The sequence below is a fragment of the Sorex fumeus genome, unplaced genomic scaffold (genome assembly GCF_029834395.1).
Source record: "Sorex fumeus unplaced genomic scaffold, SorFum_2.1 ptg000037l, whole genome shotgun sequence".
Classification (NCBI taxonomy): Eukaryota; Metazoa; Chordata; class Mammalia; order Eulipotyphla; family Soricidae; genus Sorex; species Sorex fumeus.
The window spans coordinates 46,591,651-46,735,829 of record NW_026606094.1 but is presented as its reverse complement, the minus strand read 5'-3'; the positions used below and the strand labels follow the sequence as shown (position 1 = coordinate 46,735,829).

The 144,179-nt window shown below is 37.6% G+C and overlaps 1 protein-coding gene across 1 annotated transcript; it reads right to left on the bottom strand.

Annotated features, from left to right (window-relative positions):
- Positions 1 to 40,787: 40,787 nt before the first annotated feature.
- On the bottom strand, positions 40,788 to 124,382 carry ASB4 (ankyrin repeat and SOCS box containing 4). Its single transcript, XM_056118384.1, has 5 exons — positions 124,176 to 124,382; positions 114,871 to 115,170; positions 72,841 to 73,331; positions 44,865 to 44,978; positions 40,788 to 42,934 (listed from the first exon to the last, which is right to left on the bottom strand). Exons 1-5 carry the CDS (start codon positions 124,360 to 124,362, stop codon positions 42,746 to 42,748), a joined length of 1,281 nt encoding a protein of 426 aa, XP_055974359.1. The 5' UTR covers positions 124,363 to 124,382; the 3' UTR covers positions 40,788 to 42,745.
- Between the last annotated feature and the right edge of the window lie 19,797 nt (positions 124,383 to 144,179).

Here is a 144,179-nt window from a genome sequence, read left to right as displayed (position 1 = left end):
TTCAACAGGTCTGATTTGGGGATGTAAACTCTAAATAATAATGGTTCATCTTTTGTCAAAACAATGAATCTAATCAAAGTAGATAGAGTGTTAACTAGAATTCATCTGCCTCACAGGCATTGGAAGGGTTGGGAGGGAGGGTATATTGGGGTTCTTTGTGGTGAAAAATAAGTACTGGTGAAGAGAATGTGTTTGATGATTGCATGACCGAGACTTAAACCTGAAAGCTTTGTAACTTTTCCCACAGTGATTCAATAAATAAATAAATTTTTAAAAATTATGCCCAATAAAAAATGTTTTCTTATTAATTAAAAACTGTGATTTACAAAGGTATTTACAGCTGGGATTTAGGCATATAATATTTCAACACCAATCTCACCACCAGTGCCAACTTTCCTCCATCAGTGTTCCCATATTTCCTCCCTACTCCCAAATCCTTCCCTTCCCCAGCTGTCAACTTGGCAGGTACATTATAAGGTTCCAGTAGTTGCAGTTAGATCTCATGTTTTCTTGAATCTATGTTTTGGATACTTAGCTATTCTACTCTCCCATATTACCAGTATAACTGAAGACACGACCCCTGCTCACCCATTACCTCCCATTCTTTGTTTTTTTCCTCTCTCCTTTGATTTCTATCCTTCTTTGTCTTTCTCCTTTATAAACACTGGGGGTCAAGAGTGGTCTAGGCATTCCCCCCTTTAGTACATGTCCTCATCTAGTATTCTATATACCAGAGATTAGTGAGATCATTCTGTATTTTTCGTTCTTCTTCTAGATTACTTTACTCAACATGATCTCTTCCAGTTTCAATTAGGTTGCAGCAAATTGCATGATTTCATCATTCCTTGAAGCTGCATAATATTCCATTGTGTATATAGACCACATCTTCAAAATCCATTTATCTGTTGTCATACATGTAGGTTGACTCCTTGTCCTTTTTTAAGTTACTATAATGAGTGCAGCAATGGATCATGATGTGTGTGTGTCTTTACAGAAAATGTTCTTATGTCCTGGGAGTAAATAACCAAATGTGGAATTTCTGGATCATTTGGCAGTTCAATTCTAAGTTTACTGAAAACATTTCATACTGTTTTCCACAGGGGTTGTCTCCGTACAACATTCAAAGTAAATATTAAGTAAGAAATTATACTATAAGGGGCCAGAGCAATAGTAGGTTGGACATCTGCCTACCTGGGTTTGATCCCTGGCATCCCATATGATCCTCTGAGCACCATCAGAAGTTGTTCCTGAGTGCGGAACTAAGAGTAATCCCTGAGCATCTTTGGATATGACCCAAGAAGCAAAAAAAAAATCCTATAAGAATCAGTACATGCCAAGCATTTTTCTAAGGATTTTATATTAAGTAATTTGTTTCCCTTTTATAACAATTCATTATATGTTCTTTCCTTAAATGAAGTCCCTTTATCCTCACAACAACTATTATATTATCATACTCATTTTACAGATAGGAAATTCAATCATGGAGAGATCTAGTATGAGGCTCCTATACTCCGGACTTTGCTGTAAAGAAACAGTCCTTCTTTGAGGAATGTATCCAGGATGGTACCATTAGCCTCATCAGCACCACTGAGTCAAACAACCAGGAATAGGCATTTGGATTTCTTCAGAGATATTGCCAGAAGGACTGAACTTCTGGCAGAGTCATCAGTTGTTTTGAATTGTTAGATAAGCTCTCAATTTCTGCTGAATGACAATTTAGTCATTGAGGCAATACAGTTGTTCAACAAACATGTCTTAACTATCACATGTTATCAAGCAGAATAGTTACCATAATTAATCATAAAGATTCCTATGCCCAAGGACATTTTAATCTGTTTCTAGAATATGGAAATTAAATCTACAAATGCTGATACATTTTAATTTCTCAATTTTTCATATTATCTTGAGAGTCATATAAAATATTTCTGGAGCAGAAATCTTTTATCTATTTGTACTTACTTAGAATAATAACTATCAGCCACCCTGGCCCAAATTATCACCCCTCTAGAGTGTTGCAGTGAGAACCAGATTGTCACTGAACATATACTATATGGTCTTATCATAGATGAAGAGCCCCAAAGGAATGTGAAAATTTATAAAAGAATGACAACTGTCCCTTCCTGAGCCAGTGAGAATAAAACATGCTGCCTTATGGACAGTATTCTCTCTTTTGTGGGAGAGAATATGAATAATCTTTTGTTCTCACCCTTTATATTGTAAATAAATGTCTCCAGAAGACATGTATAAAGACAAATTTTTTCTGAATTTACAACTGCTAAAATGTTTCTATGCCTCAGAGTCCTATTATTGTTTAAAAAAACATTTCGGAGAAAAATAAGTTACTATCTACTCAGTTATCTTTAGGTTTCAGGATCTTCCTATAACCTAGGTCCTTGTGAAAACCTGAAGTATGCTCTAAAAGCCCTACGTAGAACAAACATAAAGATAGTCATTCCCTGTCAATTATGCCATTACTGACCATCACAACTGAATATTCTAGAGTGCTGTGGAAGGGCGAAATAAGACCTAAACAATATTGTAGTGGGAGAGGACTGGATCACAGAGAACATTCTTGAGAGCTGAGATTTAAATTAAGGTTTGGAGAAGGAATTAATACAGCAAAAGCCCAAGTGAAGAATGTTGGGGTTTGGCTCTAAGAGAAAATATAATGGAAAGTATAATGGCTTTTCTTTGCAATGGAAATTAAATCAGTAGATAATGAAAATGGACAACTGAGTAGAAACCTCACCTAAGCTATCAGTTATTTCACAAGCAAAATGGGTTTATTCAGAAACAGAAAAACAAATAAAAAACAAATTTAAAAAAATAAAGAAACCAAAAAAGTGAATTCCCTTGAAACACATATTTCTCCCTAGAATAAAATAAGAAAAATTTGTGTATAATATCAGATAGAGCTTTATCTCATTAGCAGTGTTGATGCTGAGCAAGGAGAAGCTACCACTTCTTCCCAAAGTGACAATAAAGCAGCATCGCTTCCAGTTAGAATCTATAATTTAAGCAGATTACAGATGACTGAGATTTTTTATTGCCTCTAACCCGTTTCAAAATAATTGAGATAAAGTTGGCAAAACACTCCATGACATTGAAGCTAATGGTATCTTCAAAGATGCCACACCACTGGCCGAGCAAGTGAAAACAGAGATAGATAAATGGGACTATCTATCTCTGTTAGATAGAGATAGATAAATGGGACTATCTTAAACTAAGAAGCTTCTGCACCTCCAAAGAAACAGTGACCAAAATACAAAGACAGTCTACAGAATGGGAAAGGATATTCGCCGAATACACATCTGACAAGGGGTTGATATCCAGGATATACAAAATACTGGTTAAACTCCACAAGAAGAAAACATCCAACCCCATCCAAAAATGGGGCAATGAAATGAACAGAAACTTTCTCAAAGAAGAAATCCGAATGGCAAAAAAGCACATGAGAAAATGCTCTACATCATTAATCATCAGGGAGATGCAGATCAAAACCACAATGACATACCATCTCACACCTCAGAGACTGGCCCACATTCAAAAGAACAAAAGCAACCAATGCAGGCGTGGGTGTGGCGAGAAAGGGACACTCCTTCACTGTTGGTGGGAATGTCGACTGGTTCAGCCCTTCTGGACAACAGTATGGATGATTCTCAAAAAATTAGAAATTGAGCTCCCATTTGACCCAGCAATACCACTCCTGGGAATATATCCCAGAGAGGCAAAAATGTATAGTCGAAGTGACATCTGCACTTGTTTGTTCATTGCAGCACTCTTTACAATAGCCAGAAACTGGAAGAAACCTGAATGCCCAAGAACAGATGACTGGTTAAAGAAACTTTGGTACATCTACACAATGGAGTACTATGTAGCTCTTAGAAAAGATGAAGTCATGAACTTTACATACAAGTGGTACAACATGGAAAGTATCATGCTAAGCGAAATGAGTCAGAAAGAGAGGGATAGACATAGAAAGATTGCATTCATCTGGGGGATATAAAGTAACAAAGTATGAGATTAATACCCAAGAATAGCTGAGATCAGCACCAGGATGATTACTCCATAACTTAGAGGCCAGCCGGGTATCCTAGAGCAAAGGGCAGTTCAGATAGAGAAGGGAGCACCAAATAAAGGATGTTTGGAGGATCCTCCCAGGAGGGGAGATGCATGTCGAAAGTAGACTATGGACTGAACATGTTTGCCACTCAATGCCTCTTTTGCAGACCACAACACCCAAACGGAGAGAGAGAACACAGGGGATTGCCCTGCCACAGAGACGGGGGGGATGGGGGGATGGGGGTGGGAGGGATATTATCCATGGTGGTGAAAAACGGGCACTGGTGGAGGGATGGGTATCTGATCATTGTATAATTGAAACCCAAGCACAAAAAATTGTAAATCTACAACTGTAAAAAAAAAATAAAAAAATAAATAAAAAAAATAAAAAGAATAATAATTTTTGTACATCATGTTCCACAGCCTAAAGAATTCTATTTATTTAAAATCCTTTTAATATTTTAATGTTATTAAATTTTTAATTAATTAAATTTTATTAAATTTAATTTTAATTTAATTTAATATTTAAAGCAAAAATATCCTTTGCATATTTAGAGCAGAAAAGTCAATTAGGCCAATACCTTGATCTGGGAATTTTAGTATCCAGAGCATCACAGCCTTTACAAAGCCCCAAGAAGTTTGCTGGATTTAAAGTTAAAAATATTGTAGTACTGTAGCACTGTCCTCCAGTTCATCAATTTGCTCGAGTGGGCACCAGTAACATCTCACAACAAATTGTTAGACTTGTTGTTACTGCTTTTGCCATATCGAAAACGTCACGGGTAGCTTGCCAGGCCTTGCGGTGAGGATGAGATACCCTCGGTAGCTTGCCAGGCTCTCTGAGAGGGGCAGAGGAATCGAACCTGGGTCGGCCGCATGCAAGGCAAACACCCTAACGACTGTGCTATTGCTCCAGCCCTAAAATATTTACTGTGTTAAAAAATGATAAATAAATCAATGAATTTTTTACAGAATTATTTTATATTAAATAAAACCTTATCTCATTCATAATAGCATTGAAAACAGTAAAGCATTTAGGAATAAATTTACACAGGAAGTGAAATATCTGAACAAAGAAAACAAGACTTGACTGAACTAAGCTAAAGAAACACAAACAGATGGGAATACATCCTGTGCTGATGGGCACCAATAACATTAATATTGTTGTTAAAATGGGCCATATTCCTCAAGTCTCTCTGCTAATTCAATACAATCCCCATCAAAATACTAAAAGTATGTATTGTTCACAGAGATGTGAGAAAGAACTAAAAAATTTGCACAAACACACAACAGACCCTGAGTAGCCAAAAAAAAAAAATTCTACAGATAAAAAAAATGCTTGGGTTATTAGAAAGTATACTACAAAACTATAGTAATAAAAACACTACAGGTATGGTATTGGCACAAAATTAGACACATGCAGAACAAAAGGAACAAATTTTGAGAACTTAAAATGAAATTCCAATCGATTTGAGCAACTAATATTCAAGAAGAAAACTAAGAACAGCACTGAAGAAAGAGTAGTCTAGTCAACAAAAGGTGCCAAAAATATCTGGAGAAAATCAGGTAACAGTGGAATCTTATTTCATGCTATTAAAAAAACTTAACATGAAATGGATCAATTACAAATATAATCACTTACCTCATAAAATTGCTAGAGAGGAACACCATAAATATTAGTCTTGGCAGTGATTATTTTGTACTTAATGCCGGAAACACAGAGAACAAAACGTAAAAATAAGAGAGCAATTATGTTGAATTATGTTTCTTTGGTGGAGTTGAGTTTGGTGCACATCCAATTATGCTTAAGGCTTACTCCTGGTTCTGTGCTTAGGAATCAATCCTGGAAGGCTCAGGGGACCATATGCGGCGCCAGAGATCAAACCCATGTCAGCTGTGTATAACATAAGAGCCCTACCCACTGTATTATTGCTCCAGTCCCTGAATTGAAATGTTTCTTTACACACCACACACACAACACACACACAAATGAAATGACTAGGAATTGTACAAAAACTTTACAAAGAATATATTGGATAAGGGGTTAATATGCAAAATACATAAAGAATTAACAAAAATATTAAAAATAGAAACTGGGGCTGGGGAAACAGATAAAAAAAACTGGGACACCTACTTTGCATGTAAGAGGGCTAAGTTCAACCACTGACACTGCCTGGAATGGCCTGAGTACCAAAATGGGAAAAATTCCTGAGCCAGGTATTTCCCCAAAACTAAAGAGGTGGAAAAACAAAAAGTAAATAGATATTTGTTCAAAGAGCATAATAAAAATCACCAATAGGCACACGAAAATTTGCTCAACATCACAAATCATCAGGAAAATCAAAGTTATAATGAAATGAGATATCAAGTCATACTTGCTAGCATGAGTATTATCAAAAATATGAGAGACACGAGGTGCTGACTAGGATGTGGTTAACAGGAACCCTTATATCAAATGAAACACAAGAGAACTGATCCACAAAACTAATTTTGGGTTAGGGGTTGAAAGTAAGACACTTTGGAATCCTTAGAGGAGGTTGGTGGGTATAGTGGCGATGGTTGTGAGGTTGGAATATGTTTATGAGAAACTGTCATTAATAATATTGTAAATTATGGTATCCCTACCAAAAAAATAAATAAATATGATTTTTAAAATGCATTTTAAAAATACAAACAGAAACACGTAAACACTGTTAATGGTAATGTAAACTGGTTCAACCACCTTGGAAAAAATATAAAGGTTCCTAGAAAAAACAAAAATAGTTAACCACATGATCCAGCGAATCCACATCTGTATATGTACTCAAAAGAAATGAAAGTAGAAATTCAAATGAGTTATGCACATACATATTTGCTGCAGTTTTTTCTTTTCCCAAGAGTCAAGATATGAGAACAAACCAAGTGTCCATCAGTAGGTGAATGGATTTTTTAAAAAAGAAGTTGTATGATATACATACTTAATGGAAGATTATCCAGCTATGAGAAAGAGGGAATATCTTGCCATCTGAAACAACATGAGTGAACATTGAACTCATTATGCAGAGATAAGTCAGACACAGAAAGTACAAGTACTGTATAATATTAAAGTATCATTTAGTGATAGTAAAAGAATTAATCCTGTTTACAGACAAAACAGAAATTTAAATGGTGGTTGCCAGGGCTTGAAAGTTGGGGGTTCAGATCAATGGCATTTTGCAAGAAAAAACTTATAATTGGTGGTTAATAAACCATAGTATGTAATGTTCAGTGTAATAAATATAGACAATAATATTTTATCATTCTTAAATAAGATGATAATTGTCTAACTATTGCCTTAATGGCAATATATTTCAACTTGTAAATTTGTCTGCCACATTATATAAACCTTGGATTTACAAAAGTACCTGTCAAATTTATCAGAAAGTCATTATAACATTCAAAAAACAGAAAAAATGAATTAATATATGTATAATAATAAAAAATTATAAAATGTTTCTAGTACTTAACCAAATGCAAGATGGCATCAAACTAAATAAGTAGTAGGGATGTGACTATGAATGGGTGATGTTGGTAAAGTTAATCAGAGAGAAATTCTAAAAAATGTGTAACTTGTAGTAGTTTTGTTGTTGTTGTTGTTTGTTGTTTGATTTTGGGCCAACACACAACATTTTTCAGAGCTTGCTTCTGATTCTGTGCTTAGGGATCACTTGTAGTGAGGTTTGGAGAACCACATGAGGTGCTAAGGATAGAACCTGAGTTGGCCTTGTACAAGGTAATGGCCTACTCACTACATTATATTTCCAGTCTATTGTGTATGTGTGTTTTGAAAGAAGTTTAAGATCTTATTAGAAGAAAAAAAAATACATGTAGACAATTAAAAAGGCAGAAATTGTAAGTAAAATTTCCAGGAACAAAATAACTATTGTGTATGGGGGCAAGGCAAGGGACTCAGTGGGTGATATAATATGCTTATATACATTGAATTTGATAATATACATTAGTAAGATAATAAAATTGTGACGACTCAGTCTGCTCAAAGGTACAAGATGCCTGATCCCCGATCACTTCTCACACTTTCCCACTTTTTCTTCCATCTACCTTGGATCTTCCTTCCTATGTGGAAATCTTTTGTCCACTGTACTTTAGGCTAGACCTAGCCTGAAAATAGATCTTTAGATTATCTTTGAATTCAGCAATTTCAACTTATAAATCTATCTGCCGCATTATATAAACCTTGGAATTTCAACTTATAAACCTCAATTTCAACTTATAAATTTATCTGCCACTGATAAATTATGAATTTAAAATTTAAACTTATAAATTTATTGCCAAGTTTCTGCAAGAAGGAGCAAAGTCATGCTGCACTGCACTGCACTGTCCTCCCGTTGTTCATTGATTTGCTCGAGCTAATTGTTCTCCAATGAAGGACTAGCCTCCTAGATGTGTTACTGGGATTAGCTAATTTGTTATTTCAGAAGGATTTAGTGAAGTTTTAGGATAAAATCAAAACGGCACCAGTTTACAGAGATAGTATTGTGATTTTCAGGCTCTTGGCTTGCACTTCAGTTGACTTCAGTTCCAATTCTGATCCCTTGTGCACAGACCCAGAAATAAACCCTGAACACAGCCAAGTATGACCCCCTCAAATCAAAACAGGACTGTGAATACTGATGGTATAATAAATTTTCCTGCTCCCCTAGGTCAAGCAAAGAGAGACTTTTTATTTCTATAAGAAAAAAAGCAATAAATTTTACGATGGGAAAATGTAAAAGAAAATCTTGGAAAAGGCAGACGGTAACATTATCAGGAGTCTTGAAATGTATAAGCATGATCTGCCATAGAATAAGATGCCATCATCAATTTTAACCAAGGAGCTAACTGATCAAAGCAGCATTTTATAAAAATTAGAACTGCATTTGTGTATAGGATAATCTGAGAGGCAGACAGTTACTTTATAGTTTCTTTGAAAGTCAAAACATGTTTAAATCTCTGTAGAGCTAAACTGAAGAATTCCCAACAACATATCATTTTCTTTCCTTTCTCTAAAAGGAATGCTGACATGCCAAGCGAAATAATTTACTGTGGTTTTGTGTTTTCTTTTTAAACATAATTGTTAAGCACTGCCATGCTCTTTTCAGCAGAGGAGTTCTATGTACAGGAACTTTAACTTCTATATAGAAATTTTATTGTGCAAAGTTTTACTCAACATGCCTAACTAGTTATTTTTACTTATGCATTAAAAATTTGTTTCCAGTTCAATGATTTATCTTTTAACATGAAGATATTATTGAGGGATCACTGCCCAAGAATTCAAATGATTAAAGATAAAATTTTTAAAACAAGAGAAACTACAGTTCTCAGGGTAGACTAGATAATAACTTTAGGGTTTTATGGAAAAAAGAATCTTTCTTATAATATTTTCTTTTATATCTCTAATAAAGGTTATACAAAAAACAAATGCCGATTTTGAGCACTGGGTTTTATTTTTTTTGGGGGGGGGAAATGCATGGAAAATTCCCTTAAGTAAGAGACGCCTGAAGATTACAAAAAAAGTTTATTTTCCTCTTTTTTCAAGAAAAAAAGGATAGTGGGTAGTGACACTCTCCTTCTAAATAGGAGAACAATGTTCTTGTAAAGTGGGGTTTGCAATTTTATACACCCATGAGGTAAGAAGCCAATATGAAGATTCAGTTCTTCTACAACTCTGTGTTTACTGACTTCTTTATCACTACCCATATATTATAAAACTATACCAATTTACATAGAAATTCCTTGGCTATAATGAGAAATTATTTTACTAGCTCAGGGATGTATTCAGAAACAAATAATAGCAAAAGAGTCTAACTATCTCCTATATATTGGCTTTGAAGTTGGTTTGCTTTTATTTGTTTAGTTTTTTTATTTTTTCTTTTTCAGGACCCCAAATCTGAAATTAGAATGCCAGCAGAGATTGTCATTAGGAATTGGACTCTTTTTACTTTTTATCATTACCATTCTTAGCAAGTTAATCTTTACTCGATGTATTTCTTATTGCCACGTAATGTCAAGATAACTGTCCCAGAACCAGGCATCCTGCATGTGTTTTGTTTGAAAAATACAATCACAAAGGCCAATAATGTATCTCTTCATCTTTGTTCCTCTATTAGAGACCTTCCTATAGACATTTACTTGTACCTTTTTCATCAATTCTCAGTCACATGATTTCTCTTAGTTATAAACAATAATGGGAAACTGAATAAATGTTACAGAACATAGTTTTCTTATATTTTTAAGACTGTTAATAATGTCATGGCACTGAACTAAATCATGGTTGTGTAAGAAGGAAGAATAAAGAAATGGCCATTGTGTCTGTTACCTGTCAGGCAAAGTTTGAAGGTATGGCAGAAATTTAAAAAAAAATAATGAATATCTGTGAGACATACTATTACAAATAATCATTATCGGGTTTCAGTCACACAATGATCCAAAACCCTTCCCTCCTCCGGTGCATACTTCCCACCACCAATGTCCACAAGCTAGCTCCCACAACTCCCCAGCATCAGATTGACCTGCTCCCTCCAATTTACCCTGGTCTGTTCAGCCTTCCGAAGGTCTGAGATTAGCTGCAGATTTTGATCTCTTTCGAGATTTATTTATGAGTTTCTGAGGCAAGGCCAGTAAATGAGCTTATAGAGGTAAGCCAAGGGTGGTCTGTGGGTTAGGATCTTGCATGCCTAACTTTTGGATGTTTTATTTATAAGAAAACTTGGTCCAGAGTTGTTGGGGTGTGGCCAGAGACACAATTTTGGGGTATCAGGAAGCCTGAAGACACCATCAGGCTGATAATGCACTCACTCGTCCTGTGGGTATAGGTTGACTTGCTGGGAGCACCACATCCCTCCCTCAGAGAGTTATGAGAATTCTTAAAAGGTAATCCATTACTGAAAGATAAAAAAAGAGTAGAATTACATAAAATCAGAGACTTTTGATAACAAGAAACTTTAAATATATAAGCCACATGAAGTAGAATTTATATGGACACAAATAAGCATTTATTTATTTTTACTAGAGACTTATAGTAAGTAATTAATTCAAGAGATTGGCAGATGATCTTGGTCACTTGGTGTTAGTGAATTGTGTTAACTGTGTACATCAAAATCAAGACATTAGCACTATTGTAAACATGCGGCCTTAAAATGAATTTAAAAAGAAAATAAATTAGCAGTAACAAATGAAAACAGAACAGAATACATTATGAATGGGTATTTTTAACAAATGGCCTTATGAATGAGTTTAGGATATTAAAGCTTTGAAAACTCTAATGTCCTTAAATATCATGGGAGAATAATTAAAAAATATAAATACTTGCATAGTAAGTTGGGGTGGAGCCTGAGAATGGATTTCTATTTTCCATGTGATTCTAAAACTTCTCATCCATGACTTTACTTTGAATAGTAGAAAGCTAGAAAAAAGAACTTTATATCCTTTAATTATTCTTTCAGCATGCTCAATATGAAACTTACTTTGGGTTGAGATTTTTGCTTTGGGTTGGGTGATAAAATTAAAAAAACCTAAGTGCTGCAATATTCATACATATTAGTTTGCATTATTAGTTACTATAAACATCACTTTTACTTTTTCACATAGCTTCAAGGTCAGATGAGCTTAAGTTACAAGTGAGTTTCCTGATTGGAGAGACAGTACTATGGGTAGGGAGTTGACCTTGCATGCGGTCAAACTGAGTTTGATCAGGATATCCTGTATGTCCCCCTGAACCCCATCAGGAGAGATCCCAGACTACAGAGCTAGAAGTAAGATCTGAACACTACTATGACCTAAAAACCAATACAAACAAACAACAATAACCAAAACTGTGACTTCCTCTTAAAGATGGTAGAAAAGTAATATTTCTATTATGACTCTAAATGCTTTTAGAGTATAGGGAATCTTTTAAATGGGTTCAGAAACTAAGAGCCAGATTTTTGCTTAGTGGTAATGTGCATACTTTACAATCAAGAGACCTAAGTTTGATACCAGCACCAGTAGAAAAGAAAAACAACAGAAACCTCCTCTAAGCAACTTGATAACTCTGGGTTTATGGTTTTAGATAGAAATGCTTAGATATACAAAAATTAGTCAGTGTATATGGTTGTATTTACCTTCCACACCCCTATAGATAGATAGATAGTATGAACATGGGAACTAGCTGTTCTTTATTAATCTGTGTACAGCTGCTTGAAAAGTTCTTTTAGTCACCTGTTAGCAGAGCCAAGGTAAGAGAGAAAATCGTGATAAGACACATAATAGAATTCAGGCATACTAGATGGACAAAGGTTAATACAGGGAAATAATGTCTAATCCTCTAGAGTGCTAAGAGAAATAGAAGGCAATAATAATAACAGAATCTTTAAACCATTTATCTTTCCATACTTACGGACAATTAAATTGTTAACCTGATTTTTCTTTCTTTTTTTTTCATGACTGAGACACTTAGCTCTTTTCAAGGTTCTGTCATCCTTCATAGTATCTTTGTGACCATGGGTGGACAGCAGCAAGGATAGAGTGAATTGCTCTTTCTCAGCCTCTATTGGTATTATAGACTGATTGTTTCTCCTCAGTTTTATATACTGTAGTCAAAACCCTCAATATTATGAAATTTGAAGATGGTACTTAGAGGAGATAGTTTCTGTCTCTTGATCTTTCTCTCTCTCTTCCTCTCTCCTAGATTTCTGTGACAAACCTTTTCAAATGTTGTAAGTGTATCAAAGTTTGATTGCAGAAGAAGGACTCTCTACCTTTTTTGATTATAACACAATTAGAAGATTTTCATATTGAGAGTTTGAGCATTCAGAACAGTAATATAGAAGTAAATTTCAAAGCCACACTCACATTAGGCATTTGAGGATGTAGACTATAGATTAGAAGGATCATCATAGATGCTCACTACAAAATCAGTCATAGATACAGTACAGATATCATGGCTCTTGCATCTTTCTTGCCATGTCCTTCACTTACAAGAAGGTGATTACCTCTTGCAAATGCATCTTCATGACGGGAAGTATCTGAATCCTATACAAAACTACAGCTGCATTGGAGTCTGCAAAAGGTTACTTTTAGTTTTATGGCTTCTGTGTGATTAATAAGAGGATTCAAATAGTAAAGACCAAATGAAACAGCAGTACCAACCATAATAAGAAATACAAAATGAGCACACATTTCAAACTCAACTTAGAAAATGCTAGTTTGGGTGCCTTCATGTTATGTCACAAAAACACACAGTGACTCTTTTGTCTAGGTTTCCAATCATTTTAAAAGATATTTCATATCCATTTATGTGTATGTCTGTGGGTGGGGTGTCTGTGTGCGAGAGAGAGAGACAGAGAGAGAAAGAGAGAGGAGGAGAAAGGAGAGAGATAACTGAATTCTGGGCAGTCAGTATTTTAACTCCATGCCCACCGCTAAAGTCAGTAAGTACCTCTCCACCAATGACCCAGTGTTCCCTCCTCTCATTACCCTTCCTCATATACATCCCTCCCCACCACAGACATTTTTTTCCTGTATTGCCATTTCTATAATTGAGGGCAAATGGTTTTGAGGTTTGATTCCTTTTGGCGTTTTGTTTGCTTAGGTTTTTTGTTTGTTTGTTTGTTTGTTTTAGAAACTTACCTGATAATCCTCAGAGGTTACTACTGGCTCTAGGCTCATGAATTACTCCTGGTTGTGCAGGGGGACCATATAAGATACCAGAGACTAAATCTCAGGCAGGCAGCCATGTGCATGTAAAATACCCTACTCCCTATACTATTCCTGCATCAGAGAAAATTATTTGATAAAATTTTCAACCTTCTATTCCCTTGTCTTCTACTCTATGTATTATAAATAAGTGAAAATATCTATTCTCTCTCTGACTTAAACGTCACTTAACAGGATATCTTCCAGTTACTTCCAGATTGCAGCAAACTGCGTGATTTTCATTCTTTATGGCTACATTGACCAGTCATCTCATTGTGTTTTTATAACACAACTTCATAATTCATTCATCTATCATTGAATATTTTGTTTCCATATCCAGGCCACTGTACTAGGTACTGCAAAGAATATATGTGTGCATATTTTTTTTTCAAATTAATGTGTGTGTGCTTTGCCTAGAAGTAGAATTTCTGGGGAGAGCTCTATTCTCAATTGTTTGAAATATCTCCAGACTGTCTTCTTTAGGGATAAATCAGCAAAAATTCCCAACTATTATAAATGAGAGTTTATTAGTATAGCCTCTCCATCACTGGTCATTCTTGACATGTGTACCATTCTCACTAGTGTGAGATGATACCTCATTGTTATTTGATTTGGACCTTCCTGAGAGTATGTGGTGATAAACAACTTTTCACATATTCATTTGCCCTCTGTATATCTTCTTCATTGAAGTGTCTATTCATAGTCTTTATTTTTTTAATGTAGGAGTACTGCTATTTATTCAACCACTGATTAGCTGATTGAATTGTGCATGAACTCCACCTTACTTTTTTTTCATTTTTTATAATTTTTTTTTATTGAATCACCATGAGAGCAGTTACAAAGCTTTCAGGTCTAAGTCTCAGTCATACAATGAAACACCAGTACCTTCACCAGTTCCCATTCTCCACCACCAAAAACCCCAGTATACCCGCATCCCACACCCTTCCCCTACCTGTGGGGCAGATGATTTCGACATTACTCTCTCTCTACTTTGATCACATTCAATATTTCGACAGCAGACCCACCATTATTATTTGAGATTTTACCCCAACACTCAGATCTGCTGAAAAGGCAACAGTAGACAATTTGTGTTCTATTGCTGGTTATGAATAACATATGATGTCGCGTGGCTGCAGTTGGGCCATGTGATTTTGAAATTCTGAAATTTTAACACTTAAATCTGGAAGGATTTCTGGCAAAAGCCACTGGGTTTCGAGATTTGCTCCTGAGTCTCTGGGATAATGGCCATTGAGGAGCTTGAACAGGAGCCAGAGAGGCCATTCATGGGCAACAACTTGGGGTCTCGTTGGGGTGGGGAGGACAGGCCCGGATTCCCCCCTATCCTGTGAGGCCCAACAAGTTTCATTACTGTGGACCCAGACCTGACTGTCCAATGGCCTCTGGAGGATGACGGCCACTGAGCCACCAGGGGGAAGCAGGCAGAGGGACAGCACCCTTTCCTTCCTGGGGTGGCCTGCCAACAGTAACCTACTGTGTGGTCCGGACGCATTTCTGCCAAAAACCACTGGGTTTCGAGGTTTGTTTCTGAGTCTCTTGGATCATGGCCGGTAAGCAGCTTGATCAGGAGCCAGAGAGGCCGTTCGTGGGCGATGACTTGGGGTCTCGTTGGTGTGGGGAGGACAGACACGGCTCCCCCCCCTTCATCCAGCAAGGCCCTGCGTGTCTCGTCACTGGGGGCCCAAACCTGACTGTCCAGTGGCCTCTGAAGGATGGCGGCCACTGGGCCGCCAGGGGGAACAGGCCAAGGCACGAAACCTATTCCCACCTGGAGTGGCCCAGCACTGTTAACCTACTGCAGGGACCAGACGCATTTCTGCCAAAAGCCGCTGGGTTTCAAGATTTGTTTCTGAGTCTCTGGAATCATGGCCATTAAGCAGTTCAATCAGGAACCAGAGAGGCCATGCCTCCAATTATATAGCTGAGTCGAAGGTAGTTTGTGGGTGTGTTTCCCACGTACATAACTTTTGGCCACTTACTTTCTTGGTAAACTTTGTCCCAAGTTTTTGGGGTCTGACCAAAGGCACAGCAGCAATTTTGGGGGATCTGAAAGTCTGAAGGCGCCATCAGGCTACTGATGCACTGGCCTCACAGGTACAGATTGACCTGCTGGCGGCACCATACCCCCTCATAGTCTTCATTTTTGATGAAATCATTGGCTTCTCGCTTCTTTGTTCCTGAGTCCTGTTGGTGCTTCATGAATACTGGATTTTTTTATCTTATATTGTGTGCAAAAAATTACAATAATGTTTATGCAAAAATTTATATTATTTTCTCTTTCAGTTGGATGTCTTTTTACTTTAGTTCCAGTTTTTTCAACATTTAAAAACTATATTGTAGTCCCATTTATTTACTTTTCTTTTGGTTATCTCGGCCAATGAACTTGCAGCACTGAAAATACAATTGAGGTCAAGACTCTGGAGGAGCCTAACTATATATTCTTTTCAATATTTTATGGATTCTGATCTAATCTGGAAATCTTTAATTTACTTTGAATTAACTTTTGTGTATTGTGAAAGATAAGAATTAAAATTTATTTTTGCATGTGTTCCCAGCACCATTGATTGAAAGTTTTCCATACTCCATTTCATGTAGCCAGCACCTTTGTAGTTGATTAACTGTCCACAGATCTAGGAATTTTTATCTGGGCTTTGAATTCTAATCCATTGCTCAGACAGTCTTGCAACACCCATTTTTATCCCTGTACCAAAATTATTTTTACAAGATTCTCTAAATTCACTTGGCCTCATCTATGTTCCACCCCAGAGTATTGTTTGTCATAATTCCTGATAAAGGAAGCCCAACAGTGGTTGGATTTTGATATTATAATGATCATAAAACTCTGGAGATACATCATTTAACATTCAGATTATCTCAGCCTCCCGTGCAAATCCTAAGGAGCAAAGTCCAAACTTTGACGTGGCTCTCATTAATTTTATTATAGCAGAATCCATGTAACTATAGTAACAGTTCCCAGAAACTGACTGGAGGGAAGAAGGACAAGTTAGCACTTGAGAATACTGAAGATGAGAAAAAAGAAGCCAGTACCTAGATTTTTTCATTCTTCTTTCCACCAAAGGATTCTATTCAGGTGCTATGAATTCATAAGGTTTCTCTAGAAATGTTCCTCTCTCTTTTTCGGGAGAGAATGAATACATACCAGAGGTGCTCAGAGGCTATTCTTAGCTCTGAGCTCAGGTTCTTTTCTAGTGGTACTTGGGGAGCTATGTGGTACTGGGGACCCCCACAAGTTTCTGGCATGCCAAACCTACATTCTGCACTTTGAGTTTTCTCTCTGACTCTTTTCCCTTCTTTTATCCTTAGTCTTGATTCTCTGGAATTTTAATGTGACTATGAGAATGACTTAGGTTTCTCTTCCTCATGAATTCAGTCTAAGATAGTGCCCTTAAGGACAGCATTCTCTTGTGCGGAATAATTTCTTCTTTATCAACCCACATCCAGCTCCTCTTCAAAATGTGATTCAAAATATCCCCTTCATGGAACACTTTTTCAGTAATCTATTCCTTACGTCTGGACTAATTTTTCCTAAATATTTTACTGAATACTTTTGGACTGATTGGTGCTTTTATTCACTTATTTTGCACTTTCAATGTATGATCTCCCCTTTCCTCAAGTTAAGTGCATAGATTTGTGTATTTTTTAAACTATATTTCCACTCTTACATTTTATCCAAGACATCTACAAGAGACTGTCCAATGTTGATGTTGGATGTTGTGCCTCCTCCAACCTTGCCCTGCCTTCATTAGAATTTCTTTAAAGTGCACTTTGCTTTCCTGAGGCACCCCAGATTTTCAGGCCAGTCTTCCACTCTTTGGTCCTATCTAAAAATGATAACTATCTCCAGTCCTTTACATAATATTCTTTTACTCCCATGGTCTCAAAAAGCAATATTTATGTGAGAATATTTATGTAATAATATTCTTTTACTCCCATGGTCTCAAAAAGCAACACATTTGGACTGGATCCTATTCTTAACTGATAATTTATATTATGGCATTGATGATTCAAAGGAGAGCACCTCGGATATACCCATACTCATTTGGAAGGGAGCTGGGGAGACCTGGGGACCAACCTAGTGAGTCACCATCAACCAGGTAAATGGTTCAATGTAAAAGTTTGTAGTGCTTAATCCTTTTGCAGTGTATGTGCTTTTACCTGTACTGTCTCTTTGGATGTGGATATATTTAGGCATTAAAAATTGAGGACACAAGGCTGGAGAGATAGTATAGCATGCAGGGCATGTGCCTGGGTAGGCCTGACCTGGGTTCAATCCCCAGCATCTCATATGATACCCCACACACTTCCAAGAGTAATTTCTCAGTTCAGAGCCAGGAGTATACTTTAAGTATCACAAGGTGTGATCCCAAAACAAACATAATTAATTAATTAATTAAATGTGGGATACCTGTATCTTAAAGTTCTGAAATCAGGCAATTTATGCTTCAAGATGTACCCGGAGAGTTAAAATCCATGTTAAAAGGAAGGTCTGATGATCTCTCAAGGCATCTTTGCTCATAAGGGAAAAAGACTAGAACACTAACCAGGATTTTCCCAAATCAAATGTACTCTAGTTTCACCTTTGAAAGAAGATTTTTTTCTCTTTAGCTTCCCTTAACTATGTGTATAAGTAGAGCCTTCCTAAAAGAGAGTTACAAAGAACAAAGACTCAATATTTCCTTCAAAATTATCAGCACTTTAGTGCTGTCAAGCTTAGAGTAAAAGACAACCAGCGGTTAGTGGTGAAAACGTCTTATCCGTCTGATTGATTTGTCTTTATTGTTTGAACAAAGACTGTTTTGTAGCAGAAGCCAGAATCTGGCATCTTGAAAATTAACTGTGAGCTCTTAAATAACAAGAACTGTCTATAAAATATTGAAGATATTAATTCTAAAAGTTTCTAATAGTAGAAAATAACAAATGGTCTACTGAGAAATGGTCTTCAGTTGGAAAGTTACCATGGGGGTGAAAGGTGGGGATGGGGAACAGAGGGTTATATTTGTGAAAGTTCTGGTGGGAGATGAATAGATGAAGTGATTTACACAAGAACCCCTATCATAGTTCAGAACAATAATAGAGTGGGTAGAGAGTTTGCCTTGCACGCAGATGACCCAGGTTTGATCTCAGCATCCCATATGGTCTCCCAGACACCACCAGGAGTAATTCTTGCATACAGAGTTTGGAGTAACTCCTGAGTACTGCCGGGTATGACCAAAAAAAAGCCAAAAATAAAGAAGAAGAAAAGGAAGAAGAAGAAGAACGAGAAGGAGAAGGAGAAGGAGAACAGGAAGAGGAAGAGAAAGAAGAGGAAGAAGAGAAAGAAGAAGAAGAAGAAGAAGAAGAAGAAGAAGAAGAAGAAGAAGAAGAAGAGAAGAAACGAAGAAGAAAAGAAGTAGAAGAAGAAGAAGGAGAAGAAGAAGAATTTTTTATATCCTCACACAGCAATGCAATTATTTTCCAATAAAGGATTCAGAGGAAAAGATATCCATTTTGTCTTATATTATATCTCCACTATTCCTCATAAAATATAAACAAACATTGCTAGTGGCTAGAAATTTTTGCTCCAAAACCAGGCTCACCATCAAAGATAAAAATCACTGATATAATTTGTTTTTAAGACCATAGTATGGGGGAGTCTGTGGGGAAAGAAAAGACCACACTATAAATTTATAAAATATTTTGCTCAACTTCAATTATTTAGATTGATTTTCTAATTTTTATTTTTATAATTATTTAATAATTTCCTCTGTTATTAATTCAAATTATAATACATATTTTATATTTTTTGAATTTTAATGTTATATTCTCATATTTTATGTGAAACATCAAATATTTCTTTTTAATAACAGGTAATTTTGTGAATTTTTAATTATATTTTACTAAACTATGGATATTAATAAAAGCTTATCAATATATTATAAAATAAATACAAGGATATCAGTATGCCATTCTCCTCCAAAAGAATTGTCATGATTTTGTGTGGACGTTTAAAATCAAGCTAAATAAATAATCATCCATTTTAGTTGACTGAGTTTTAGCTATCACTTTTGATGCTCCCCTCCCCAAACCTCTTTTTCCTTTTTTTATTCTTTTTTTTATTAGTGAAACACCATGAGGTACAGTTGTAGATTTACAATTTTTTGTGCTTTGGTTTCGATTATACAATGATCAGATACCCATTCCTCCACCAGTGCCCATTTTCCACCACCATGGATAATATCCCCCCACCCCCATCCCCCCATCCCCCCCTGCCTCTGTGGCAGGGCAATCCCCTGTATTCTCTCTCTCCTTTTGGGTGTTGTGGTCTGCAAAAGAGGCATTGAGTGGCAAACATGTTCAGTCCATATTCTACTTTCGACATGCATCTCCCCTCCTGGGAGGATCCTCCAAACACCCTTTATTTGGTGCTCCCTTCTCTATCTGAGCTGCCCTTTCCTCTAGAATGCCCGGCTGGCCACTAAACTATGGAGTAATCCTCCTGGTGCTTATCGCAGCTATTCTTGGGTATTAATCTCATACTTTGTTACTTTATATCCCCAGATGAATGCAATCTTTCTATGTCTATCCCTCTCTTTCTGACTCATTTCGCTTAGCATGATACTTTCCATGTTGTACCACTTGTATGTAAATTTCATGACTTCATCTTTTCTAAGAGCTACATAGTACTCCATTGTGTAGATGTACCAAAGTTTCTTTAACCAGTCATCTGTTCTTGGACATTCAGGTTTCTTCCAGTTTCTGGCTATTGTAAAGAGTGCTGCAATGAACAAACAAGTGCAGATGTCACTTCGACTATACATTTTTGCCTCTCTGGGATATATTCCCAGGAGTGGTATTGCTGGGTCAAATGGGAGCTCAATTTCTAATTTTTTGAGAATCGTCCATACTGTTGTCCAGAAGGGCTGAACCAGTCGACATTCCCACCAACAGTGAAGGAGTGTCCCTTTCTCGCCACATCCGCGCCAGCATTGGTTGCTTTTGTTCTTTTGAATGTGGGCCAGTCTCTGAGGTGTGAGATGGTATCTCATTGTGGTTTTGATCTGCATCTCCCTGATGATTAATGATGTAGAGCATTTTCTCATGTGCTTTTTTGCCATTCGGATTTCTTCTTTGAGAAAGTTTCTGTTCATTTCATTGCCCCATTTTTGGATGGGGTTAAATGTTTTCTTCTTGTGGAGTTTAACCAGTATTTTGTATATCCTGGATATCAACCCCTTGTCAGATGTGTATTCGGTGAATATCCTTTCCCATTCTGTAGACTGTCTTTGTATTTTGGTCACTGTCTCCTTGAAGGTGCAGAAGCTTCTTAGTTTAAGATAGTCCCATTTGTCTATCTCTGTTTTCACTTGCTCTGGCAGTGGCGTGGCATCTTTGAAGATACCATTAGCTTCAATGTCATGGAGGGTTTTGCCAATTTTGTCTTCAATGTACCTTATGGTTTATGGTCTGATGTTGAGGTCTTTAATCCATTTTGATCTTACTTTTGTACATGGTATTAGGCAGAGTTCTGAGCCCATTTTATTGCATGTAGCCGTCCAGTGATACCAGCACAATTTGTTTAAGAGGCTTTCCTTACTCCACTTCACATTACTTGCACCTTTATCAAAGATTAGATGATCATATGATTGAGGGGAGATGTCAGTGTATTCAACCCTGTTCCATTGGTCTGCAGTTCTGCCTTTGTTCCAGTACCATGCTGTTTTAATTATTACTGCTTTGTAGTACAGTTTGTAGTTCCGGAAGTTGATTCCTCCCATTTTCTTTTTAACAAGAATTGCTTTAGGTATTCGTGGGGGCTTATTGTTCCATATGAATTTCAGGAGTGTTTGCTCCAATTCTTTGAAGAATGTCATGGGTATCCTTATAGGGATTGCATTGAATTTATACAATGCTTTCAGTAGTATTGCCATTTTGACAATGTTAAGTCTCCAGACCCATGAGCAAGGGATATCTTTCCATTTCCTCATGTCCTCTTTTATTTCCTGAAGTAGCGTTTTGTAGTTTTCTTTGTACAGGTCATAATCCATCATATCAACAAAAGAAAAGATAAAAAAGCATATGATTATATCAATAGATGCAGAGAAAGCATTTGACAAAATCCAGCACCCCTTTATGATGAAAACCCTAGCCAAAATGGGTGTAGATGGGGCCTTCCTCAACATAATTAAAGCCATCTACCACAAGCCTACAGCAAGCATCATCCTCAATGGGGAAAAACTGAGAGCCTTCCCTCTAAGATCAGGGACGAGAGAAGGATGCCCACTATCTCCACTGCTGTTCAATATAGTACTAGAAGTACTTGCAATAACGATTAGGCAAGAAAAATATATTAAGGGTATTCAGGTAGGAAAGGAAGAAATCAAGCTCTCACTATTCGCAGATGATATGATACTATACTTAGAGAACCCAATAACCTCCACCAAAAAACTCTTAGAAACAATAGACTCGTATAGTAAAGTTGCAGGCTATAAAATCAATACCCAAAAGTCCATGGCTTTCCTATACGCAAACAGTGAGAGAGAAGAAAGCAACATGAAAAAAACAATCCCGTTCACAATTGTGCCCCAGAAAATCAAGTACCTAGGAATCACCTTAGCTAAGGAAGCAAACCTCTTTTTCAACCAACATTTTCTCTCTGTTTTCTGTAGTGTCTCCTGACGTGCCACTCTGGAAAGGGAAAATAGCTGTTTTGTCAACATCAATAGTCAGTGCTATTTGTGCATAATCTTATATCATCTTCATGATTACTTTGTGTTGTGATTTCAAAACTGTCATTTGATCTGAAGAAAACCAGCTAAGTTAAACATAAAAAGGAGGCTCCGGATAGATAATACAGTGGGCATGGTGTTTGTCTTGCATGCAGCCAACTGGGTTCGATCCCCAGCATCACATGTGGTCCCAAAAACCAAGTGATCCCTGAATGCAGACCTAGAAGTAAGCCCTCAGTACTGCTGGTTGGTCTATCCCCTATGCCTCCCAAAATGAATGTGGTGAAGTGGACTGAGAAAAAATTCTAAAAAGTCCTTTAAAATGGAAATTTTAGGGGGCTGAATAGATAGTGGAGCAAGTGTGGCCCTTAATTTTTATGCAGCTGATACAGGTTCTATCCCTGACATACCAGGAGTAGTTAGTTACTGAGAACAGAGCCAGGAGTAATCTCTGAGCATCGCTAGTTGTGACCCTTTAAAAGAAAAACAAAACAGAAATTTGAACAGACCATGTGTGCATACTAACCCAAACAAAATGAAGCATGTTGTTTTTGCTGTTTATATTGAAATAGACACTTTTTAAAGATTTATTTTCTTTAGGTACCTATACCTCAGGAAAGTGAAATATAAGAACAACTAAAACTATAAGGCAGGAAAATTTTCCATCACCTCATATTATGCCTGGTACATATTAGGTCCCAACATATTTCTATTAAATAAAGAAATAATGGGAATTTAACACACGGCTATACTTAGAAAATGGCAAAGTCAGTTCTTTTGACCATCAATATCTCCCTTGAAAAATGTTATCCTCACAGCAGCACTGGTAGCAGTCACAGTCCTGTTTCTGCAGTCTGACTCAAGCATGTATTTGAGTAAGATATCGGCTGGAGCGATAGCACAGCGGGTAGGGCGTTCGCCTTACAAGCGGCCAACATGGCCAACCCGAGTTCGATTCCTCCGCCCCTCTCGGAGAGCCCGGCAAGCTACCGAGAGTATTCGATATGCCAGACACAGTAACAACAAAGTCTCCAATGGAGACGTTACTGGGCCCGCTCGAGCAAATCGACGATCAACGGGAGGGCCTTTACTTTACTCGAGCATCACTTTTAAATCTTGCTTCTCCATATTGTAAAATATTTCTCCCCCATATTGGAGCTGGAGCGATAGCACAGCAGTAGGGCGTTTGCCTTGTGCGAAGCCAGCCTGGCTGAGCTGGACTCGATTCCTCCACAACTCTCTGAGAGCCTGGCCAGCTACTGAGAGTATCTTGCCCACTCAGCAAAGCCTGGCAAGCTGCCTGTGACGTACTGAATATGCCAAACACAAGTAACAAGAAGTCTCAAAATGGAGACATTACTGGGCCCACTCGAGCAAATCGATGAACAAAGGGAGGAACAGACAGACAGTGACGTACTGGAATTTAGTCTCACAAGGGTTATCTCCATGTATATACGAAACCAATTAGCAAGTACAAAGTCCAGAATCAGCTTATCCTGGTTGGGTTTGACTTTCTATATTTTGCAATTGCATATGATAGTTAAAATTTCTCACAGCAGAATCCTTAGCATTCTCCCCTGAGTTTTCTATTTTCACTTGCTTAATAAGAAATAAGGGCATTTGTAATGTTTTCATTGCTATAAGATCTCAACTTTCACTGTCACTGTTACTGTCCTTCCAAATTGTGAGACTTGTTGTTACTGCTTTTGACATATTGAATACGTCACGGGTAGCTTGCCAGGCTTTGCCATGTGGGCAAGATATTCTTGGTAGCTTGCCGTGCTCTCTGAGAGGTGCAGAGGAATTGAACCCTGAGTGCAAGGCAAATGCCCTACCCGCTGTGTTATCGCTCCAGCCCACCTCAACTTTAATGTTATTAAACAAAAAATAATTGGATTGATGGATGGATGGGGAGAGTGATAGTAGTTTAGATAGTTGACAGCATATGAAAACATTTTGGTAATTTAACTACATAAAAAATCAATAGAATTTTAGAAAACTATGGAAATAAGTTTTAAACTAGAAATTATATTCTATATAATTATAAGAATGTTAAAAGCTCAATTTAAATATTTTAGCACAGCCGGTAAGTCATTTGCCTTGCATGTGGCCGACCCAGTCAAGCCAAGTTCAATTCCTCCGCCCCTCTCAGGGAGCCCAGCAAGCTACTGAGAGTATCTCGCCCACACAGCAAAGCCTGGCAAGCTACCCGTGAAGTATTCAATATGCCAAACACAGTAACAACAAGTCTCACAATGTTACTGGGCCTGCTCTAGCAAATTGATGAACAACAGGAGGACAGTGCTACAGTGCTACATATAATATTATTTTAAAATTTAAAAAGAGTGGTACTACATGGAAAGTATCATGTTAAGCGAAATGAGTCAGAAAGAGCGGGATAGACACAGAAAGATTGCATTCATCTGGGGAACATAAAGCAACAAAATGGGAGACTAACACCCAGGAATGGCTGAGATTAGTACCATGAATTTTGCTCTATGAATTGAAGGCCAGACCCACATGCTAGGTGAAAAGGAAGCTCAGATAGAGAAGAGAGCACCAAATAAAGGGTGTTGTGAGGACCCTCCCAGGGTGGGAGAAGCATGCTAAAAGTAGTCTATAGACCAAACATGATTGCCACTCAATGCCTCTCTTGCAAAACACAGTACCCAAAAGAAGAGAGAGAGAACAAGGGGGAATGCCCTGCCACAGAGGCAGGGTGGGATGGGGGGGATGGGGGGGTGGGGGGATGCTGGGACCCGTGGTGGTGGAGGATGGGCACTGGTGGAGGGATGGGTACTTGATCATTGTATAACTGAAACCCAAGCACAAAAGTTTATAAGTCTATAACTGTACCTCATGGTGTTTCACTAATAAAAAAAAATTTAAAAAGACATCTGATGCCTTTGAGAGAAAATTATATATACCATAATTATTGTGCTTTTATGCTAAGCTTTTTCTTTCTTTCCTTCTTTCTTTCTTTCTTCCTTTTGCTAAAGAAGTGGGTGTGACCATTATGTGAAGCTTTATTTTAAAATCTTAAATTTTAAAGATTTTAAAAATTAAAATCTTTATTTTAAAAAGCTGGTCAACTGTACAAAGAAAACTACAAAACTACTTCAGGAAATAAAAGAGGATACGAGGAAATGGAAAAATATCCCCTGTTCATGGATCGGGAGAATTAACATTGTCAAAATAGCAATACTTCCCAAAGCACTGTATAAATTCAATGCAATCCCTATTAGGATACCCATGACATTCTTCAAAGAATTGGAGCAAACACTCCTGAAATTCATATGGAACAATAAGCCCCCACGAATAGCTAAAGGAATTCTTGGGAAAAAGAAAATGGGAGGAATCAACCTCCCTAACTTCAAACTCTACTACAAGGCAGTAATAATTAAAACAGCATGGTACTGGAACAAAGGCAGAGCTGTAGACCAATGGAACAGGGTTGAATATACTGACGCCCCCCCCCCCCCCAAGCATACGAGCATCTAATCTTCGATAAGGGGGCAAGAAAAGTGAAGTGGAGCAGGGAAAACCTCTTTAACAAATTATGCTGGCAAAACTGGACGGCTATATGCAAAAAAGTGGGCTCAGATCTCTGCCTAACTCCATGTACAAAAGTAAGATCTAAGTGGATTAAAGACCTCAACATCAGACCGGAATCTATAAGATACAGTGAGGAAAATGTTGGCAAAACCCTTCATGACATAGAAGCTAATAGTGTCTTCAAAGATGTCACACCGCAGGCCAAGCAAGTGAAAACAGAGCTAGACAAAGGGGACTATCTTAAACTAAGAAGCTTCTGCACCTCCAAAGAAACAGTGACCAAAATACAAAGACAGTCAACTGAATGGGAAAGGATACTCACCAACTACACATCTGATAAGGGGTTAATTTCAAGGATATACAAAATACTGGTTCAACTCCACAAAAAGAAAACATTCAACCCCATCAAAAAATGGGGAGATGAAATGAATAGAAACTTTGACAAAGAAGAAATCCGAATGACTAAAAGACACATGAGAAAATGTTCCACATCATTAATCATCAGGGAGATGCAGATCAAAACCACAATGAGGTATCACCTCACACCACAGAGACTGGCCCATATCCACAAGAACAAAAGCAACCGGTGCTGGCACGTATGTGGTGAGAAAGGGACACTCCTTCACTGTTGGTGGGAATGTCGACTGGTTCAGCCCTTCTGGAAAACAGTATGGATGATTCTCAAGAAACTAGAAATTGAGCTCCCATTTGACTCAGCAATACCACTCCTGGGAATATATCCCAGAGAGGCAAAAAAGTATAGCCGAAGTGACATCTGCAATTGTCTGTTTATTGCAGCACTCTTTACAATAGCCAGAATCTGGAAAAAACCTGAGTGACCGAGAACAGATGACTGGTTGAAGAAACTCTGGCACATTTACACAATGGAGTACTATGTAGCTGTTAGAAAAGCCAAAGTCATGAAGTTTACATACAAGTGGTACTACATGGAAAGTATCATGTTAAGCGAAATGACTCAGAAAGAAAGGGATAGACATAGAAAGATTGCATTCATCTGGGGAACATAAAGTAACAAAATAGGAAACTAACACCCAATTATGGCAGAGATTAGTACCAGGAATTTTACTCAATGACCCGGAGGACAACCACACATGTTAGGGGAAGGGGGAGCTCAGAAAGAGAAAGGAACACCAAATAAAGGGTGTTGGGAGATTCCGCCCACGATGGGAGAGCATGCTGAGGGTAGACTGTCGACCAAACATGATTGCCACTCAAAGCCTCTTTTGCAGACCATGGCACTCAAAAGGAGAGAGAGGGAAATACCCTGCCACAGAGGCAGGGTGGGATGAGGGCTGAAGGGGGGGAGGGGATGCTGGGATCCGTGGTGGTGGGAAATGCGCACTGTTGGAGGGATGGGTGTTTGATCATTGTATAATCAAACCCAAGCACAAAAATGTGTAAGTCTAAAACTGTACCTCATGGTGCCTCACTATTAAAAAATAAATAAATATAAAAAATAAATAAATAAAAAGCTGGTCAAAAAGAAAAAAAACAACCAGTGCTGGTGTAGATGTGGGGATAAAGAAACTCTTTTTCATCATGATGAGAATGCTGACTGGTTAAGCCTTTTTGGAAAACAATATGGGCATTTATCAAAAATCTACAAACCGAGCTTCCATATGATGCAGCAATATCGCTTCTGGGAATGCACCCCAAGGATGCAAAAACACAGCAGAAATGGCATCTGCAATTGTATGTTCCTTGCAGCACTCAATGTTCACAAGAGCCAGAATCTGGAAACAACCTGAGTGCCTGAGAACAGACAACTGATTAAAGAAACTTTTACATCTACACAATAGAATACTATACAGCTACTTGGGGAAAAAAATGAAGTCATGAAATTTTCTTATAAATGAATGGACACGAAGAGTATCATGCTGAGTGAAATGAGAGGGACAGACATAGAATGACTGCACTCATTTGTGGGAGATATATATATATATATATATATATATATATATATATATATATATACCAGCATGAGACTAACACCTGAGAACAGTAGAAACAAGGGCCAGGAGGATTGGTCCACGGTTGGAAGCCTGCCTCAAATGCTAGAGAAGAGGATAGTTGGAATAGAGAAGGGACCATTACGACAATGATGGTTGGAAGGGATCGCTCTGGATGGGAAACATGTGCTGAAAGTGGGGGAAGAACCCAATATGATGGCCCCTTCCTATCTATGTTGCAAACCATAATGCACCAAAGAAGGGAGAGGGAGACGGAGAGAAAGAGAGAGAAAGAAAATGAAAGAAAAAGAGAGACAACGAGAGGAAGGAAGGAAGGAAGGAAGGAAGGAAGGAGAAAGAAAAGAAAGAAAGAAAAGAAAGAAAGAAAGGAAGGAAGGAAGGAAGGAAGGAAGGAAGGAAGGAAGGAAGGAAGGAAAGAAGAAAAGTGCCTGCGGGGTATGGGGGATGGGGGATGGGGGAGGCAGCAGGGATACTGGGGATATTGGTGGTGGGAAATGTACACTGGTGGAGGGATGGGTGTTGGACATTGTATGACTGAAACCTGATCATGAAAGCTTTGCAACTGTATCTCACAGTGATTCAATAAAAAAATAAAAATAAATTAAAAAAGTTAAAAACTGTACTGGTATTGTAAAAATCACTTTTATTAAACTCTCTCTGATGCAATATTAGGATGTACGAACCCTTGTAAGTTGGGGCTGGAGAGATATTCTAGCATGTACATTACCAAAAGAGGAGGTTATGTACACTTGATTTATTCAGATACACATACTGTCTCCAAATGGAATAATCTATGAGCTATGACTCTACTGGTAGCATACCGGTAGCATATCCTTGAATAGATAAATACATATCTTCTTACATCTGTTAGCTAGGGGTATGTGTGTGTGTATATGTGTGTGTGTGTGTGTGTGTGTGTGTGTGTGTGTGTGCAACCTTTTCTTCCACAAATAGGATTTACAAGTCACTAGTGAAATCTAGGACTCAGATGGAAAAATCAAGTGCTTATTGGCCATAGTTTGAATAAGGGTAACTATCTCTTAGGGAATAGACAACAGTGGGAATTTTAACACCATCAGGTCATTGCTCAGGTCTAACTCCTATCTCTCAGTTTATGTGTCCTAGTCTTCTGCTCTATGATCCAGAAAGTAATTCTTTTGTGATTTACCAAAAGGGAGCACCTCTGATAACTTGTTGAATTGTCTGACTCAGTATACCACTTGGGACGCAGGAACCCAGATGATTATGTATGCTTTTCCTATGCGTGGCCAACCCAGGTTTGATCCATAGCACTCCATAAAGTCCCTTGAGCACTACTAAGAGTCATCCCTGAATATAGATAGAGCCAGGAACAAGCCATGAGCACTACTGGGTATGACCAAATATAGCACCCTCCCCTAAAAGGTAAAGGTAAAGGTAAAGGCCCTCCTGTTGATCGTCGATTTGCTCGAGCAGGCCCAGTAACGTCTCCATTGGAGACTTTGTTGTTACTGTGTCTGGCATATCGAATACTCTCGGTAGCTTGCCGGGCTCTCCGAGAGGGGCGGAGGAATCGAACTCGCGTCGGCCATGTTGGCCGCGTGTAAGGCGAACGCCCTACCCGCTGTGCTATCGCTCCAGCCCTCCCCTAAAAGAATAAGTGTAAATGTATTTTTTTAAATGTTGCACAATTCCATCATGAAATATGTGAAAGGCTTTCTTCACACTTTTCCTTCATTGTCTGAATTTCCTTCACATTTTTTACTGGAGCTGGAGGAAAGAGCTGATTCAGGCAGGCAGCTATTCAAACTCTACCTATACCTGTTTGAAATGAGAAGGATTAATGGTTTGTTTCCTTGGTGTTGTTGCAAAGGTCCATAGCCTGGGGCACTGAGAAGCAAAACAAACTAAACTAGAAAGAACATATTTGCAATTAAAATTAGATAGCAGTTGTTCTGAGCTGTACAGTGGCCTCTAGTAATCATTTAAAAACTAGCTAATGGATCGAGTAGTGTAGGGACATAGCCTGCAAACTTGGGTTTGCAAAGTTTCGAGAAGCAAGAAGAGCTATTGACAACTCACAGCAGACAGTGCCCCTTTGAAACAGGAGAGAGGCCTTAGTGTCTGTTCTTGGCTTTGATCTGGCTCTCTCATAAGTTTCTGGCAATTGTCCAAAGAGAACAGCGTGTTCCCAGCTAAGTGCATAAAGGGCTTTAAAAACATGTTTATGTGTGCAGTTCAGTAGGCAGGGCTGGCTTAGTCACTGGTGTCATCTACTGTCTCTCTGAAGTGTCAGGGAGACATCTTTGACTCAGATCCACTGTGTTTACTCGCTCAAATTTTATTGTCCTGGGTTTAGGCTGAGTCGATTTCTGTTTTTATTTTTATTTTTTTCTGTGCTATCCATTGTAACTGGCACAAAGATTAATCTTTATGAAACCTGGATGTCCCTGCAAATCGTGATCAAAAATATTCTGTAGCAAGAAATAAATATAGATTGAGTTTCAGCTAGCCTCCTATTCCGGTAATGAAGGCCTCCTTTAGAAACTTGCACCTGTTTTCTAGGGCTAGATCTTCTGATGAACCTAATCCTGATCTCTAGCCATGATTACTCACTCACTTAGTGGGAGCTAAGATAACGCAGATTAACACCAGCTCTGGATACTGCCAACTTGAAGGGACTGACTCACCCCTGGTCCTCATACTGCCTTTTCAGAAGAGTGAATGTGAGCTGAAGGATTAGTCAACTTGACCTGCAGAGTTTCTGGAAAGGTTGCTAGGGTTTCCAGTAAACAGAAAATGGGCTATCAGAATATCTGTCTGTGAGCTCTTATGCCTAGTGACCGGGAAATGCAGGTTCTCTTGTCACGTCCTCTAAAGCAAAATCCAGCCAAAATATTGTGGAGGGAGCAGAGAAATAGTGCAGTGGTTGATTCCCTCTTTCATGTATGGCCCTCCAAGTATTGCCAGGAGTATTTGATGAGAGTAGATCCAGCAGTAAACATAACAGGTCTGACCCAAAACAGACAAAGTATTGTGGAGTGTTTTAGGAGCCAATGGTGAATATCATAAGATTTTTGTCATTATGGACCTCCTCTTGTAGATAGGACAGTTACACCTAAAAAAAATAGGTTATACTATAGAATTTTCTAAAATCAAAGTTAGGGGCTGGAGAGATCGTACCAAAGATAAAATACTTGCCTTCTCATGGCAGATCAGATTCATCCCTGGCACTACATATGGTCTTGCAAGCATTGCCAGGAGTGTTCCTTAAGAACAGAGCCCAGTGTAAGCCCAGTGTAAGCCAAATAGAGTCCCAAAAACAAAACAAAATGAACGCAAATAAAACAAAACAAAATCAATGGAATTGCTCAAATTTTAAAGATTTCTAATAATTTCTCTACTACTAACACTCCTTTTTCAAGCAACATCTTGCTTGCAATTCACTGCATACATGGTATTACTATATTCCCTTAGCCTCCAAAAGTTCTTTTATAAGTGACCTTCTTATCTACTGCTATTCAATAAAACCCCTCAAATTCAAAATGTCCAAAATTTATCTTGTTGCAGAAGACAGTATGTCTCAAACAAAATAAAACAAAATAATTGGGCTTGAGTATGGAACTAACTGAACTTGAATCCTGCCTACACCTTATAATTAGTGGTGTGGGCCTGGGCACTTATGTAACTTCTCATTACCATTGCTTTTTTTGTTCTGGAAAATAAATAAAACAATACTCTTCTGATAGCATTGTAGTAGTTAAACGTATTAAAATATGTAAAATAATTAGAATCATTTTATTTGCCATATTAGACTTGCCATAAAAGTCTAAAAATATTAAATAACACATTATTTGTAATAAAGCAAATATTTAATTGGTCAAACAACTAATAATGAGAAATATAAAAATATGAGATATAAATTTGAGAGGTCCAGAACTGAGATCTGACTTTGATGGGATGAATTTAGTCAAGTCACATAACTTTTCTGATGGTCTTTTCCTCACATATAAAGTGGTATTTACAGTGACCAATTGTTGGATATCTACTGAATGTCAGGCTACTATGCTGAACATTTTTGTTAGCAGTATAGGTAATGATACAAATAATTAATAATCGTATCAGAAAAATCACTGAATATAGATAACATAAGGTTGTTAGTTATGCCAAATAGTAGCACTCAAGATTTCAAAGGGACTAGACTACAAAATATTTGAATAGGGAGTTTGCTAGAGAAGATATGCAAATCACCAATAATAACATGAAAAAATGTTTAACATTATTTACCCTTAATGAAATGTAATTAAAACTTTAAAGGGATATCACTGAACAGTCATGAAGATGTCTATCACTAAAAAGATTGATACCACCAAATGTTGACAAGTATGTGTAGCAACCAAAACTCATATTAGTAATAGAAACTTAAAAATATCGCCTTAAAAATGAATATCTTATAAAGTTAGGTATATACACTGGCTGACTTTCTACTGAATGCTTCAATATTTACCTAACAGGTATGTAAACATGCTCACAAATAGAACTGAGCAAGAAAATTTATGGCAAATTGCATGTCCTTTGTATTATGTATGATTTCTCCAGAATTGAGATAGAAAAAGATAGAATCTGTGCGTGTTTGTGTGCATGTCTGTGTGTGTATGTCTGTGTGTGTGTCTGTGTGTGTGTCTGTGTGTGTGTATGAAAAGAGAGACAGAGACTGAGACAGAGAGACTTTTGTCTTTTATGTTATTTTAGGGCTAACCTATCTAAAATCTGCACGGCAAGCCCGTGCCAGCAAGTTTGAGACCAGAAAACAGTGGACATTTTGTTGTTTTGGGGCCGCATACAGTATTGCCCATGGCTTACTCCTGGCTCTGAGTTCAGGTATCACTCCTGGCAGCTCTCTGAATATGTGGTGCCCAGGATCAATCCCAGGTCAGTCACATGAAAGACAAGTGACCTACCTGCTGTACAATGGCATTTTTTTTAGTGCCTCAATTGTCTAGATGTCTAGTCCAGGATAAGAACCATTGCCTCAGCAGTGACCCCTAGGGTCCTAGACTTTTTCCTCTGAATTTCAATCACTGTGTACTGCCTAGCTCAGTAAATACTTGAATAACTGTCAAAATCTATGCTTCCTCCTACACACACACAAAATAAGTTTGCACCATCTTTTAATTCTTTCCATTTTTATTTACATAATCCCTGCCAATGGAGTGTGAGAACTTTGAGTGTGGAATCCAAGGATAACAAATAGATTTCATCATGCCTATCAACTTCGAACACTTGGCAGTGACAGTCTAGACAAGTGTTTTTCAACAAGAGGCCATATGGCTCCATGGGGTCCTCAGGATGTCCTAAGGGGTGAAAGGGTGAAAATCATATAAATAAAGGGCCATGTCATGAGACTTGTGAGCCAACCAGTAGACCAGGGTAGAAGAGAATCCTGAAACTGAGTGTGAGTTCAGCAGTATCTTGATTTGTTGTAAAAGGTATGAAAAGTGACTTGCTACACTTGCCATTCCAAAAGAGGTCAAACTTAAGCTCCATCTAAAATAAGTTTTTAAAGGTTAGCTATTGCATAGAGCAATACTTTTTTTAAAATTTTATTTCATTTTTATAGAGTTGTTGACAATAATTGATTACATCCAGTATTCCAACCCCATTGCACTTTCCCACTACCATATTTCAAATTATTCCACCCTGATCTCCAAAGTCTGCCCCCAAAGCAGAACCTAAATAATTTACTTTGTATTGCTTGATATGAATAATCAGCTAAAGATGATCCAAAAAGTTTCCTTAGAGGAAAGTGTGTGAGGATTTTGATATCACACTGGAGCTATTAAGCCCTTGTATTAAGTATAAGATGTCAGAAATTCTAAGATTTTAAATAGAATGAGAATAAAATTTTTAACTGGTTGGTGACTTTAGGGTCTGAAGGAATCTCTGTGCTGTGTTACTCTCTTCTTCTTCCAAAGTTTATTTGTGAGTCTCTGTGTCATGGCCCTTAATAAATTTAATTGGAGCCAGAGGCAGTCTGTGACTGTAACTGCCATGCTACCTGATGCACAGGAAGATGTGGGGAGGTTGCTTATTCCTGACTCTGAGAGAGCCTGGAGATTTCGGAAACACCCCTGGGTTGTTCAGCAGATTAACTCACGGATGAGGCTCATCTGAGCCTACGGAGATCAGTTGTGAGCATTGCAGTAATTGAGTTCTGGAGGTTTTCAGCTGCTGGGGCTCTTTTGGGGTGCATGGTGGGACTCACTCCGCACCCCAGGTTGCCCTGGATGAAACAGCCTGGTGCAGGGTCCAGTGGCATCTCTGCAGTGTGTTGTAGAGCAATAGGCTTTAAGTGAGACAATCAACCCTATCTTGTGGTTGGGAAAATTGGAAATAATGATGGAGGGAAGGTGCAATGGTGGAGGAATTGCTATTAGAATATTAAATGTAATAAATCATAAACAACTTTTAAAAATTAATTAATTATAAAATCAAAGCTGTCTCAGTCAGAAAATCTAATGGATTTTGGAAACTAACTCAAATATAAAGAAACTTTGATCTTTCTTGATTTATTCAGATGGATACAATTTCTCCAAATGGAATGATCTCCCGTGAACTGTGATTCCTACTGGGAGCATACTCTTAAGTAGATATATGCATATAGTCTTTTTATATCAATGGTTAGATGTGTGTGTGTGAGTAAAACTTTTCTTCCATGAGTCAGATATACAAGTCACTAGCAAAATTTAGAACTCAGCTGGAAAAATCTATCAATTATTAATCTTAGTTAGAAAAAGGGCAACCTTATCTTAGGGAGAAAATAGCAGTGGAGAATTCTAACATCACTAGGTCTAATTCCCATCTCTCAGTCTATGTGGCTAAGTTTTCTGATAGATTATCTAGGAATCTTCAGAACCACTCTGTGAGTTTATTGAACTCAGAACACTATTTAGGACACAGGAATACAGATTGGTGACTCCCCTTCCCAAGTCACTGGGAAGGCCAAATGCATTTCTGAGACTGTTTTTGCAGACTTTTTCCCTTGTTGCTTCTTTGTATTTCTGGCTTGATCCTGATCTTTCACTTGGGCACTATTACTAGAAAGAAAACAAGTTCTTCCATAATTACAACATTTAGACTGGAAACAAAAAAATCGAATAACTACATTATGAAAAAAAAAAGATGCACAAGATTTCCAAATTCCTGGATGGCTTTAGTGTCACCTTATCCTAGTGTATCCAACGCAAAATTTTGCATCATGTACTGGTTCACAGGCTATCTTAACCTTGTCATTGTTCACATTGAAATGATGATAAAGCAGAAGCAAAACAATACATACCTTAGAAAGATGAAAGGAGACAGAAAGGATGGAAGAATAAGAGAGAGGAAAGGGGAGTAAAATAAGAAAGAAGAAAGAAGGGAAATTGAAGGGCTAGAATTAACAGTAAAACTATCTAGTTCAGTTACTAGAAAAAAGATGCAACCTGCAATCGTTATTTGTACCAGATTATGTAACCACTAAGATTAAATCTATGTTTCTACAATCTCTTCTTCATTATTCAATATTTTTAAGGTGAAGAACTGAGCAGATTTGTTAGAAATTGTAAATAGAAACTTTTTTTTTTGATTTATGGATTGATTTATTGATTTCTTGGGGTGGGGGTGGGGCCGAAAGCCCTGCGTGCCTGTTCTGGTCTTGTAAATAGAACTTTTATAACATGGTTAAAATACTGCTTTTTGTCTTCCCTAAGCTTTCTCCTTTAACTTTCTTCTGGGCTCAATTTAGAATTGTAAAGTGCCAGCTTTGATTCCTAAAAAGGAGAAAGTGTTCCTATACCGCCTCCTTCAGGCTTAACTGTCAAGGACCACTAACAAAGTCTGAACAGTTTGCCTGAGAATTTAAAGCAAAGGGAAGTTTCTGTAGTGAAAAAGCAAAAGTCACTTCTCTGGCCTGTGTATCTGACTATCTCCGAGAAGCCTTTTTTCTCCCAGCATATTCTATACACTCAAAACCATTACTATCCACACAGCAGCAGCAACAAGCATGGTCTGAACATTTATTATGTTCAGCTACATACAAGTCATTTTTTCATGTGCTTTATATGTAGAATTTTATTTAAAAGGCCCTCCCGTTGTTCGTCGATTTGCTAGAGCGGGCCCAGTAACGTCTCCAATGGAGACTTTGTTGTTACTGTGTCTGGCATATTGAAAGCGTCACAGGGAGCTTGCCAGGCTCTGCCGTGCGGGCGAGATACTCTCGGTAGCTTGCCAGTCTCTCCGAGAGTGACAGAGGAATCGAACTCGGGTCGGCCATGTTGGCTGCGTGCAAGGCAAACACCCTACCGCTGTGCTATCGATACAGCGGTAGGGCGTTTGCCTTGCACGCAGCCAACATGGCCGACAGAATTTTATTTAGTCCACCAAAAGCCCTGAAAATCAGGTAGGAGTTTATTTAAACAAAATGTTTGAATTAGACAACTGACTTTAATTTCTTAGTTAAATTAACATAGATATTCATATAAAATAAATTTAAGGTTAAATGCAATCAGGATTAAAATTGAACCTATTGTATTCCAAAATCCACTTTCTCAGCTGCCAGACTGCATTGCTAATACATGGAAGAAAACATTTTACAGGTTTGGAGGGTATATATCTTTATGGTAGAACTAAGCAAAGGTTACTTAGAAACAATTTGCTGCTGCTTAAACTTTCCCTGATGGATTATCCTAAGGAGATGACTTTAGCAGGTTTGGGAGCTCTAGAGCTCCTGAACATTTTAACTATTTCAGTGCTTCTGTAAACAATTTATCACCTGAACACTGCTGTGGCAAGAATTGTAAGCAGTCTTAAACTCTAAATTTCACCTCTGTCCTTCATCTTCTTATATTCTGAAAGACAAATTTCCTCTTTTAACAAAGTCATTATCTTTTGGTATCTAACAAAAGCCAAGGTTATGATTCCTTATTTATTTATTTATTTATTTAGTTAGTTAGTTTTGCTTGAGTTCATCATCCCCTGTGATTAGTCTTTCACTCTAGAAGAAAGGAGTTAGTTAATAATTAATGTTATGTTTAGGATTTTTTCAGATCCATATCTTTACAATTGTATTTGTTTTGACATATAAGAAGAATTGAGGGTGGTGCTAAAGGCAGCTATCTATATTAAGCATCATGCAGATGCTTTGAACATTATAGACTGTAAATGCAACATGGTTGGATTATATTATTGTTGCCACAAATTATAAGGTTGGAAAGAATAATTATGGTGATGATAATATCCATTGGTTCCCTAGTTTCCCAAGGCACTTCCCCATGATTCAAAACATTTTATAATTTAGTGCCACCCAGCCTTGCTGACTTGACGTTCTGCTCTTACCAACAAATATCCAGTTACTTACTTCCATCAAACTTGTTTAATTGGTAATGAGGAATCATCTCTGTTTATTCCAACTCTAACCCGTCACTGAGGTTATGCAATCAACTTTAAATTCCATCCTTTCTACTACTCTACTCATTATTACCAAATCCCAGCCCACAAGTCACGCCAACTGATCTCCTATTTTCTAACCATTGGCCAACAAAAATCATCTGGACCACCATCCCTACTCTTTCTTGGGTAAAACATTTCATAGTTTTCTACGTTTGTGCATCTGTCAAGAAGTGAAGAGGAAGGGCTGGAGCAATAGTAGGGCATTTACCTTGCATGCGGCTGACCTGGGTTCAATCTCCAGCATCCCATATGGTCCCCTGAGCACCGCCAGGAGTAACTGCTGAGTTTAGAGCTAGTAGTAACCCCTGAGCATTGCTGCATGTGACCCCAAAAAAGAAGAATAAAAAAGAAGCCAAGTGGAAATGGATAATGTACTCAATGGCTGTGATTGCAGAGAAATGCATCAAGGAATAGGCAATACTTAGATCAAGAAATGCTGAAGCCTCCAGAGAAAAAAGAAGTCAACAGGAGAAATTTTTGACTAACCCTCGAATTAAAGAAAAAGGTGGATAAATCAACTGCTAAGATGCCATACTTCCTCTTGGTTCTCACTGTTTGTCAATCCATTACACACTTATCAGATCCATAAAATTGGATCTAGGTAAATGTTTTATCTGTTCTTTTGACTCTGGTAAGTGCATAGGTTGAGAAGGCCCCTAGTATCTTCTAATTCTCAAATTGTCTTAAATACTCTCTGATCATAGCTTTGTCAATTCTTCACTGCTTGATTATCACTAATCCACCAGTGTCTTTCACTTGGAAAATCTATGAGGGACACTAATATTTTATTCCCTTGACTGGATCTGCACATATTTATAAAAATGTTATCCAATATGATTTTCTGAGAAATCTAGTTTCTAAGGAAAAAATATAAGCATATCCAATCCAGAGGAAGAAAGGAAGGAAGGAAGGAAGGAAGGAAGGAAGGAAGGAAGGAAGGAAGGAAGGAAGAGAGGGAGGGTATAAGGTTGGAAGAGAGAAAGGAAGAAAAGGAGGGGAAAAAATAAAAGAGCAACTTTTTTGTAGAGGGTGGTTTTACATATTACCTGCATCACTTCTTATTGGTGATATGTACAAGCAATATAAGATAAAAGTCATTTCTCATTGAATATGTACATTTGACAATTACTTCTAATCAATTATTATGATGGGCTGACATAAATTAAACTCATTTATAAACTAATATTTCCAATATTGACAATTTTGGATTAGAACCCAGGGTCTCACATATACAAGGAAAGAGTTCTATCACTGATACATTTATAGCCCTCAAAAAAGTATCAATTTTTCATACCAAACTTTTCATACCAAAGAATTCTTCCTTCTTTGTTTTAAAAAAATCAGGCTACTGAAACTGATTGTTTCAACACTTTCTTCTCTGTACTTTACATGGAATGACATAAGAACAAGTACTGAATAAATTAAAAATAATTTAATAAATTATAGCGCTCCAGAATATTCATTGTTTGGGTAGGGGGGGTGTACTACCCTCACTGCTAAGCTGCTATGTTATCTCCTCTGACCCTTAGCCTCATTGAAGATGGTGATCCGTTTTCTCTGTCCATATAAAATTTTAAGTGACTTCAAAGTCTTCATGAAATAGAAAGAAATGGTTATACCCTTAGCAAGCCCATTTAAAATGGATAAAATCTTTTAAAAAGTAATTTATTTTTTGCTAAACCTCCTGATCAAACTAATTTTACCTTATCCCACCACCTCAAAAAATGGGGGGTCAGAGATCTGGTTTCTCTTTTCTTTCATTGACTCCAGTGGTCAATAAAGTGACTGGCTCTGTAAGTTATTTCCTAATAAGAATCAATGATTATTAGAGTTTACTTGGTACATGTTACTCCAACATGCGAAAACTGAATGCACACCAATTGTTTTAAGCTGAATTTAAAATATTTTTCACCTGGGGGCAGGTAGGGTATTTTGCCTGGCACGTGGTTGACCCAGGTTTGATCCCCGGCGTCCCATATGGTCCCCAAGCACCATCAGGAGTAATTACTGAGTGCAGACTTAGAAGTATTGCCAGAGCATCATGAAGTGTGACCCCCGGAAAAAAAATTTAATGTTTTTCTACCCTACATCTCAAAGCAATTACAGATGATCCCTCACTTACCAGTACTGAACTTAACAAATGTGAGAGAGCAATGCATATTCACTAGAAACCATGACAGGAAACTCTCTTGAGATGCTAAGGAGTTATAATCAGCACAACTCTCATGCAGCTTTTTTAATTTCATGTTTTTAATTCCTGATGGGTATTAAAGCACCTAGCCCCATTGTACATTAAGCGACAACTACATATGAATATCTTCTAAAGTGGGTACTAAATTATTTCCATCTTACAAATGAAGAAACTAAGGCAAGGGGAAGACTAATATTTCTCTCAATCACTAAAGTAAAATTGGGAGTCAGAATACAACTAAGATAAACAAACTGCAGAGTGAAAATTCAACATTCACCATAGTCAATTTGTTTATACTTCTAAAGAAAATGATGAAGAATCCCTTTCAAAGACTAATGTGTTTGTTTTTTTAATAAAAAGTAGTGAATACCTGTGTTCTTTTTTTAAAGTTTTGAAAATACACTAGTTTAAATTTTTATGAATTCTTCACAATGAGAAAGGTAGGAAATATCTAAGGCTCAGCTTTTTCCTTCAACACTGAAAACCCACTGCAAATAGTTTGCTACTTTTTATCCCTATACTCAACTTTTGACTGCTGTTATTTTTATTAGAAACCACTGGGTTCAGAATGGAATAACAAAGTGGAAATGCAAGACTAGGTGATTAAGAAATAGAGCACACATATATGATCCTAAAAAGTGGAGAAACTAGTTAGTTCATCTTTTTTGTAATAGCTAAATTCCTCCTCACAGAAGAGAGGAGGTGTTTTTAGACCATTACATATTTATTTATAAGAAACTAACAAAGGCACCATGAGGATATAATTTCCTATGTTGCTACCACCCCGTGTTGTGTGAATGTGAGAATGAAATGAAAAACTCAGAAGACCAAGATGCGATAAGTAGGAAAGTATGAGTAATACAATTTTATTATTATTGAATATTCCTGTCCCTGCAATAAGGGTCTATATTTTATGCTTTCCTTCTATTTTCTTTTGAAAATTTCTTTTGTAAACACATTCCCTTATCCTCTTTTTTTCCTTTTAAATGTTTACAAAACTAAAGAAAAATAAAGAATTATTTAGTTGTATTGTTGAAAGTCAGAAAGTCTTGTGAATAAATAAAAAACTCATAAAGATGAATGGGAACTAGATCTTTATTTAAGTTCTCTAAATGTAAGATTAAAGATGAGGCAACACGTGCAATCCACAAACAATTCACAAGTAGTCATGTATTAAATATTAGATTAGCACAAAATTTTAAACACAATCACGTGGACTAATAAACTATTTCCCCATGCAGGAAAACCCTCCCCTCTTGTCTTCAGCATGAGTTTTACTTGCCCCAAGTCAATGAATCACAAATATTTCATGCTAGGGTAACCTTGAAGGTAGAAGCAGAATGCATCTCTGCACAAAGACTCTAGAAAGCAATAAACTATTTTTGAAGGATCATGTTATAGGAATAGTTCACATAAAATCAGAATTCTACATCATAACACAAAACTTATTTTGTAGTTCATTTATTTGTTCCAAGATATTTGACAAAATCTCACTTAAAGAAACATCACTTCAACTACACAACATGGGTAGTATTCAAATCCTAGCGAAAGTGATAGGCTAAAGAACTAATTGACATCATCCCTACTGAAAACAAAATTCACGCATATAACAATAATAGAGATAAGAACCACACAAATAAAAGGGACCTGCTCACAAATTCTACAAAGAGATAATTAACTTCTCTAAATGAACATAAACAAAAATTGAATTGGCCTCATAACCCCTGAGGTCAGCAGTTAATCACCTACATTTTTCTTTCTGCAAATGACTCACTAAAAAGTCTAAGTAGTACTTTCTTCTAAATTTCTCAAACATATCATTCTATCTACTTATTTCTCAAAAAGTCTATTTGTTTTCTGTAGCTAACAAAACACTCCTTATCTACTAGCTAAAATGTCCTGACATGTCAATAAGTTACAATAAATTAAAAAACACACAATCAACTTAAATATTTTTCTTCAATACGTCTTTGCACACATTTTCCTAAACTTCTTTCTTACATCATGGGAGTCTTTGAGTGTACAATTTTTTCCCCCATGGAATCTAGTGATAAACTATACAGGAAACTGGAGTAAAAATAAAACAATATTCAGGATTGAGAGAAACTTAAAGTGAATACATTTACACTAAGCAGAGCAAGTGATTGTTCTACTTCATACAGTCCCCTCACTCTTTGTCGTCATGCTTCAAAGCAAAATAACACTTCTAATTACAAATACAACTTGGAAAGCATGCACTAAAATGAATCTACACCTGTACTCTTGCCCCTGTTATTTGACCAGCATTACTCTGCTAGAATATTGGGATCCTCTGCTACATGGTGAGATTCTGGAGGGCAGAAATCATATTGACTCAAGGTAGCACCTCCAGTCTCAGGCTCAATAAAAGGGTAAGGAAATGTTCAGGGTTTTTTTTTGTTGTTGTCATTGTTTATTTATTTGTTTGTTTTTTTTACTAGCAGTGGATTGGTCTCTGCTCTAATTTCTAGTTGGAAAAAAAATCTTGATTTTCCAATGCCTATGTGCCTTTCTTACAAAAAATAAGTTAAAGGCTAGGGAGTAATAAGATTTTTTCAAACTAGCAACGATCATTACCATTCTGCTAACTGGTAATGGAGTGAAGACAAGATTAGGAAGTCAGTTATGAAGTTCTCTATCTTGCCAACTAAAAGATAATGTAAACCTATTTCTAATTGGAGAGAAAATGAGCTTGGTTGTAAGACAACCTAGGTCCCATTTTAAATGAAATCATAAATGGAAATTTTACCAAAACAATCAGCACCTTGTAAGAGAACTATATGAATATTAGTTATTGTATTATCAGTATCTTCTGGATTTATTTTTGTCTTTGAGAATTCCTTATCTTTGCTTCTTGTTTATTTCCCCTCACTATGATATACTAGAATTAATGACAATGTTTGTAAAACGCTTTAGAAATCCCTAAAGTGTTATAATCAACCCAAGTATCATTTTATTTATGCAAACTGTGTCTACCAGGCAGTCCATTTAAACATCTTGGACTAAGAACTTCTGTCTCATAAGGCTTAATAAATGATTCCCTCGGGCTCTAAGAGCAAGTACTTTTTCAATGACAATGGGAGGGAAAGCAAAGGAATTACTCTGTGACATCTGTTGTGCAATGCTCTTCGAATGGCGCATCTCGATAAATGCATGAGAGTCCTTGGAGTGTTACAGCACACAGTGAAGAGAGAGTGGTAAAAATCCCAGTGTCTCTGAAAAAGGAGGCAAGTCAAGTTACAATCCATAAAACCCCACAGTTTATATCCACAGAAATCAACAAACTGCACTACTCTCAACCTTAGACATATAGATAACCTTTGAGGGTCTATGCTAGGCAAAATTAAACAAAATTGATTTAATGACGTGAAAGAATATATAAGGACACAGAGAAAAGAAAGGGCTATACACTCTATTACCAATTCAGAACTAGGGAAATGAGATGAACTATACTTATGTGAGTTGCCTAGACCATTGTAAACCAAAGTAACAGTCTTAAGTTAGCCTAAATGTTATTACATATCTTTTATTTTGATTGGTGTGCATACATTCATATATTTAAAAGTTTAATGAATTTAAGGTGAGTTAAGCTCCTTCTAATAGTAATATAATTGCTCGAGGTAAAGGTAAAGGCCCTCCCGTTGATCGTCGATTTGCTCGAGCGGGCCCAGTAACGTCTCCATTGGAGACTTTGTTGTTACTGTGTCTGGCATATCGAATACTCTCGGTAGCTTGCCGGGCTCTCCGAGAGGGGCGGAGGAATCGAACTCGGGTCGGCCATGTTGGCCGCTTGTAAGGCGAACGCCCTACCCGCTGTGCTATCGCTCCAGCCCAAATATAATTAATAATTGGTAAATATAGCACAGCGGGTAGGGCGTTTGCCTTACAAGCGGCCAACTTGGCCGACCCGAGTTCGATTCCTCCACCCCTCTCGGAGAGCCTGGCAAGCTACCGAGAGTATTCGATATGCCAGACACAGTAACAACAAAGTCTCCAATGGAGACGTTACTGGGCCCGCTCGAGCAAATCGACGATCAACGGGAGGGCCTTTACCTTTACCTTAATATTGAACTGACAACTCCCAAATCCAGTGAGTTTTGCATTCTATGTCTGATACCTCTCCAGGTATTGGAGACAGTATGTAACTACTGAGAACAAGAATATGAAGCATGGTGGGAAAGATCTCTTACAATGGCACAAATTTCAGAAATAGACTACTATATTTCATCAAAAGCTTTTTTAAGACTCATCACAGAATTTTTAATACCTTTTTTTCTGGATTACTTATGGTCTTAAAATATATAAGGGTAAATGAAATTATCTGCATGAAATATGTAATGCTTCTTGATAAAAATGTTAGATAGTAAAAGTAATAAAATATCATTTTTATTTAATTTATTTCAATTGATGGGAAGAGTGCAATAGCCACCTTTATATGCTCATTGGACTTGCTTCTAAATGGAGACATCCTAAGCAGTGGATACTTAGTGGACATATTTACTCTCATACAAGCACAGCAGTTAGGGCATTTTCCTTCACGCAGCCGACCTGACTGACCGGGGTTCAATTCCTCCGCCCCTCTCGGAGAGCCCAGCAAGCTACCGAGAGAATCTTGCCTGCATGGCAAAGCCTGGCAAGCTACCCATGAAGTATTAGATATGCCAAACACAGTAACAACAAGTCTCACAATGGAGATGTTACTGGGCCTGCTCGAGCAAATCGATGAACAATGGGAGGACAGTGACAGTGACAAGCGTTTTGTATCCTTTTGTAGCCTCATATTTGTGTGGTTTTTAAAAAAAGTTTCAAAAACAATTTTTTAAACTTGAATTTTCTGCATTCAGAAAATTCCATTCTAGTATGGAAGTAGTAGCACTGCAGCACTGTCCTCCCATCTTTCATAGAGTTGCTCGAGAGGGCACCAGTAATGTCTCCATTGTGAGACTTGTTACTCTTTTTTGGCATATCGAATACTTTGCCCTGCTGGCAAAATACTCTCAGTAGCTTGCCAGGCTCTCTGAGAGAGGCAGAGGGATCGAACCCAGGTCAGCTGCATGCAAGGCAAACTCCCTACCCCCTACGCTATCGCTCCGGCCCTGGAAGTAGTACTCTAGTGAAGTCATAGTAGGTGAACTGATTCTTTACCTCCAAGTCATCATCAGGAATAGCTGTGCGCCACTTTATGTTCCATCTGATGTGTTCATAGGCATTGACCACAACTTCGATTGCTTTGGGACAAGAATGGCAAGCCTCTATCACCTGCGGAGGAAGCATAGAGTTTCATTCACTTGATGCAGATAAATGATCCATTCTTCCCACTTGGAATCATTTGGCACATTAAAGCCTTGAAAGACTTTCAAAAAGAGAAATATCAAACCTTTAAGTTTTCAAAAACATAGTCAATACCCCTGGAAAATGGGATAATTAATACAATCAGACTAATGTTCTTCAATATCCAGGAACATGTTAAAAAGGGTCCTTAAAATATGGTAGGCACGAACATTCTTTGGCCATAATTAAAGTAATTTTGAAAGTTTTAGTTATTTGAAAATACATTTTCAGTTGCCTGGAAAACTCTTCCAGCCTTACCGAAAAATTTTCATTTGCTTTGTCTTGGGGTCAAACCTGGAATTTCTTAGGGGAATAGCTGGTTTCGTGCTGTGGGTAGCCCCAAGAACTGCTTGGAGGACAAAGCAATACTTTGGATTGATACTGGGCTTCCTGCACTCAATGCAAGATGCTCAGTATATTGAGCCATCTCTCAGACCTTCTACAGAAAATTTTATTATCAAAAAGTCCAATGTTAAGAATCTAAGACTGAAGTCAATAGAAGACCATGGATTTAAGATGGATAGATAAAATAAAGTTGATCAAAAATGTCTTCTCAGTAAAACTGAAGAGAACGTATGCCATTCCAAGTCAATATTTTAACTTCCATTGACAAATGAAACATGACAAACAATTTAGCTATTTAATTAGCGCCCAATGCTTCATTGATCACCAAAATAAATTAATAAAATAAAAACCTGAGAAGTCAATGGTGGCAAAAGCTAACTTGTTACATTCTTTTGGCTTTTGGACCAAGACAGGGATATATGAATTCCTGGAATAATAATAAGAACTCCAGAGTCCAGAATGCATAATACTGGTTAGGAGAAACTTCAATGAAGCAATACTGAACCTGCAGTCATTATCATGCTAAAAAACACATTTCTGATTGTGTTATTTCTTGTCCATTTTCTGTACATCATATGATGTATGGTCAATTGAATACTCCTTAACTGTGCATGCACAAATTCCTTCTCATAAATATACATGAGTTTTTAAAATACTCAATGTCTATATTATTACCCTAACTCTATCATGCTTAAAACCTGAGCCCCACTTCTTTTCTTTATAACTGTCTCAATAACCTGAATTGTTTTCTTACTAATAAAACCCTTTTCTATTTAATTATTCCTGAGATTTTTAAGTGACACCACAAACCAGTGAATGCTAGTAATAAAAGTGCTTTTCTGAACTCTGTGAGACATTTAGTAAATTATCAAACTTAAGAAAGGTGTTATGCGAATATCCAATATTACAGTCAACCAGGCTTAGTACATGATTTGTAGCTGACATCTGAAAAGGTGCTTAATCTGTGTCTAATAGTAACTCTAGGAAATTAGTAGAATTGAATTAATAAACACTCAGTAGGTGTCAGAGAACTGGAACATTTGTTGATGTTAGGAAAAGGTATCAATGAGCTTATTTACTTTCCCACTATATCCTTATGACCTTCCATTCCCCTCCTGCTCCTGGAGATTGCATTTGGATGAGTGAGGGGAGAAAAAAAGGGGGAAACAAGGTTTTTAACTGAATAGTATTAACATGATCATGTATGTTTTTAACTCTTTCTTTCATTGGGAGATTTAGTAGGTAACACTTCCTGCCAAACCCTCCAGCTTAGAATATTCAACACTAAAAAAAGTGGGCTTTCCCACTTTTTTTTTACAAATCCTTCATAGTACCTATTTAAGTGGTGTGTGCGAGAGAGAGAGAGAGAAAGAGACAGAGAGAGAGAGAGAGATATTTATATGAATGGAGAGCTCACATCAATGAAAAAGCAAAAGTTAAGAATTAAGAATAGGTAAGTTGGAGTAAGCTGACAGGACATTTCAAGTACCAGTATGAAGAGTATAGGATTGACTAATAGGCAACATAATGTATTCTGTAATGTATTCTGTATTCTTAGCAAGAAATGGTTGTCCTTTTTTGATGAAGAGCGATTCATTTTTATTGAAGCTTATTTAGAAAGATAAGAGGGGAGAAGAGGAGAGAACCATGTGGGCCAAGAGATAACACAGGCTTCTCCAGAGTGGAAATAGGCAAGCAAAAAAACACAGAAATAAGAAAGCAAGGTGTGTGTTCATGGGCTTGAAGGGAAAGCCAAAATGATTTTATTTATTCCATTCTATTCCATTCTATTAGTAATATTTTATATATTTTATTATTAAACACATATTTTAGTGCTATGACTATATTTGTGGAACTTTTATGACCTGGTTTTGTTGTTTTATCTTCAAGGACTTTATAACAAAATTGAAGAGAAAAGACATAGGTATTTCAAAGCTAGTTTGAGAGCAATATAAGCCAGTAAATAATGGGTGACTAACCTAAAGATCACTGCAAGTCCCTTAAGCACCATGAGGAAAAGCACTAAGAGAAAACAAGGATATTACAAGGGCAGAAAACATTGCCATGTGGTGGCTGGAAGGGCATGTATAGTCTCTCAGTTATTTTCACTGTTAGTCATGACAATTAAGGGTTATTGGAGCTGGGAGAAAGAAGTGCAGGACTTCATGACTAATCAAGTATAAGAAATAAAGAAATCAACTTTATGAATCTTGGATTCAAGGAGAGACAGTGTGTCATTCACATAAATAAAGATGCTAAGGATATGCTAACTGAGATAGTCAGATAAAAAAGGGTATAAAGTATGCAATGTTCTAATGTCAGTCCAAAATGTACATGATTGATATTTCAGTAAGAAGCCAAGGCACAGTGATTTGTGCACCATCAAAAGCCATGCTAATTAAATGTCTTAAGACACAATAATATCTAAAAGAAGTATGAGTGTAAAGAGTAGAGGACCATCATTTGAAACTTGAGGAATTCTTAAAAATAGGAGAGAAGGAAAAAACATACAAATGTCATTTTGAGATTTTATTGTGTGCTACACATTATATCAAATCTTTGCGCTTTTCTTTAGTTTTTTTTTAATTTCTATCTATGAGGGGCCACAGTGACAGTACACTCGGTAGGGTGCTTACTTTGCATGAAGCCATCCCTAGTTCTATCCCTGATACCCATATGGTATACCATGCCAGGAGTGATCCCTGAGAGCAGAGCAAGGAGAAAACCTTGAACACTGACAAGTGTAGCACAAACCCCTCTCCCAGAAAATTCCGACCTCTGAGATTGGTTCTATGAGTATCCCCATGTTACAGTTTTTAAAATCAACATCTAAGAAAATGTAAATTCAGATTTAGTCTGTAATTAAAGGAGTTAGAATTTCCATCTATGTGACTTTAAAGTCTCTGGAAACCAGATCTATCTGAGTGATGCCAAACACAAAGTGCACTCAATGCTGAATTATCAGAGAATCATGAAAGTGGGGAAATGAAGACAGAGCAACCACAGTTGATTAGAAAGTTAAGTTATTGGGATTTGGGTTGACTGAAACAGGGAAGAATCAGTTTGCATGAAATAAACAGAGGATCAGATAAGAGTTTTAAGTATGGCTGCAACATCCTCATCATTATGACTCTTAATGTCATGACACACTTGGTTTTAGAGGGCCAATCAAGGACTTTCTCTCATGAATTCAGAAAGTCAGACATAAGAACATCTATTTTAATAGTAAGACTAATTTCATATAATATAATTAGTTGGTACTACTTAGTGCTTCCTGATTCTGTACCCTGAAATGAAATTTACACCCCCAAATGGCAGGCAGACTGAGCTTGTATCCAAAAGCTTGCTATAGAGAAGAACAAAAGAATTCAGTTATCTCTAGCCAAGGTTAAGTAACCAAATTCAGTTCTTCCTTCCATTTCATCAATTTAAGAGAATTAAGGTAGAGCTGAAGACAGAGTTAATGGGGCTTTGTATTAACAGAATTATTCTCACAAAGAAATAAGACCAAATCAATGACTGTTATTCTGTAACACAATGTAATAAAACTCAGCCTCACTGTCCCAGATCACTGAGAATCAAGAACAACAAATAGAGTAGGATGAATCAAGTTCATCATAGGATTGTAAGGGGGAAAAATATTTTAAGACTTTATTGGAGAACAGTATCAATCCAAAGCCTCATTGAAGGACTTATGTTGCTCCAGTAAACAGACCAATCATAGGACTTTAGTAAGGAACTTGGGGGAGTGGTGTTTCCCTAAAGCAGAAACTAGAGTCAATAGCATGTTGGAACATATTTAACAAACTCTCTGGGGGGAATTTAAAGCATATCTATACTTAAAAGAATTCAATTAATATGAATAACTTATGGTCCACAATTAATGAATAATAAACATCCAAAACTTTTTATTTCCCATTCTACATCACTAGTTGGCTCTCACAAAATGTTTTTATTTGTATTAATTTTGTATGGAAATTATGTTGTATTTACTTGCAACCTTGGTCTGTAACTGAAAGTAATGTGGTTCCTATGTGCATGTTGATTTATATTTTCATTAAATTAAAAAGTGTTACAGAAAAGTTAAATAATATAATCATATATTATAAATTTGCTCATTCATCAGTGACACCATGACTTTATGTTGTAACAAGGGTTTTTAAATATTGGCAACACATGACCTTTTTGAAGCTTCCAACATGGAATCACTGAACATATGGTTGGGGAAAAATGTATAGTAACCTCATTACACAGTGTTTCTACCAAATGAATTTCATAGAATCAAATGAAAACATTGATCTGTCCTGTCTGTCCTGTCGTCCCATTGTTCATTGATTTGCTCAAGCAGGCCCAGTAACACCTCCATTGTGAGACTTCTTGTTACTGTGTTTGGCATATTGAATACTCTCGGTAGCTTGCCAGGCTCTCTGAGAGGGGCAGAGGAATTGAACCCGTCTAGGCCGGGCTGGCTGCGTGCAAGACGAATGCCCTACTGCTGTGCTATCACTCCAGCCCACGAAAACATGGGGGGCTGGAGCGATAGCAGAGCGGTAGGGCGTTTGCCTTGCACGCAGCCAACATGGCCAACTCGAGTTCGATTCCTCCGCCCCTCTTGGAGAACCCGGCAAGCTACTGAAAGTATCTTGCCCGCACGGCAGAGCCTGGCAAGCTCCCCGTGATGTACTCTATATGCCAAACACAGTAACAACAAGTCTCATGATGGAGACGTTACTGGGCCCGCTCAAGCAAATCGAAAACATAGATAAGTAGAATAAAAATAATTAGAAAGTACTGTATTTTAAATATTTACCTTGTTTTAGTATACTTTTTAATTCATTGTAAGCATATGTGATTTACTTTCAATAATGGTTTCATTGAACAATTGGCTCACAAAATTTCTGATAATTTAATAAGACACTTGTAAGCCATTGTGAGCCATTGCAGCATACAATTTCTTTCAGTTGTCCCTCATGTAAGAAACAGAGTTGTGAATCATTACAGGTCATGTACTTATATTGAAGATCTAGATCAGTGAAGGCATCACAATCATGCTGCTCCATAGCTGGGTTCAGAGGAGCATAACATAAATATGTGCTTAAAGTTTGGATGAAATTACATGCATATTCCGAGCACAGTGCACAATATTGACCTACTGACCGTGCTTTTTCAGCCAGATCCAAACAAAGAGCAATCCATCTTATAAGGGTCTGGGAGGCTATAACCAGAGTCCCAATGCTGTGGGACCTCTGAGGAATTAGAATTTTTGAGTCTACTTAATTTATAGCTAGAATTTCTGTCTGATCTTAGAGGAAACACTTTTAGATTTTTCCCATTAAGTATAATGCTTGCTGTGGGCTTTGTGGTAAAAGGATTTGACTAGTTGAAGAAAGATGAGTAAGTAGTTCTAGTCCCATGGTTTAGGCAAATTAAAGTGTTCTTTTGCTCTGTAATTGTAATACAGATGGAAGATCTGTAAGTCTATGCAAAAGGCTAGCCAACTGATTTAACAGCTATAAGCTGCTACCATAGTAACATAGAGTGATCCCAGAGATTATCTCTTCCTCCCCATTTGAGGATGAGAAAACTGAAAAACCCTAAGAGCTAAAATGTAAAAGGAAACATGAGGGAATAATATCAGTTCTTTATAATTTGAAGTTAGTGCTTCTTCAATAACACTCTCATAATCTTTTTTATATTTCATTTTTTAACTTTTTAAAGCTACATTCTGTAGAAATATTATTTTCCAGAAAAATAATAATAAGTCACCATGTTAATCTGTCACAAATATACACACTGATATGCATTTTAATGGGACTCAAAGAATCCATACACCTATTCCAGGCAGCTCCACAGAGCTCAAAATACATTCGTGCGCACACACACACACACACACACACACACACACACACACACACACACACCGCACTCCCTTTGCCTGCTTTGCACAGTTGATGACTATGGAGGGCAATATAGCAAAGTTTATATTGAAGTAGTCAAACTCCAAAAGAGAGGTAGCATGAAGGATAACTAGTGATGCTAAGGAAGGAAATATGGTCAGATGGGAGACCAAAGTGACAGAGAGATGGTCCTCTGCCTTGCATTATGGTAACTCTATCTTCCAGTCCCTATAAAGCATAGTGTCTTTCTCAGAGTAGCTTCCACTTTTAAAAATATGTAAGAATAATCTACCTATCTATCTAGCTCCATCTTTTGTTCTACTGGTGGTGCAAAGATTGAATCTAGTGCCACATACACGTGAGGCCAATTGATTCAGCTGGCTAGATGTTCACTAAGCTAGATGTCTTGTCCTTATGCATTCACAGCCCCTCTTCAGACAGATTCATAACAAAAAGTGCTTGTTATTTATCTAAAATTTATATCGAACTTAAATTCTTATTATTTTAATCAACAACCCCTTTTCAAGTACTATTCAGAAACAATTCAAACTAAGTTATGAATACAAGAATTACCATTCATAGTGTAGAGGTCTAGCTTCATACATTTGGTGATTCAATATGCACCCAGAGTACTCCCATCATAGGGAGATATCTTCTTACACTTTATTAGGGCTGTTAAAAAATTCAATTTGTAGAGTTTTTTTTTCTTTTTCTTTTTGGGTCACACCCACTATGCACAGGGGTTACTCCTAGCTTTACACTCAGTCAATTTGTAGTTCTTAACCTTTGATCTTTAGGTGTACACTGTCCAATGCTACCATTGCCCTCATTAGGTTTTTCTGGCCCTCTGTACAAATTTGTCTGCTGACTGAAGATGGTTCTCACAGCATGAAAGGCTCATTTGAGCCAGAGAGGTTCCCAACTCTCTCCACAGCCATGTTGGGTTTTTTAGAAATAAGACAGCAAGAATAATCTTCATATCACGCTAAATATTTCATCAGCAGCAACAACAACAACACAAATTCTTAAGAAATAAAAATTCTGGAACCGGAGAGATAGCATGGTGGGTAAAGTGTTTGCTTTGCACATAGCCGACCAGGGTTCAATCTGCAGCATCACACATGGTCCTCTGAGGACCACCAGGAATAATTCCTGAGTGTAGAGCAAGAAATGAATGCTGAACATCGTCTGGTGTGACCCCAAAAGCTGAAGAAAACAAATTATTCATCTCTGTGTGCACACTACTGTAAAAAACTCCAAGGGCAGCCAAAGGGATGCTCCAACAGCTCTTCCCCTAGCCGCCCATGTTCGGGGTGGGCTCCGGGCAGCTGGCCCAGCCAGGGCAGCCCAGGGCCATGAGCAGACAGTGGAGGAAACGAGAGCCAAGCTGGTTGATTGACCAGATGCCGTTTATTCCATTCTCCCCACGTGCCTGCCCCAGTCTCTCAGAGATTCCCATTCTAGTTTCCACTGCTCCTCATTCCCGGCTCCTCCTGTCTCCTGCTCATCTCTCTGTGCTCCATCTTGCATCCTGGGCTTTCTCTCTCTCTCGCTCTCTCTCTCTTTCTCTTTTCTCTCTCTCTCTCTCTCTCTCCCCACGTGCTTGCTCCTGTATTCTTCTACATTCTTCTCTCTCTGTCCCCCTTGCTAGCCTCTCCATCATGCTGCCCTGCTCTCTCTCTCAATTCTCCAGCTCTCTTGCCTCTCCAACTCCCCTGCACTCTGGACTGACCCTGCATCCAGTCAGGTAGCAAAATTAACATAAGAATGCTCTTCCTGAAGGCCCACCTAAAAGGTATTCTAAAGCCCTTCCTGACTGCCCAAGGGCAAAATACCTCCTAAGGTGTTTTTCTCCTTTCCTCAGTCCAATAAATATCAACATCTTAATACTAGTTATTTTTGTATGAACACAGTAAGTGATACCATTGAGGCTTGTAGGGCAGATCTCCTGGGAACATCTTGCCACAGATTCAGACTACAGCGCTTAGGCCAGATTAATCATTCCTAACCCTAGAAGGGTCCAAATCTAGTTATTACTTTTTGGATCATAACAGCATTTGTCTATGACCAAGGTCTTAACTTATAGTTAAGCATTATGGCGCTTTGGCCAGGCCTATCTCGATGCCAGGGTAGCACATAGCTTACCGCTTTCCCTGGTTCTATCCAGTCCCTCTCGGGACCCTGCTTTTGGGGGGCACTAAGAAGAAAGGGCAGCTGAGGCTTAGGTGAGAGAACAGATGCCCAGGAGGAAAATATCACTGAGAGTTACATAACAAAAGCATACTGTCTTCTTGTGTCCATACAGAAAGACATTGCTCTGAATAAACTATGCAAAGGACTTAGGGAGAAGAGAAAAATAATATTTACAAGTCAACAGAGCACCAAGAAAGAAGTTACAAATAAACACAAAGGAATGGGACCACTGTGATGGGAGCAACCCAATAAACCTAAACTACCTGAGGCTATGCAGGAATGACAAAACAGTGTTATCCTACACACCACCAGGATCCTTGAATAATGGATGAGAATAGAATGATAAGGACCAGGGAGAAGACCCTGCCTCCTCTTTGTTGACTTGGGAAGAAGATGCCCCAAAATCTTCACCTCTGAGAGCCTCTTGCTGCAGGTGGGATGTATATTCTCTTTTCATAAAAGAACAATTGCCCCCCCCCAAAAGTTCATGTTATCGTAGTGACAACTGAAGAGATATTAAACACACCTCCTCACCAATGAATCCCCCAAATAACAGGTTTTTTAAAAGATAGATCTCCCTGGCACCCTTTTGATTTAAGCATCATCTACACATTCATTCAAGAGAAAATTTTTAAAGCTTCTGCTTTATGCATTAATATATTTGTGTGCAGAAAGGGTTATAATAATCAAATAACCTATATGGTAACAAAAAGACAGCATTGTTCAAAGGTAAAAATCATCCTTACCTCCTCAAATCCTCACCTTCTGTTCCCTCCCCTAGAAAAATGTCTTTCTTGCCCTACAGGAAAACCCAATCCTGTCTCCCTGGGGTGTCACTTTCTTCTGAATTATGCTGAGAAAAAAAATCAAATGTCCTTTTGTACCCTGACAAGCAATTGCAAACCCTGTAATTCTTCCTCTCCCCCACCCCAGTGTAATTTATACATTGGCTTTCAGTGAAACATACCCTGTACGAATTTGCTTTGTATTGGAAAGACAGCATCTTCAGCTCTGACCTTGCTCCTTGTAAATAGGAAAACTGAATTCCCCATCCACTAAAGAACAAATCACTTTATCTTCTGGATAAATTAGTCCACTCATTTACTTGTTGTAAAGATGACTTTCTCTTTGGAAATTTGAACTGTGGAGTAGTTGTTCTAAATCACTCTGAAGGATCTGCATAGTAAATTGTATGGGTTGTCTTTATTTTGTTCTTTGGAAGAAAACCAGTTCTCTTATATCATCTGTTAAATAGCAACAAAATTGTTAATACTATTGGCCATCTCTATCTTAAACCTTTTTAGCATATAGCCAAAGTGGAGAACTCAGAGAAGCAACTGAATGGAAATAGGAACTGAAAAGGGAAATGGTAACTGTACAATGCTCTTTGTAACATATTTTCTTTCTCTTTTATAGGCAAGTGGAAACACGAAGTAGGGCTAGAGGGGATGTTCCTATAAAGGAAAAAGACTATATTTGGGGACAGGAGCAAAATAGAAACCATTTGCTGGGTGCCACTCTTGGATGCAATTAGTCTCTTACTTTTCAGACAATCCTGAAAAGTTAATTTTTTTAATTTATTTTTGTAGGAGTACTGCTATTTATTTTGCCACTGATTAGCTGATTGAAATGGGCATGAACTCCACCTTAATTTTTTTATATATTTTTTCTTTTTATATTTATTTATTGAATCACTGTGGGAAAAGTTACTAAGCTTTCATCTTTAAGACTCGTCATACAATGATCAAACACCTTTCCCTTCACCAGTACTCATTCTTCACCCCCAAGAACCCCAGTATACCACCCCTCCCACTCTTCCAAATGCCTGTAAGGCAGATGATTTCTACTAAACTCTTCTCTATATTGATTACATTCATTATTTCGACAAAAGATGCACCATTACTGTTCATAATTTTCCCCAAAACAATCAGAATTGCTGAAAAGGCATTGTGAAATATTTTGTTTTCTATAGCTGGTTATGAGAATCATATAATGTCACGCAGCCATGATTTTGGATTTCTGCAAAGAGCCAGATAATTATGAGATTGGTTTCTGTGTGTCTGAACACATGGCTGTGCCAGAAAGCCGCTCGTGGGGGGTAACTCGTGACCTTGGTAGGGCGTGAAGGACGTGCCAGTACCGCCCCCTTCCCATGAGACTGCAGATGCCCCATCACTGCAGGCTCATACCTGGCTTTCCTATAAGCTCTGAGGCGGCAGCCACCTTGCTGCCAGGGAGAGGGGGGGAAGGTGGAAGGGAGCAACACCCTTTCCCTCCTGGGGAGGCATGGTGCCATAGTTTAATGCATGGTCCATTCACTTTTCTTCTGCAAGCTGCCGGGCTCTGGACTAAGTCCTTTTGCCTCTGGAGCCATAGCTGTGCCAGAGAGTCGCTTTGTAGGGGGCAACTCATGACCTCGGTAGGGTGTGAAGGATGAGCTGGTACTGACCTCCTTCCCATGAGACAGCAGTTGCCCCTTCACGTCTGGTTCATACCTGGCTTTCCAATAAGCTCTGACGTGGCAGCTACCTTGCTGCCAGGGGGGAAAAAGGTGGAAGGGAGCAACACCCTTTCCCTTCTGGGGAGTCATGGTGCCATAGTTTAACGCATGGTCCATTCACTTTTCTGCCGCAAGCTGCCAGGTTCTGGATTAAATCTTTTTGCCTCTGGAGCCACGGCCATGCCAGAGAGCCACTTGTGGGGGGCAACTCATGACCTCAGTAGGGCATGAAGGACGAGCCAGTACTGCCCTCCTTCCCATGAGACTGCAGTTGCCCTGTCACCGCTGGCTCATACCTGGCTTTCCAATAAGCTCTGAGCTGGTGGTCACCTTGTATGCAGTCCAGATGCATTTCTGCCAAAAGCCGCTGGGTTTCAAGATTTGTTTCTGAGTCTCCCATATCATGGCTATTAATCAGCTTGATCAGGAGCCAGAGAGGCCGTTTGTAGGGGGCGACTTGGGGACTCGTTGGGATGGGGAGAAAGAGTCGGCTCCACCCCCATGTGGTGAGGCCCCGTGTGTTTTGTCACTGCAGGCCCAAACCTGACTGTCCAGTGGCCTCTGGAGGATGGTGGTCACCAGGCCACCAGGGGGAACAGGCCAAGGCATGAAACCTATTCCCACCTGGAGTGGCCCAGCGCCAGTAACCTACTGCAGGAACAGGACGCATTTCTGCTAAAAGCCTTTGTGTTCCGAGATTCGTTTCTGAGACTCTGGGATCATGGCCATTAAGCAGTTCAATCAGGAACCAGAGAGGCCATGCCTCCAATTATATAGCTAAGCCGGTGGTTTGTGGGTGTGTCTCCCACATACCTAACTTTTGGCCATTTACTTTCTTGGTAAACTCTGCCCCAAGTTTTTGGGGTCTGGCCAAAGGCACAGCAGAAATTTGGGGGTATCTGAAAGTCTGAGGTTGCCATCAGGCTGCTGATGCACTCACCTCACAGGTACAGACTGACCGGCTGGCGGCACCATACCCCCAAAAGTTAATATTTTTACCTTTAATTTTCAGAGGATAAAATTAGTATTTGAAAAGTCAATTGATAGACTTAAAAATCATACAAGTAAATAGCTAAGTCACATATTTGTAGTTACTAAACTCCTGTTTTTAACTCTCCTGCTCACTGTTCTGTATAAAACTTGACATCTCCCTTGATTCGTTAGCAAGCATCTCAACCAAAGCAGTACTTCTGATCGTATCCTTTAAAGCAGCTACTCCCATGTTATACCTGTTTCAGAAATGGCCTTTTGTTCACTCTTTTCTTGAACTAAGATTCTTGAAGTTATCTTAAGCAACAGTTTTGTTGCTACTCCCTGTTCTTACAGGCCACAATATAGCCATCAGCAAAACCCTGGCAAGCTACCGAGAGTATTCCGCCCACACGGCAGAGCCTGGCAAGCTATCTGTTGTGTATTCGATATGCCAAAACCAGTAATTACAATGGGTCTCATTCCCCTGACCCTGAAGGCATCACCAATATGGCAGCATTGAGAAGGATGAGGAAGGAGAGGCTGATAAAATCTCAAGGCCGAACTAGGCTACCAAAACGAAGAAAGACAAAAATTATTGTCTTGTACTTTCACTGAATGTACGCTAGCATCAGATGCATACATTGAGGACCTGATGGTACAAGCACGAAAGATCAGGTACGACATCATTGGTCTGACCGAGATGAGAAGACATAAATCACATCACGCTGTTTTCGACAATGGAGAAGAACTGTTCCTCGGAACATGCGATAAAAGAAGGGTCAGAGGCATCGGTGTCCTTATCAATATGAACTTGGCCATGAGCATTGATTCATTCGAATGCCTAACAACCCAAATCGGACAATTGCACTTGAATAGATGTGGCTCACTGCTGGCAGTTTCTATCTTTGTTGTCTACTCAACAACATCCAATTATGATGAGGAGAAATTGAGAAGTTCTATATGGAGCTGGAAAAGTTCTATAAAGAAGACCACACCTTTTACAAGATCATTGTCGGTGATTTTAATGCCAAGATAGGACCGAGAAGATCAGTCGGAGAACTCCACATCAGGACACATGGCCTAGAATGGAATGAACAGGGTGACAGACTATCTGAGTTCATCATGTTGGCCAAGACCATCCATGGTAACTCACAGTTCCAGAAGGCCAAATTTAAATGCTGGACATGGGAGTCTCCCGGTGGATGATTCCACAACAAAACAGACCACATCATATTCAATCGACAGTTTTGCCTGTCCAATGTCGCTGTTGTCCCAAAATTCCAAACAGGATCAAACCACCGTATCCTTTGTGCAAAATTCTACTTCACAGAGTGGGGAAAAAGGGCTGCAAAGTTTAAGAAAAGAACTCCCAGAATGACCACCAAATGGGAGCTCTTTGGCACTATTGCTGCAACATGGGAAGATGCCGTTGTTGTCAACATTAATGAGGAATACGATCAAGTGGTTCAGCACCTCCACAATTGTGCGAAGAACACCGAGAGGGATAGCCACAAAAAAAAAGGCCTGTCTTTGAAAACTCTTGAGCTTATTTGCCAACATGGTTTGGTACATGCCTCAGGCAACTGTAAGCGAATGTCCGAGCTCACAAAGCAGTGCAGAGATGTGATCAAGGAAGATCTCAAAGAGAGAAGAGCAGAAGTGCTGGTAGATGCAGCAGAAGCCAGGAAAAGCATTCATAATGCCCACCTGTCCTTTGCCAACTATAAGACCAAGATGACTGCCCTCTGGCATCCTGATGGATCTATCACATCTTCCAGAAGGGCAATGGAGAAGATTATCCATGACTTCTACTCAGATCTCTTTAATCGCCACGTCCACCTGTCCACATACCAAATTCCGCAGGATGGATATGTCATTCCCAATGTTCTCCCTTCCGAAATCCGACACACCATTTCGTTGGTAAAAAAACAAACAACCCCTGGCCAAGACAAGGTCAAACCTGGACACCTGAAGAACCTGCCGTTAGTACTCATCAGTACTATGGCTTAGCTCTTCACATGCTCCCTGTCTGAATGCAAGGTTCTGTCTCAGTGGAAAACCAGCAGGACTGTACTACTGTACAAGAAGGGAGACATCCACCACATTGGCAATTATCGCCCGATCTGCCTATTGTCTGTCATCTACAAGCTGTTCACTTGAGTCATCCTGAATAGGATTAGCAGAACACTAAATGAAGGACAACCATGAGAGCAAGCCAGGTTCCGAAAAGGATTCAGCACCATCGACAATATCCACACAATAACCAAGCTTATTGAGGAGTTCAAGATGCCACTCTGTCTAATGTTCATTGATTTAAATAAGGCCTTTGATTCTGTCGAGACGGAAGTGGTCACTGAAGCCCTAGCCAATCAGAGCATTCAAACTCAATACATCAGGATCCTCCGTGAGCTGTATTATGGATTCACTACCAGGATCTCACCATTCTACAAAGAAGTGATCATCGATGTCAAGAGAGGGGTTCAGCAGGGTGATACTATTTCACCGAAACTCTTCAGTGTCACCCTCAAGAACATCATGCAATGGCTGGAATGGGAAGGAATGGGAGTGAAGATAGACGGTCAGCAACTACACCACCTCTGCTTTGCTGATGAAATCGTTCTAAAAACACCAAACATTAGCCAAGCAGCATAAATGCTGGCCGACTTCAACCGTGAGTGTGGAAAGGTCGGATTACAGCTGAATCTTACAAAGACAATGTATATGAGAAACAGCCTCATTCCTGATGCTCCATTCGCTCTCAACGGAATGACCATCTCTGAACGGAATGACTATCTCCGAATGCAACAGTTATGTGTACCTAGGTCGACAAGTCAACATGACAAATGACCGGGCACCTGAGTTGTGCAGGAGGAAGAGAGCGGCTTAGAACGCTTCAGAGTGTCAAAGAAACAGCTAAGAGGACGAAGAACCTCGGCTCCGGGCACATCTCTTTAATTCCACTGTTTTTCCTGCATTAACATACGCCTCAAAGACCTGGGACCTACAAAAACAGGACGAGAACGCTATTCGGGTCTCCCAAAGAGGAATGGAAAGAGCTATGCTTGGAGTATCACGCTTCACTCAAATGAGAGAAGGAATCCGGAGTTCCGACCTCCATCAACGGTCAAGAATCAGGGACGCTGTCTTGTTTGCCAAGGCGTCGAAAATCAGATGGGCTGGGTACGTAATGAGATTTGAAGACGACCGCTGGACTAGAGCCGTTACCAGCTGTATTCCATGGGACATCAAAAGACCACATGGCTGCCCACCTATCAGATGGTCAGACTTCTTCATCAAGACCCTGAACGATCAGCTTGAGGCTCTCGTGTTCCTAGAACAAACAGATGCCATTGGGCTACCTTGCACACAACAGGGACAAATGGAGATGTTACTGGCGCCCACTTGAGCAAATCAATGATTAACAGGAAGTCAAGTCATCAAATGATATTAAGCTACAGTTTTGTTGCTACTTCCTGTTCTTACAGGCCACAGTATAGCCATCAGCAAAACCCTTTGATTCCTTTTTCAAAATTTACACCAAACATGACCACATTTTACCTTCAATTCCATTGGGACTGGGCAACAATTATTCTCCAAAAGGTGATCAAAGAATAACTTTGAAATATAAATCAGGCATATTTTTCATTTTGAAAACCTTTCCAGCATTTCTTTTCACATTCAGAACAGGATATCACTTAAGAGGTTATATGTATGAACTACAAACTTTCCACGTATACATCTGTGTACTTCATCCCCTGTTCACTATATATCTTCCACTCTGGTTTCCTTGTTCTCCAAACATGCTTAGCCTTCTCTTACCTCAGGGTTCTTTTTTTTTCATAGTTCATTATTTTTTCTTCAAGTTTTTTTCTTTTTTTAATCTTTCTTTTAATAGCTCATTATTTTTTTTTGTTCAAGTATTTTTTTTTAAATATTATTGAATCACTGTGAGATAGTTACAAGCGTTCATGTTTGGGTTACAATCACACAGTGATCAAACACCCATCCCTCCATCAGTGCACATTCCCTATCACCAATATCCCCTGTATACATCCACATTCCCCCTGCCTCCATGGCAGACAATATTCCCCATACTCTCTCTCTCTCTCTCATTTTGGGCATTATGGTTTGCAATGCAGATACTGAGGAGTTATCATGTTTGGTCCATTATCTACTTTCAGCACACATCTCGCATCCTGACCAGTTCCACCAGCCATCATTTTCTTAGCAATCCCTTCTCTATTCCAGCTGCTTTCTCCCCTTAGCTCATGAGGCAGGCTTCCAGCTATGGAGCAATCTTCGGGTCTTACAATTATTTTTGCTTATTCTGAGGATGTTCTCACAGTGTGCCATCTCCCAATAAGATATTCAAATAACTTCCTGAGTCTGTTTATTATTGTCTCTAATGAACTTTAGAAAATAGTAATGGTTTAACATTTGGAAATCAATCAACATAATCCATCATATCAACAAAAGAAAAGATAAATAGCATATGATCATATCAATAGATGCAGAGAAAGCATTTGACAAGATCCAGCACCCCTTTATGAGGAAAAGCCTAGCCAAAATGGGTATAGAGGGGGCTTTCCTCAACATAGTTAAAGCCATCTACCTACCACAAGCCTACAGCAAGCATCATCCTCAATGGGGAAAAACTGAGAGCCTTCCCTCTAAGATCCGGGACGAGACAAGGATGCCCACTCTCTCCACTGCTGTTCAATATAGTTCTGGAAGTACTTGCAATAGCGATTAGGCAAGAAAAAGATATTAAGGGCATTCAGGTAGGAAAGGAAGAAATCAAGCTCTCACTATTCGCAGATGATATGATACTATACTTAGAGAACCCAATAACCTCCACCAAAAAACTCCTAGAAACAATAGACTCGTATGGTAAAGTTGCAGGCTATAAAATCAATACCCAAAAGTCCATGGCTTTCCTATATGCAAACAGTGAGAGAGAGGAAAGCTACATGAAAATATCAATCCCATTCACAATTGTGCCCCAGAAAATCAAGTACCTAGGAATCAGCTTAACTAAGGAAGTAAAGGACCTGTACAAAGAAAACTACAAAACGCTACTTCAGGAAATAAAAGAGGACATGAGGAAATGGAAAGATATCCCCTGCTCATGGGTCTGGAGACTTAACATTGTCAAAATGGCAATACTGCCGAAAGCATTGTATAAATTCAATGCAATCCCAATAAGGATACCCATGACATTCTTCAAAAAAATGGAGCAAACACTCCTGAAATTTATATGGAACAATAAGCCCCCACGAATAGCTAAAGCAATTCTTGGGAAAAAGAAAATGGGAGGAATCAACCTCCCGAACTTCAAACTGTACTACAAAGCCGTAATAATTAAAACAGCATGGTACTGGAACAAAGGCAGAACTGCAGACCAATGGAACAGGGTTGAATACACTGACATCTCCCCTCAATCATATGATCATCTAATCTTTGATAAAGGTGCAAGAAATGTGAAGTGGATTAAGGAAAGCCTCTTTAACAAATTGTGCTGGCATCACTGGATGGCTACATGCAAAAAATGGGCTCAGAACTCTGCCTAACACCATGTACAAAAGTAAGATCAAAATGGATTAAAGACCTCAACATCAGACCAGAAACCATAAGGTACATTGAAGATAAATTTGGCAAAACCCTCCATGACATTGAAGCTAATGGTATCTTCAAAGATGCCACGTCACTGGCCGAGCAAGTGAAAACAGAGATAGATAAATGGGACTATCTTAAACTAAGAAGCTTCTGCACCTCCAAAGAAACAGTGACCAAAATACAAAGACAGTCTACAGAATGGGAAATACACATCTGACAAGGGGTTGATATCCAGGATATACAAAATACTGGTTAAACTCCACAAGAAGAAAACATCCAACCCCATCCAAAAATGGGGCAATGAAATGAACAGAAACTTTCTCAAAGAAGAAATCCGAATGGCAAAAAAGCACATGAGAAAATGCTCTACATCATTAATCATCAGGGAGATGCAGATCAAAACCACAATGAGATTCCATCTCACACCTCAGAGACTGGCCCACATTCAAAAGAACAAAAGCAACCGATGCTGGCGTGATGTGTCGAGAAAGGGACACTCCTTCACTCTTGGTGGGAATGTCGACTGGTTCAGCCCTTCTGGAAAACAGTATGGACGATTCTCAAAAAATTAGAAATTGAGCTCCCATTTGACCCAGCAATACCATTCCTGGGAATATATCCCAGAGAGGCAAAAATGTATAGTCGAAGTGACATCTGCACTTGTTTGTTCATTGCAGCACTCTTTACAACAGCCAGAAACTGGAAGAAACCTGAATGCACATGAACAGATGACTGGTTAAAGAAACTTTGGTACATCTACACAATGGAGTACTATGTAGCTGTTAGAAAAGATGAAGTCATGAAATTTACATACAAGTGGTACAATATGGAAAGTATCATGCTAAGCGAAATGAGTCAGAAAGAGAGGGATAGACATAGAAAGATTGCATTCATCTGGGGGATATAAAGTAACAAAGTATGAGATTAATACCCAAGAATAGCTGAGATCAGCACCAGGAGGATTACTCCATAACTTAGAGGCCAGCCGGGTATCCTAGAGGAAAGGGCAGTTCAGATAGAGAAGGGAGCACCAAATAAAGGATGTTTGGAGGATCCTCCCAGGAGGGGAGATGCATGTCGAAAGTAGACTATGGACTGAACATGTTTGCCACTCAATGCTTCTTTTGCAGACCACAACACCCAAACGGAGAGAGAGAACACAGGGGATTGCCCTGCCACAGAGACAGGGGGGATGGGGGGATGAGGGGATGGGGGTGGGGGGATATTATCCATGGTGGTGGAAAATGGGCACTGGTGGAGGGATGGGTATCTGATCATTGTATAATCGAAACCCAAGCACAAAAAATTGTAAATCTACAACTGTAAAAAAAATAATAATAAAGGGAAAAAAATTTTTAAAAAATGGAGCAAACACTCCTGAAATTTATATGGAACAATAAGCCCCCACGAATAGCTAAAGCAGTTCTTGGGAAAAAGAAAATGGGAGGAATCAACCTCCCTAACTTCAAACTTTACTACAAGCAGTAATAATTAAAACAGCATGGTACTGGAACAAAGGCAGAACTGCAGACCAATGGAACAGAGTTGAATACACTGACTTCTCCCCTCAATCATATTATCATCTAATCTTTGATATAGGTGCAAGAAATGTGAAGTAAGAAATGTGGAGTAAGGAAAGCCTCTTTAACAAATTGTGCTGGCATCACTGGATGGCTACATGCAAAAAAAATGGGCTCAGAACTCTGCCTAACACCATATACAAAAGTAAGATCAAAATGGATTAAAGACCTCAACATCAGACCAGAAACCATAAGGTACATTGAAGAGAAAGTTGGCAAAACCCTCCATGACATTGAGGCTAATGATATTTTCAAAGATGCCACGCCACTGGCCGAGTAAGTGAAAACAGAGATAGACAAATGGGACTATCTTAAACTAAGAAGCTTCTGCACCTCCAAAGAAACAGTGACCAAAATACAAAGAAAGTCTACAGAATGGGAAAGAATATTCGCCGAATACACATCTGACAAGGCGTTGATATCAAGGATATACAAAGTACTGGTTGAACTCCACAAGAAGAAAACATCCAACCCCATCAAAAAATGGGGCAATGAAATGAACAGAAACTTTCTCAAAGAAATCCGAATGGCAAAAAAGCACATGAGAAAATGCTCTACATCATTAATCATCAGGGAGATTCAGATCAAAACCACAATGAGATACCATCTCACACCTCAGACACTGGCCCACATCCAAAAGAACAAAAGCAACCAATGCTGGGGCGGATGTGGCAAGAAAGGGACACTCCTTCACTGCTGGTGGGAATGCCGACTAGTTCAGCCCTTTTGGAAAACAGTATGGACATTTCTCAAAAAATTAGAAATTGAGCTCCCATTTGACCCAGCAATACCATTCCTGGGAATATATCCCAGAGAGGCAAAAATGTATAAGTCGAAGTGACATCTGCACTTGTTTGTTCATTGCAGCACTCTTTACAGTAGCCAGAAACTGGAAGAAACCTGAGTGCCCAAGAACCGATGACTGGTTAAAGAAACTTTGGTATGTATACACAATGGAGTACTATGTAGCTGTTAGAAAAGATGAAGTCATGAAATTTACATACAAGTGGTACAATATGGAAAGTATCATGCTAAGCGAAATGAGTCAGAAAGAGAGGAATAGACATAGAAAGATTGCATTCATCTGGGGGATATAAAATAACAAAATATGAGATTAATACCCAAGAATAGCTGAGATAAACACCACGAGGATTACTCCATGGCTTAGAGGCCAGCCGGGTATTCTGGGGGAGGGGGCAGTTCAGATGGAGAAGGGAACACCAAATGGAGGGTGTTTGGAGGATCCTCCCAGGAGGGGAGATGCATGTTGAAAGTAGACTATGGACTGAACATGTTTGCCACTGAATGCCTCTTTTGCTGACCACAACACCCAAAAGGAGAAAGAGAACAAAAGGGAATGCCCTGCCACAATGGCGGGGGGGGATGGGTGGGATGGGTGGGGAGGGATATTATCCATGGTGGTAGAAAATGGGCAGTGGTGGAGGGATGGGTATTTGATCATAGTATGACCGAAACCCAAGCACAAAAATTTGTAAATCTACAACTGTACTTCATGGTGTTTCACTAATAAAAAATAAATTAAAAGAAAGAAAGAAAGAAAGAAAGAAAGAAAGAAAGAAAATAGTGAATATATAAAAGTAAAAACAGAATTATTTTATTTTTTCCTCCATGACACTGAACATACTTAAAGCATATTTTTATTTTTCTTGCACCCCAGTAGCCTGTGCTTTTTCTGAAGGACTTCTCATTGCTTTGATCTAGTCCAAGATAGATGGTAGATGATCCATGAATATTTTTATAAACAAATGAATTAATGAACTTGATCAGTTATTCTGTGTATCATTATGAATATATTTACACATTTTTTGTTTGTTTGGGGGTCACAGCTGGCAATTCGCAGGGATTGCCCCAAGCTCTGAACTCAGGAATCACTCCTGTTGGGGTTTGAGGGAACATATAGAGTACTAGGAATTCAACCCTTTTTCGTCATGTGCAAGGCAAGCACTGTACCCACAGTACTATTGCTTGAGTCCAATGTATTACCTTTCAGATGGAGATATAGACAGTGCCTTTCTCGGTAGATAATAAAAATAAAAGTTAAAAGGAGTTGGATATATAGTACAGTAGGCATGGCACTTGCTTTTCATGCGACAACCTGGGTTTGCACCCCATCACCTCGTACGGTCCCCAAAGTCCCATGAGGAGTAAACCCTAAGCACAGAACCATGAAGAAGTCCAGAGAACAGCCAATGTGATCCAATAACAAAACTAAAAAATATATTTTTAATAAATTAAGGATGAAGCATAAATAAGATGGCCACAAAAATAAAAGATCTGAGGAAACTGACTGGCAAACACAGCCACCATCTCAGGGAAAGTAACCACTAATGAATACAAAGCAGGGCTGAAGTGATAGCACAGCAGTAGGGCGTTTCCCTTGCACGCAGCCAGCCTGACAGAGCCAGGTTGGATTCTTCCACCCCTCTTGGAGAGCCTGGCAAACTACAGAGAGTATTCAATATGCCAAACACAGTAACAAGAAGTCTCACAATGAAGATGTTACTGGGCCTGCTCAAGCAAATCGATGAACAATGGGAGAAAGGTGTTTGTTTGTTTGTCTGTTTGTTTTGAACACAAAGTTATAGTGGAGTTTAGCATTAAGGACCACTTCTCAGTTGGTGTGAGGGGTGAAGCAGAGACTGAATGAATAGGCTGGTAAATCAATACCAGACTATGTGTTTATAAAGTTTCCACTTTGTGCCTTTATCCACTAAGGAGGTGCAGGTAATACTGTGAGCTGGCATGAGTGTGTACTCTCTAAGAGGGAAGAACACTGAAACAACAGTGTATTGTTGCCCCCAGCCTGCAGCTGGGAGCAGCCACTGTAGGAGCCCTATTCATCTGGCCATGACTGAGAGCAGCCATCCCTGAATTGGTGCTGGCAAAGACAAATCTCCCAGTTGCCATGAAGATTGACTTTCTTAACAGTTGTTATTGGCATGTGATCACAATTACCTTTCACTGCCCAGCTTGGCCAGACTCTGACTCCATCAGCTGCCAGACACCAGCAACTGTGAACTCTGGGTCAGGGCCCAGTCTAGTTAGACCTCGGTATTATGGCAACTACAGTACACTTGTTATCACAAATACCCAGCTGTCATCCAGTGACACACAACGCAACCATGGGTACCAGTTTGATCTTGCAAACAATAGTTGTTGATTATTACGCAGGCACGCTCATAGCTGGGTTATCATGCTGCACCCTCACATAGCACCAAATATAATAAAAAACCTAAAGGAATTTGGCTACTTTGATAATGGAGACAAAAGCCCAGTTAGGTCTTCAAACACACTAGAATTTTCTAAACTTTTCAAGGAAGATTTCAAAGGAACAATGCTATCTATACATGTTCAATGAAATTGAATCAGTTGAAGAGAACATCAATAACCTGAGTGATTTCTTTAAAAATGGAAAAACTCATATAAAGAAAACTGAAGAAACGAAAGACTAGATTAGCTAAGTTATTTTTAAAAAACACAGTTGCAGAATGAAAGAAACCAAATCAGTGCACTTGAAGGCAAGAACAAGATAATCATTAAACAAGAGGTAAAAGAAAAGAGGCTTTTAGGGCCAGGGCAATTGTACAGTGGGTAGGGCTTTTGACTTATATTGTGGCAAACCCAAGTTCCAACCACAGCATCCCATAAGGTCCCCTGTGCACTTCCAGGAGTAATTCCTGAGAGCAGAGCCAGGAGTAAACTCTGAGCTGGGTGTGGCCCAAAAATCAAAATAGAAAAAAGAAAAAGGTAAAAGGTAAAGGTAAAGGCCCTCCCTTTGATCGTCGATTTGCTCGAGCGGGCCCAGTAACGTCTCCATTGGAGACTTTGTTGTTACTGTGTCTGGCATATCGAATACTCTCGGTAGCTTGCCGGGCTCTCCGAGAGGGGCAGAGGAATCGAACTCGGGTCGGCCATGTTGGCCGCTTGGAAGGCGAACGCCCTACCGCTGTGCTATCGAAAAAGAAAAAAAGACATTAAAAATCTTAAAACAATGAAGATAACTTAAGACATCTATATGGCAACACCTAGAATAATCATTTCATCATAGAAATACCAGAAAATTAAGGGAAGAAGAAAAATGGCTGGTAGAAAAATTAATAGCCTAGAACTTTACAAATGTGGGGAGGGAGACATGTGAACTAATCCAGGAATCCCAAAGAGTTCCAAAGAAAATAAATCTGAGAAAAATACCAACACAAATTAAAATTGAATAGCAAAACTCAAAGGGAAAGCACGGATGCCTAAAATAGCAAGATAAAAGCAAAAACTTGTGTATAACAGAAACCCCATAATACTAACATTGGCTTTTTCTAAGGAAACACTATAATCAAAATAAAATGACATATTCATCATAATAAATGAAAAGAATTTCTAATCAGAAAAATTATGTCCTGCTATGTTATCACTCAGATTTGAGGAAGTGAAAAAAATATAAAACAATCTACCTACCATTAAACCAGCTCTTCAAAGAATATTTATTGGTGTCCTATAAAAGAAAGCAAGGGAACCTCATTCAGAGCAGAAAGAACATAAAAGTTACAAAGCAAGGGAATAAAGTATAAGAGGATTCACAGACCGAGCTCTAGACTTATGTGTTTTATTTTTATTTTAGTCTTTTAGATTGAAGCTCTGAGATTTATAATACTGTTAATAATGGTTTCTCATGCATAGACATATGCTTTAAACTTGAAGAGGTAAATAAGATTAGAAGTTCAGATGTATATTGTACGGTAACCTCAAAGCAAAAGCAAAAAGTAACAAAAAGAGTAACAAAAAGTAACAAAAAGGATAGCAAAAAGAGGTAAATTGCAGTATATCATAGAGATCAAGAAGACTTTTAACTCTTTACAAAATTAAAGATCAGCAAAATTCATTAAGCAACTTCTAATACACATGAGAAGAGATACAGATAGCAACTGAATAGTAATGGGATATTTTAACACCCCACTCACGTCTTTTAACAGATCAGATCTATCATCTATAAGTAAATAAAAGTCCTACATGAGTTATTGCAAGAACTAAAATGAATCCTCCATCCCTAAATGCTAAGCATACTTTCTTCTAAAGTGCAAATGGAACGTTCTTTAAGATAGAGTACAAACTGGGACAGAAAACAAATGTCTATACAGACATGAAATATAGGAATCATATTGTCTTTTTGGATTATAAATGTAGAAGTTATGTACAAGACATAAGTTATGTACAAATCTTGTACAAGAAGTTATGTACAAGACATAATGTATTGAAACCTATAGTTCATTTTGGAACACAGCAAAAACAGCTTTGTGGGAGAGCTTATAGAAATACAGGTTTACCCACAATGAGATACCATCTCACACCTCAGAGACTGGCCCACATTCAAAAGAGCAAAAGCAACCGATGCTGGCGTGGATGTGTCGAGAAAGGGACACTCCTTCACTGTTGGTGGGAATGTCGACTGGTTCAGCCCTTCTGGAAAAAAGTATGGACGATTCTCAAAAAATTAGAAATTGAGCTCCCATTTGACCCAGCAATACCACTCCTGGGAATATATCCCAGAGAGGCAAAAATGTATAGTCGAAGTGACATCTGCACTTGTTTGTTCATTGCAGCACTCTTTACAATAGCCAGAAACTGGAAGAAACCTGAATGCCCAAGAACAGATGACTGGTTAAAGAAACTTTGGTACATCTACACAATGGAGTACTATGTAGCTGTTAGAAAAGATGAAGTCATGAAATTTATATACAAGTGGTACAACATGGAAAGTATCATGCTAAGCGAAATGAGTCAGAAAGAGAGGGATAGACATAGAAAGATTGCATTCATCTGGGGGATATAAAGTAACAAAGTATGAGATTAATACCCAAGAATAGCTGAGATCAACACTAGGAGGATTACTCCATAACTTAGAGGCCAGCCGGGTATCCTAGAGGAAAGGGCAGTTCAGATAGAGAAGGGAGCACCAAATAAAGGGTGTTAGGAGGATCCTCCCAGGAGGGGAGATGCATGTCGAAAGTAGACTATGGACTGAACATGTTCGCCACTCAATGCCTCTTTTGCAGACCACAACACCCAAAAGGAGAGAGAGAACACAGGGGATTACCCTGCCACAGAGACAGGGGGGGATGGGGGGATGGGGGTGGGGGGATATTATCCATGGTGGTGGAAAATGGGCAGTGGTGGAGGGATGGGTATCTGATCATTGTATAATCGATACCCAAGCACAAAAAATTGTAAATCTACAACTGTAAAAAAATAAAAAATGAAAGAAACAAAAAAATAAAAAATATATATAAAAAAAAGAAATACAGGTTTACATCAGTAAACAAGAAAAATATAAAATAACCTAACCTTAAAGTTTTAAACACTAGAAGAACAGCAAATTAATCTAAAAGTAAGTAAAAGAAAGGACAAAAAATGGGAACAGAAAAAAATGATATAGAAATTTAAAAAAAATCAAAAAGGACCAGTGAATGAGGAATTGTTTTTTCAAAAGAACAAACAAGATTGAAAACCCCTTAATTAGAGTCATGGGGAAATAGAGAGAAAAAAAAATCTAATGAATGGGATCAAGATAAAAGGAAGCAATTGCAGCATAACCTTCAGAAAGATCATAAGATGTTATTATGAACAATTTTATGCCACTAAACTAGAAAATCAAGAAGAAATTAATGAACTTTTAGAATCACACAACCTCCCATGTGTGAATCAAATTCGAAATGGTAATAAAAATTCTCCCCTAAACCAAAAATGGAGCTCTGGAGTTTTACTAGTGAGTTATACCAAATCTTCATTATCCCTCAAGCTTTTCTAAAAATTCAAAGAAATAAGAATATTTCCTGTGTCTTAAGAACTTCTGTGAGTCAACATTACCATAATACAAAAGGAGACAGGTATTGCTAAAAAACATTATAGACCAATTTCCTTGAAGAACATGCATGCAAAGATCCTTAATAGAATTTTATTGAACTGAATTCTGCAGTTTAACCAAAGGTTTACACACAAACATCAACCTGTATTCATTATAGAGGTGCAAGAATGATTCACTATATACAAATAAATAAATGTAATAAATTATATGAACAAATGTAGCACTGTAGCACTGTTCTCCTGTTGTTCATCCATCTGCTCAAGCAGGCACCAGTAACGTCTCCATTGTGAGACTTGTTGTTACTGTATTTGGCATTTCGAATACAACATGGGGAGCTTACCAGGCTCTTGAATAAAAGTAAAAATAAAAAAATCAAATGGCCATTTCCATAGAAGAAGATAAAGCTTTTGACAAGATTCAACAACGATTCAGAATTTAATAATTTTTAAAAATTCTCAACAAAATATAGATAAAAGAGTTTACCATAGTATAGTAAGGACCACATCCACAGCTACCATCATACTCAATAGCAAAAAACTAAAAGTCTTATTCTTAGGTCAGGTACTTGGTGAGGATACCCATACTCTCCAATACTATTTAGCATAGTATTATGGAATAGGGGTAAAATTATTCCTTATCTCATAACATTTTGTAAGAATTAAATGAATTGAATTAAGAAGTGTATAATACTTTAACTGTGAGCTTAATAAATATAATCTGTAGAAGTTAACCTTCATTAAAGCTGTGAAATAAGTGGTCTTTTCATATTCATACACACTAATTCCAAAGCAGGCTGTTTGACCAGACATTCTGCTTCACAGTGGCAAGTGTCTACATGTTTGATATCACTCAAACATCTGACAGACTTAGAGCGGTCTTCTGATCTTTCTCAACTCAACACCTCAGGAGCCACAGTCAACATACTAAAGTTGAATCAGCCATGGAACATTATCTGCTTCATTTTAGTCCTTCTGTCAGTCTTGGACTAGGAGGGGAGAATTAGGGTCGTGTTTATTTTTTATTAAGTTTTTTAAATTTTATTTTCATTAAGTTGTTCACAACAATTGATTACATTCAATGTTTCAACACCAATCCCTCCACCATTACACCTTCCCATAACCATTATTTTCCCACCATTAATTTTCCCACCACTACTCAAGCCTGCCCCATAGGCAGCTGCTAGATAATTTATTTTGTATTGCTTGTTATGATAGCATGAGATGTTGCACAGCTGCAAAAGTGGCCACACGCTCCTCAAATTCTAAACTTTTAAATAATTAGGGTCTAGAGAAATCTCTGCAGTAACCTGCTCGGTTCTGAGATTCATTTCTGAGTCTCTGGATCATGCGTTTAATGTACTTAAATGGCACCTGGAGGCAGTTTGTAGGCCAGGACCCGCTGGTGAGGTTGAAGATGGAAAGGAGTGGCCTGTCCCTTGAGGCCTAGAGTTTGCAGTCACTGCATTAGGGTTATGTTTAAATGGAAGGTTGACTAGAGGATCAGAGGCAGTTAATCCAAAAACTCATGCCTTAAAATAATCCTTAAAGGGACTGGAGTGGATAGGGCGTTTTCCTCACAGGAGGCTGACCAGGGTTGGATTCCCTGCATCCATATGGTCCCTGAGCATCACCAGGAGTAATTCCTGAGTGCAGAGCCAGAAGTAACCCTAACCATTGCCAGGTATGACTCAAAAAGACTTTAAAATTAATAAATAAGCTTTAAGTTACCTGGAGACTTTAAAACAAACCCATCTGAGTCTCTGATACTCTGCCTACTACTCAGTTCCCAACGGTACCCACGGACAGCGCCTCACCTTGTGGAACTGAGGAGGATATATTCTAGCAGCTCCGTGGTTTAGCAGCAGCTGGTAACAGACCTCTGGCTGGGCGGCTGGGCGCACGGAGGTGACCTTCAGCACATACTGGATGGCAGCACAGCCATTGATGTCCATGAGATTGGCTTCCGCACCTGCTTCCAACATCATGTGCATGAGCACATGGTCGCAATTCCAGGCTGCCTTGTGGAGTGGAGATTTAAAGTCGTCATCCCGCGCGTTGACTTCTGCCTTGTAGTCGAGCAGAATGCGACAGATGAGGTGATGTTCCCTGCTGTACTCCTGCTCTTGAAAACGGAGGGACCAGTAGGCAGCAATGGCCAGCGGGGTCTCCATGTGGGCATTCACGCTGTCCACAATGGCTCCGTGTTCCACGTAGAAGGCCACTAGCTCCGAGAGGCCAAAGTGGGCAGCAGTGTGCAAGGGGGTCTCTTCATCCTGGTTGTTGGTCTTCATGTTTACATTAGCCCCTAGAAAGAGAAATTGGGAAGACAATTATTTAAACTCGCTTTGTCATTATTCCAAAGATTCCTTGAGCAGGGCTTTTCTCCTACTTGTCATAATTTCTGATTGTTTCCACTGGACCAAGACATCCAGTCTGACTTTTCTAAATTCTCTTTCCAGACCCAAAGAGAGTTACTCCTTTGAAGCAACAGTGCCATCTTCTGGACAATAAATGTACTCCCCCCCCACCCCCACCACCACCACCACCACGTGAGAATTCAAAGGCTTTCTCAGCCAGAGACTAGAATTTAGCTTGATGAGTTTTAGTTCTTACTTCAAGGAGAATTAGGAAATGCAAGCAGAATAGAATTCCTTGCATTTCCAAATTCCTTGGAAAATAGTCTCCCTCGATAAAATAACAAGTATTGTTCAGACTAACGTTAAATCACAGTCTTTGAAGCTCCAACAAATTTTTCAAAAGATCATGTTTCTTTTACCTTTTTATTCGGTAAATTTATAAAATTCTACTTCAAGAAAATTTTAGTGGTAGAACACTAACCACCCAGCCTTCTTACCTAAAATTGACACTATGAGATAATGGCACCTAAATCTGTGAAGTCTATTGGGAACAAAACTGAGGAAAAATCTAAAACAATCATTTTGACCACCAAACTAGCCTAAATACACAGTTTGTTTCAAGAGGATAGCACTGTAGTAGCACTGTCCTCCCGTTGTTCATTGATTTGCTTGAGCAGACGCCAGTAACGTCTCCATTGTGAGACCTGTTATTACTGTTTTTGGTATATCGAATATGCCACATGCCACAGGGAGCTTGCCAGGCTCTGCTGTGCAGGTTGGATACTCTCTGTAGCTTGCCGGGCTTTCCTAGAGGGATGGAGGAATTGAACCCGAGTTGGCCGCGTGCAAGGCAAATGACCTACCTGCTGTGCTATCGCTCCAGCCCCTTCAAGAAGGTATAAAATAAATTAAAATGCATGAAAGATATGCATATAAAAGTGTGTAATATATGTATATACATTGCACCCATTTTATATGTCTTAAATAAACCTATATATTCATTTAAAAGAAGACAATTTCTTAGATATTGTAACATGTTTGAATTTCAGTTGACAAATAATTTTAAAATACAAATTTTTTAGTGATTGAGAAACTCCCTAGAAATGATTTAGTGTAATTCATTTTTGTAACAGACGAGGAAACTGAATTGATTTTATTTTTCTGAAAAGAACTAGTGTTAGATTGGTCAACTTGGGAGCTGAAATTTACCTTTCATGTCTAATTTAATGGGTGATAGAAATAATCCCTAAGGGGTCTACACTATTAATATTTGATGCTAGAGAATTTTTATAGCTACTACAAGTATAAATCCTGAAAGCCTTCTTTTTCTCCTCTTTCTTACTGTTTAATAGCTAATAAGTGTTTATCCTTTACACCATTCTAGCTATTCACACCATAGATGCTTTTCATATTGCTTCATTGAATTTCACCTTAACATTTTTTGGGAGATTACTTTTAGTCCTAATTTTATAAATGAAAAAAATGTTCTTACATTAATTGCTCCACCAAACAATTAAGATAATATTAGATTTGGAGAGGAAGGCCTCAGTAACCAGGAGGTACAGGAGTCCCAATAGGATTCTAGCCCTACAATGTTCAGGGACCAGGTGGTTTTGTAAATCAAATCAGCGGGGTACTAGCCAGGCATGTGTCCTAACCATTCTACTCTCTTTCAATCCCAACGACAGAAGGTTTTAAAGCATATGATCAGGCTTCAAATTCTCTTAATCACTGTTTGCTTCTGCCTCATTATTAATTTTCCAGATGAATATATTTCTATATTTTGATTCTGTATTTTGTACTTGAAAACTAAAAAAATCATATTGCAATCTGTTAATTTTAAAAACCTTCTTCCTTGATGCCCTTTTCCACAGCATATTCTATTCGTATGGAACAAATTTGAGAAAGCAATACTCCTGCAAGCATGCTCAATATCCTATATTAATATGCTATATTAAACCCAGTGTGATTTTGAGAGTATGCTGCTCTTTAAACTAGCTGTGATCCTGATTTACAGAAAAAAATAATAATAACTAAATCTTGTCTTTCATAGGACCATCTGCATTCATCAGTATTCTACCCTGAGAAGTTGTGGGTCAGGTCAATCCTTCTTTGTACTGGTGTGAAATGGAATGAATAAAAATGTCTTCCCGGAAGCCAGAGGCAAGGTCACTTAGACTCTGGAGAATTTCCAGTAAGGAAGAGAACCAAAGGGTCAGGATGAAAATTTTATAGGCCAACTTAGAACAAATCACATCCTTTATTTTTTTAATGTACTTGGACAGTTACAATTGATCTTTCACCTCTTGGTACAACTAGATATGCCTGCGTACTTATCTTGTGAATAGAACTTTTTTGTTTTTGTATTTAATTGTTGTTGTTTTGAGCATAACTTTTCAATGGCATATATAAAGTAAGATTATTTGGCAATTTTTATTTTAGATTTTGTAACTTATTCTCCTGCCCCCACACCTGGCTGTCCTCGCCGAGGCCCCTTGGATGCGATCTGGTTGAGTTTCCCTTCCTGCCCTGACCAGGGCTCCAGCAGCCGAAGACCTCCAGAACCAGCCACCACCATGCTGAGACCACTCTACACACGCATGAAGGTACTGGCAGAGGAACAAAGGCATGCGGGTCCCGGGGCTGAGATCTCCAAGCCTGCTTGGATTGGGGCTGAGCATCCTCTACCCAGATCGTCCATATTCCAGTAGGCAGGGGTCACACCCACCAACTGGCCCCCTTGTGCCATGTAATCCCATCAACGGCCTAGACCCAGAGACTATAAAATCCAGCTCCCAGAAGCACGCGGCCACATGCACAGCCACGCAACATCTTATTATCTCATTCCTACTTTGGACAAACTGGCAGGCTACTGAATGTAGCCTACCCACATTGCAGAGTCTGGCAAACTCCCCATGGTGTACCCAATATGCCAAATCCAGTAACAATGATGGGTCTCATTCTCCTAACCCCGAAAGAGCCTTGAATATGGCACTTTTTAAAAAATCTCAGGGCAAGGACAAAGAAGACGTTACTGGGGCCTGCTCGAGGCAATCAATAAACAACATGATGGTCGTGATCATGATCGTGAACTTATTCAAGAAAGCAGAGGCCATATATCAGAAACAATAAGTACAAATTCTTGGGAACTTTTAAAACTTTTAAACCTCTTTTCTATGATGACCTCCAACAAGAACATGTCTGTAACAAAGGACCTCCTTTATCCTTCTCCAAAAGAGAAAATACAAGAGGAAGCATCTTGTACAATGCTATAAATCCAATTTCATGTAAGTGACATGCCAAAGATACTATAAAATCACCATCATCTTTAGCCATGCAGAGTTTTGTGTATCAGCTTTTCTGTTGTCCTCTACCTGCCTACCAGAGGAGAAGCAAGGCTTATAGGAGGAAGCCCCTTTGAGGGGAAGTAGATTATAAAGGTACCCCAAAACACATTTTGGAGTAATATAATAGATAGATAGATAGATAGAGAGAGAGAGAGAGAGAGAGAGAGATAGATAGATAGATAACTGGATCAAAGGGCTAGGACACATGACTTTCATATACCAAGCCCAGAGTTGAAACTCAGTACCTGTGATTACCTGAGAATCACAAGAACCACAAAGGTACAAACAGCATCATGTTGTTGAACCTGAGCACAAAGAGGCCTCCCTTAGCACTGGTGGGAAAGCTTCCTACTGTACACACATATGTATGATATGTTTACATGCATTTATATGTCCATATGTCCACATATGTGTGTATATACACCATATGTAACACTCGAGTGGGCCCAGTAACGTCTCCATTGGAGACTTTGTTGTTACTGTGTTTGGCATATCGAATACATCACGGGGAGCTTGCCAGGCTCTGCCGTGCGAGCGAGATACTCTCGGTAGCTTGCCAGGTTCTCCGAGAGGGGCAAAGGAATCGAACTTGAGTTGGCCATGTTGGGCTGCGTGCAAGGCAAACGCCCTATCGTTGTGCTATCGTGCATATATATATATATATATATATATATATATATATATATATATCTCACTATATAACACTGTAGCACTGTCCTTCTGTTGTTTATTGATTTTCTCAAGCAGGCCCAGTAATGTCTCCATTGTGTGACTTGTTGTTACTGTGTTTGGCATATCTAATACATCATGGGTAGCTTGCCCGGCTTTGCCATGCAGGTGAGATACTCTCGGTAGCTTGCCGAGCTCTCTGAAGGGGACAGAGGAATCGAACCTGAGCTGACCGGGTTGTCTGCATGCAAGGCAAATGCCCTACCCACTGTGCTATCACATATATATATATATATATATATATATATATATATATATATATATATATAGTTTGGGCACACATCAGGCAATGCTTACTCTTGGTTCTATGCTCTGGGACCATTTCTGACAGTGAGTGGAATCTTCTTTTTGTATTTAATGATGGTAGAATCCGGTTGGTGGTGTCTGGCAATATAAAGTCAATGTCTGACTAACCTTAACAACTGATTTAATGGTTATGTATATCAAATACAAGCCATTCACCATGCTAATTTTAATGCCACTGGGACCTTCAATTTCCAGTACCAGTTGCAAGTGTAAAGTCACAGTTCAACATTCCTGGGTAGCAATACATGGTGTGATGCTGTGATTGCTTGGATAGACCTGTGGCTTCAACTTAGAATGGGCCTTTGTTGCTGTCATATGAACTAATAAAGGTGCATCCCTCTATACCTGGGCGCTACACTCAAGCAGCTCTAAAAGAAGACCAGTGGGGCACAGTTCCTGCTGATACTCTGTGGTAAGTCTGTGTGTAGTTTGATCTGAACTATTTTGCTTCCCAATGTAGTTGTTTTATAGAAACCTGGCGTTCTAGTTCACCTTTTTAGAAGGATGTGAGCAGATAATTTTGGCTTGTGCAACCCAACAGTAACTTTTAACCAAGCTTATTCAACCATTTCAGATAAGAAATGCTGGACACACAAAAGAGCCTCAGAACCAAGCAGTTCGCTGCAGAGATGCCTCCAGACTTTGCACCAGGCTGCTTTTATCTACTCCAGATAGGAGCAGGTGCTGTCCCTCCACCTGCTCCCTAGGAATTCTGGCAGCTGCCATATTCCAGAATCCAATGAGAAGCCCAGGTACACGAGAGCAGTAACGGCAAATGCCAGGCTTCATGGGATTTGGGATGAGCTGGTTCCTCTCATCCCCACACCCCAATGGGACCCTGAGACGATGCCCACGATCTACCCCTGGCTATTATTTAAGCTCCTTAATGGCCATGATCCAGAGACACACAAAAGAATCTTGGAACTGAACAGCTTGCTGCAGAGATCTCTCCAGACCCTAATTATCTAAAATTGTGGAATTCAAGGAGCACATTGCCATTGCAACATCTTATGCTATTCATAACAAGCAATACAAAATAAATCTTCTAGCATTGCCTTTTGGGTAGGTTTGAGTGATGAAAAGAAAATTCCAAATAATAATGGTGGGACTGGTAGAGAAATACTGAATGTAATAAAAGTAGAGAGAGAGTACTGTGGAAATTGTCTGCCACACAGGCATGGTATAAGGCAAAACTGATGCCATGACAGGAGGCAGAAATCAGCAAAATCAGCTAGGACTCAGGTTCCCTTACAGACCTAAAACAATTTTAGTTTCCCATCAATGAAACAATGTAACTAGCCAACCTGAACCCACCTGGAAAGTTCTTGGGCCCAACAAGTGGGCTCAATCAACCATTATGCCCAAGTCAAAATGTTCCAGAATTTGTCTTTTGTTAACCCTAAAAAAATGAGTAACATATGTAACCATAAACTGCTAGTGGAAACTATTGTTTAACTATTGCCTGACTACTGCTACCCTAGACACTTGCCAAAACATCTTTGTTTAGTAACTAGGTAAGATACTTTTCTGAAACAATAAGGCATATACTGCTTATGTAATCAAACCCTATAAAATTGCTTCTGCCTGAAGTTGGGGTTGCTATCAAGAGACCACTCTATGGATGAGATAGTTGACCCCAGTATACTGGAATAAAGCTCCTACTGCTTTTTCATTATGGAGTTCGTGTTTCTGTCCCTCTCGCCACTTGGGAACCCAGAATTCCAGACTTAACAAGGGGAAGGCTTGGTTTGGGAGTGGGAGGGATATTGGAATTTTGGTGGTGGAAAATGTGCACTGGTGAAGGAATGAGTGTTTGATCACTGTGTGACCGAAATTTAAACATGAAAGCTTTGTAACTGTATTTCACAGTGATTCAATTAAAAAAAAAAAGAAATGCCTCCAAAGTGTCCAGGTGTCTATCTGGAAGATTGTTAGATAGGGCCAGAGCATAACATGCTGATTTATGCCCTGCTGTGTACCATGTGTCTGACTACAAGCCCTCTGCTATTGATTCCAGAGGTTGATATGCTTGTTAGCCAACCAATATTATGGGCTGAGTTGGACAGAGTTTCTTAGGATTCAATAAGCAAGTGCCAGTGTTCCAAGATCTTATTCAGATGCTCTCTTAATGAACAGAATTCACCTTTGGGATTGCAAATCTTAACTGTGTCCTGGGGCAATAAGGCCAATCGCTATATATCAGTCTCCTCCCTCAGTTTCCAGCTCCCATTTTCTTCCCCAGTCAGTAACTGCAAGCAAAAAACCGGACTTCTGTAAAACCTGTGTACTCAATGCATCCATGAGCGCACAATAACACTGGGTGAACATTAAAGTATGGTGCTGATTTGAAGTAACTTGTTCCTTTTCTCATTACAAAGTACAAAGTTTTTGTCCCAGCATCCTCCTCCTCCTCTCTTGGCACACACAGTCCTTAGCTCTAAAACTAGCCAGTCCTCAGATCTCTGCCTAATGCCATGTACAAAAGTAAGATCTAAGTGGATTAAAGACACAATGGAGTACTATGTAGCTGTTAGAAAAGATGAAGTTATGAAATTTACATACAAGTGGTACTACATGGAAAGTATCATGTTAAGCGAAATGAGTCAGAAAGAGCGGGATAGACACAGAAAGATTGCATTCATCTGGGGAACATAAAGCAACAAAACGGGAGACTAACACCCAGGAAGGGCTCAGATTAGTACCAGGAATTTTGCTCCATGACTTGAAGGCCAGCCACATGTGCTAGGTGAGAAGGAAGCTCAGATAGAGAAGAGAGCACCAAATAAAGGGTGTTGTGAAGACCCTCCCATGGTGGGAGAGACATGCTAAAAGTGGTCTATAGACCAAACATGACTGCCACTCAATGCCTCTCTGGCAAAACACAGTACCCAAAAGAAGAGAGAGAGAACAGGGAGGAATGCCCTGCCACAGCGGCAGGGTGGGACGGGGGGGTGGGGGGGAGGATGGGAGGTGGGAGGGATGCTAGGACCCATGGTGGGGGAGGATGGGCACTGGTGGAGGGATGAGTACTTGATCATTGTATAACTGAAACCCAAGCACAAAAATTTATAAGTCTATAAGTGTACTTCATGGTGTTTCACTAATAAAAAAAATGATTAAAAAAAAAAAAGACCTCAACATCAGACCGGAATCCATAAGGTACATTGAGGAAAAAGTTGGCAAAACCCTCCACGACATAGAAGCTAAGGTGTCTTCAAAGATGTCACACCGCTGGCCAAGCAAGTGAAAACAGAGCTAGACAAATGGGACTATCTTAAACTAAGAAGCTTCTGCACCTCAAAAGAAACAGTGACCAAAATACAAATACAGTCTACAGAATGGGAAAGGATATACAAAGTACTGGTCGAATTCCACAAAAAGAAAACATTCAACCCCATCAATAAATGGGGAGATGAAATGAATAGAAACTTTCACAAAGAAGAAATCCGAATGGCTAAAAGGCACATGAGAAAATGCTCCACATATTAATCATCAGGGAGATGCAGATCAAAACCACAGTGAGATATCATTTCACACCACAGAGACTGGCCCATATCCACAAAAACAAAAGCAACCGGTGCTGGCGCGGATGTGGTGAGAAAGGGACACTCCTTCATTGTTGATGGGAATGCCGACTGGTTCAGCCCTTCTGGAAAACAGTATGGACGATTCTCAAAAAACTAGAAATTGAGCTCCCACTTGATCCAGTAATACCACTCCTGGGAATATATCCCAGAGAGGCAAAAATGTATAGTCGAAGTGACAACTGCAATTGTCTGTTCATTGCAGCACTCTTTACAATAGCCAGAATCTGGAAAAAGCCTGAGTGTCCGAGAAAAGGTGACTGGTTAAAAAAACTTTGGTACATTTACACAATGGAGTACTATGTAGCTGTTAGAAAAGACGAAGTCACAAAATTTACATACAAGTTGTACCACATGGAAAGTATCATGTTAAGCGAAATGACTCAGAAAGAAAGGGATAGACATAGAAAGATTGCATTCATCTGGGGAACATAAAGTAACAAAATAAGAGACTAACACCCAAGAATGGCCGAGATTAGTACCAAGAATTTTACTCCATGGCTTGGAGGCCAACCACACATACTAGGGGAAAAGGGAGCTCAGATAGAGAAGGGAACACCAAATAAAGGTGTTGGGAGGATCCTCCCAGGATGGGAGAAGCATGCGGAAAGTAGACTATAGACTAAACATGGTTGTCACCCATTGCCTCTTTTGCAAACCACAACACCCAGTAAGAGAGAGAGAACAAAAGGGAATGCCTTGCCACAGAGGTAGGGTTGGATGGGGGGGATAGGGGGTGGGAGGGATACTGGTATCCGTAGTGGTGGAAAATGGGCACTGTTGGAGGGATGGGCATTTGATCATTGTATAATTGAAACCCAAGCACAAAAATGTGTAAGTCTGCAACTGTACCCCATGATGTCTCACTATTAAAAATGTTTTTAATATAAAAAAAATAAAACCAGCCAGTCTTTGTTCCATGGCTATGAATCACCTGGAGACAGTGGGTGGGTTGTTCAGTGAGTTTCTCATGAGGCATCATGTCAAATTCTGTATTTAATTTGGTTCTATAGTCCTGGTGTTGGTTCTACAGGAATGACTTCAAAAATTTTTTTGGCCATATTGGTCTTGCCCTACATGTTCTTCTCAGACACTTGGGCCTCATTTAATTTTCTCCAATTCTCAACTCATAAGGCTACTGGTCACTTTATCAATGTCTAGAAATTTCTCCAATTCTACAAAAGGAACTCCAGGAAGGAATTAAAAAGCTATTCTCTGGGCTGGATAGTACAGCCCAGAGAACGCCAGGTAGGGCGTTTGCCTTGCACATGGCCAACCCTGGTTTAGTACCCAGCATCCCATATGGTCACTTGAGCACTGCCAGCAGTAATTCCTGAGTGTAGAGCCAGGAGTAACCCCTAAGCATTGCTGGGTGTGATCCAAAAAGCCTAAAAACAATAAATAAATAAACAACCATTTAAAAAAGTTATTCTCATGTTATTATTATGTTATTCAAAGTTATTCTTCACAAACCCACAGCTTAAAGAAGTTTTCTCCAAAATTTTTATCTTATGATTAATTCTATAATTAATGAAACTGGTTGTAAATTTAGAGTTATTTTTGGCAGAAATTACCTACAAAAGAGTCATAAAACTGTAACATTTCAAGAATTTTAGGGCCATTAATGAATAATTACCCGAAGTTTAGTGTTATAGACCTCTTGTTGATACATCTGAGTGCTATTTCACTCCCTGGTATACTACTTATATTTTTAAAATATTGATGGTTTGGAAGCAGAAAATTATATCTTAAAATATTATTTTTATTAGTATTTGAGCACTTTCTCTGTAATTATTAACCAGTAGAACTTCTTTTTTGGCTAATTGTCCAAAAAGTATTCTCTCACGAAATAAAATCTTTCTGCTTAGTTTGCATTTATATGAGATCTAATTAAAATGTAAACCCTATGCAATCATAATTGTTAAATTTTATAGTTTGCTTGACTTTTCTTAAATCCAATGATGTTAATTTAAGGTAGTCAAATTCTTCCTTTATTTATATACATATATATTTTTTAATTAGAATGCCCTACTCTCAGAGGTTGTATAACTATATAAATTAACTGCAATTTAGGTTTTCAATAGACTTTTAAAATATTTACCATTTGATACATTTGTAACTTCTTCTGCTGTCAACATCAGTTTAAGAGGGCAACATTCATACAGTACAGTTTTTCCATGCAGAAAAGTTGAGAGAGAAATAAAAGAGAGAGATATGAAAAGTGTCTGCTATAAAGGCAGGCTGGTGGTGAATAGCAAGAGGAAAACTGGGGACATTGGTAGTGGGGAATCGGTTGTTGGAACATTGTATGACCTAAACCCAATTATGAACAACTTTGTAACTGTGTATCTCGTAGTGATTCAATTAAAAGGTTTTTTCTTTATACCAAAAGGGTTTCTCTCCCCTCCAAAAATATACATTCAAAATGTTTCCCCAGAGCTGATAGCTAGTAGCTTCCCCAGCACTAATGAGCAGTAGCCCAAAAACAAATAAACAACAACAAAAAAATAAACATAATACCAATCTAATGTGTACAGACAAAATAAAAGAAATTGATAATAATTAAAATGATAGAATTACAGTAGTTTCAAATAAAATAAAAGTTATAATCATGCAGTGTAAAATTCAAGACATTAATGTTTTGGAACTATTCTGGAAATCATAATAAGATTGTAATTTGCTGGAACCTATAACTTAGTAAGTCTATATCTGAACTGACATGGCTATATGTATTATAATCAAATTTAAATACCATGTGTGTCATTAATAGAAACAATTGTGTGCCAAAATGAGAAAAAAATGTTTTTTAAAAAAATTGTTTTTAATTGAATCACTGTGAGATACAGTTACAAAGCTTTCATAATCAAGTTTCAGTCATACCATATTCCAACACTCATCCCTCTACCAGTGTACATTTCCCACCATCAATGTCCCCAATATCCCTTTTGCCACCCCACCTCCTCTCCCAGCTTGCCTTTATGGCAGGCACTTTTCTTCTCTCTCTCTCCTTTTGAGCATTTGGTTTGCAATATAGATACCAAGGGGCCATCATATTTTGTCTTTCCCACACTTTCAGCACACACCTCTCATCCACAGTGATTCCTTCCAACCATCATTGTCATAATGGTCCCTTCACTATCTCAACTGCCCTCTCCCCCAGCATTTGAGGTAGACTTCCAACCATGGACCAATCCTCCTGGCCCTTGTTCCTACTGTTCTTAGGTGTAAGTCTCACACTTTATTTCCCATATACATATATATACATATATATATGTGTATATATACACACACACACACATTACACAAGTGAGTGCAGTCATTCTATGTTTGTCCCTCTTCTTCTGACTCATTTCACTTAGCATGATACTCTCTATGTCCATTCATTTATAAACAAACTTCATGACTTCATTTTTTTCCTAATAGCTGTATAGTATTTTATTGTGTAATGTAAAAGAGTTTCTTTAACCAGCTGTCTCTTCTCAGGCACTCTGGTGGTTTCCAGATTCTGGCTCTTGTGAACAGTGCTGCAATGAACATACAAGTGCAGATGTCATTTCTGCTGGGGTTTTTTTTTTTTTTTGCACTTTTGGGATATATTCCCAGAAGTGATATTGTTGGGTCATATGGAAGCTCAATTTCTGTTTTTTTAGGAATACCCATACTGTTTTTCAAAACAGCTGGACCACCAACAATGAATGAAAGTCCCTTTCTCCTCACATCCACACCAGCGCTGGCTGTTCTTGTCTTTTTCATGTGTGCTAGTCTTTGTGGTGTAAGATGTTATTGTTGTTTTCTCATTGTTGTTTTGATTTGTCTCCCTGATGATTAGTTACGTTGAGCATTTTTTCCATGTATCTTTTGGTCATTTGTATTTCTTTTTTGAGGAAGTTTCTGTTCATTTCTTCTCCCATTTTTGATGGGGTGGAGGTTTTTTCTTTTATGGTAATGTTCTACTAATGCCTTTTATATCTTGGATATTAAACCCTGTTCTGATGTGTATTGGGTAAATAATTTTTCCCATTCTGTGGACTGTCTTTGTATCTTTGCCACCACTTCTTTTGAGTTGCAAAATGTTTGATATAATCCCATTTGTTTATCTTTGCTTGCATTTGCCTGGTCAGCAGTGTTTCATCTTTAAAGATGCCTTTAGCTTCTGTGTCATGGAGGGTTCTGCCTATGTTTCCCTCCATGTACCTTATTGATATTGAGGTCTCTAATCCATTTTAATCTAACTTTTGTGGTTGGCATTAGAGTCGTGTGGCTGTCCATTTCTCCCAGGGCCACTTGTTGAAGAGACTTTCCTTGTTCCACTTCGTATTTCTTGACCCTTTATCAAAGATTAAGTGATAGTATATTTGATGGTCTGTGTCAGTGTATTAAACTCTATTTCATTGGTCTATGGGTGTTCCTATTCCAATATCATGCTTTTTTTAATTTTTTTTTGTTACCTAACATTAAAGCTTTCATTAAATTTGATAGTTCATAACACATAAAGATATGAAAATTGGGAATTTTTTTTCCTATAGAGTTCACATTCTTTTTTTGTTTGTTTGTTTGTTTCTTTTTTTTTTTTACAGTTGTAGATTTACAATTTTTTGTGCTTGGGTTTCGATTATACAATGATCAGATACCCATCCCTCCACCAGTGCCCATTTTCCACCACCATGGATAATATCCCCCCACCCCCATCCCCCCATCCCCCCCTGTCTCTGTGGCAGGGCAATCCCCTGTGTTCTCTCTCTCCTTTTGGGTGTTGTGGTCTGCAAAAGAGGCATTGAGTGGCAAACATGTTCAGTCCATAGTCTACTTTCGACATGCATCTCCCCTCCTGGGAGGATCCTCCAAACACCCTTTATTTGGTGCTCCCTTCTCTATCTGAACTGCCCTTTCCTCTAGGATACCCGGCTGGCCTCTAAGTTATGGAGTAATCCTCCTGGTGCTGATCTCAGCTATTCTTGGGTATTAATCTCATACTTTGTTACTTTATATCCCCCAGATGAAAGCAATCTTTCTATGTCTATCCCTCTCTTTCTGACTCATTTCGCTTAGCATGATACTTTCCATATTGTACCACTTGTATGTAAATTTCATGACTTCATCTTTTCTAACCGCTACATAGTACTCCATTGTGTAGATGTACCAAAGTTTCTTTAACCAGTCATCTGTTCGTGGGCATTCAGGTTTCTTCCAGTTTCTGGCTATTGTAAAGAGTGCTGCAATGAACAAACAAGTGCAGATGTCACTTCGACTATACATTTTTGCCTCTCTGGGATATATTCCCAGGAGTGGTATTGCTGGGTCAAATGGGAGCTCAATTTCTAATTTTTTGAGAATCGTCCATACTGTTTTCCAGAAGGGCTGAACCAGTGGACATTCCCACCAACAGTGAAGGAGTATCCCTTTCTTGCCACATCCACGCCAGCATCGGTTGCTTTTGTTCTTTTGAATGTGGGCCAGTCTCTGAGGTGTGAGATGGAATCTCATTGTGGTTTTGATCTGCATCTCCCTGATGATTAATGATGTAGAGCATTTTCTCATGTGCTTTTTTGCCATTCGGATTTCTTTGAGAAAGTTTCTGTTCATTTCATTGCCCCATTTTTGGATGGGGTTGGATGTTTTCTTCCTGTGGAGTTCAACCAGTACTTTGTATATCCTTGATATAAACCCCTTGTCAGATGTGTATTCGGTGAATATCCTTTCCCATTCTGTAGACTGTCTTTGTATTTTGGTCACTGTTTCTTTGGAGGTGCAGAAGCTTCTTAGTTTAAGATAGTCCCATTTATCTATCTCTGTTTTCACTTGCTCGGCCAGTGACGTGGCATCTTTGAAGATACCATTAGCTTCAATGTCATGGAGGGTTTTGCCAACTTTCTCTTCAATGTACCTTATGGTTTCTGGTCTGATGTTGAGGTCTTTAATCCATTTTGATCTTACTTTTGTACATGGTGTTAGGCAGAGTTCTGAGCCTATTTTTTTGCATGTAGCCATCCAGTGATGCCAACACAATTTATTAAAGAGGCTTTCCTTACTCCACTTCACATTACTTGCACCTTTATCAAAGATTAGATGATCATATGATTGAGGGGAGATGTCAGTGTATTCAATCCTGTTCCATTGGTCTGCAGTTCTGCCTTTAATTACTACTTCAAATACAGACTAGTTTTCATCTATATCATAGTTGTTTCAGTCCATATATATGTTCAAATTATACAATTCTGTATGCAAAATGTAGCTAAATTTGGAACATATTGCTACTAAACCTAAGTATCTATTCTATTGTGTCAATCTGAGGTGTAATACAAATTAAAAAATGATTAAAACATGTATGAAATTCCAAAGATAATATAATAGACTCTCATATTCTAGTACCACAGATATTAAATAGATATTAAATTTTCCCTTTTTAAACTTTTTGTTTGTTTCATCTTTCCTTGAATATGTGCTTAATTTTCTCTTGTATATGGAAATCTTGATTTATTTTCATCTCCTTTTGTTTCTGTTTTAACCTCTTTATTTAGACATAATTTTGATAGGTATATATCTTGGAACTTAATTTTTTTCCATGATAAATATCCCTTAATAAGTAAGTCAAATAAGCTTTTGAGCAGCCAAATGTCTTTAACAACACAGTGTAGATTCATTAAATACACTGAAAACTATGTAGGCAGAATTCTACAGGATAAGAACATCAGAGGTGTCTTCAATAATGTGACTCCTTTGGTAAAGAAAAAAAAATCAGACATCCTCAAATTTAAAGGATTTTCATGGCAAAAGAAATAAGCTAAAATGGGGGGTAGGAAGCTTGTCAAATGGGAGAAAATATTGCACACAGTACATGAGATAAAGGGCTTATATCAAAGATATATAAATCACTTACAAAGTTCAACAACAACAAATCCAACTATACCATGAAAAAATATTGGGAAAGGAGATAGTAACTTTACTGAAGAAGATATACAATGACATTATGCATATGAAAGTAATACAGTTAGCCAGTAGATATGAAAATGTTCATTATCACTTATTATCAGAGAACTGCAAATCAAAACAATGAGAGATCATTTTGCACTACGGGGAAGGACATTTATCAGAAAAACTGAAAACAACCAGTGTTGGCAGGTATGTAGTAAAGAAGGAACACTCTTTCACTGTTGGTGGGAATGTCATCTAGCTCAGTCTCTATGGAGAGTAGTTTGTAAATTCCTCAAAAAAAAACATGGGGGAGAGGGAAGAGTAAAGAAAATGGGCAGAGATAATGCAGTCATAGAGACAATGCATAATGCATGTGACGCAACTGGGTTTGACTCCCAACACCATGTGTGGTTTACTGAGCCCCACCAGGAGGGATTCCTGAGCAGAGCCAGGAGTAGGTCAAATGGCCCCAAAACAAAAAAGTTAAAAAGAATAGCATTCCCAGAGGACCTAGTAATTCCACTTCTTGGTATCTATCCTTCAAATACAAAAGCACTTATTTGTTAAGATATATAGATATCAACTATACTCATTGCAGTGCTTAAGAAAAGAGTTAAGATATGGAAACAACCCAAATATTCAACAACAGCTGAATGGAAGTTGTTTGAATATTTATTCACAATGGAATATTATGTAGCTATAAGTCAAGAATAAATCTTGTAGAACACTGCAATCTGAAAATGAAGGGTATCACGTTAAACAAAATAAATCGGGGTCTGAAAGATAAATATCATATTATCTCACTTATTTATGGTACAAAGAGGGATGAAAAATAGAAATAGGGAGTATCATATATGAGTCTTGGATTATAAAATCAGATTACCACACAGTGAGGGGAAGTTACACAGTGGATGGGAATAGGTAGACTAGAGAGAGACAGTGGTGGATAGTCTTAAACACTTTGTTGGTAGTGATGTGGGGAAGGCAGAAATCTTCTACATAGATATTGTGTTTACTATCGTAATCACATTACCTACACTATAATAAAATAAATTATAAAAAGAAAACTAGCATTGGAATGTAGTATAGGAGGCACTGGAAGTATGAATTGTTAGTTTTCATAGATAAATAAATTTATTCCACAATTTCTTCAACATATTTATCCTAGTGCTTTAAAGAATATTTGTATTAAAAAAGTGTCATCTTTGAAAAGTAAAGTCTGGTACTTGACTGATAATTTCCTAGAACAGAGGGACACCTCTTAGTTATTTTCTAGACCTTTGAACAGTTATCATCATACTAAAACAATTCACTTATCTATCTGTAATCAAATTTGGACGGTATTCTAGATCTTAAAGGCAAATATGTGCTTATTTATACAAATTTCATTTACTTTCAATATTTGATAGCTTTATCATGCATTTATTCTATTGAAATGTTAAAACTTTCTTGGATGTAAATCTTTAGCCATCATTAATTCTTGCTACTTGCCTTACAAAATAAGGACATCTCCAAGCTATTTTCCCCCTATACTTACCTATCTTATTTCTGACAGTTATAATTTACATTGTCTAAGCTGTTAAGGTTTGTTATATTCAGTCCTCATCCTTCAATCTAGCCTTCCATATTTTGTCCATGGTTAAATATAACAGTTTTTCTGCTAATAAACAATACTTAAGCTATTTTGACTTGGGAACTGAGGTTATTTTGACCTCTAACTAGAATCCCAGAAACACAGGCTGGCTTGCAGTATAGGCAGTAATTGCCCTACCAGGTCTGACATCATGAAGGATTTCTCACCTAATACACTGGAATAATACTTTGCTGTCAACATTTTGAAATTCTTAATAATATTTTTAACAAGAGAACTTTTCATTTTGCTCTGGCTTCTGCAAATTGAATAGCCCATACTTTCTCCAACCAGCACTGGAAAAATAAAATCTAGTTCTTCAGGCCAATGCATGATACATTATGCACTACACAGTAAAAAGTTTTGACTGACTATCCCCTTCCTAAGAAAGGATAAAATGCAGGTTTATAACTCCCCTTAAGTTTTTAATATGCTGCCTGAAAAGTTCCAGATACATTAAATCATGCTGGGATTGCAGAGATGACCAGATCTACGCACTCAAGATGGCCAGTGTGCATCCTATGACAATGCTGGATGGAAAATGACAAACTCATTCCATTGTTTTTCATACCTATCATCTGCTCCTCTATCCCCAAATTTTAAAATTTAATTGAGAGTAGCAATCTTGTGTTCATTTCCAAAAATAATAAAAGGTATTTTTCCAAAACAATGTTAATGGTGCATTTAACTTTGTTTCAATTTGCTGTTTACAATTTCAGTTGAGGTCACTTGAGAGATGTTCAGGAGATACTGACACATGCAATGCTTAGGGGTCACACCCAGAGCAGCTGCGAAGACCATGCAATGCCAGGGTTCAAACCTGAAGCCTCAACCTGGGAAGCATTTACTTTAACCCTTTGAACTATCTCCCCAGCCCTGATTTTATAATCTCTAAAAGATTGTTACTTTATTTTATTTCTGCATGGCTGTCTGATTGCTGTAATTTAAACATGTGGCAACCCCAAAAGGTGACCAACTAGAAGGAACTTCCCTTCTTTTGTACCAAGTCTTACAGCAGAAGTTCTGGGTGAGTTTTTTTTTTTTTGATAAGATACCTCCTTTTGGCAAATTTTCTAAGAATTCATACTCATACACTGGTTTTCTATTATCATATGCATTAAAACTGATCAAAAAAAGATAATTCCTGGGTAATTTCTTTTGAGAAAAATTCTATAGAGTTTAATTCTAGTAGGTTTTCATCTAATACTGGACATCATAGAGATATGAAAGTCCACAAAGTTTTTACTTTTTTGCAGCAATCTAATTTTTATTTATTCACTTGACTACATGCAGTCACTATGTTTATTGTTAAATTTTGATAGTTTGTTAAAGACACATCTGTCCACCGTCACTGTCCTTCCGTTCTTCATCGATTTGCTCGAGCGGGTCCAGTAACATCTCCATTTTTAAGACTTGTTGTTACTGTGTTTGGCATATTGAATACGCCATGAGGAGCTTGCCAGGCTTTGCCGTGCGAGTGAGAAACTCTCAGTAGCTTGCTAGGCTCTCCGAGGGGGGCGGAGAAATTGAACCCAGCTCAGCTGGGCTGGCTGCGCACAGGGCAAACGCCCTACCCGCTGTGCTATCGCTCCAGCCCCATCTAGTTTTTAATATTTTCAACTACATATTTTAGGTACCAAATCTATTTCATCCCCAAATCTGTGTTTTATGTAATTTTTATCTATTTTTATATATTCTTCCTATTCAATCAGGAAATATATTGAAAACTATCAATGTATGTTTTGCTAAAAATGTTCATTATCTAGGACTAGAAATATAGTACTGTAGCCTTGCTCGTAGCCAACCAGAGTTCAATCCCTGGCATCCCACACATTACCCTGAGTCCTGCCAGGAGTGATCCCTGAGATCAGAGCCAGGAATAATCACTGATCATAGCCAAGCATTGCCTGCTCCCGCAGTAAATAAATAAATAAATAAAATATATATGTACATATATATCACTGTATCACTATCATCCTGCTACTCTTTGATTTACTTGAGCGGGCACAAGTAACGTCTCTTCGTCCCAGCCCTGAGATTTTATTTTATTTATTTTTTTTCTTAAATTTTTATTAGTGAAACACCATGAGGTACAGTTGCAGACTTACAAATTTTTGTGCTTGGGTTTCAGTTATACAATGATCGAATACCCATCCCTTCACCAGTGCCCATTCTCCACCACCACCCGTCCCAGTATCCCTCCCAACCCCCTTCCCCCCATCCCCCATCCGACTCTACCACTGTGGCAGGGCATTCCCTTTTGTTATCTCTCTCCTTTTGAGTGCTGTGGTTTGTGAAAGAGATATTGAGTGGCAATCTTGTTCGGACTATAGTCTACTCTCATCACGCATTTCCCATCCTGAAAGGAACCTCCCAACACCCTTTATTTGGTGCTCCCTTCTCTGTCTGATCTGCCTTTTCCCCTAGTGTGTTCGGTTGTCCTCAAAGCCATGGAGTAATCTGCCTGGTACTTATCTCAGCTATTCTTGGGTGTTAGTCTCCTATTTTGTTACTTTATGTTCCCCAGATGAATGCAATCTTTCTATGTCTGTCCCTCTCTTTCTGACTCATTTCGCTTAGCATGATACTTTCCATGTAGTACCACTTGTATATAAATTTCATGTTTTCATCTTTTCTAACAGCTGCATAGTACTCCATTGTGTAGATGTACCAAAGTTTCTTTAATCAGTCATCTGTTCTCGGGCAATCAGGTTTTTTCCAGATTCTAGCTATTGTAAAGAGTGCTGCAATGAACAAACAAGTGCAGATGTCACTTCAACTATACTTTTTTGCCTCTCTGGGATATATTCCCAGGAGTGGTATTGCTGGGTCAAATGGGAGCTCAATTTCTAATTTTTTGAGAATCGTCCATACTGTTTTACAAAAGGGCTGAACCAGTCGGCATTCCCACGAGCAGAGAAGAAGAGTCCCTTTCTCTCCACATCCGCGCCAACATCGGTTGCTATTGGTCTTTTGGGTGTCTACCGAGAGTATCCTGTCAGCACGGGCAGAGCCTGGCAAGTTCCCCGTGGTGTATTTGATATGCCAAAACCAATAACTATAACAGGTCTCATTCCCCTGACCCCGAAAGAACCTCCAATCGTTGGGAAAAACGAGTAAGGAGAGGCTGCTAAAATCTCAGGGTTGGGACGAATAGAGAAGTTAGTGGTGCCCACTGGAGTAAATAGACGAACAACAGGATGACAGTGATACAGTGATATCATGATTATATATAACAATTTTTTTCACCATCTATCAATGAACAAGTTATAGCCACTAATAAGAAATTTTCTCTCGCAGTGATTTTTGAACTTTATCATTCATGCAGGGCTGGAGCGATAGCACAGAGGGTAAGGCGCTTGCCTTGCACACAGCCAACATGGCCAACCTGAGTTCGATTCCTCCACCCCTCTTGGAGAGCCCGGCAAGCTACCGAGAGTATCTCGCCCCCACAGCAGAGCCTGGCAAGCTACCCGTGATGTATTCGATATGCCAAACATAGTAACAACAAAGTCTCCAATGGAGATGTTACTGGGCCCGCTCGAGCAAATCGATGAACAATGGGAGGACAGTGACAGTGTGCTATTTATATGTATCTTTGGGCTGGAGCGATAGCACAGCGGTAGGGCATTTGCCTTGCATGCAGCCAACATGGCCGGCCCGAGTTCGATTTCTCCGCCCTTCTCAGAGAGCCCAGCCACCTACCAAGAGTATCTCGCCCCCACAGCAGAGCCTGGCAAGCTACCCATGATCTATTCGATATGCCAGACACAGTAACAACAAAGTCTCCAGTGGATACATTACTGGGCCCGCTCGAGCAAATCGGATGAACAACAGGAGGACAGCAACAGTGATCATTCATGCATGAGTGAAAATGTGATGAATGACTCATCTTTCTTTTTATCATCACCTTAACACCTGTTATCAACACTATTGTTAGAAAACATACTAAGACAAAGCTAAAAAGTATGGGGTCTCACTGATGATATTAACCTGCACAGGAAATATAATGGTTTTAAAAATAAGAATCTCAGAAAAAGATGGTTCAGCTTATTGACTTGAGGTGGAAGATTATATCCTTATTAGCTACTTTTTATCCAAGATGCCTTCATATTTGTCAATCAGAACTTTATTGGCTTCAGTTCAAATCTATGCTAAGGCTTGTGTAGGCTTTTGGGCAGGTAACAGACAGCACGTTCATTCAATGTTCTTTCATGAAAATATTAATAATTCTTCCTATTTCCAAGTACTCACTAGGAGTTTTACATATATTGTCTGGGCTTATATTAACAGTAAGAATTCTTTAGAAACATCTATTATTCAAAGATTAGATTTCAATTTTCATATTTCAGGCTTTTTATTTTTATCTGATTGGGAATTGTTTCTCCAGTCTGCTTCTTTGTCAAGGATGCAATTTTGTGCAGTGTCAAGTTGATTATTAACTGTCACCAAAGCATATTTTCAGTTGACTGCTTTGTTCTAGTTTCAATTTTGCCCTTTCAATCTACAATTGATGGCAAATATATTTCCCTGTATCTTTCTTAGCCTAGTCTTTAATGAAATCTTAAGTGAAGTACTATTTTCTCTAAGGCTCCATTTCTCCAATGTTCACATTATTCAGGCTCTGGAATTGAGAACTACCTTCTTCTAGATCAGCAATAATTGTTTAAAGCATTACTCTCTCACCAGGTTTATAAGCCCTCCAACTATTAAGGTGCTCTTACCTTAACATTATCCTTGATTTTTTTCAAAATCGACAATCTCAAATAGTTCACTCTCCCTTTTTCAGTGGAAACATAGGTGTCTCTTCCTTGTTTTGGAATCACATTGTAATATCTTCGCAGATGTCTATTCAATTTGCCCATACTAAGAACTTCTACATACTGGATATCTTGTTTACCCTTACCTACTATTCCAATGTTCCTTCTAACAGTAGATTTCTGCTGAAGACTTTTACATCTCTACCTGTTGAACTTAATTTGAATTGCTGATTCTACTTACCACTTGCATCTCTCTCTCTTTCCCTTAGCTAGGATGGATACTCAGTTCTTTCTTGATTAATGATATATTTTGAATGGTACCTAGGTTTGGATTTAATCAGAAAAGCCTAATTTATGCTTTTGCAACAACATTTAAATCTCAGGGGCTTAATGTATTGAAAATTAATTTCTCACTTTTACACAGTTTGTTGTAGTTCCAGGTGGCAAACTAGAACAATGTCCTATGATGAATTTCTCAGGAAAAAATTATATTTATCAATCCTATGACTTTAATATCTCTCTATCTTGTCTATTGTTCCTTCCACTATCAACAACACCATGGAGAGAAATGCAATTTAAAAACCCTGAATGGATTTTCAGTGCTTGGAAGTGACTTAAATGTCTTCTGCTCACATGTCATTAAAAAGAAAAATCATATGACCCTGCTGAGCTGTAAGAGGTCTAGGCTAGAGAAGATAATCTTCTGAGTGCCTGGAGCGGCCTCGATACCTAGGAACACCAGCTATTTCTTTCACTGCTGAGCTGAGTTAAGGTTTGGGGATAAGGAAAAAAACGAACAAATGACTTTGAAAGTTCATTAGTAACCCTCACTTTCTCTCTTCCATTTTATTTTATTTTTAAGAATCAGGTAGTCCCTTCTATTGTAGAGTAAGAAGAGTAAGGGGGTCTCTCCTCTCATTTAAGACCATTATGTCCATCTTTACAGGGGATCCATGTGTAGATGTTGGATAATTTGTCTCTACTAATCTCCATTTTTTCCCTTTCCATCGACTTTTTGTCTTTTTCTTATAACCAGACATAAACTTCTCACAACCCCTTTCTATTGTTAATTGCTCTTCTTTATTTGGTTTGCTTTGGGCCAAACTTTTTAGAAGTAAGGTATACGATTTCTACATTAATTTCCTCACCTCATCTGCCTTCAGTTCTTACCATTACACTGGAAGTGCTTTGTTAAATTTCACTAGTGGCCCAGTGCCTTGAAGAAGAAAAGCAAAAGGGATAAATGCCTGCCATAGAGGTAGGCAGGGGACAAGAGGGAAACTGGGGACATTGATGGAGGGAAGGGGACATCAGTGAAGGGACTGGTACTTGATTATTGTACCCCTGGAACTCAATCAAGAATAGCTTTGTAATTTGGTTATTAATGGTCATTTAATTTTTAAAAATTTGCCAGTGGCCTCCATTGATTATTTCCATCTACAATTTTCAAGTTTGCATCTTACTACTCTTCTCTTTTATGTTCAATGGTGTCGATGACTCACTTCCTAAAATCCTACGTTTTCCCACTTCTCTACAATTTTCTATTTATTCTCCTTAGTTAAATCTTCATGATTTTTCTATGATTCCACTTCATTTCACCTGTTAGTGAAACAGCTAACCTCTTCTTCACTCTAGGTATCATCATTTCTCCCAACACTTCTTAGAAACAAAAACACGTATACACAAAAACACTTGTATATGATTGTACAATAGTCTGAAAATCAGAACAGCTCACATGTAATAAATTAATAAATGGCTGGGAGAATGTGCTATATCAAGACTATTAAATACTAAAAAAGTAATAAAGTGCTAGTACATTGTTTATAATTTGATAAATTCATTACTAACCTTAACTTTCTCCCTTCTATTTTATTTTAGTCCCTTCCATTTTAGAGTAATTCTTACTTATAATTTATAATAAAATACAATAAAATTTATTTTATATAATGGGCTGGAGCGATAGCACAGCGGGTAGGGCGTTTGCCTTACACGCAGCCAACATGGCCGACCCGAGTTCGATTCCTCCGCCCCTCTCAGAGAGCCCGGCAAGCTACCGAAAGTATCTCGCCCGCTCGGCAGAGCCTGGCAAGCTCCCCGTGACATATTCGATATGCCAGACATGGTAACAACAAAGTCTCACAATGGAGATGTTACTGGACCCGCTTGAGAAAATCAATGAACAACAGGAGGACAGTGACAGTGATTTTATATAATAAAATATATATAAAAATATAAGTAATTCTTACTTATAATTTATAATAAAATTCTTACTTATAATTCTTATAATTTATAATTCTTGACTGGAGCAACAGCACAGCGGTAGGGCATTCGCCTTACAAGCGGCCAATATGGCTGACCCGAGTTCGATTCCTCTGCCCCTCTCGGAGAGCCTGGCAAGCTACCGAGAGTATCTTGCTCGCACGGCAGAGCCTGGCAAGCTACCCGTGATGTATTAGATATGCCAAATACAGTAACAACAAGTCTCACGATGGAGACTTTACTGGGCCCGCTCGAGCAAATCGATGAACAACGGGAGGACCGTGACCGTGACCATAATTACTTATAATTATTACTTATAATTTATAATAATTTCTTATTTATCTTCTTACTTATAATTTATAATTATTACTTATAATTTACAGTAAAACCTTATTACTTATAATTTCAGATAACATGGAAAATATTAATTAAAAAAGCAGATTACACATAACCATATGTTGCATTTGCAATTATATAGAAGTATACATACTTTATATTATTTACATAATAAATATTAAATATATATAAACTTTAAATTTTATTTGTATATATAGTATATAGTGAACAAGCAGAGTCAGAAAGCAGACTAGTGTCTAGCTCATCAATACTTAGTAGTGGGGGGTGAGTTCTTAGGATACAGGTTTTTTGTTAGATAATGAAATGTTTAAAAAAGATTGTGGTGATGGTTACTTAGCAATGTGAAAATACTAAAAAGTCATTGAATCACATACTTTAAATGGGTAAATTATAATCAAATTAATTGCATTGCACTATAAGTTTCTAAGAAATAGATGATCAGTCTTGAACTGACTCCTGAAGTTAAAACCTATGTGTACAATTGCATTTTTTTAACAAACACTCTAGGAGACTTATTAAACTCTAAAATTTAATTGTCCCAAACTGCTTTTTTCCTTCTTAAGCTTTCTGATCATACAAGTTATACTGTCCACATCACTGATATGGTTCCAATAAATCAAGCTGATAGTCAAAAAGTCATCTCCACTCCTCCTTCCTCATTTCCCAGCTCCTCACCAATCACCAAGACTTGGCCCTATTACTTCCTATCCTGTTTACCATTAACTAATTTTATATTTTCATTTCACCAGCAGGCTCTCATAGTCTCAAATTCATCCTTCATAATTCTGAGAGTAATATATTTAAAGCGTATAAGTAACCATGTTACTATTTCTCTTGAAATCCTGTAATTGCTTTCTATTTTTTATGTTATACAGTCTAAGTTTTTAATCTCAGGAGACAAATCCATCCAAAATCACAGCTCTCAGTGCTAATTCTCTGGGTTTCTAGCCTGCTATATATTTTTTCTAGCCTGCTTTTTTTTTCCATACTGTGTTTTAATTGAGAATTTTACAACTGTGCAAATACCAACCTACCTGCTTTTGTTTATGTTGTGTCCTTGACATGCAACAACCTTAATTCCTTCTTTTTCAGGTGAAAGTACCATTGCTATGTCTTTCAGAACACCTTCCCTGTCACCAGACTTTCTCTACTGTAAGCATGTTATCTCACTCATATTTGAGTGTTTTTTTCCTGACTAAGATTCTAGAGAACAGAGGTTATTTCTTTTAATCTTGTATCCTTAATGCTCTGTACACTCATTCACTCAACAAATATTTATTGAGCACTGGAGAGAAAGTACAGTAGGTAAGACACTTACCTTGTACACTATTGACCCAGGAGTTTGAACAATGTATGTTTCACCAACATGATCAGGAGTGATCCCTGGGCACAGAACTGGAATAAGCTCTGAACACACATGGTTGTGGTTCAAAAGCCAAAAATGATAAAAGGCCCCCCAAAAAAAACCTGCAGAGATATATGTTGAACTTCTATATACCAACTAGTTACTATATTCATACAACACTCAATAAGACAAGTAATGTCCTAAAGCAAAGGTAAAAATGTTAGTTTATATAAACAGACTTATGAATGTGTGTATCTATACCAATCTATCTATATTAATATATAATACAGTAATAAACAGTGATGTGTTATGAAGAAACTAAGCTGAGTAAAATTTTGAAGAATGATACACAAGGAAGAGGAAGCTGTACATGCAAATACTCTCTCAAGATTGATCTAACTTTTGTGCAGGAGATAGAAAACTATCTGCAGATTATACACAACCATTTCTAAGCAAAGAAAACAGCAAGAATCAAGGCTCTGAGATAGGAAGATAGAAGTTTGATGTGTCCAGAAAACACAAAGTTAAGTATCAAAAGAAATGAATAAAATAGTTGTAAAATACAACATTGGTGAGACAAGTAAAAACTAGCTGTGTGTTGTCAACTTAGATTGTCACAGAAAAGGCTTTGGGCCAATTTTAAATGTAAAACACTGAGAGTGGAAACCAACTGATTTGCCTTTTATAAAGATCACTTATTTTGCTTGTGCATGACGCAGGAAAAGTGTGAAAGCAAGAAAATTACTGACGTGCTCCAGAGAGAAATAATGTGACCTGAGTTCGTAAGTGATTTAAAGTGGTCAGACTAAGCTGTATTTTCAGAATAATAAGCTTTGTGCGTGAGAAGTAACATAAAGTAAGAAACACAGACGCCATCTAGGCTTTTGACTTGATCAACTGGAAGACTCAGTTGTCAGTGATAGATATGAAAGGAAGAAAGAAGGTTAGAATAGGAATCATGCCAATGGAGGTAAGCTTAGTAAGTCTGAGAAGTTTAATTTAAATACGAGTCCACTAGAAAGGTTGCTAGAGAGTTCACCAAGTTGATCCTGTTTTGTCTGTCCCACTATACAGCTTTTTACCTGCCATCCAATTGTACTTCTCACTGGGAACTGAGCTGACCACAATTTCTGAACAAGCAGTGACTTACAATGTTGTAATTAATTGATAGATATTTTTCAACATTAGTAGAGATAGACTATTTGTGATTGAATAGATGATCTGGATCATCTCTTTAGGGGGAGATTCAGATCTGGGCATAAGCATCACTGGTTGATATTTAAAGCCTGGGATTAGACAAAAACACCAAGGTGAATTTAGGTAGAGAAAGTATCTTCAAGTGAGCCCTGGGACACACAGAAAGGCAATGCCAGAGGAAAAAAAAACAGCATGACCCTATTAATGTTTATCAACCAAGCCATTTTTTTTCCATCATCTGTTTCATAACAAGTGTTGTTTTGAAAATAAAAACAGCTATCTGTATTTTTAAAACATACGGAAAACAGGAAGCAAATATTACAAACTATTTCCCTCTGTCTCTTAAGGCAAATCTTTCTATATCAAAGTTTATCTACCAACTCCCCAGAATATTGTTTCTCATCCCTTGGAATGCAGACTTTTTCTAATAGAAGCTATGTTTATCTATCCTTACTTTTAATTTACTTAACCTTAGAAAAAATATATCTCTCTAGACATGAACAATCCAGAGATGGGACTCAGCTTGGTCACCTTATTTTTAAGTTTTTATCTTTTTGATTCAAAAAATTGATGAAAATTTAGCAAACCAATCACAGATAAGACTGAATAACTCAGACTTTGGAAAATGTACTATTATCATACTATTATACGCTAACCTTGCTGGGTTCATGAAGTCAGACGATATCTTGTGTTTGGGATGCTTTTTTAGTGAAGGTAATAAATGCTATTGTTGTCATTCAACTGGAGGAAAAGGGATGCTCTTGAGGAAGTTTGCTAGTCTGCCATAATTGTTATTGGGGGTTTCGATTGTTTTGTTTTGGGAGATGTGGTTTGTTTTATGGGTTTAGTTTGGTTTGATTCTGTTTGTTTTTGCTAGAAGGAAGGTAAGCCACTACTGGGGATGCATATCAGGGAAGGAAAATTTGAGAAAAGACAGTATAATATGTCAAAGGTTAGAGTTTCTTTATACAGGAAACATATGTTTGGTAAGTGATTGCTAATGCCTCAAGCTGGTGAGGCATTAAACTAGAGGTAGGACATCACAAAGGTTTAGGACAGCAGAGGAGTGTCATTATTTCAACGCTTTTCCCTTATTAGCTTAGGATTCACTGGGACCATGTCCTCTTCAAACTTGGAATGAAATTAAGAAGAGATATTCAAACTTTGGGTCTGATTTTTTTTCTTTAGAAAAAACAGTTTTAGAATTATTCTCTCTTATGTTGTCAGGGTAATGGTTCTCTTAGCCTAGGATATTTTTCATAGATCCCAGTTGTACTTTTTAAAAAATACATATATTTACTTAAAAGCTCGGTAAAATAAGTAAGGACTAAATTATTCAAGAATACAGAATCATCTCTAATTATGGAGGTGTGGGCTGGTGTGAGTTAAATTCTTAATGGATATGACTGAGATAAAATAGGAGAGGGAGAATTTGGCCCTTGAAGTCAGAACTTTAACATGTGTTTCTTAATTCCCTTCCTTCACACTTGGGAAGTCTGAGGACATTTGTCCTGTTTAGTCTAAGAACATGTAGCAAATAGCATCTCATAAAAAATGTACATCACAATCCACCGCATTCATGAAGATCATGAAACTGTGTTAGAGTTCCCTAGGATCAGATTGAATATCCACGCTCAATAACAAGAGCGGTTAAATCTTGTCCTCACCCGTACAGATTGTAAAGAGAAGAGGCAGGATTTAATGCATGCTGTCTTACTCAGAAACCTCTACTCTTAAGCATTAAACTTCTATCAAACTGTATTGTAGCCCCCTGGGTCGAAAGCCACCCCAAATATCACTATCAGCACTGGAGAAGGAGCGAAATAAGTTGCTGTTAACCAAGAGGTCTGAAGGCAGCAGGTCTTGAAGGCGCTTAGGGAAGTGTGGGTTTAAAGGATTGACACACACACTGTTGAAGTAAGATTTACAAAAGTAGGCAACAGGGTAATCCCAAAATCAAATTACCTTGCAGAATTTTGAGTAGCAAAGGTGAAGCAGCACCACCTAGTGGACAAAGCCTGTGATCTACAACGAGGTTCTGCTTTTCAGCTTGGTCCTACTTCCATTAAACAAATCCTCCTTTGGTGTCTTAGAATGCAAATAGAAACAATAGTGGGCTGAGGGAATAGTTGTAAGAATTGAATGAGAGTTTGGTTAAAGTGCCAAGCATGCACTAGAAATATCACATCCTATTGTTATTATTATTACTTTCCTCGGGGCTCCTATCCAATTTTTTCTTGGTGTCCCCACCCAGGTTTATTTAAATTTTTTGCATGAAGCGAATTCACTTCCATCCTTTAGAAATTGGTTCTTTGGATAGTGAGGATCTAGAAATTTAAGAGTGTTTCTGAGAGAAGCTGACTTCTAAGGATGCAAGTAATCAAAGGACAAGGATGCTCTAGGAGCCTACCCCAAAGGACTTAGCGCGGGTGGCTCTGGTCTCTGTGGGAGGTGGCTAATACCTCTTCTGATTACTGGAGGAACGTTTATCTCAGAAAAGAGAGAGGTCCGCTGCTATTGTGTTCCCATTAGTTTTATAATTAATAGAAAGTTCTGTTGGAATTTGGCATTTACTGATTCTTATCTACCAGTTCTGAAGCTTTCACCATTTCACCTAATTCCCCCTAAAGTTCCTCAGTTACCTTAATAGAAAATTTAGATGGGGGCCTTTGGTTCTTGTCTGATTTAACTATTTTAGCTCCACAGCTTGGTGTTCAAGTTTCCTTGTGAAGTGGCTTAAATTATCTTCCATTAGTTATTACTTACAGAGTTTATAAAGAAAGCATGAGGTTTTGTTTGTAAATTTGTTATATTTTGCTAAATGATGTTTAAAATGTTCAATGCATAATAAAGTCTGAGTTCCTCAATTTAAGATATTAGAGACATGCTGATAGAAAAAAATTATAAACAAAGTAGTGCAGATACAAGGAAATTCTATTCTCATTTTCTGATTTCAGATGCTTCTACTTATAAAATAAAGATAATACACCCAGACTGAATATTCAAAAAACAGTCACAATTCTCCGAAAAGAGAATTTGAAGTAGAGAGTCAATCTGAGGAGACCTATAATACTCACAAGAGAAAAGAAGGCTACAATTAACAATTTTCTTCTAAAGGAATACAAGACAATCATCTAAGACATTAATAAGCAACTTAAATTTAGGAAAACAAAACTAGGAGAGACTTAGGGGTGAAACAAAACCAATTAGTATTTGGATTTTTTAAATCCCAATAGTATATTAGTGATAGAGGTCTATTTAACCGCAGAAAGTTATTTTTATTATTTTAAACCTTGTCATATCACATTGTTAAAGACAGAAATGAGAAACCAAGGTGTTGCTTTTAAACAGTTTAATTTTAAGAAAAATGAATTCATGGATTTTAAATATCTATTTTCCAGTATTTATCTATACTTTTGTTGGAGCAAATAAAGACATTTTGTTAAGAAGTAGACGGTGGAGGATTCGGCTTCTGTGCTGGTTTTGGTCTGCTTTGCAATTCCAAATTGCAAAGGAATTTCTGGGAAGTAGAAAATGTAAAATGGAGATAAAGCAGTTGCCTTCGTGGTACCCTTTTTTGGAAGAGGCACTGAGAGTTCTCTACATCCTTTAATTGAACATAGTTTTAATGTACGCCAGTTTTCTCATTATTTTTTTCAAAAAAGGCCTTTAATAACATATTGTGGTGGGTCAAAAAGGCAGAGCAAGAAGTAAGGTGCTTGCCTTACATGAAGCTGAATGGTTTAAACCTCCACAAGTGGTCCCCTGAGCACCTTCAACATGCTACTCCCCTCCCCTATGTTAAAGATACATATATATACACGTATACCGCCTCCCTATATTATACATATGTATATATATATATATATATAGTGGTGAATTTTAAATTTAATCCAGGTAAAATACTTTAAAAACCTGCAAGTTTCCCTCCCCCCTCTTTTTTCTTTTTAACTAAGCAAATGTCTCAGAGGGGCAAGTGTTGTAGAGTTTTCAGCAAGGTATAGAAAGAACATTTGGACCCAAACTAGATAGACTTGGTCCTGCTGGAATCCAACCAATTGTGTGTCCTGGTGCCTATTTGACTTCTGTTTCTGATTTCTCATCTCTAAAATGAGGAGAGTAATATGTACCTCGCCTCACATGGTTGTAGCAGGTTTAAATGAGTCATTTTATTTTAAAATACCTGACATTCCACATCATAGCCACTTAATATATGTTATTTTCCATTCCATTTCCCTCTTCATATGCATATATACCAGCAACATCAATTTCCTTTATATGTAAAGCTGATGCTGCTAACTTTATTAGGGTAGATTTTCCATTAAGCATTTATCCTTATTCATTAACTAGGAAGACTGATGCACAAAGATATTAAATTATTTACTAAAGTTTAATGAATGAAATTGAAAACCTTTTCCCCCTGCTTAACATGAATGTGCCCTTTTCAGTATGCAGAGCTTTGCTGCATTTATTCAGAAGCTATCGCTAAGTGCTTAGTTAGGAACATAGGATTAATGAGCCTGGAGACATGGCGTTGGTCACCATGGCAACTGAACTAGCTTTGCCCTGCTACAAGCTCAAAGAATGGATGCAGGATATTTAACTCTGGTCTACAGTACAGAGCTGCATTCTTCCTCATATATATGACTCCTCAGTGCTTCTTCCAATTATTTGCTTGTTCTCTTGGGGGGAAAAACACAAATTAAAAAACATCTCTGCTTTGAAACTTTTTTTTTCATCTATACATCTCCCCTCCTTCAGGAATACATTTATTTCACTATCAGCATCTGAAGGTTTGGGCAACTGACTCACATCATGCACTCCACACAAATTCTGAGTGATTTTAACAAAAACACAGTCAGTTAGTGCTTTGATCTTTTGGTTTCTGGATCTCCTACTCACCAGTGACTTCGTCCTACTTTCTGTCATAGTGATTCTCACTCATGGTCATACCTGGACTCAATTTTACCTAAAATTGACTAGTATTATTCTCTTGATCTCTAATTTCTGCATCAATTTTCTGATCATAACCACTTTTCTTTGTATCATGATTTCATCAGAACCTTTCTCTGTGTTCTTTTTTTCCATTAAATGTTCCTTATTTTTTCTTGCCTCTCTTTCTAGTTTCGCTCCAAGTGCTGTCATTTCAAAGTCACTTTTTTGCCAAAATCTTTCTTCCAATTTACTGGTGATATGAACAAAGCTTGTCCAGAGTACACCTAACTGCTCTCTCTCTCTCTGTCTCTCTCTCTTTCTCTCCCCCCCCCCCCCCGCCTGTCTCTCTCTCACTCTCTTTGCACACAAAAGTAAAGAATATACATAAGGTAAAAGTCAAGATATAGAGGTAGTATCACCAGTACAAGATTGGTATTACCATGAAGGCAAACAAAAATAGAACTGAATTCCCAAGACCACTCAGCAATCTAAGGCTTCTGTCGCCTCTCCATACCCTCCTTATGACCCTTCAAAATAATTATTTCACATCATTTTCAAACTTTTGACCCTTTTCCCTCTCTCTTCATATCTTAACATCGAAAAATATCTTCCAATACAAAAGTTTTCCTTTAACTTTAACATTGCGTATTAAGACTCATCCTTAATTATTTTTTTAATCCCACCCCCTAATACAATATAACTGAGACAATTCTTCCACCTGTCTCTAGCTCTGGATCTTGTTTTCTAAACTTCTGGAAATTCTTACAATATAGATTTTTTTTCTCTCTTCTCTAATGTCTATTCATTAATAGGCTTTACCACCAGATTTTTAAATGCTGAGTTTTCTGTCATCTGCAAGAAAAAAAACATTCTCAGCTACACTTCCTCATATGTGCTTATGTTTTATCTCCTCAAATACGCTTTAAAATACTTTTTCACAGTCACAGACGGCCTTTAACTTTTTTTTGAGTCATAGTTCCTTCTAGTACTATTTCTGCAACACTCACTTAATTGATAGGTATAACTAGATTCTATTGGTGAGAATCTGTATGATTCTCACCAATTTAAGAAAAAAAGTTATCTGAAGTTTGTATGTGAGTATTTCCTTAAATAAAAGTTCCAGCCATATCCTGCAAAGTGATGCAATCAACTATAGACCACCAAACAGTTAAATTCTAAATTAGCTTTTAGTCACTACTCTTAAATATCAATAGATACCAAAGAATTATTTAAAATATGTAAGAAAGACCTTTAATATGATAGAGAATGAAAAGCAGAGAAAAATCATCTAGAGTAAATCTTCCAGAAAGTGGAATATAAATATAACAGTAAAAAAAAAGATCTATTTATCACAAAACAATCACAGTAATAAAATAAAATATCTAAAAGCAGTTATTTAAAGAACAGAGCATACAGAAAACTGAAGAAAAGATTTCATGAGAGAATTAATTAGGAAATATTTTTTAATATTGATATATTAAGACATTAGTATATTTTAGGGAACATTTCTTAATATTGATATATCTGAATATGTATGAATATTAACATATTTTAAGGAACACTTCTTAATATTGATATACATATGAGTATAGATGAATATTAACATATTTTAGGGAACATTTCCTAATATTGATATATATGAGTATAGATGAATATTAACATCTTTTAGGGAACATTTCTTAATATTGATATATATGAATATTTGGAGACTAAAATAATAGTAAGTGAACTGAAAATAAAAAATAAAAAAATAAAGTGGATCATCATGGCTATTCAAACCTAAGAGAAGCAATCTAAAATTTTTTTAATTTTTTAAAATAAAAGATTTAAATGCTCTCCCCCACCTCTGACACCTTAATTGAAGGGAATAAATCTTATATAAAGTATAAGAATATAAAGGGGCTTCCATTTCTTCAGCACAGTACTGGAAATCAAGGGCAGTGAATGATATAACTTCCTTTATTGTTGAAAATAAGATGGTTATCAATCTAGAGTTGTATGCCAGGTTGGGGTGCATCTAATGCGTTTTGGGGCATATATTATTTTTTCTACTCTTTTGCATAAATCCATCAGAGCCTGTAGTCATCCAGTCAGGCAATATACCAATGCATACACTTTGGAAGATTTGATATCCAAGAAACAGGAAATTAAAAAAAAGGGAATCTCTAGAACAATGTGAAATAGAGGTCCCAGAGTGATAGTGATTCATGAGAGAGACATACAACAAGCCAGATCTGGATGGAGAGTTTTGAAGCCTCCAGAAGGGACTTTTAAATCTGATTTAAAAATAAATCTGACTTTAGGATGTCTGTTGAATTTAGATATTTTCAGAGAGGATTGGAAATGTAGCTAAAGCTTTAGTTTTGAAAGAGTGGGTTTTATACAGAAAACCAAGAAAAAAGAATGAAGAAGTTGATTAACTTAGGAAAAGAAAATGTACAATGAATCAAGTCATCCTATTTCACTAAAAGTTTCATAATTATAATGCTACTACATCGCAAATATTTTTTATTTAAAGTCACTAATAAATGGGTAGAGGATATATCCTCATCTTCTATAATAATAAAATAATATAGTATCAGAAAACTACTTTAATTGCTATTTTTTCCACTTTATATATAAATTAAAGATATTTATTTAGGGCTGGAACTATAGTACAGCATGTAGGGCATTTTCCTTGCACATGGCCGAGCTGGGTTCAATCCCCAGCATCCCATACGGTCCATCAAGCACCCCCCAATTCCTGAGTGCAGAGCCAGGAGTAACCCCTGTGTATTGTCAGGTGTGAGGCAAAAAGCAAATATATATATATATATATATATATATATATATATATTTAGCAATGTTAGGACATAAACATGAAATTAATAAGCTATAAAAAGTGAAAGTGATTACATTTGTAAAGCAAGTTATCCAGAGCTATATATTTACTAGGAAACCTTGAATACAGTACCTTTTCATGCTTTAAATTCAAATTTTATATTGCTTTTGTTGAATGTATTTTCTAGGCCCTTAAATATCTTGTGATACTCAAAACACAACTTTCCATACATTATAATTTCTGTCTCTTTGTTTTGGGTATATAAAAACACATATTTTGGTATGATTGATCTCAAATGCACTACCTCTTCTAACTAAATTACAAACTTTGTTTGACCTCAGTTTCTTGACTTTTTATGTAGAATGCAAAATAATGACAGTGTTTTTTCCTACTTTCCAATATTCACATCTTATGTCATTTATTCTTTTCTCTGGAGTAGTGAGGTCAGAGAGTGAGTTCCTCTGGAGTTCCAGCTCAGAGCTGAAGTGATGAAGTGAGAGTCTCAAACTCGTTTATCTTCTGATACTTAAGGGAATGCTTCTACATTTCAGTCCTGTGTAGACCATCAACTTTATAACATACTGATTAGTAAGACAGTATCTCCCAAAATATATTATAAGTTTACAAGGGTTTTATTTTGGTGGGGGTCCTTCTGGTGGTGCTATTGGCCAGCTGGGACATGCCTATCAGTGCTCAGAAGGGAATGCAGTGCCAGGGATCAAATCCTGAGAAGGACATTTCTTAACAGGACTGGATGTGAAAGGTGCCTGTCCTTCAAAATTTCAATTTCACTCAGACCAATTTCACACAAGCAGGCCAGAATGATTGAAGATCACACTTGTAAAAGAAGCAACAACCAAAAAACAAGATTTTTAGAGTCTTTCTTGGCCATTTGAGGAAGGAAGGTCTCTGGGCTTGTGGAAGTCAAGAATTTCATTGCCCAGAATTTACTATCACAACTATTGTTGGTGTATGAAAAAACATTTTACACTTGTGAGTCTTTTATAGAGATACAAAATTTCTCCTAAATGGAATATAAGTAATGTCAATATTATTAAGAAAGTATTAAATTTGTATTGTACAGGTGGTACTAACAGTATAGCAAATATGGCAAATAATCCCCAAAGTTATTTGGAAATGACTAGGATGGTCTGACTAATGCTGGTACAATGGATAAGATAAAAGATGTAAGAATGGAAGGTTATAGACTGGTTGGAGAGATATCTATTTCTTGATTAAAGAGAAGGTCAATGATATCTTGACTTCCTACGTTTGTAATATTGATTGCGGGATTTCCTAACATTCAGGTAACATATCACCATCACACCAAGTGGACAGTCTTTAAAAGGCACAGTCTTCTATACATTCCCCTCATGCTATATTTTGCTAGGAAACATTTGAATTTTTATGGCTTTCCTGCAGTAACAAAATTTCCTCCAACTGTCAGGATTTGCTTCATGCAGAGCAAACCAAGTACCTTTCATTTTCTTCCTATAAAAGAAAATAGGTAGGAATAATATGCTGCTTTTCAGCTGGCTAAACCTGACCTGACTCTCTTTATTCGTAAGGAAATGCAGGATTCACAGAGAGGACATTTTTACTGAGGTAAATAAGCCCTCTCAACTGATGAACACTATTATACTAATACCAAAGGAAACAAAGGCCAGAAGATGGGGGGCATTAAGTAGAAAGGCAAACAGAAAAATAGCAGACAAAATCCAGCATGGGACAAAGCGGGCTCTGCAACATTGAAAAACCGGGGGAAAATCCTTTAAGAGAAAATTGCATGCAATTTTTTGGCCTCAATTAGCCTTTTCCACAAAGAGCACTTTTCCACAAAGAGCCCATTAAATAGCAAATGAAATTACATCGGTTTTCAGTTGCCATGGCATTGGTTTTTTCTCTAATGGACTTCTCTGGTCTCGAGTTTAATGTTAACCTGACTTATGTCTGTGTGCTGTCTCAATTCCTTCTGTCCAGCCACATAGTGATGTATGTGACTTTTCGAAGTGCCTACAACATAATCCAAGAGAGAAAATTCATCCTTCATCTATGTCCCCGGAGACTCAGAGTTAAACTGACCAATAGCCGCATTTCATTAGCCATGAACATAACACTTTCCATTTATTGGGAGTTGTTCCCATCTATGCACTTAGGGCTCCTGGAGCCATTCCCAGATCAGCAAGAGATCAGTCATTGATTATTTCTCATTGCAATATACTGTGTAAGAGGCTGAGGCAGAAAAGTACAAAAGATAGGACACAAGATATTGGATCTTCTAATCTTCCAGAGTAGGAATCGTATTTACAAATGCTTTCTCCTTTTTCTCCATCCATAAATGGGTAGAAATTTCCTCAATTATCAGATAGACATTTGTTTTGTCTTTGACATATTTTCAGCCACAAAACTCAAAAAATAAAATCTATCATCCTAGGAGTAAAGTTTCTAAAATTTCACTAAATTTCTAAAACATTGCTTTTATTTAAGTTGCTAGCTATCATGGTGCTACCAGTTTCATCTAGTAATTTGTGTATTTTCTAATATGCATAATCACATTTTTTTAAAAAACAAAGTCCATTTTTATTCTCGTATAATTTATTTTGGAAGATCTCATGTCGATGAATTTTTGGGGGGCCATCCCTTCATGCTCAAGGGTTACTTACTCCTGGCTCTGCATTCAGGAATTACTCCTGGCAGTGCTCGGGGGACTTTAGGGGATTCCTAAGATTGAACATGAGTCAGTTGCATGCAAGGCGAATGTCCTGACCATTATACTATGACTCAGACCCCTCAATGAATACTTTTGACTACATAATGTTTAATATCTGTTTGATATGAAAGCAATACAACTTAAAATTTTTCTCTAGGCTATAGAGATAAATTTCAGTTTCTCAGTAATATAAATAAATAAGGGAACAAAGACATAAGTAAATTTCCAAGACCCTAAATACATTTAAAATTTTTTAATTTTAGGGAGTTGGGCAGATAGCACAAAGGGAGTGGCCCTGGTGTTCCCCCACATTACAAAGTCAGAACAGTATCACAAATGTGCCCTGGCTTTGAACAACTTACCTCACAGACAGGGTCAAAAACTGCTGAGACCCCCAAACACTGCAGGGAAGATTCCACAAATGCCAGAAAAAAGAAAATGAATGTGTATATTTTAAACTTTGATCAATCTGAGAAATCTACTTTTGTGTTTAACAGTGATCTAGGGAGGACTTACTCTACATGATTTTAATATTTACTTTAAAGCTATAACAATCAAATCAGTGAAGAATCAGCAAAAGATGCCTAACTACTGATCTGGCTAGATATCCAGTGCATATTTGGCCAGAATATTTTTTTATAAAGATACAAGATAGCAATTCAATGGTGAAAAACATTGTCTATTCAACAAATGGTGTTGAAACTATTGGATACTCATTAAAAAAAATTGAACCTCATCCCATCCTTCACACAATGTAAAGGTAAAGGTAAAGGCCCTCCCATTGTTCATCAATTTGCTCGGGCAGGCCCAGTAACGTCTCCATTGGAGATTTTGTTGTTACTGTGTTTGGCATATCGAATACATCAAGGGTGGCTTGCCAGGCTCTGCTGTGTGGGCGAGATACTCTCGGTAGCTTGCCAGGCTCTCCGAGAGGGGCAGAGGAATCAAACTCGGGTTGGCCATGTTGGCTGCGTGCAAGGCAAACGCCCTACCGCTGTGCTATCGCTCCAACCCTCACACAATGTAGAAAAACTAATTTGAAAATAATCCTAGATGTAAAAGTAAAACCCCAAATTATGAACTTGTAGAGGAAAATTGGGGTAAAATTTTTGTTACTTGGACTAGTTAATATTTCTTACCTAGAATAAAATAAAGATAATCAAATAGAGGAGATAAATACTTGATAAGTTGAATTAATAAAATTATTCTTTTTCCATTCTTCAGATACTCCACACAAACAGGTAATGTGGAATACTTCTAGGTTTTTACCTTTGACACTATTAGGAAAGTAGAAATCCAAGAAAGAGTTAAAATACACAAAACCCACATATCTGATAAAGAGAGAGCATGAATATTATGTAACAAACTCTTAAACATATTAAGAAAACAATCCATTGATAAAAAAGGAGCAAAATATAAGAACAGATATTTTACCAAATTAAAGATAGATAACATATATGATTAATTCATAAAAATATACACAATGCCTAAGGAGATTAAGGAAATTAAAATGAAAATAATATTTTCTATTATATACCTACTAGAATTATTAGAATGACTAATATATATTAATTTAATCTGACATTACTGAGTTCTGGCAAGTGTAGAAGTCAAATGTAAATCTTATACATTGTTGGCAGGAATGAAAAAAAGCAAACTACTTTGGACAACACCTTGGCAGTTGCTTATAAACTTATTATACAACTCATCATCCTACTCTTTGGTATTTATCCAAGAGAAATTAAAACATTTCCACACACAAAAAACCTGTATACAAATATTTGTACTAGGTATTTTTAATTGCCAAAAACTAGATACAGTCCAAATGCCTCTTTAGGAGGGGTGAATAAACTATTTAATATCTTTACAAATGATTCTACTCAGTAATAAAATGATTTAATGTGCCAGTGAGTAAAATAACATGAACTAATTCAACTATATTATATTAAGTGAGAGAAAACAGATTAAAAACCTATACATTATATAATAATATGAGTTCCTGGAAATGTCAAAATTACAGGATTAGAAAACAGATAAGAAAGGGGGAGTGTAGAATAAAGAGATAAATTCTAAAGGGTATCAGGAAAATTTTTGAAATATTTGTATTTATGAATTTAACAGTGTGTGAAACTATAGCTCTATAATTTTGACCTTTGATGGAGGGCATAAGTGGAAGAGCTCATATAATTCAACTTTTAAAAACGAGATACAATGATCTCCCACACAGTGTTTTCCCCAGTCTTCCCATCTTAAAAAAATAAAGCAGCACTATCCACTCTTTTTCTAAAGGCAAGAAGGCTAGCAATGATATTCAAAATTTCACTTTTTTCACTTCCACCCCCAAACCACATCTATGTTCAGATCTATCAATTCTACTTCCAAACATGGTAAATCCATCTTCTAATTTTCCTACTCAAGTTTGCCCTAATATATGAATGACTACCCTCTTACCTCCACTATTGGGCTGGAGTGATAGCACAACAGATAGGGCACTTGCTTTGCATACCTGGCCGACTCGGGTTTGATTCCTCCATCCCTCTCGGAGAGCCCGACAAACTACCGAGAGTATCCTGCCCACACGGCAAAGCTTGGCAGGCTACCCGTGATGTACTCGATATGCCAAAAACAGTAACAAGTCTCACAATGGAGACGTTACTGGTGCCCGCTCAAGCAAATCGATGAACAATGGAAGGACAGCGCTATAGTGCTACCTACACTATTGCAAGAGTTCCTTTGCTGGACTCCCTGTTTGGCCTCCTCAACTCAATTTTTGTATAATTCTAGAATGAGGAGTTAAAATGAAAATTATCTAGCTGCTTCTATCACATCCATAATATTCCAGAGGACACCCCTCCATCTTCTTGTCCCTCTCATCCTATCCTACCATATAATACCCCGACTACACTGATTTTGATAAGCAGTTTGTTTTTTATTCTCCTAGCAGCTTTGCATAAAATATGTCTTATACTAGATTCCCCTTCCTCCTGGCTCCTATTTTATTTGTTTGGCTGTTTTCATTTTGTTTCTGTTTGGGGGCCACAAGTGGTGGTGCTCAGAGCTTACTTCTGGCTCTGCACTCAGGGGTCACTCCTGGCAGGTTCAGAGGACCACGTGGGATGCTAGGGATCTAATAGTAAGTGGGTTCTGTGCAAGACAAACTCTCCACCTGCTGTACTATCTTCTCAGACCCCCTTTTGGCTCCTTTTTTTTTTTTTATTTAATTGAATAATTCATTTTGAGTACCACCTCCAAATATCCTAATTAATTGGCCTGGGGCTCTCTGTGGTCATTATGATATCTGGATTTTTTTTTAAATTCTATTTAAACATCATGATTTACAACATGATTAAGTAGAAATGTTTCAGGCATATAATGTGACTATACCACATGCAACTCCAGTGTTGTCAGTAGAGTGTCAGCACTATTCCACCACTCTCTCTAGGTCCTTTCTACCCCATCCACCCACCTCGTATCTTCAGCAAACTCAGTTCTGTAGACCAAGTTCCAGTGACTGATTATCAACGGCCACTTTTTTTTTTATTTCTTTACTATACTCTTTTTCCCTTTTTGGGGTTGGAGGACAACACCTGGATGTGCTCGAGGCTCACTCCTGGTAGTGCTCAGGGGACCATATGTGGTGCTGGGAATTGAACTTTGGTCAGCTTGACACTTTAACCTCGGTATCATCTTTCTGGCCTACTGTGTCTCTTTACACTCCTTGTTTTAATGATGGTTTCTCTCAATTTTAAAGTTTTAGCGTATATGTTTTTAAAGTCTGTCTACATTTCATAATAGTTCACTCCTGACATTCTCTTTCATAATGCCTCGATTTTCTCCTTTTCCAATTTATAGTTCTCTACTTATAAATGTGTTAATTTCATTCATGTTTATCTCCCTACCTTGCAAGGAGAAATTATTTCCTTTTCTCTTATTTAGTACATTACCAGGCTCATTTCAGGAGTTTAATATTTTCTAGGTAACTGTGGAAATTAACTTCCTACATTTTAAAAGTAATAGAATTATTCTGGTCTGGAGCGATAGCACAATGGATAGGGCATTTGCCTTGCACGCGGCAGTCTTGGCCAACCTGAGTTCGATTCCTCCGCCCCTCTTGAGAGCCCCCCAAGCTACCGAGAGTATCTCGCCAGCACGACAAAGCCTGGCAAGCTACCGGTGATGTATTCGATATGCCAAACACAGTAACAACAAAGTCTCACGATGGAGACGTTACTGGGCCAGCTCGAGCAAATCGATGAACAATGGGAGGACAGTGCTACAGTGCTACAGAATTATTCTAATGTGAAAGACTTGGGCCAGTATAAAACTATGTTTATATATATTTTTTTTATGTAGGAGTACTGCTATTTATTCAGCCACTGATTAGGTTGATTGAATTTTGCATGAACTCCACTATGTTTATATTTTTAATGTGGATGCATTTTATGGTCCAAGAACCAATATAAATATAGTGTTTATACACACATACGTACATACATTTATTTTGGAATGCTCTTAATTAGTCTTAATTAAGACTAAGTGAAATTTCCTGCTACATTGCCCCATTGTACCAACATCAGCCCCCCAGAAAGACTTACCTCTCCAAACCAATTGCTTGGCACATAGAATGGAGCTTGGAGTTGTACAGAAGTGCAAGGCTGTATGTCCGCTTAAGGAGTAGCTGTTAAGCTTTGCTCCATGGTCACAGAGAATCTTAACACAATCCAAATTTGCCATTTCACAAGCCACATGAAGAGGGGTTTTCCCATTCGGTCTACAGTTGATTGTAGCATTATGGTCCAGTAGCACCAGAAGACATTCAATGTGACCAAACAAGACAGACAGGTGCAGGCCTGTTGCCCAGGAAGACTTTAACTTATAACTAGGCAACCAATATCCTAAAAAAAAATAGAAAAGGGGGGAGAGGAGAGAAGGTTTAACTTTATTGTCTAGGCTTTTTCTTTTCTTTGTGAAGATTTTTTAAGTATTTAACTTTGGTCACATCTACTGATTATGGGAAACATAGTTGTCCTCTTAGCACAGCTCCTGTTCATAGTACTGAGATCTTAGGTATTTTTTCTATTAGTTGCTCCCAAATGTTCATCTCTTCCCCACCCTTCCTTTTTCCTTCATTTTCTTCCTTGTCCTCTCTATATGTCCCCTTTTTTCCTCTGACCTCAAACTTCTATACACTGAACTAGCTTTTTGTTTTCCTGATGCAGTATTTAATAATCTATGACAAAGATCGCTTTACAAGCCTTATTTCAAGATCAATAGCTAGAGCCATGACATTATACTCAGTCTGAGCTGGTAATGGGAAAGAAGTACAAAAAGATGAAATACTGATGGCAAGGTGAAGATGTAGAAATAGTTTGACAGCTTAGAAGAAGCCATGGTTGAACCAACAGAATAAATTCTGAAAATGGATAAATCAAAAATTTGCTTTTAAGGTATTAAAATTCATCTATACAAATAAGAGGTAAATAGAATATACTTTAATGATGATTGGAGTAAAGACCTCCAGGTTTGGGTTGCCAATAATCTCAAAATGAGCCAAGAGTGAGTTGAAGCTGCCAAAATGCTAATATAATTTTAAGCTACAATAATAGAAGAGTAGTGCCTAGAGAAAGAGAAGTAAAAGTTGTATTCTTCACTGATTAGATGAAGTAAGAATAAATCTAGAATACATTGACTCTCTCTGGGTATCAGTGATGAGCATCTGGAGATATTCAGAAGATGATCTCATTAGAAATGGGGTCTGAAAAAAAAAGAAATGTGGTCTGGTCATCAGATGCTAGAAGTCTTTTATTTAAGTGAAAAATAATGTGCATGTGTGGCCCCAGGGTATTTATCCTATAAGTATAACCTCTCATGTGTGAAATGCCCTATAAGAAGTACAGTACTGCCATAGGAATGCCATGTTCATTGAATTCTCTGTGTAGATTCTAAGGTTTCTATGAATCCTGACAACACATCCTAGGGTCAAGACTATGATCTAAAAAAAAAAAAAAGAAAGAAAGAAAGAAAGAAAGAAAGAAAGAAAAAGGAAGAAAGAAAAGACGGGCAGACAGAGAGGGAAGGAAAGAAGTGTTTTACTCTGTAACACTGCTCTTAATGGTTACTGATCCAAGTAACCAATCTTCATTAATTGTATAAATAAATTACAGTATTTTCATCTAATTGAATACTATATACCTATAATAAACAAGGGAGCAGCAGCTATGTATACTGATCTCAAAAAATATCTAAAGATATTTTATTAAACAAAAAAATTTCAGGAAATGAATCATGGGTATAATGTTCTATCATGTGAAAATATATTTGTTAACATTTAGAATGAAAAACTAATTGCAACGGTGTCCTCTAAGAAGTACGGAGAAGGTGAGGGGCAAACAAGTCAACTTTCTTAGACTACCATGCCCCCATTTGTAGTTTTTAAATATTGTTCCTTGTACTTGTGTATTTATAAAAACTAAATTAAAATATACTATTGTTCCTCTGTCCAAAATTTTAAAAAATTCTATCAAAGAAGCTGTTTATAGGATCATGCATATTGCAATGAATCCTTTGGGCCTTCAATCCTAAATTGCTTTTCCTGCAGCCAACCCCCAACCCTCCAGCCATCACAGCATACATGGACACATGTGTGGGTGCTCACTCTACACACACACACACACACACACACACCTTCTAATCTCTTTAAAACTTTTAGAAATCTAGCAAAATGTGACATTATTTTTTAACTACCTTCTCTTATCCAAATATACTCTACAAAAGAAACCCAACATTAATTCACACTAAGATCTGTTTATGGATTGACAATCATTTAAACTGTGACCTTTCGGGTATAGGAGGGAAGGTATTAACCTGGAACACAGCTAACAGGTTTAATCTCCCTGAGGAATGATCCCTGAGCACAGAGTCAGGAGTAAGCCCTGAATGCCTCTAGCTGTATCCCCAAAAACAAATATTAAGTTTTATCTTCTTCAAATTATCTGAATTTTTGTAAGATCTGTATTTTACTAATATGTTCTAATATACTAATTTGAGATTCTAGCCATCAAAAAGGGAGAGATTTAGTGATATGGCTTTTGCTGGCAGAGACAAATAGTATCATAGTCTAGGCTAGGGAGTGTCTATACCATGCTATGTGGGGGGGGGAGTGTGCGGGGGGGCGGTGTAGCTAGATATGCACACACAATATATGTATATATAGCTACATATAGTTTTTAAGCTAAATGAAATACGCTCTGATTTGATAACAAATGAATCACATCACTAACAATTCCAAATCATTTCACTTCTCAAAGTTTTTCAGCAAGCAATTGGCAAAGACAATCAGTTCTGTCTTGGAGAGAAACTGATTCAGTTCTGAAAACTGGAATGTTTTTGTTTACCAATTAACAGCAAAAATTAGGCAGTGCTATGCAGCAACTGATTGGAAACTCATGCTTCTGCAAGGCAAGAAAAATGATTTTGGAAAGGATGCAGCAGAGAGCTGATTAAGAAAATACCATTTTGATGTAAAATCAAAGAAACACAGAATGTTAGCGCTGGAGGGAAGATTATCCCGTCCAAGACTTTCATTTTCCAGATGAGAAAACTGCCACTTTTTCAGTCTGCTAGAGCCATAAGTCGCTTGCCTCACTACAAGCTAATGGACTCAGGATATCTGCAATGCAGGGTTTCCATCTGTCTTTGTCTTTGTGGATACAAAATAGGTTTAGTGCCAAGCTTACTTCACAAATCAGAAGGAAGGAAAGAAGATCTTGAATTCATCTATAATATGTCACATCACTGATAAGAAAATGCAGTCGCTGTTGATGGGTTTTTTCCTCCTAAATTCCTCAATAGCATCTAGAGAAACTATCTTGCCTATTTATTACATAAATAAGTCTCTCCTGGCCTCTCAGTTTCATTTGTGTGTCCTATCATCGTAATCATTAACCAGTAAATCAGACTTATAGAGCACAGGGCCCTGGCACTTAGGTGAATTCACTGTTCCCAGTTTGCTCTTAGAGATGAAGGTATGGAGGAAGTGTACAAGACACCTTAGCTGCTGCCCCAAGATTGATGTGAACAGACTGAAATGGAATCAAGACATTCAGGGGGAGGGGTGCTGGAGTTGAAGCACAGCGAGTAGGGCATTTGTCTTGCACACAACTGACCCAGGTTGGATTACCAGCATCCCATATGGTCCTCTGAGCACTCCAGGAGTAATTCCTGAGCACAGAACCAGATATAATCTCTGTGCATCGCCAGGTGTGATCCCAAAAGCAAAAATATAAAAAAGACATTTGGGTGTGTGTCTTGAAACAGAGTAACAGAAGTTTGGTGGTGATGTCCAGCAATTGGTTTCTGGATACCTAAGCCCTGAGAACAGCAAGAAAGTGTGGTATGGACTAAGGGTCAGTCATACACAGGCTACCACATAAAATCACAGACTCAAAATGACGCTGGGCCCACAAGTCACTGCATGGAAGACACGGAAATGACAAGGGGTCCTTTCCCTCACAACTACCCTCTCGGAGCTCTAAACCCAAGATAAAGGCCATCTTGAAAAACTGCAGCTCAGGGACCAGAGAGATAGTCTAGTGGATAAGAGACTTGTTTTGCAAGCCGCCAACCCAGGTTTAGTCTGGACACCACAGACGATTTCCCAAGAACTACCAAGAGTGATCCCTGAGAACCACCATGTGTGGCCCAAATCCCTCTTACCGCACTGCTTCCCTGGGCAAGATGTGGGGGTGGTGGACTACAGGTCAGCCAGCACCTGGTCACTATATTGTAATCATATGTCTAGTGATGAGCATTTGAATCTAAAATATAACCATGACAGATAGACAGTTATATAATCAGGTAGATTCATTTGTCATACTCCCCCTTCTTCCTGCAGCTGAATTGCCCCCGGGGTTTAAGAAACTAGAATGTGATTTCTTCTTTGTATTTGTATTTCAAAGAGCCCCCCACCTCCACCTTGGCTCACCTCTGCAGAGGCCAGGCTTCTCTTTACTGTGTGCTCAAGCAGCACACAGGACATGGAACAAAGCTCTTGGGTTAGGGAATGAGTAGCCATTGCCTGCTCCTAATGTAAACCAGTGACATTTTCATCCCCAACCTGTGGCCTGGTCCTGGTGAGTCTGTAGAAAAGTTTTCCTTGAACAAGGATTTATCCATAAATAAACAGATTCTTTCAAGAAGTGCAGATTATTTCTCCTATGCAAAGGCCTTACTAAGAACATCCAAGTGCAAGCCACGGCCATTGTGGGTTTATAGTTTCTACAATTACTTTTTTGCCTTCCTGAAGCTATGACATGCAATCTGTTTATATAATTTCCTCTTTGTAAGTTTGTATATTATTATGCAGGGGATTTCGAGAAGTCTTGTCAAGACCTCCGCTTTACAAATGAAGTAAACATTTGGCAAAGATAAAGTAGTTTAAAGGGCCCATACTGCAGGTCGAGGTCAACTCCCTTTCTGGTTTCCCCCAAGCTCTTTAAAGAGCCTTCTGTGCAGTCTGCTTGCAGGCAAGAAATCTCAAGGTGCTTTAGAATTGTTACCCCTAAAAAATTCAGATTAATACTGTGTTTAAGTACATTTTAAAGCCAAAGAAATGGACCTCAACAACTGAGTAGAAAGCGGCCTGGCTCAGAAAATGTGAAAAGGAGCAAAGTGTTTGGACAATCATGTGGAAGAGGGGATTGATTCTACTCCAGTGTTCGGGGATGGGGGTGCACATCTTTCTGGTAAACCTTCAGCTAAGCCAGGGCTCTGCAACAGTCATCAGCTATAATGTTATCTGAGTCCAAAGAACCCCACACACAAGAAGCCTGTGTTATTACAGCCAAAGGTTACACACACTGCTCGTGGCTGGATTAGCAGACATTTGCTCTGCCTGTGTCCACGTATTTACACAGTCCTGGAGGATTATAGACTGAAGCACAATTCTTGGCTATTTTTTAATAGCTAATATTTTCAGGATAAACCTCAGAGTTCCCCTAGGAGAGAAGAAAAGTAAGCTTAAAACGTAAAATTTTTTAGAACTTTGAACACCTGAGAAGGAAAAGAGCCCTGAGAGTAACAAGAAAGCCCAAACAACAATTCCTGGCAAAGAGGAAAATTAGGTGATAAAGAGATAATTCATTAAGGGGGTAGAAATAAGAGCTTTCAAGATATTTGAATGGCAGTTGTTGATTTGTAGACAGAGTACCTGCCAGAAAGTTTTCCAGTGAAATCAGTCATTGGTTATTTTAATTAAAAATATGATTAACCAACCAAAGAACCTGCGGCCATGGGCCATAACCAAAGTACTTAAGTGTATTACACTAATTAATAAAATGACTCTGATTAACCTTGCTGACTAGGGAATTTCATACCAAAGAGATAAGTATGATAGTCTGCCTGTATCAATAATGAGCCAGGGCTCTTATATTTGAAGAATAGAAATGTGTAGTTGGAAAAATCTCTAAAACAGCCTTTGATATTTTAGTTTCAAGATCACCAGAGAGAATCACCCTGAATAACCTTTAAGTTTTCTTAGAAACCCTCTTTTTTACTTTAAATACTACAAGCTTAACACATAATAAACTTTATCCCATTGACATTCCTCGACTATTCAACAACCTATTATGCCTTTGGTTAAAAATTTGTCCATCTATTTAACTTTTAATTACATTGTACCCGCTTTAAAGTGGTCATCTGGTAGATGCGATTTTGCTTACCAGCTTTTGCTTTTAAGGTTGAAACTGTCTTTCTCTTTCTCTGAGCACTGGCTCACGTTTCTCATGCACACTTAACAGAGAAGGGTTTTTTTTATTAACAAATAAAACATAATCTTATCTAAAGACTTAATTATGTAGTTTCAAATTACTTGAGGAAAATTAAATAAGATCACTCTAATTTAAGAATTAAATTATTGGATGCTGGGAATAGGTAGAAATCACAGTTTGAGACAACTCTGGAAGCTGACTTCTAACTCACCTGACAGTGAAGAAAAACAACTTAAAAAAAGATGGTTCCATGTTGGTTTGTGAGCTGTGAAAGGGGGGGGGGGCAGTGAGAAGCAGAAGTTCTTTCCACTTTATTTTCACTTTCTTATAACATGCCCATTTTATATTAGCTCCCAAGTTCAATTTTAGATACTTAGTCTACCAAACAGATTGTGGATTTCAAGGAAAAATGTTTAGACTCCAAGTTGATTTCTTTACTCAAAAAAATTTTAGCTGCCTTCCCCAAAATTATAAACTAACTGTCATACTGACTTGAAACTCTATAGTTAGGGGAGAAATTTGGCAGCTTTTCAAAATCTTGTGATAAGTGTGCTGATAGGTTAAAAAAATTAATGTGCTTTGGTATTAGTTTTGCACTGAAAATATTTCTGAAGGCAATCAAGTGTTGAATATAGTTATAGAAGCAAAGTTAAAGGTAGCGAGATCTTGTACTTTTTACATATTATCTTGCTTTATAAGCCCAAAATAACTAAAACCTGAAGATTCCCTCACTTTGAAAGTGGGCTGTTTGTGTTTTGTTTCCACATCCAGGTGCTAGTTATATAGTTTTATTTATTAAGGGGAAATTAATCCAACTACATTGATAATTTTACACTTCTTTTTGCAGTTTTTCAGAAGTGCTTTGAAAAAGGAAAACAAAAAACGATTACTTAGCAATTCAACAACATTCAACATCCAAAAAGTTTGATTTGGTCTGAGAGAGTTTAACCCAAGTATATACCTTCCACAGCCACATGGAAATGGTCTCATTCCTTAGAATTTTTCAGAAACTATATTAGCACTCACCAACTAACCAGTGAAGTCTGCCCAGCTCTACATTGTTCCCTCTGAATTCCTTTGTGACTTAAGAAATTGATATAACCACTTCAGTCTACTTTGTTAAACTAGCAATAGAATTCTATTTCTTACTTCTATTCCTGACTGACATAGTAAAAGATTTGACAACTAGACTGAAAGATATATTTTAAAAACTTGAAAAAACTTTGAAGACAGATGAGGGTTTAATCTGGCTTAATGATATTCATACTAAACATAGAGCTACTAAATTTTTACTAAATACATGTCTGTGAGCATGCACAAATATACATACACAGAAATTCCTGATAAAGCATAAAATATGACCACAAATACTGTTCTATCTGTGCATGTGTCTACCTGGCATGCATCAAATGGAACTTTTCTTTTCCCAGAGGGTATAAATTGCTGCCTCCTTATTGAAAAACCAAATCTTACAGTCCTAATACTATGAAAAAAACTGCTATCATGAATAAAAATTTAGCACTATGAGAAACAGCACTAGGCTCATATTGACAGAAAGAATTTAAAATGCATTTTTTGTTCATTCATGGGAGATGATATTATTGAAAGCAGGAGAAACAACTCTTTTATTCCTGAAAGACTGACTTCCTTTCTCATAACCTCAGACGCTTTCCATTCGGCATGCTCAAGCTTAGAAAAGACAGTCTTCACAACTTAGAGGGGAAAAAAAAATTACCTGCTAATTTAGATCTAAGTCATTTCTCACTGGACAAAATGACAAGCTTAAAGGCAAATTTAAAATATATTTTGCTTTCATAGGATTTCACTTATCAGCCTATAAATAAAAGCAATCTAAATACAGAGTATACACTTTTTTAAAAAAAACAGAACCTGTGAACTATTTTTTAAAAAATAAGCCCCTTGTTTGTCTTATAGTCCAAATAGCAAGGCCAATTTATGATAAGGCTCACAAGTGAAAAATCATATGCACAGTAACTGACCTCAACTATTTAATACTTCCTTCAGCACTGACAGAAGATGGTAAATTCACTAATATATACATAATTAGCTTTAGTTCTGCAAATTGATGGTGCTGATTATTTATGAATGGAAAATATTTTAAACATGAAAAAGAATTACCATTTCTCTTAAATGCAATACAAAGTCCTTATCATCTATTTTGTTTAAACAGAGTGATGTTAACACAGTGCCTGTTGGCAGTCGCTCACCAGATGGCCTCACTGCTCAAGTTCTCCCATTAACTAGCTGATTTAGGAAATTAGAATCAGCGCGCTTCTCATTTATTTCTGATGTATTAAGCATAGATCTAGGAAAATTCCTTGATTAAGAAATTACGTTCTAATTTTTGTTATCCTTAATTCCTTATGAGGAAAATATATTTTATTAAGAGTATAACTATAATCGTGATATATTACTATCGTCATGAGGAAAAAAGTTAACTTTGGTCTTCCTGGTTCAGTTTTTGCACCTAAACTGAAAATTCATTAAAATGATAAAGACCATTAAGGTAAATCAAGATACATCCTTATACATTTATTAACTATTGAAATGGGAACAAAATAAATCTTTTTTATCCAGACGGACATAAAGATGATATATCTTTAAGTGGCTATATTAACAGAGAATTAGCAGCGTGTTCCCAAGGCAGTTACATTGTCAGGATTTTATCTGAACAGCCTATTTAGCCATTATTCACAGATAAATATCTTTATTTTATGCTACTGTAGGTAGAAAAAGTTAGAATTTAAAGAAAGGTACATTCTGAATGTTATTATCTAGAATTCCAAATTCCAGGCACAGAGGTAGAGAAAAAGTGGAGAAAAGAAATGAGAAGAAAAAAGAAGGAATGAAAAGAAAAGAAAGGAAAAGGAAAAAGAGGAAAAGGAAACATTATACACCACACACACACACACACACACACACACACACACACACACCGCATATAAATTTCAGCCCAAGATAAATTCCAGCTTAAAAAGAAAAAAAATATTAAATTAGATATATTTCAAGATATATATTTAAAGAAACATTTAGAGGTACTAGCTTAGAGTGAGTGATGTACACTGTACATTTAAAAAATCAATTTTTTATCGATTTTCAGCCTATATTTTTACCTTGTTTATAAGATGCCAAAACCATATTCTCATCTTCAACTTCAAAAACTGTGTCCACATCTATTTGCCTTTGTATTAAAATGGCCTTCAATTTTCCGAAGTCATTTGACTTTAGAGCCTCAAGGAAATTTTTCTTAACTAACTTGGCAGCTGCAGATTTAGTGATAGGGGCACCGGTGCCGTCCATCCTTCCTCTCCCTCTGAAGCTTTGTTGTGATTTATCAGGAGAGCAGCACCAAGCAAACAGGCACATGCGAGAGAGCCCACAAACTGTCGGCTAATTTTATCCCAAAGTTATGCTGATCCGTTCTATTTATATAGGGATCATTTCAAACTTCAAAATATCCTTCTTGGCTGTCACTGCATTTTCAGGTCTGTTAAAATGGTTCTACAATAATTGATTTATTGAATAATATATGATGTCAGTATAAAGGAAAATGCTCATATATTTCAGAGAATGAAACGTTGCTATTATTTCTAATATGATCAAAATAATAATATAAGATTTTAAAGTTATTACTGCTTATTTTCTCCATTTAGTAAAAACATCTGGTGTCCAACTAGAGGGTCAGAATCTTGCTCTGATTATCAATAACCAAAACCACAAATTTTTCCAGTTGCTGATACATATGCTTATGAAAACCTATAATTTTGTAATATAATCCTGCACAATTAAGAATGGTCATACACATTTGAAAACAAGCAGGTTTGCAAGTTTATGCTTAAAGAATTTCACTGTCAAGAAAGAAAAGTGATGTTTTAGTTTTAAAAAACTAAAGAGACAAAAAAGCTAAAAGCAGCATACATGAAGCTTATTTAAACATTTTTTAAATTAATAAGTTAGAAAAAATGAAATTTGAACAATTGTTACATTATAAGCAAAGACTAAACATTACTTAATAATATGGAATTAGTGTTCATTTTTTAAGGTGTAATGAAGTTATTGAGGTCATGTGGAAAAACACCCTTAAGTGATGCTTTGAGGGATAATGTCTTGACACAAAATCTTTTTTCTAATTGTGCTGAGATTAAAAATATAAAATGTTAGTTTCTGTGTACACATCGATATGTCTGTGCATATGTCTATAATTAGAGAATGAGAAAGCAAATGTGGCATAAGTTAATTATTCGTAAATTTAATAAATAATATATGACTATAAACATTAGAGAGAAGAATACTACACCATTAAAATTTATAGCCTTTAAAAATAAAAAAAAACATGATGGTGAGTGTTAGAATGCAAAAAAGTCACATTTTTTATATTGTTGGTGAGAGTCAAAAGTAATGCAAGCTTTCTGCAAAATAATCAGATATGTGATTTTTTAAAAACTTAAAATAACAGCATTTTATTCTTAGAATTTACCCAAGAATGTAAAAGAGCTGTAAGTCATAACACAAATTTTAACATTGATAGATTTTCAGAAAGTGGGCACACCTCTGCATCTAGCAATCAGGTTAAATCATAAAATATTTCATTTTCATTTGAAACCTCACTTTAATGGTCCAATGTTTTAAATGTTTAGAAGTGATGTTTAAATGTCCAGTGTTTAAAAGTGATATTCTTCACTTTTAACTTCAAGAAGACAAAATTTTAAGTTGAATATAACTTATAAGTATTTATCAATTACAAAATATGGATAAATGAATTTAGATGCATACTTGGATCTTATATTGTTAATAATAGTAAACTATTTGAAGCAATTTAAATGATTAACTGCTGAAAATCTGATAAACAAATGATTACATACCATAAAATAAAATACTTTCAGTCGGTATTACTAGATAGTATAAACACAAACTTTTTACCTTGAAATATATATTTACAGTGTTCCTTAACTAAAATCATATATGAGATACAGAAATAGTTATATTAAATGCCATGTGTTACAGAAAGTATGCATTTATTTATATATATAATTTATATATTTAGGAAGATAAGTTTGCAAGCAAAATCCCAAATATTATCAATATTTATCTCCTATTGGTTATATTACAGCTAATTGGTCACTTTTTTTCCCCCTCAATTCAGCTACAATGTATATTTGTACTAAAAGTATTTCAGGTAAAGAGAACATATTGATCAGAATAAGTTAAATAAACACAGAATACCCACATATAGATTTCAATGAAGGAAACAAAAGAATCATTCTCAGAGCCTCAGTGCCTGGCTTGAATGAATAAATGAATAAAAAATGAAGAATTATTCATTGATTATTTATAATGTCCTTAGCACTGTGTGTTAGAGGTAAATTAGACACTATTCATTTAATGTTCACATTTTACTCAAATATAAGTATAATATTAATTGCTTCTTGACAAAGTTTAAAAGAAAAAAAATCTAGGCAGTAAAAATATACCCAGAAAAGTCTCTGGTTTTTTACTAAAGGATAATTAGAGCTAGGGGGCAAAAAACCCCACCAACAACATAAAATGAAGGCCTAATTTCATAAAGGGAGGACATTACTTTTTAATCTGTGTTAAGAAAGCATAAATTTATGAAAAACATTTTCAAATTTCAGAGGAATAAAATTATGCAAAGTTATCTGAAAAGAATCATTTTTTAAGACATTCAAGAGTGTCATCATCAGTCTTGCTCTCTCTCTTACATCTTTTGGTATTTTGATGACATACAGATCAGTGGTTAGAGTTTCCACTGATAAAATCCTCATGTTTTCCAAAATTTTCTTAGTCAGTTATTACTAGAAATAATCCTGTTGAATTTTCATTAGTATGTGATTTGTCATATTATTTAGGCAGTTTTCCAAAATTTTGGTCCTCTTCTAATATCTTACCTAAGTTGCAAAATTTTCAATTTCACTTTGCAATGAATGTGACATAATCTGAGATATGGGTTGTGATTCAATGATATAGTCTCATCATTTAAGTTTTCATCTTATGACCTATCTTATGATTAAGATAATTTAGAGGCAGTTAATAGCCCCTATCCTAATGATAATAAAATTTTCAATTTAAATAAAAAATTTTACATTTTCTGCTCCTAAGAAGAGACTAATGAATTGAGGGCAGACAAATATCAAGGAGCATTCAGAGGATAAAATAATACATAATAAAAATCACACATCTTGGTTCCCAGAGTGGTCCATTCCATTACTAGTAATTTCTCTTTCCAAGAAAAAAGTTTCTTTCCTCTTGAATCAAAATTTGCCTATCAAAATTTTTCCATTGGCTCTAATTATGAGTATGTAGCGATCTCTTTATTTTAGGTATATTCTTGAAGAAAATCTTTCTAACATAGCATTGAAAATAGCATTATGTACACATATGCATATATATTACCAATAACTTTTCCCCAATTATTGCCAACTCTTCCTTATTGGGTGTGTTAAAGCAATTTTTTTCTCTTGTTTTCCATATATTAAATGTTGGTGCCCAAGATAGGATATATTATTCCCAAAGGAAGCTACCAATTACATATTATGGTAAGTGGCTAGAGAGTCTGCTTTTGCTAAAATTGTATTGGCATTTTCAGGAAACACTTTGCAAATCTCACACATGTCATTTTAGTCGTCCCTTTAACAAATACCTGTCTAGTACCTACCAAAGATCAGTTATTTTCCCTGGATATACAGCAGAGAACACAACAGACAAAAAAAACCTGCCTTGTGGAATTTGAATGCTAACAGTTAAGAGGCAACAGAAGTCCTTGGGTCTCTTTCATCTCCTATATACTAGAATCATCGGAAAATTGCAAATTCACTGAATTTCAAACAGAAATATTAGATTCTATTTATAGCCAATTAGTTGATCTAACTCTATGAGTTCTCCACTTTTCTTACTGACAAGGAGGACAAGTAAATTTTACATCCTCTTGGTATGGTTAATCTGATCCACTCTTGTATTGTGTAAGAACATCTATAAATCCTCCAAGCATTGTCCTTGAGATACAAGGACATTAGATATCAAGAAAGATTTGCTTAATTTACACAATATTTCCTTTCTAAAAGTCAGCATTGAGATTTAAGTCTGATCAAAGTTGCTCCCACACTCTTCCTCCTTGATTTTTTAAAGGTCTAGGGTGCTCCCATACTTCCCTTCCTTGACTTCAAGACTTGGGCCCTGAAGGCTGGAGATATCAAGAAACTTGATTTAAGAATAAGCTTCTTAAAGCACTGCTTTAATGAATAAAACTAAATATTTTAATCAATTTTAATATCTCCCCACAGAAACTATTTCAGTCCTGTGTATCTCAAAATGATTCAAAAAATAAAATGAAATAAAATCAATTTAAAAGAAGCTGTTTCAGTCCTGTCTTGTAGCTGCAAAAACAAGTAAATCTAAACTGTGGGCTAACTTGTAACAGTAGTAATTTCCATAAAGAAATGTATGAAATTGAGAATGTTATCTGCATTAAACTGCTCATCAGTTCATCTGAGCAAGAGAAGATAAAGCATTATTTGTACTTACAAAACAACCATTTCATTGCATTGTCCATCAGCCATTCTACCCAATGTCAATAAAACAGATTTGAGGCCTGCCTACAGGATCCAGACTATTGTTTTAACTTGCCACTTCTCTAGGCCTTGTGTGGTTAAATTACACAGTTGCCATGTTTAATATAGTTTTTCAGGTCTGACAGAAAATTCCTGTCTTCTCAGCTCTTAAAAATGAAATCTCCATCCTGTAAGATGAGTTTTTTATTAGTGTTCTGTGACATGGTCAGGACTGTGTCCTCTACTCTTACAACAAAATGAAGAGCTTTCTGACGAGGTGATGTTATTGTAGCAAATGGCCTGGAAGACCTTCTTGAACTCTCTGGGGAACTGGCGGGAGGTGGCTACTGGCACAGAGGGCTGGCTGCTAGTTTTCTTGATGTCTATGTCACCACACTGGCTACTTGAAGAATTTTCTCTGGCACACAAATAGTGTCAGGGTCTATTATGGCAATTAAACAGGAATTTGAGGGGCTAGAGCAATAGCACAGGGGGTAGGGTGTTTGCCTTGCACGCGGGCGACCCAGGTTCCCAGCATCCCATATGGTCCCCCGAGTACCACCAGGAGTGATTCCTGAGTGCATGAACCAGGAATAAATCTTGTGCATCACTGGGTGTGACCCAACAAAGCAAATAATAATAATAATAATAATTTTAAAAATAAACAGGAATTTGATGCTGCTAAGCTGCACTTATTTATCAAGTTCAACCATAAAGAAGATACGAGAAGTCAAAGTTTTTAGAAGAAGCCAAACTTTACATGAAAACAGAATCCCCTGGGTTTCCCTGACTTTCCCAGAAGGTAAATTAGGATGTCTTTGTCATCAGCTAGCTCACAGAACTCCCTGGTAACTCATCCCTTCTTAGCTATTATACTTAGATCTGTCAGGTAGCATCTTACTTATGACCTGTCAGCTTCCTTTTCTAATATTGTCTTATATATGACAGTGTTGATACTTTGTATGAGGTATTATATTATGATCATTCAGGTATTTTGGAAGATCAGTAAAGCTTAGGAGTAAAGCTGATAGTTATCTAGTTATCTCATTTCTTCTATTTTTTGAATCCAAGCACAGTTCTTTCAAAACTAAGCCAGAACAGCATTTTTTTGTAATTGAATTGTGTCTGAACTGATAAGTCGCAGGGGCTCATAAACAACATAAACTGATGAAGGTTGTATATTTTCCATACATAAGCACATACATAGTGCACATTTTATTTGTGGGTATTTTAATATTGAAGTGGAGGATACAAACAAGAAAAGTTTCCAAACACATTAAGATTTCTGTTCTCAGGGCAAGAAAGATAGCACAGCTAAGGGGCACTTGACTTGCATGCAGTGAACCTGAGTTCGATCCCCAGCATCCCATATGGTCCCCAGAGCACCACTGGGAATGATTTCTGAGAGCAGTGCTAGGAGTAACCCCTGCACATTGGTGGGTATGGCCAAAAAATTAAATAAATAAATAACCATTTCTATTCCCCAAGAATACAGTTGCCTACTTTTGTTATTTGAACACTATGATAGGATAATGATAGAAACCTTGCAAAGTATATTTAAAACTATACTTTCATGACAAATCAGTTCATTTATTTTTTCTAAGCAGACTATTTCCTAAAAACAATATCCAGATCTATAAGAATTAAATGAAACAATGTATGTACAGTTTCTGCAATGTAAAGCACTGCAGGACTATTATTACACCATTTTTTTCCAGTTGTAGACTTACAAATTTTTGTGCTTGGGTTTCAGTTATACAATGATCGAGTAATTATTACACCATTTTATAGCAGAGGACTAACACAACATCACAACTTTTCGGAGAAGACTCCATGACAGCACTGTAAAACGAGCATCAAACTGAAAACCTGAATAGGTGGTCTCGCAAACTCTGTAATGTTTCAGTATTCTCTAAATAAAATGAAGCATACAAGCTCTCGCCTCGGCTTCTGCTTATTATTTTATTATGGAATATAATCTCTTTGGGGCATTGGCTAAGCTGAATGGTGTTTTAGAAGTGCGAAAGATCTGGTTTGCCACGATTTTCTGTCTTCCTTGTTGACAGGTTGACTGTTCCATCTTCAACCAGCTGGGGGCGCTGGAAGAACTCTCAAGACCCTTCCAGCTCGAAATTCTTTCTGGCCGGCTATATTTCTGGTCATAATTACGAACAGGAAATATTTGAATTTAGCATAAAATCAGGGGTTTTTTTTAATATCACAAATGGCCGACATGATTGCTTTGTAAACGGCAGAGTCCAAAGTCGTACTAGCGCTCATCTTTGACTTAAAGCTCAATTTGCTGCCTGGAATGCCGAAGGAATTCTTTAGCCACTACCCTCCACTTCTGGAAACTAATATCAGTCAAAGGGCCAGCTGTCTTTCATGTCAGAGTATTTAAACTGAATTTGTGGTGGATCGCCCCGCGCGTTTCAGGAGTCGCTTTGTTCCCTTTCATTTGTTCGGTTTATGAGTGGCAGCTAACAGAATGAACCGGTTGACACAAGCAATAACCAAGCCTAGTTCACCTGGAATTTGACAGACTATGCATTTAATGTCATCATTGACTGTGGGCAGGGGGAGGTGAGAGGGGGGCGAAGGTTTCTTAAACTAAAACATCCGTGTGCTCTCAGGGGGCCTTAGATCTGGGTTCTGAGGTCTCCTAGCAACTGACCTGCATTTACACGCCCTTCCAGCATAGTTTAAACATCTACACCAGCTTGCATTTCCATTCCTCACCCTGTTACACACTTCACAAAAATCAACTCGAGGGAATAATTTACCATAATTTTGCCTCATCAGAACATTAACCTCATGATTGTACTCCAAGCAGTATTTGCATCCTCGCTTTACTTCCAGTAAGGTCTAAAGCAGAAGGTATAGTGGGGGTGGGGTGGGAGGTGGGAGTAGGGGGCAGCGAAGTGAGGGGGAGGGTCAGCAAATGCTTTTTCCTTTATAGTGTTAAAGAGGTGGGATGTTCTCAGTTGTCTTCTCTAACATTTTGGAAGCACCTTTAAGCACTACAGCTCTCGGAAACCTGTAAACTCTTGGTCAAGGGCCAAGTTTATCAGCTTTATTTTATGTTTGTAGAGATACTTCAACTCTGCCCCAAAAATGCATGAAGGCGTTTCTTCTGACAAATGTGAAGGGAAAAACTTCATCTCCCGTTTCTGCCCGAGAAAATTTTTCATGATGAGTCATGCAGATAAAGATTTGGGGAAGAAAAGCAGCCGGGAGGTAGAACGAACAATGAAAACCATAGGGGAAACCTATCTGGAGAAAAGTAATCTGAGAGCACAGAGCCAGTTGTTTAAGTCCTGACCGTTGCCGGGTGTGTTCTCCCTCTCCTCTGACCCCCCACCCCCCCAAAAAAAAGAGGAAAGAAAAGGGCAAAGAGACAATAAAAGAAAGAAGCAAAAAAAAGTAACATTTCTTGCTTTTTTAAACTGTTTTTACACTGTTTATTTGAAAATAGAAAAAGAACTTGTTTATTTGTCCAGCAGAATTCTGTATTATACATTGGAAACAGTGTTTCTGGTGTATCAAACCTCTTCCTTGAAAAAGGAAGGGCAGAGCCGAGGTGCTTTTTGTGCACGGTTCGGTATTACATAATTAATTAGTGGCAAAGCAGAGGCTCCAACCTAGAGTGTCAAGCTTCGTACTTTTGTTTTTAAACTGGAGGATGCGGCCTCCCTGCGGTGCTTTTTACGTTCTCTCTCCGGAGAGGGGCTTATCAGAACGAAAGAGAGACAGGCAGCCGAGCGAGAGTACATGCAGATATTCCACATTCAATAAGACAGATGACCTTATGAAAACTTTATACATTTACCTAACGGTATCAATAATTATTTTCATGTGTGATCATTTTACATGGTGACTGTATACTTGAGGCATTCCAAGCTGACACAGACCTCATCTTTTAGCAGATATTTGAAGGATGCCATTTCAGAAAGGACTTTCCTGACACATGCAACTTTAAAGCAACAAAGCACATATGAAGCCTCAACATTTTTCTCTGAAGAGAGAATCAAAATTAAAACCAGGTCACTTGGCTCTTTTAAGAGCTGTCATGTGCACACACAGCCGCCTGATGGCAGTGTTCCTCGGAAAATGAAACTGGAAGAACAGCTGCAGTATGGGGGGGGGAGGGGGAATACAAGCCAATGCAGATAAAAATGTGATCTAGATTAAATCAGAAATATGGATTAAATTTTTTTTGGTTTTTATATACATAAGCCATATCATTCCTGATCATATTTCCTGCAGTGAATTTTTCTGTTCAGAATTTGTCATGGGGTTATGATGTTTTGGAATGAATTTCAGGACGAAAGTGTCTAGTAAATACAGAACTACAAACAAAATATCACGTAGCGGCAAAGGTGGTCGTCCTTGATTGTTTCCATTCCGGTGATATTAAGAAGAGTGCTTAAAATAATAAACTAAATATGGTTTTTTACCGTGTGTTTTCAGATTCTTTCCAGACCCTTATTGTCTTAAGAATATCTGGTCTTTGGGTGTGGGAAAGCAAGATGAGCTTGCTTCTCATGCTCAAAATTTTCTTCCAAGGCTGAAAATATTCTCTGTAAGACCAGAGTGAGATTTCCTGAGTCTCTTTTAAAAAGGCGTGAAGCCACAGATGGAGGTTAAAGCAGCAGCTACTGTCAGTCAAGGCTGCAGGCAAGACTGTGAAATCAAAGATTTGTTCCTGGTTCCCAGCCCCTGGCCTTTCTAGTGTCTATGCACTGCCCCCTGATAGCCCCAGGGGGTAAAAGAGCTAGGCTTGTCCTCTATCCTGTCTTCCTATTTAGATCTTATCTAAATAGATTTATCATTTTAAACTCGAGTTGTGAGCTTCCTATAAATCTTTAAAATATAAGCGTCAGTCACCTGCAAGGGAATATTTTAGGACAAGTGTCCACTGTACCTCTAACTCACCCAGCTAACTAGTCAAAAACTATCTGATAACTCTGGCCTTGATAGCATTTACACTATACAGCCTCCAACAACTATTGACTGAGTTATTTTTGCATGTGAGACCTGGCAGGGTCAAAAGAAGTTAAGACAGAGGAGTCAAGGTATATCGTTTAATCAAAGATAGTAAACAATGCTCTTTTTACAACAAAGCAGAATTGGATGTACAATAAGAAAAATATAAAACACAGTAGGTGAGGGGCTACCATATTACAGAAAGGAAAACACACCCTGTCTGATTTCAATCATTAAGAAAGAGGAACTGGAGAGATAGTACAGGGGGTAAGGAACTTGCATGTGGTGGAACCCCGCTCCCTGTATGGTCCCTCAGGCCTGCCAGGAGTGATCCCTGGGTGCAGAGGCAGGAGTAAGACCTGTGAGCATTACCGAGAGTGCCCCCCCCTCACCTCCACCTCCACACACACATTAAGAAAGATTTCATAGAAGAAATGGTACTTGAAATTAAGATTTAATAGAAAGCAAGAAACTCAGGTGACCTGGTCTGTTGAATTTCACTGTTGCACCAACCACGGAATTACTTTCTTCTCTTTCTCTCCTTAGTAAAGACCCTTCCCTCTCTTATTCTATGTCAGCCACCTGTGTTGCCAGTGAGTGGAGGCATGAAGGAAAGCATGGTGACCCAACCAGAGTTTAAGTAAAAAAAGTAGAAAAAGAAAAACAAAACAAAAGTAGAATATCGGAAACTTGCTCAATTAGACATATGATATCTATTTATACACATATCCATTACTATGGTTGTAAATACCAATAAAAGTTTGTTTTAAATTCTACCTGCAATAAAAAATCACCAAAGACAGTCAATACTCGGCACTGAATTCTACTTTAAAATTCTATATCCATCTGAAGACTATAAGAAAAGTTAGTCACTAAATATAATTTAGAATCTATTCTGTAAGTTTGGAAGCCTGCCTTATGTTTCTGGTTCTCAAATTCTCTGGTACTTCAGAATTACCTGAAATTTTTTTAGGTCACAGTCTTACCTCTCAAAGTTCTGATTAATCAGAACTTAGATTTGGGTGAGAGCTGAAATTTTATTAAATTCCAATTTCTGGGAACCACACTTACAGAAAAAACTACTTTATGAGCTTTGTAGTATATTTACCATGTTCTAGGAAGTCACCAAATCTGAGGATTATAATGCAATACTTCCATTGAATTCTTGTTTAGTGCTATTTCCTTATTCACTGTTTCTATATTTCAATGATCAGGAACCTCAGATATGTTTTATCTTAACTACATATCAGTTTGGGATAAAAACTATTCTACTATTTAAGACGTGGTGTATATAATATTATAAAATCTTATTTTGGGCATTTGTTTAATTTCATGAATTAGAAGCTGTAGGCTATCAATCATAAGCAGTTTATGAGACTAGTATGGCATAGAAAATTAAAAATATGCAAAAATGAATAAGAACACAAGAGAAAGTTTTTTTCAGTGTTAATGAGCCAGATGACTAACTCAATAGGTAAATTTTCTTTTAAAAATATCGAAAGAAAAAACTAATGTTTTGTGCAATAATTAATATAGTCTGTTTTTACACATTAGCCTTCCAAAATAGGAAAATAAAAGTAAATATATAAAAGTGGTCGGGACAATTTAAAAATGGATAAGAGAAAACTAAGAGGCTAAAGTTCAGGACACACATGCACTTAGAAGCTAACATGAGACCAGAAAAAGATATCAACCTGAACAAGTGAGCGTATCAGTTTGGGTCATATCAGTAGTTATGGCTATGCCTCAACTTTAAATAACACACATCAAAATCAAGCTTTATGGAAAAGGTCAGGATTCATTGAATGCTACAGCTGGAAAGAGTCATTGAGATCATTTATGACTTCAATCTATAGTTGGGAAAGGTAAAAGTCTAAAGATTAAGAAATGTAGCCAAAGCGACCCAGTTCTTTCCTTCCTTCCTCCACCTTACCTAGCTCTCTTCCAGGGAGCAAATTCCCTTCCTCTCTGGCAATTCCCACACCATTCACGGGCAAACACCACAGTACAGCATTTGCTGACACCGGCCCTTGAGTCCCTCACTATTGTTCCCCATCTGTTGGTTCTGTCTCTCCAACAATGATGGCAAATGCCTCAAAAACAGGAGCCGCTTCTTCATCTCTCTCCTAAATTCCCTATGGATACATTAAGAGGCTGATTATTCTGTTTATATATATTTTTTTTTAAAAAAAAGGAATCTCCAAATGACAAAAGCATTCACAATAGGATCTGTATTCTATAGGCTCTTTCAGGTCGCAAGAGCCAGAGAAACCAATCGTGCTTCCCTCGTTAATGGGGCTTATTGTGAGGACAAACAGGACAGATTCGGCAGCTGCACACAGCCTGGCCCCACCGGGAGCTCCTCGCTGCCTGGTATTGTCCTGGGTAAACCTGTAGCTTTTGCAGCCCTGCAGCTGCTCTCCTGACTTAACTGCTTCCCCTCTCTGTGCCTGGGGTCCTTCACCTTTAAAATGGAGATAATAATAATATCTATCTCAATGGGTTGTTGTGGGGATTAACTAAATTGACATGTGTAAAACCCTTACCAGGGTGTCTGGGGCATAGAAATGCTAGAAGATATTAGCCATCATTATTAATTCAGCATAGCCCAACAGATCTCCTTGAATATGAGGAGTTTGATCCTCTGAATGATAGAGGCGCGAAATTCCCTTTTTGTCTTCTTTGAGACTTTGACTTTCTTTCCCCTCACAGTTCCTACTGACCAGTTTCATTGCTACCCTGGTGGAGAAAATCAGCTCACTATCCTTCACTTGAGAAAAGTTTTCAGAAGCAACTGATTCCGTGGGAACTCACCACTGGTGCACAATTGTTTCTTCTAGTGCCAAACTGCTTGAGCATTGAGGGAAGATAGAAAGAATTTATCAGATTGGGTGCTTCCTGACTCCCAGTCATTTTTATTTTCTCTCAAGTTTTGGCAAATCTTGATGACAATGGTATGGGCTAAATTATGTAGATATTATAAGATAGTGACACAAATTTTTAGGAGGATTAATGCTAGAACTTTGCATGAGAATACTATGTTATTCTGCAAGAATGCTTCTTGAGACCAGTTACAAATTCTGCTGAGATTTTAACAGTGTTTTATCATTCTGCAAAAAGGCTCCCTGATACCTAACTGTGCTGATACATTTGGAGCTTGTTCCGAGCTTTTTAGTTTGTGGCTTAGCCCAGAGACATTGGCTGAACAGCTCTAAAGTGCCGATTAGTGAGGCTAACTGCTTTCCCATATGAAGGAAAGTATTGCATTGCAGTAAAATGCAAATTCACTAACAGGCAACTGCAGATTTATAGCAGTGCAGCTCCAAAGAAATCACAGAGAAATTGAAGTCTGTGTCTCCTGACTTCACACTACAAACATCTCCAGATTACCCAGAATTCCACCTCCACCTAGGACTTACTCCAAAATTTGTAGGCCTCCATGCAAAATGAAAATGTGGAACCTCTTATTAAAAAGTAGAGACTTTGAAAATGATGACAACAGAGTCTTATTAATCTAAGTAGTCGGTCATTCTGAGCAAAGGGTTCTGGGCAACTGCCCAAGTCCCATGGCCAAGATAGGATCCATGTGTTACTGAAAAATGACATTTTCCATGGTGATTTAGAAACATATAGTCTATGGGGAGGTCACAGAAGTACTGTTTACTCAATTCCTTCACCTCTGAGGGCAACTATATGATTAGGGGAATGTCTTCTCCCACTAATGGCACGTACTGCTGAGCCCCCATTAAGTTTTATTACTAATATTTTAAGTCCCACCATCACAACTACCACTACATACACAGACATCCCATTGCTATATATCTGGGGACACTCACAACCTCCATGGGATCTTGTATTTTCTGAATGGTACAGTACTTAGAAGCCTGGATCAATTCCACTACTAGTTGTGCGAACTTGGGTAAGTTATTTTATCTTTAAAACTCAGTTTTTTTGTGGTTCATTTTAGAGGATAATAATCCTGAAGAAAAATAATATGCTAACATACATTAAATTCCTACAATTGTTCCTAATATACAATAAACCCTCAAGAAGTGTGATTACTTTGTTTGCCCGTTACATCAACTTCTCTGTTTCTACCATTACTGTCTTCTGGATGCCTCCTGCTCCAGTTGGGGGATCCTTCCATTGAGACAAGAGAGTATTCAGCTGGAGGGTCAAATTCATGATGGTTCTCAAACAAAGGAGATCCAGCCACAAAGTTATGCTGTGAGTACTGGAAGGCCTTATCTTCTTCATACAAATCTAACTGCTATGGATAAACATTTTAGTACAACTCTAGTTAAAATCTCTTCGTTTTAAAATATATTTTAACATGGAAAAGAATGGGTGGGTCTACTCAGCAGTGATAAAGCCATGTCTGATCTACATCCTCTAAAAAGGCAGGAACTGAGATATACATTGTTTTAATAATGAGGGATCCACAGGAAAGAGATGGAAAATAACGGGTACAGGAATTCAAGTGCTTGCGTATAAACCTTATTCCATTGTCAACTGTTTTCTAGGTCGGTTTTGCTTGTTTGTTGTTTGGGGTTTTTGGGGGGCCCTGTCACATCTCTTTGCATGGACCATGCATCTGTTTTTTCCAAGGAATGAGATTAAGAACGAGCATGTTTGAGGGGCTGAGACATAGTACTACAGGTAGAGTGCTTGCCTTGCATGTGACTGACCTGGGTTCTATCCCTGGTACTTCATGCAGTCTGATTTTTGACTGTAGAATCAGGAGTGAGCCCAGAACACAGCAAGGTGTGTCCCCCAAAACAAACAAACAGGAATGCATTCTCCTTAAATCTCAGAGCTGCTGGTAGCTGAACAGATTCTGGATTCAGAATAACAGATTTAGAATACAGATTCTGGAAAACAAAAGATCTTAAATCAAAAAAAGAAAAGGGAATACTTTCACAAACCACAAGAACTAAATCAGTAGAAACTAAAGGAGTAGTGGGAAATGAGTATCTAGCATTAAAGGGGAGTTGAGTTGAAGATTGGAAGAAGACAACAAAAAACTGAGATTATTTTGTAAACAAGGTACCATAGTTTGTGAATGTCTCTTTGATGGTAGAGTATAAAAAAATTCTCCAAGAATTTGTTACTCTTTTCCTTGATGAGAGAAAAAAGGGAAAAGCTACCTGTAGCTTCCAGTAAGTTAGTGGACGGCCTTGAGAAGTTCCAATAAGCAACACAGGGAACATTTTCTGCCTAGTCACACAGCTGCAAGGCCTGTTTAAAACAGCAAACAGGAAATGAGAAAGTAGATGTAAAGGAATCTCTGTAAGCTTTTTTCCAAGCCTCCTAGAGAATGTGGGGAACACAGGGGAATTGTAAACAAATCTGTATACTGTCTGCTTTAGAGATCAAGCTGTTTTTTTTGTGAAAAAAAATTTTCTTAATTGCACAAGGTATATGAATCCTGTAACATATGTTTGTTAGTTAAAAAAACTAATAAAATAGTATTTTATTTGCTAAGATTTATGCATTTAATGCATTTAATGATTTTTATGTAGCATAAAAGAGCTCGTATTGAGACATAGAGACTAAAGAGTTGATTTCCTGCATCTCCTTTCCTCAGGGGCTGGAGCGATAGCACAGCGGGTAGGGCGTTCGCCTTACAAGTGGCCAACATGGCCGACCCGAGTTCGATTCCTCCGCCCCTCTCGGAGAGCCCGGCAAGCTACCGAGAGTATTCGATATGCCAGACACAGTAACAACAAAGTCTCCAATGGAGACGTTACTGGGCCCGCTCGAGCAAATCGACGATCAACGGGAGGGCCTTTACCTTTACCTTTCCTCAGATTTTTTTAAATTCTGAAGTTATTTTCTTCATCTTCATTCTAATATGATATCCAGAATGAAAAACAACCATTTTTAAATGTTTACAGCATATTGACTGTGCTATTTATGAAATTGTGAATGTCCAGACAGATTACACTTAGAAGAAAACTAAAACAAATACTCAGAAATTTCATAATCTGGGGAAATGCATTTAAAATAAAATTGAAAAAAAATAACTTTTTCCAGGAAGAGGCTCTGTGCACAGTATTAGGATGGGAGGACTCTGATTCAGAATCTGTTGCCATGGAGACCGACCTGGGCGCCTCATGGGCTCTGTAAGAGAGGCTGGTGTGGTAATTATATAAGCTGAAGTGCTGTTGAATAACCCCAGGACGGCAGGCCTGCCACAGTGCAATTTCTAGGAAACCACTGTTTTAAAATTCATACATTATGATGTATTTCTTCTTTTATATGGAAATCTGTCATTTTAGTATATTTCATATACAAATTTGGTAAGGCTGATATAATGGAAAATAAAATTGAATAAACTCTACGCATCAGAAATATGCTAAATGAACCTCATATATACTAATGAATTGATTCCAAAAAAATTCCGTTTTTTAAATGAACCCAGCAACGAATGACTTACTGTTTTTCAGAATATGCTGCATGTGACATAGTAGTTCTTTTCTTAAGTATGTAATAAATAATAATCACAAAAGTAGATAATTGTTTAAAATGATAAATCAATATCAATGTCACTTTTAATCAAGTAAACAAGTCGTTTCAGCATGCAGTCAAATGATACATAATTTTCATTGAAAATGATAGCTGGGAAGGAATTTCTATAAATTTTTTTATTCATTTTAATATTTTAAGTTTCATTTTGTCACCTGTGTTCTTAGGGCCAGCCTTCTCGGAGACAGACCATTACTGGACATAGAAAATTGACTGGAAGTGATGTAATGTTGTCATTTCTTCATTAAAAGCAGTTTTGGACAAATCTTTTGCCATCTCAGGTCTTCAGTTTCCTCATCTATAAAATGAAAGATAGCACTAAGATCTGATTCATCAACTACGAAATTCCATCTTTCCAGAGCTCATAAAATACAAGGCTGTGTGTATCAGTTTATTGTACTTTTAAGTAAGAAAGTTCTTCTTTATTTAATCTTGACTATACCCTGACATCAAGGTATAATTTGTATTATACTACTGCTTACATTGTGTGGCACCATGCTGTTTTCTTGTTTAACAAACAAAAAGTTAGACTATACAATTTTAATCCATCTGGGTCCAAATATCATTATTTTGCCATGTTGTTTACATACTAGCATAAAAACCTTCAGTACCTGTATGAGACATTTTTTGTGACGATAATAGAAGTATGATAGTATAATATGTTTTTTAAAAGCATATTTCATTATTAAAGAAATTTGGAATCAAATGACAAAAACAAAATCAAATTGTTACCAAATAGGGACTTTCAAATTTATTCAAAGCCAATGGCTAGTGAAATTAGGACCTTACTTAGTATAAGAATAAAAATAAAAATATAACTTGAACACTCATTACTGTTCATTAATGCACACTGAAGTCCACTTATACTCAAGTGATTAATCATAAATTGAGGTCTGATCAACTGAATTTTGAAAAAATTAAATGCTGGTAAAAATATTATTATTTGCCCTTAAAGTTGACAGATATGACTTAGTGCAGGCTTTTGTCATTAACCAGAATGTTTTTCCAACTATTCATCCAAAAGCACTTTCTTTCTTTCTGCGTTTGAAGACGAGGCTAATAAGGATGCTACCATTCAGGTGACCACTTTTATTTTCAAAACCATTGTGCTTTCCACAAGCTTTTTTCACGATGGACATGTCTTCTGTTCAGTTGTTTTATATAGTTTTTACTGAAACAATACTGGTGCTTTCCTGTTCTGTCCAGAGAAGAGCCTCCCCTCATCCCAAATGCTTTATAACTCAGTGAATGCAATTTTGCCTCTTTATCTTGGAGATGTCTTTGCCTCAAGTCCCAATGTTATACACCATCTAGGGGTTTTTGTTGTTGTTGTTGTGTGAAAGAGTGCTCTGATGACAGATTTCATTTCCCAGAATTTATTGCCTATTGTGTATATTGAGGTTCAGTCACAATGACCCCATCTGCATTTAGGTTGAATGGGGGCCCCCACCCTGACCCAATTTAATAAAAAAATAATGAGGCCACTCAAAGCTCATAGATGTGTCAGCACTATGAAAAGGGCCTATAATCAATGCAAATGTGATGTTTTCCTGCTTTGTGGCGCAAAGAGGTTTGACACCCATCTCTTTTACTGGATCAAATCATTCTCCCTCTTTGCTTTGAGAATCTAATGAAAGGTATGGACATTCTTCTCTCAAAAAAAAAAGCATTTTGCCAGATAATTTATTGAAATGTTAATTGGTGGGTTGTTTCATGCTCTATTTTTTTTCCACCCTCCTGTTCTAAGAATGTGGTCAAGCCTCTTGAGATGTGAATGGTGCCCCTGAGGTTGTGCAAAGCATAACCAACCTGCTCATTCATTCATGTGAGGCCTCCAGGAAATTTTGGGAAACTTTGTACTGTCCAAGGATGGAACTGGGAGAGTCACAATAATGATCAAGCTTGGATATCTTGCCATCCAAGACAGAATAGGGATGTGAGGTCATATTTAATTTGCTTTAAATTATAGTAAATGATGTGACTCCCTTTTGCATAGCTAGGTTTAAATAGACTTCAATCCACTGTCACTCTCTGCATGCTCACATACATTTTTTCAAAATATTTCTAAATATATAAGACCCTGATTCCCCAACCCACCCCATTTCACTCCCTGAGTAAATTATACAATATTTAAAATGTATGAAGTACATACTACTGAACTTTTGGAAAGAATCAGTCGCGTTTCTTTTATGAGGAGAGGCAATGGTTAAGAGTTTATATAACTCTCTCCAGATATCACCAATTGTATTAAGAAGAGGCAGGAGTTGAGCACAGATATACATAAGGTAGCAGTAAGTTATATCATTGAGGAAAAATCGGTCTGGAATAATATCCCCCAGATAGACACTATTTCTTCATCTTAATTATTTTCCTAAAAATATCCTTCAGCAACCTCTATACCTGATCATAATGTCCCCAATTTCCAAACCATGCAGAGATTAGTCAGTATTCATAAAAGAGGCCCTGCTTCATGCAATTACCTTATGTACCCTAGTTTTCATCTCCTATACTCCTTCCTATAATATCTGTTTAGCTTTGCTGATCTACTTCACCTCTCCAGACCTCAGATTTCTTATTAATAAAACAGGATGATTAAAAACTCCTATGACTAAAAACAAGGCATGGTAATTACTTAGCATGGGGTCTGATGTGTAATAAGAGTTAAGTAAATGCCCCCTCATTGTTATAATTAAACTGCACTGTTCTAATTGTTCACAACTTGTCCTTGATTTATACTTCTTTAATAACAGATGAAGGCACTGGGGACACAGCTCAGTGACAAAGCATATGTCTTGCTTTCATGAGACCTAAACTCCATGCTCAAAATGAAAAAAAAAATTAAAGTAAATTTATGGGTCTGAGAGATCTTCTGTGACTCAGTATGGTAAGTTCTTCCTCTGTAGTTTGAACATATTTCATTGGTACTGGAATTTGATATTCCATAAAAATCGAATCAGGTAGGGAGATTTTCTTGCACACAGTCTACTGGCGTTCAAGCCCCAGAGCCCCATAACACTACCAGGACTGCTCCTTGAGCAAAGCCAAGAGTAAGCCCTAAAAACTGATGGGTGTGGACCAAAAACAAAAAACAAAATTAAAATTATGTGTTTTAGCAGATGTTTTTCTTAATAAGACCGATCATATCATATTGATCCTTGAAATTTCAAATTCAATAATTGGTCAGGGACTTTAGAATATCATTAATACTATACTCAGCACAACTCGTACATTTGCATACATCTTACATATACACACACATACACCAATTGTGACTTGCTATGACCTGGACATGCCCCAGTTATAATATGGCTATTACAATAATAACTATTATTTTCTACTTAAGAATGCTAGGTAGGAAATCATGTTAGAAACAGAATGGAAGACAACAAAATGCTATATCTTCAGATATTTCACCACCGACTATGCTTCCCCCTCTGTTTTAATTAGAAATAATTGACAGGTAAGTAGTAATCATTTTCTGTTTCTTTAAAAAATTTTAATTTTCTACGTAACAGAAAGCAAGAAATAAAGCAAGCTACCCGTGATGTATTTGATATGCCAAACACAGTAACAATTGTCACAATGTAGATGGTACTGGGCCCACTAGAGCAAATTGATGAACAACAGGAGTATAGTGACAGTGACAGTGACATAAAGGCAACACACATTCAGTTATAAAATGTTCTTTATAGAATATGTTAAAATTAGTATTAATAATCCTTCTTTAAATAATAATAAGCCCTAGCCAATCAGGGCATTCAAGCCCAATACATCAGGATCCTCCGTGAGCTGTATTGCGATTCACTACCAGGATCTCACCATTCTACAAAGAAGTGACCGTTGATGTCAAGAGAGGGGTGCGGCAGGGTGATACCATTTCACCAAAACTCTTCAGTGCCACCGTCGAGAACATCATGCGACAACTGGAATGGGAAGGAATGGGAGTGAAGATAGATGGTCGGCAACTACACCACCTCCGCTTTGCTGATGACATTGTTTTAATAACACCAAACATCAGCCAAGCGGCACAAATGCTGG

Coding starts and splice junctions, on each gene's coding strand:
- ASB4 (XM_056118384.1), bottom strand. CDS start 124,362: ATGGACGGCACCGGTGCCCCTATCACTAAATCTGCAGCTGCCAAGTTA. Junction 115,171..124,175: donor TTTGGCATCTTATAAACAAG/GTAAAAATATAG, acceptor ATTTTTTTTTAG/GATATTGGTTGCCTAGTTAT. Junction 42,935..44,864: donor TTCCTGATGATGACTTGGAG/GTAAAGAATCAG, acceptor CTCCTTTTTCAG/AGACACTGGGATTTTTACCA.